At 41.0% G+C, this 144,179-nt stretch overlaps 1 protein-coding gene across 1 annotated transcript; it reads left to right on the top strand.

Moving 5' to 3' along the window:
- The first annotated feature begins 30,929 nt into the window (after nt 1–30,929).
- Nucleotides 30,930–130,714, top strand: grin3a (glutamate receptor, ionotropic, N-methyl-D-aspartate 3A). The gene is made up of 12 exons (XM_065017120.1): nt 30,930–32,291; nt 96,861–97,501; nt 106,129–106,999; nt 114,718–114,863; nt 120,287–120,402; nt 122,309–122,376; nt 122,689–122,787; nt 123,872–124,033; nt 126,647–126,717; nt 127,419–127,496; nt 128,371–128,560; nt 130,095–130,714. Exons 1-12 carry the CDS (start codon nt 31,545–31,547, stop codon nt 130,317–130,319), a joined length of 3,414 nt encoding a protein of 1,137 aa, XP_064873192.1. The 5' UTR covers nt 30,930–31,544; the 3' UTR covers nt 130,320–130,714.
- Nucleotides 130,715–144,179: the final 13,465 nt, after the last annotated feature.

The following is a 144,179-nucleotide window of genomic DNA, read 5'->3' as shown; positions in this document are numbered from 1 at the left end:
CTAGTATAAATCCTCTTCTATACCTGGCGCTAGTCTAAATCCTCTTCTATACCTTGCGCTAGTCCTAAATCCTCTTCTCTACCTGGCGCTAGTCTAACTCCTCTTCTCTACCTGGCGCTAGTCTAAATCCTCTTCTATACCTGGCGCTAGTCTAAAGACTCTTCTATATCTGGTGCTAGTCTAAATCCTCTTCTCTTCGTGACGCTAGTCTAAATCCTCTTCTATATCTGGCGCTAGTATAAATTCTCTTCTATACCTGGCGCTAGTCTAAATCCTCTTCTCTACCTGGCGCAAGTCTAAATCCTCTTCTAAAGCTGGCGCTAGTCTAAATCCTCTTCTAAACTGGCGCTAGTCTAAATCCTCTTCTATACCTGGCGGTAGTCTAAATCCTCTTCTACACCTGGCGCTAGTCTAAAACCTCTTCTATACCTGGCGCTAGTCTAACTCCTCTTCTCTACCTGGCGCTAGTCTAAATCCTCTTCTATACCTGGCGCTAGTCTAAATCCTCTTCTATACCTGGCGCTAGTCTAAAGACTCTTCTATATCTGGCGCTAGTCTAAATCCTCTTCTATACCTGGCGCTAGTCTAAATCCTCTTCTATACCTGTCGCTAGTCTAAATCCTCTTCTATACCTGGCGCTAGTCTAACTCCTCTTCTATACCTGGCGCTAGTCTAAATCCTCTTCTATACCTGTCGCTAGTCTAAATCCTCTTCTATACCTGGCGCTAGTCTAACTCCTCTTCTATACCTGTTGCTAGTCTAAATCCTCTTCTATACCTGGCGCTAGTCTAACTCCTCTTCTATACCTGGCGCTAGTCTAAATCCTCTTCTATACCTGTCGCTAGTCTAAATCCTCTTCTATACCTGGTGCTAGTCTCAATCCTCTTCTACACCTGGCGCTAGTCTAAATCCTCTTCTCTACCTGGCGCTAGTCTAAATCCTCTTCTATATCTGGCGCTAGTCTAAATCCGCTTCTATACCTTGAGCTAGTCCTAAATCCTCTTCTCTACCTGGCGCTAGTCTAAATCCTCTTCTATACCTGGCGCTAGGGTAACACCTCTTCTATACCTTGCGCTAGTCCTAAATCCTCTTCTCTACATGGCGCTAGTCTAACTCCTCTTCCATACCTGGCGCTAGGTTAATGCCTCTTCTATATCTGGCAGAACAGTACTGTAGATAGTAGAACACAGCCTCAACCCCTACAGTACTGTAGATAGTAGAACACAGCCTCAACCCCTACAGTACTGTAGATAGTAGAACACAGCCTCAACCCCTACAGTACTGTAGATAGTAGAACACAGCCTCAACCCCTACAGTACTGTAGCTAGCAGAACACAGCCTCAAATCCTACAGTACTGTAGCTAGCAGAACACAGCCTCAACCCCTACAGTACTGTAGCAGAACACAGCCTCAACCCCTACAGTACTGTAGCTAGCAGAACACAGCCTCAACCTCTACAGTACTGTAGCTAGCAGAACACAGCCTCAACCTCTACAGTACTGTAGCTAGCAGAACACAGCCTCAACCCCTACAGTACTGTAGCTAGCAGAACACAGCCTCAACCCCTACAGTACTGTAGCAGAACACAGCCTCAACCCCTACAGTACTGTAGCTAGCAGAACACAGACTCAACCCCTACAGTACTGTAGCTAGCAGAACACAGCCTCAACCCCTACAGTACTGTAGCAGAACACAGTCTCAACCTCTACAGTACTGTAGCTAACAGAACACAGCCTCAACCCCTACAGTACTGTAGCAGAACACAGTCTCAACCTCTACAGTACTGTAGCTAGCAGAACACAGCCTCAACCCCTACAGTACTGTAGATAGCAGAACACAGCCTCAACCCCTACAGTACTGTAGCTAACAGAACACAGCCTCAACCCTACAGTACTGTAGCTAACAGAACACAGCCTCAACCCCTACAGTACTGTAGCTAGCAGAACACAGCCTCAACCCCTACAGTACTGTAGCTAGCAGAACACAGCCTCAACCCCTACAGTACTGTAGCTAACAGAACACAGCCTCAACCCTACAGTACTGTAGCAGAACACAGCCTCAACCCCTACAGTACTGTAGATAGCAGAACACAGCCTCAACCCCTACAGTACTGTAGCTAACAGAACACAGCCTCAACCCTACAGTACTGTAGCTAACAGAACACAGCCTCAACCCCTACAGTACTGTAGCAGAACACAGCCTCAACCCCTACAGTACTGTAGCTAGCAGAACACAGCCTCAACCCCTACAGTACTGTAGCAGAACACAGCCTCAACCCCTACAGTACTGTAGCTAACAGAACACAGCCTCAACCCCTACAGTACTGTAGCTAGCAGAACACAGCCTCAACCCCTACAGTACTGTAGCTAGCAGAACACAGCCTCAACCACTACAGTATTGTAGCTAGCAGAACACAGCCTCAACCCTACAGTACTGTAGCAGAACACAGCCTCAACCCCTACAGTACTGTAGCTAGCAGAACACAGCCTCAACCCCAGAACACAGCCTCAACCCCTACAGTACTGTAGCTAGCAGAACACAGCCTCAACCCCTACAGTACTGTAGCAGAACACAGCCTCAACCCCTACAGTACTGTAGCTAGCAGAACACAGCCTCAACCCCTACAGTACTGTAGCTAGCAGAACACAGCCTCAACCACTACAGTACTGTAGCTAGCAGAACACAGCCTCAACCCCTACAGTACTGTAGCAGAACACAGCCTCAACCCCTACAGTACTGTAGCTAGCAGAACACAGCCTCAACCTCTACAGTACTGTAGCTAACAGAACACAGCCGCAACCTCTACAGTACTGTAGCTAGCAGAACACAGCCTCAACGCCTACAGTACTGTAGCTAGCAGAACACAGCCTCAACCCTACAGTAATGTAGATAGCAGAACACAGCCTCAACCCTACAGTACTGTAGCAGAACACGGCCTCAACCCCTACAGTACTGTAGCTAGCAGAACACAGCCTCAACCCCTACAGTACTGTAGCTAGCAGAACACAGCCTCAACCCTACAGTACTGTAGCAGAACACAGCCTCAACCTCTACAGTACTGTAGCTAGCAGAACACAGCCTCAACCCCTACAGTACTGTAGCAGAACACAGCCTCAACCCCTACAGTACTGTAGCTTGCAGAACACAGCCTCAACCCCTACAGTACTGTAGCTAGCAGAACACAGCCTCAACCCCTACAGTACTGTAGCTAACAGAACACAGCCTCAACCCTACAGTACTGTAGCAGAACACAGCCTCAACCCTACAGTACTGTAGCTAGCAGAACACAGCCTCAACCCCTACAGTACTGTAGCTAGCAGAACACAGCCTCAACCCTACAGTACTGTAGCTAGCAGAACACAGGCTCAACCCCTACAGTATTGTAGCTAGCAGAACACAGCCTCAACCCCTACAGTACTGTAGCTAACAGAACACAGCCTCAACCCCTACAGTACTGTAGCTAGCAGAACACAGCCTCAACCCCTACAGTACTGTAGCAGAACACAGCCTCAACCCCTACAGTACTGTAGCTAGCAGAACACAGCCTCAACCCTACAGTACTGTAGCTAGCAGAACACAGCCTCAACACCTACAGTACTGTAGCTAACAGAACACAGCCTCAACCCCTACAGTACTGTAGCTAGCAGAACACAGCCTCAACCTCTACAGTACTGTAGCTAACAGAACACAGCCTCAACCCCTACAGTACAGTAGCAGAACACAGCCTCAACCCCTACAGTACTGTAGCTAGCAGAACACAGCCTCAACCCCTACAGTACTGTAGCTAGCAGAACACAGCCTCAACCCTACAGTACTGTAGCAGAACACAGCCTCAACCCCTGCAGTACTGTAGCTTGCAGAACACAGCCTCAACCCCTACAGTACTGTAGCTAGCAGAACACAGCCTCAACCCCTACAGTACTGTAGCTAGCAGAACACAGCCTCAATCCCTACAGTACTGTAGCTAGCAGAACACAGCCTCAACCCCTACAGTACTGTAGCTAGCAGAACACAGCCTCAACCCCTACAGTACTGTAGCAGAACACAGCCTCAACCCCTACAGTACTGTAGCTAGCAGAACACAGCAGCAGTGAAGGCTGGCAGACTTTACTCAGTGAACAGCCTCAACCCCTGAACTGTCAGACACAACTTTTGACAGCTCCAGTATTTAGGTGTTGTCTTGTCCAGGGTGGTAGGTATTGTAACCCTACAGGATACTGTAGCTGGGAACAGCAGCTCACTGCCCCTAACCCTTGCAGTGGCAACGAGGAGCAACAGTAATGGCTGACAGGCTGTGCCTATTGAAAGATCCTTTCTATCAGGGAATGTCTGTCAGACTACAGTTCCACACCTGCTGTTTGTATACAGTACAGGCCTGGATCCCAAATGGCACCCTAATCCCTATAGTGCGCACAACTTTTGACAGGCCTTGTTTAAAGTAGTACATTACAGTGCCTTCAGAAAGTTTTCACACCCTTTGATTTCTTCCACATGCTGTTGTGGTACAGCCTGAATTTAAAATGGATTACATTGAGTTATTGTGTCACTGATCTACACACACATGAAATATCTTCAGTCAATATATTCAACCCCTTTGTTATGGCAATCCTAAATAAGTTCCTGATGAGTAAAATGTGCTTAGCAAGTCACATAATAAGTTGCATGGACTAATTCCATGTTCAATAATAGTGGTTTAAAGATTTCTGTAACCCACACATACAATTATCAGTAAGGTCCCCCTATCAGACTGTAGTAAAGAAAACATTTTCAACCACAAAGACCAGGGAGGGTTTTAATGCTTGGCAAAGAAGGGCGCCTATTGTTACATGTGTAAAAATTATAGAACATCCCCTTTGGCAAGTTATTAACTTTGGATGGTGTATCAGTACACAGTCACTACAAAGACACAGGCATCCTTCCTAACTCAATTGCAGGAGAGGAAGCCTCAAACTGCTCAGAATTTCACTATTCGCCCATTGGTGATTTTAAAACTGTTACAGAGTTTAAGGGTTGTGATTTGAGAAAACTGAGGATGGATCAACAACATTGTAGCTACTTCCTACAGTAACTGTTGCGGTGAAAAGAAGGAAGCATGTACAGATTTTTTTTTAAATCAAAAACATGCATCCTGTTCTAGCAGAACAAGGCACTCAATTAATGCTATAAAAATGTGTCAAAGACATGAACTTTCTGTCCTGAATACAAGAGTTATGTTTGTGGCAAATCCAACACAATACATCACTGAGTACCACTTCATATGTTCAAGCATGGTGGTGGCTGCATCATGTTATGGGTATGCTTGTCATCGACATGGACTAAGGAGTTTTTGTTTAAATAAACAAAATCTGAAAACAGCTAAGTACAGGCAAAATCCTTGAGGAAAATTTGGTTCAGTCTGCACTACAGTTTCCACACCTGCTGTTTGTAACAGACACTCGGATACAAATTCCCCTTTCAGCAGGACAATAACCTAAAACACAAGGCCAGCTCTACACTTGAGTTGTTTACCAAGACAACATTGAATGTTCCTGAGTGACTGAGTAACACCTTTGACTTAAATTGGCTTAAAAATCTATGGCAAGACTTGAAAATGGCTGTCTAGTAATGACCAACAACCATCTTGACAGAGCTTGAATACTAAAAAAAAAAATTCTGATAATGGGTAAATATTGTACATATAAATATTGTACATATTGTACAATCCAGGTGTCCAGAAGCTCTAAAGACTCAGTAATCGCTGTAAAGGTGATTCTAGAACATGTATTGAACGAGGGATGTGAATACTTAGAAAACAGATATTTCTGAATTTCATTTGCAATCAATGTGCAAACATTTCTAAAATCATGTTTTTACTTTGTTATTATGAGGTATTGAGTGTAGATGGGTGCGGAAAAAAACCCATATTTAATACATTTTCAATTCAGGCTGTAACACAATGAAATGTGAAATATGTGGTGGCAGGGTAGCCTAGTGGTTTGAGCGTTGGACCAGTAACCGAAGGGTTGGTGGAACAAATGCCTCAACCCTACAGTACTATCTAAAGGGGAACACTATCTAAAGGAGTAAATACTATCTAAAGGGGCCTGAATACATCTAAAGGGGAGTGAATACTATCTAGAACACAGCCTGAATACTATCTAAAGGGGAGTGAATACTATCTAAAGGGGTGTGAATACTATCTAAAGGGGAGTGAATACTATCTAAAGGGGAGTGAATACTATCTAAAGGGGAGTGAATACTATCTAAAGGGGTGTGAATACTATCTAAAGGGGAGTGAATACTATCTAAAGGGGTGTGAATACTATCTAAAGGGGAGTGAATACTATCTAAAGGAGTGTGAATACTATCTAAAGGGGTGTGAATACTATCGAAAGGGGTGTGAATACTCTCTAATGGGGTGTGAATACTCTCTAAAGGGGTGTGAATACTCTCTAAAGGGGAGTGAATACTATCTAAAGGGGAGTGCATACTATCTAAAGGGGAGTGAATACTATCTAAAGGGAAGTGAATACTATCTAAAGGGGAGTGAATACTATCTAAAGGGAGTGAATAGCTGGATCAAATGAGTGACATACATGTCCCTAAAGGGAGTAATACTATCACAAGGGGTGTGAATACTCTCTAATGGGGTGTGAATACTATCTAAAGGGGAGTGAATAATAAAAGGGAGTGAATACTATCTAAAGGGAAGTGAATACTATCTAAAGGGAGTGAATACTATAAAAGGGAGTGAATACTATAAAAAGGGGAGTGAATACTATCTAAAGGAAGTGAATACTATCTAAAGGGAGTGAATACTATAAAAGGGAGTGAATACTATCTAAAGGGGAGTGAATACTATCTAAAGGGAAGTGAATACTATCTAAAGGGGAGTGAATACTATCTAAAGGGGAGTGAATACTATCTAAAGGGAAGTGAATACTATCTAAAGGGGAGTGAATACTATAAAAAGGGGAGTGAATACTATCTAAAGGGGAGTGAATACTCTCTAAAGGGGAGTGAATACTCTCTAAAGGGGAGTGAATACTATCGAAAGGGGTGTGAATACTCTCTAATGGGGTGTGAATACTATCTAAAGGGGAGTGAATACTATAAAAAGGGGAGTGAATACTATCTAAAGGGGAGTGAATACTATAAAAAGGGGAGTGAATACTATAAAAAGGGGAGTGAATACTATCTAAAGGGAAGTGAATACTATCTAAAGGGGAGTGAATACTATAAAAAGGGGAGTGAATACTATCTAAAGGGGAGTGAATACTATCTAAAGGGAAGTGAATACTATCTAAAGGGGAGTGAATACTATCTAAAGGGGAGTGAATACTATCTAAAGGGAAGTGAATACTATCTAAAGGGGAGTGAATACTATAAAAAGGGGAGTGAATACTATCTAAAGGGGAGTGAATACTATCTAAAGGGGAGTGAATACTATCTAAAGGGGAGTGAATACTATCTAAAGGGGAGTGAATACTATTTAAAAGGGTGTGAATACTATCTAAGGGGGTGGATATAGTGTGGTGGATAAATCAGAATTAGATCATTAAGATGTCTTATCTGCAGAATATGCTCATGTGATTCAACTGTTGAACTCTCGTTATTAGAATGTACGGCTGTACTTCCACCCTCATATGGGCCTGTCACCTTCGGCCCAGAGAGTGGAGCTGTCAGGCTTCTCTATCGCATGTCCCTGTTGCTATGCCGAATATCAGAAATAGAATAGGGCAAAGGAGGTCAGAATGTTTCCTTCTGTGAATACGTGTCTATACCTATTGCAAACCATGTGAAGGGATGGCGTGAGTAATGGGAACCGGGCGCTTGTCTCCACAATGTCTGTACGTCGGTCACACCCTTCTTGGGCCTTGGGGGAGATTGTCCTCTATCCTGGTTCATTTTTAACAAGGTGGAAACTAAGTAACAACAAATTCACTTTTAAGATCTTAGTACTGAAAAAAATATATATATATCTTTCTTCCTGGAGCCTAAGGTCTGGCACAGGATGCGTGGGTTTAGTGTCTGGAGCCATTATACGTCATCTCTGAGGTTGCACCTATTCTATCCACTCAGTGGGCTCTGACTCTATCCACTCTGTGTGCATGTTGTGACGTGTGAATACTCTCTAATGGGGTGTGAATACTCTCTAATGGGGTGTGAATACTCTCTAATGGGGTGTGAATACTCTCTAAAGGGGTGTGAATACTCTCTAATGGGGTGTGAATACTCTCTAATGGGGTGTGAATACTCTCTAATGGGGTGTGAATACTCTCTAATGGGGTGTGAATACTATCGAAAGGGGTGTGAATACTCTCTAATGGGGTGTGAATACTATCTAAAGGGGAGTGAATACTATCTAAAGGGGAGTGAATACTATCTAAAGGGGTGTGGATACTATCTAAAGGGGTGAGAATACTCTCTAAAGGAGTGTGAATACTATCTAAAAGGGAGTGAATACTATCTAAAGGGGTGAGAATACTCTCTAAAGGAGTGTGAATACTATCTAAAAGGGTGTGGATACTATCTAAAGGGGTGTGGATACTCTCTAAAGGAGTGTGAATACTATCGAAAGGGGTGTGAATACTTTCAAAAGTGGTGTGAATTCTTTCAAAAGTGGTGTGAATACTTTCTAAAGGGTTCTAAAGTGGTGTGAATACAATCTAAATGAGTTTGAATAGATCTAAAGTGGTGTGAATACTTTCTAAAGGTGGGGGGGTACTAAGCTAACATATTGACACACACACACACAAGCAGACAGCCAGACAGAGAGGCAGGGGTATGGTGGGGTGCAGGACGGACTCAAGCCCACGAGTAGCCCTGTCAATAGAGGGATTGTGTCGCTGCAGCCAAGAGAATCCCAATACCACATGAAACTGCGGAGACTCAACTAGCAGGAATTGGATCATCTCGCTGTGGTTCCCTGACACTTGTAGGTTGATGGGGTGGTATGGTGGGTGACCCGGCCTATAGAGCGCCTCGCCCAATGCTTTAACATCCATGGGAATGGAGAGGGGATGAGTGGGGATGCCCAGCTCAACGCCAGGGTAACGTCCATAAGACTCACATCGGCCCCCGATTCGATGAGCAGCTGGAGAGACTTGGACTGGTCACCCCACAGCAGGGTAGCATGGAGAGGGGGGCGAGTAAGGGGAGAAGAACAATTATCTTTATCTTTTGTCTTCTCTTATCTTTCTCTTGGATTATCTTCTCTCTCCTCTTCTTTCTTCTCATCTCCTCTCTTGGCTTCTTTTCTCTTCTCTATCTGGACTTGGCTTGTCATCTCTTCGCTCCTCTCGACTTTTCTCTGCTCTTCACTTGGCTTCTCTCCTCTCCTCTTCTCTCCTCTCCTTTCCTCTAGGCTTGTCTTCTCTCCTTTCCTCTAGGCTTGTCTTCTCCCTTTTCCTCTAGGCTTGTCTTCTCTCTTTTCCTCTAGGCTTGTCTTCTCTCTTTTCCTCTAGGCTTGTCTTCTCTCCTTTCCTCTAGGCTTGTCTTCTCTCTTTTCCTCTAGGCTTGTCTTCTCTCCTTTCCTCTGGACTTGGCTCGTCTCCTCTCCTCTCCTCTTGTCTCCAGTGTTATCATAATGTAGCAAAATTTGAAATTGTGTTTTTTACATTGGGTAAAAGTAGAGACTCAGCTAGAAAATTATATATCATACACCACAGTTGAGGAACAATGGGAACGTAATTCTGCTTTGAAAGTTGCTAAACTTGTACCCTCACTTTTGAGAAAATGGCCCTTGAATATTTTGGTTCAGCAGCTCACTGTGACCATTTTACTCACCCTAGCAGAGCTGGTTAGGCTGTTTTAATGTTACCCAGAAGGCATTTCTGCACTTCTGTGAAGTAGTGACGAGCGATATAATGCCTAGTTTCCCGAAACGAGTCACATACAGTTACAATGTGCCATATGATCCATATAATATACATATAATCTGATGTAAGACATTTTCTGAAGAGCCCTTAGAAGTTGTATTGGGATATGCATCTTAGGTCACCTGGGTTTGTCTTTGTAATGGTGTAACTCGAGCCCCTCCCAGTAGGCTATGGGTTGTGTTAGCAGAGGATCAATCCCGGAGGTACTGTCTGAGGTACTGACTGTCAGACAGAGAGAAAGACAGCGCTAGTGGTGGTGGTGGTCTACCTTTTGGGAGAAATCTAAGAGGAAGGAAACATAAACCAAGCTGACAGTACATTCCTGTTCCTACTGCTTCCCTTTATAGAGTACTGCTCCCCTTTATAGAGTACTGCTCCCTTTATAGAGTACTGCTTCCTGTATAAGTACTGCTTCCTTTATAGTTTACTGCTTCCCTTTATAGAGTACTGCTTCCCTTTATAGAGTACTGCTCCCCTTTATAGAGTACTGCTTCCCTTTATAGAGTACTGCTCCCCTTTATAGAGTACTGCTTCCCTTTATAGAGTACTGCTCCCCTTTATAGAGTACTGCTTCCCTCTATAGAGTACTGCTTCCCTTTATAGAGTACTGCTTCCCTTTATAGAGTACTGCTCCCCTTTATAGAGTACTGCTTCCCTTTATAGAGTACTGCTCCCCTTTATAGTTTACTGCTTCCCTTAATAGAGTACTGCTTCCCTTTATAGAGTACTGCTTCCCTTAATAGAGTACTGCTTCCCTAATAGAGTACTGCTTCCTTAATAGAGTACTGCTTCCCTTTATAGAGTACTGCTTCCCTTTATAGAGTACTGCTCCCCTTTATAGAGTACTGCTCCCCTTTATAGAGTACTGCTCAACTTTATAGAGTACTGCTTCCCTTTATAGAGTACTGCTCCCCTTTATAGAGTACTGCTTCCCTCTATAGTTTACTGCTTCCCTTTATAGTTTACTGCTCCCCTGTATAGAGTACTGCTTCCCTCTATAGTTTACTGCTTCCCTTTCTAGAGTACTGCTTCCCTTTATAGAGTACTGCTTCCCTCTATAGTTTACTGCTTCCCTTAATAGAGTACTGCTTCCCTTTATAGAGTACTGCTTCCCTTTATAGAGTACTGCTCCCCTTTATAGAGTACTGCTTCCCTTTATAGAGTACTGGTCCCTTTATAGAGTACTGCTTCCCTGTATAGAGTACTGCTCAACTTTATAGAGTACTGCTTCCCTCTATAGTTTACTGCTTCCCTTTATAGAGTACTGCTTCCCTGTATAGAGTACTGCTCCCCTGTATAGATTACTGCTCCCCTTTATAGAGTACTGCTCCCCTTTATAGAGTACTGCTTCCCTTTATAGAGTACTGGTCCCCTTTATAGAGTACTGCTTCCCTCTATAGAGTACTGCTTCCCTTTATAGAGTACTGCTTCCTTTATAAGTACTGCTTCCTTTATAGAGTACTGCTTCCCTTTATAGAGTACTGGTCCCCTTTATAGAGTACTGCTTCCCTCTATAGAGTACTGCTTCCCTTTATAGAGTACTGCTCCCCTTTATAGAGTACTGCTTCCCTTTATAGAGTACTGCTCCCCTTTATAGAGTACTGCTTCCCTTTATAGAGTACTGCTCCCCGTTATAGAGTACTGCTTCCCTTTATAGAGTACTGCTTCCCTCTATAGAGTACTGCTTCCCTTTATAGAGTACTGCTTCCTTTATAGAGTACTGCTTCCTTTATAGAGTACTGCTCCCCTTTATAGAGTACTGCTTCCTTTATAGAGTACTGCTCCCCCTTTATAGTTTACTGCTTCCTTAATAGAGTACTGCTTCCCTTTATAGAGTACTGCTTCCCTTAATAGAGTACTGCTTCCCTTAATAGAGTACTGCTTCCCTTAATAGAGTACTGCTTCCCTTTATAGAGTACTGCTTCCCTTTATAGAGTACTGCTCCCCTTTATAGAGTACTGCTCCCCTTTATAGAGTACTGCTCAACTTTATAGAGTACTGCTCCCCTTTATAGAGTACTGCTTCCCTTTATAGAGTACTGCTTCCCTTTATAGAGTACTGCTTCCCTTTATAGAGTACTGCTCCCCTTTATAGAGTACTGCTTCCCTTTATAGAGTACTGCTCCCCTTTATAGTTTACTGCTTCCCTTAATAGAGTACTGCTTCCCTTTATAGAGTACTGCTTCCCTTAATAGAGTACTGCTTCCCTTAATAGAGTACTGCTTCCTTAATAGAGTACTGCTTCCCTTTATAGAGTACTGCTTCCCTTTATAGAGTACTGCTCCTTTATAGAGTACTGCTCCCCTTTATAGAATACTGCTCAACTTTATAGAGTACTGCTCCCTTTATAGAGTACTGCTTCCCTTTATAGAGTACTGCTTCCCTTTATAGAGTACTGCTTCCCTTTATAGAGTACTGCTCCCTTTATAGAGTACTGCTTCCTTTATAGAGTACTGCTCCCCTTTATAGTTTACTGCTTCCCTTAATAGAGTACTGCTTCCTTTATAGAGTACTGCTTCCCTTAATAGAGTACTGCTTCCCCATTAGTAGAGTACTGCTTCCCTTAATAGAGTACTGCTTCCCTTTATAGAGTACTGCTTCCCTTTATAGAGTACTGCTTCCCTTTATAGAGTACTGCTTCCCTTTATAGAGTACTGCTTCCCTTTATAGAGTACTGCTTCCCTTTATAGAGTACTGCTCCCTTTATAGAGTACTGCTCCCTTTATAGGTACTGCTCAACTTTATAGAGTACTGCTTCCCTTTATAGAGTACTGCTCCCTTTATAGAGTACTGCTTCCCTCTATAGTTTACTGCTTCCCTTTATAGTTTACTGCTCCCCTGTATAGAGTACTGCTTCCCTCTATAGTTTACTGCTTCCCTTTCTAGAGTACTGCTTCCCTTTATAGAGTACTGCTTCCCTCTATAGTTTACTGCTTCCCTTATAGAGTACTGCTTCCCTTTATAGAGTACTGCTTCCCTTTATAGAGTACTTTCCCTTTATAGAGTACTGCTCCCCTTTATAGAGTACTGCTTCCTTTATAGAGTACTGGTCCCCTTTAAGAGTACTGCTTCCTGTATAGAGTACTGCTTCAACTTTACTTAGAGTACTGCTTCCCTCTATAGTTTACTGCTTCCCTTTATAGAGTACTGCTTCCCTGTATAGAGTACTTGTCTGTATAGATTACTGCTCCCTTTATAGAGTACTGCTTCCTTTATAGAGTACTGCTTCCCTTTATGAGAAAATACTGGCTCCCCTTTATAGAGTACTGCTTCCCTCTATAGAGTACTGCTTCCTTTATAGAGTACTGCTTCCCTTTATAGAGTACTGCTTCCCTTTATAGAGTACTGCTTCCCTTTATAGAGTACTGGTCCCCTTTATAGAGTACTGCTTCCCTCTATAGAGTACTGCTTCCCTTTATAGAGTACTGCTCCCCTTTATAGAGTACTGCTTCCCTTTATAGAGTACTGCTTCCCTTTATAGAGTACTGCTTCCCTTTATAGAGTACTGCTTCCCTTATAGAGTCACTGCTTCCCCTTTATAGAGTACTGCTTCCCTTTATAGAGTACTGCTTCCCTTTATAGAGTACTGCTTCCTTTATAGAGTACTGCTTCCCTTTATAGAGTACTGCTCCCTTTATAGAGTACTGCTTCCCTTTATAGAGTACTGCTCCCTTTATAGTTGCTCCTGCTTCCCTTATAGAGTACTGCTTCCCTTTATAGAGTACTGCTTCCCTTAATAGAGTACTGCTAAGAGAGTTTTCTGAAGAGTACTGCTTCCCTTTATAGAGTATTGGGATCCCTTTATAGAGTACTGCTTCCTTTATAGAGTACTGCTTCCCTAACTTTATAGAGTACTGCTCCCATAGAGTACTGCTCAACTTTATAGAGTACTGCTCCCTTTATAGAGTACTGCTTCCCTTTATAGAGTACTGCTTCCTTTATAGAGTACTGCTTCCCTTTATAGAGTACTGCTCCCTTTATAGAGTACTGCTTCCTTTATAGAGTACTGCTCCCTTTATAGTTTACTGCTTCCCTTAATAGAGTACTGCTTCCTTTATAGAGTACTGCTTCCCTTAATAGAGTACTGCTTCCCTTAATAGAGTACTGCTTCCCTTTATAGAGTACTGCTTCCCTTTATAGAGTACTGCTTCCCTTTATAGAGTACTGCTTCCTTTATAGAGTACTGCTCCCTTTATAGAGTACTGCTCCCTTTATAGAGTACTGCTCCCTTTATAGAGTACTGCTTCCTTATAGAGTACTGCTTCCCTTTATAGAGTACTGCTTCCTTTATAGAGTACTGCTTCCTTTATAGAGTACTGCTTCCCTTTATAGAGTACTGCTCCCTTTATAGAGTACTGCTTCCCTTCCCTTAATAGAGTACTGCTTCCCTTTATAGAGTACTGCTTCCCTTATAGAGTACTGCTTCCCTTTATAGAGTACTGCTTCCCTTAATAGAGTACTGCTTCCCTTTATAGAGTACTGCTTCCTTTATAGAGTACTGCTTCCCTTTATAGAGTACTGCTTCCTTTATAGAGTACTGCTTCCTTTATAGAGTACTGCTCCCTTTATAGAGTACTGCTCCCCTGCTTTATAGAGTACTGCTCAACTTTATAGAGTACTGCTTCCTTTATAGAGTACTGCTCCCCTTTATAGAGTACTGCTTCCCTCTATAGTTTACTGCTTCCCTTTATAGTTTACTGCTCCCTGTATAGAGTACTGCTTCCCTCTATAGTTTACTGCTTCCCTTTCTAGAGTACTGCTTCCTTTATAGAGTACTGCTTCCCTCTATAGTTTACTGCTTCCCTTAATAGAGTACTGCTTCCCTTTATAGAGTACTGCTTCCCTTTATAGAGTACTGCTCCCCTTTATAGAGTACTGCTTCCCTTTATAGAGTACTGGTCCCCTTTATAGAGTACTGCTTCCTTTATAGAGTACTGCTTCCCTTTATAGAGTACTGCTTCCCTTTATAGAGTACTGCTTCCCTTAATAGAGTACTGCTTCCTTTATAGAGTACTGCTTCCCTGCTCCCCTTTATAGTACTGCTTCCCTTTATAGAGTACTGCTTCCCTTTATAGAGTACTGCTCCCCTTATAGAGTACTGCTTCCCTTTATAGAGTACTGCTCCCTTTATAGAGTACTGCTTCCCTTTATAGAGTACTGGTCCCCTTTATAGAGTACTGCTTCCTGTATAGAGTACTGCTTCCTTTATAGAGTACTGCTTCCCTTTATAGAGTACTGCTTCCCTTTATAGAGTACTGCTTCCCTTTATAGAGTACTGCTCCCCTTCCCCTTTATAGAGTACTGCTTCCCTCTATAGAGTACTGCTTCCCTTTATAGAGTACTGCTTCCCTTTATAGAGTACTGCTTCCCTTTATAGAGTACTGCTTCCCTTTATAGAGTACTGCTTCCCTTTATAGAGTACTGCTTCCCTTTATAGAGTACTGCTTCCCTTTAGAGTACTGCTCCCTTTATAGAGTACTGCTTCCCTTTATAGAGTACTGCTTCCTTTATAGAGTACTGTACTGCTTCCCTTTATAGAGTACTGCTGCTTCCTTTATAGAGTACTGCTTCCCTTTATAGAGTACTGCTTCCCTTAATAGAGTACTGCTTCCCTTTATAGAGTACTGCTTCCCTTTATAGAGTACTGCTTCCCTTTATAGAGTACTGCTTCCCTTTATAGAGTACTGCTTCCTTTATAGAGTACTGCTTCCTTTATAGAGTACTGCTTCCCTTTATAGAGTACTGCTCCCTTTTATAGAGTACTGCTTCCTAGAGTACTTTCAACTTTATAGAGTACTGCTCCTTTCAACTTTCCTTTATAGAGTACTGCTCCCCTTTATAGAGTACTGCTTCCCTTTATAGAGTACTGCTTCCCTTTATAGAGTACTGCTTCCCTTTATAGAGTACTGCTCCCCTTTATAGAGTACTGCTTCCCTTTATAGAGTACTGCTCCCCTTTATAGTTTACTGCTTCCCTTAATAGAGTACTGCTTCCCTTTATAGAGTACTGCTTCCCTTAATAGAGTACTGCTTCCCTTAATAGAGTACTGCTTCCCTTAATAGAGTACTGCTTCCCTTTATAGAGTACTGCTTCCCTTTATAGAGTACTGCTCCCTTTATAGAGTACTGCTCCCCTTTATAGAATACTGCTCAACTTTATAGAGTACTGCTCCCTTTTATAGAGTACTGCTTCCTTTATAGAGTACTGCTTCCCTTTATAGAGTACTGCTTCCTTTATAGAGTACTGCTCCCCTTTATAGAGTACTGCTTCCCTTTATAGAGTACTGCTCCCTTTATAGTTTACTGCTTCCCTTAATAGAGTACTGCTTCCTTTATAGAGTACTGCTTCCCTTAATAGAGTACTGCTTCCCTTAATAGAGTACTGCTTCCCTTTATAGAGTACTGCTTCCTTTATAGAGTACTGCTTCCCTTTATAGAGTACTGCTTCCCTTTATAGAGTACTGCTTCCTTTATAGAGTACTGCTTCCCTTTATAGAGTACTGCTCCCCTTTATAGAGTACTGCTCCCTTTATAGAGTACTGCTGCTCAACTTTATAGAGTACTGCTTCCCTTTATAGAGTACTGCTCCCTTTATAGAGTACTGCTTCCCTCTATAGTTTACTGCTTCCCTTTATAGTTTACTGCTCCCCTGTATAGAGTACTGCTTCCCTCTATAGTTTACTGCTTCCCTTTCTAGAGTACTGCTTCCCTTTATAGAGTACTGCTTCCCTCTATAGTTTACTGCTTCCCTTAATAGAGTACTGCTTCCCTTTATAGAGTACTGCTTCCCTTTATAGAGTACTGCTCCCCTTTATAGAGTACTGCTTCCCTTTATAGAGTACTGGTCCCCTTTATAGAGTACTGCTTCCCTGTATAGAGTACTGCTTCCCTTTATAGAGTACTGCTTCCCTTAATAGAGTACTGCTTCCCTTAATAGAGTACTGCTTCCCTTTATAGAGTACTGCTTCCTTTATAGAGTACTGCTTCCCTTTATAGAGTACTGCTCCCTTTATAGAGTACTGCTCAACTTTATAGAGTACTGCTTCCTTTATAGAGTACTGCTCCCCTTTATAGAGTACTGCTTCCCTTAATTTATAGTTTACTGCTCCCCTGTATAGAGTACTGCTTCCCTCTATAGTTTACTGCTTCCCTTTCTAGAGTACTGCTTCCCTTTATAGAGTACTGCTTCCCTCTATAGTTTTCTTAATAGCTTCCCTTAATAGAGTACTGCTTCCCTTTATAGAGTACTGCTTCCTTTATAGAGTACTGCTTCCTTTATAGAGTACTGCTTCCCTTTATAGAGTACTGCTCCCCTTTATAGAGTACTGCTTCCCTTTATAGAGTACTGCTCCCCTTTATAGTTTACTGCTTCCCTTAATAGAGTACTGCTTCCCTTTATAGAGTACTGCTTCCCTTAATAGAGTACTGCTTCCCTTAATAGAGTACTGCTTCCCTTTATAGAGTACTGCTTCCCTTTATAGAGTACTGCTCCCCTTTATAGAGTACTGCTCCCCTTTATAGAGTACTGCTCAACTTTATAGAGTACTGCTCCCCTTTATAGAGTACTGCTTCCCTTTATAGAGTACAGCTTCCCTTTATAGAGTACTGCTTCCCTTTATAGAGTACTGCTCCCCTTTATAGAGTACTGCTTCCCTTTATAGAGTACTGCTCCCCTTTATAGTTTACTGCTTCCCTTAATAGAGTACTGCTTCCCTTTATAGAGTACTGCTTCCCTTAATAGAGTACTGCTTCCCTTAATAGAGTACTGCTTCCCTTAATAGAGTACTGCTTCCCTTTATAGAGTACTGCTTCCCTTTATAGAGTACTGCTTCCCTTTATAGAGTACTGCTCCCCTTTATAGAGTACTGCTCCCCTTTATAGAGTACTGCTCAACTTTATAGAGTACTGCTCCCCTTTATAGAGTACTGCTTCCCTTTATAGAGTACTGCTTCCCTTTATAGAGTACTGCTTCCCTTTATAGAGTACTGCTCCCCTTTATAGAGTACTGCTTCCCTTTATAGAGTACTGCTCCCCTTAATAGAGTACTGCTTCCCTTAATAGAGTACTGCTTCCCTTAATAGAGTACTGCTTCCCTTAATAGAGTACTGCTTCCCTTTATAGAGTACTGCTTCCCTTTATAGAGTACTGCTTCCCTTTATAGAGTACTGCTTCCCTTTATAGAGTACTGCTTCCCTTTATAGAGTACTGCTCCCCTTTATAGAGTACTGCTTCCCTTTATAGAGTACTGCTCCCCTTTATAGTTTACTGCTTCCCTTAATAGAGTACTGCTTCCCTTTATAGAGTACTGCTTCCCTTAATAGAGTACTGCTTCCCTTAATAGAGTACTGCTTCCCTTAATAGAGTACTGCTTCCCTTTATAGAGTACTGCTTCCCTTTATAGAGTACTGCTCCCCTTTATAGAGTACTGCTCAACTTTATAGAGTACTGCTTCCCTTTATAGAGTACTGCTCCCCTTTATAGAGTACTGCTTCCCTCTATAGTTTACTGCTTCCCTTTATAGTTTACTGCTCCCCTGTATAGAGTACTGCTTCCCTCTATAGTTTACTGCTTCCCTTTCTAGAGTACTGCTTCCCTTTATAGAGTACTGCTTCCCTCTATAGTTTACTGCTTCCCTTAATAGAGTACTGCTTCCCTTTATAGAGTACTGCTTCCCTTTATAGAGTACTGCTCCCCTTTATAGAGTACTGCTTCCCTTTATAGAGTACTGGTCCCCTTTATAGAGTACTGCTTCCCTGTATAGAGTACTGCTCAACTTTATAGAGTACTGCTTCCCTCTATAGTTTACTGCTTCCCTTTATAGAGTACTGGTCCCCTTTATAGAGTACTGCTTCCCTCTATAGAGTACTGCTTCCCTTTATAGAGTACTGCTTCCCTTTATAGAGTACTGCTTCCCTTTATAGAGTCCTGCTTCCCTTTATAGAGTACTGCTTCCCTTTATATAGTACTGCTTCCCTCTATAGAGTACTGCTTCCCTTTATATAGTACTGCTTCCCTTTATAGAGTACTGCTTCCCTTTATAGTTTACTGCTCCACTTTATAGAGTACTGCTACCCTTTCTAGTACTAGTGTGTACCATTAAGGACACAACATGGGTTCTTATAGTGAATGTCTCTGACCTGTTTTCCGATGCAGAGTAAGAGAGACAGGGTTTGGTCATCTTTACCTTAGAGAGACAGCCAGAGAGACAGAGATCCAAACAGACAGTCAGACAGACGTCACTGTGTTCGTGGTCCCCCGACATGATTATCAGTCCTCTGCCTGTAGCTGTCTGCCCCTGCCTGTTACACCCTGTCTGGCCCTGTCTGTCCCAGAGGGCATCGGGCCAGCCTCACCATGGCACAAAGACACCAGAGAAACATGAATGGTTGAGTTGATAACAAAGGAGACAGAATTACTCAGGCAATCAGATGTCACTTCTTCAAAGGAATCATTAAAATAAACTTAAGAGTGGTATCTGGACAAAAAAAAGAACCTTCCAAGACTCTGAGAATTATGGTAATATGATGGCTATGAATATGTCCTGGATGATCCACACACACACACACACACACACACACACACACACACACACACACACACACACACACACACACACACACACACACACACACACTATAACATGTTAATCACTGAAGAGGAATTATCAACAGAGAAGTAGTCTGAAGTTGAGCTGTGCTGTTATAATTCAGTCATTTTATATCAGTAAATATTTGACCCGCTTCTATTTTTCTCTTCACATCAACATCAAGAATCCTAATTGGGTCCAAGCTTTGAACAGTGAACTATAAAGCCCTAATTGACCTGCTACGGAGCTGTATCTACAAAATAAAGAAAGGAAACCGCTGCACACTGCTACTCATGTTCCCAGGGGATTCTATTATAACAACGTTTCCACCCTTAGGTCTTCATCCATAACCCACCCGTAGGTCTTCATCCATAACCCACCCGTAGGTCTTCATCCATAACCCACCCGTAGGTCTTCATCCATAACCCACCCGTAGGTCTTCATCCATAACCCACCCGTAGGTCTTCATCCATAATCCACCCTTAGGTCTTCATCCATAACCCACCCGTAGGTCTTCATCCATAACCCACCCGTAGGTCTTCATCCATAACCCACCCGTAGGTCTTCATCAGGCATCTACATCCCACCCTTAGGTCTTCATCCATAACCCACCCGTAGGTCTTCATCCATAACCCACCCGTAGGTCTTCATCCATAACCCACCCGTAGGTCTTCATCCATAACCCACCCGTAGGTCTTCATCCATAACCCACCCGTAGGTCTTCATCCATAACCCACTTCATCCATAACCCACCCGTAGGTCTTCATCCATATCCCACCCTTAGGTCTTCATCCATAACCCACCCGTAGGTCTTCATCCATAACCCACCCATAGGTCTTCATCAGGCATCTACATCCCACCCTTAGGTCTTCATCCATAACCCACCCGTAGGTCTTCATTCATAACCCACCCTTAGGTCTTTATCCATATCCCACCCTTAGGTCTTCATCCATATCCCACCCGTAGGTCTTCATCCATATCCCACCCTTAGGTCTTCATCCATAACCCACCCGTAGGTTTTCATCCATAACCCACCCGTATGTCTTCATCCATAACCCACCCGTAGGTCTTCATCCATAACCCACCCGTAGGTCTTCATCCATAACCCACCCGTAGGTCTTCATCCATAACCCACCCGTAGGTCTTCATCAGGCATCTACATCCCACCCTTAGGTCTTCATCCATAACCCACCCGTAGGTCTTCATCCATAACCCACACTTAGGTCTTCATCCATAACCCACCCTTAGGTCTTCATCCATAACCCACCCGTAGGTCTTCATCCATAACCCACTCTTAGGTCTTCATCCATAACCCACCCTTAGGTCTTCATCCATAACCCACCCGTAGGTCTTCATCCATAACCCACCCTTAGGTCTTCATCCATAACCCACCCTTAAGTCTTCATCCATAACCCACCCGTAGGTCTTCATCCATAACCCACCCGTAGGTCTTCATCCATAACCCACCCGTAGGTCTTCATCAGGCATCTACATCCCACCCTTAGGTCTTCATCCATAACCCACCCTTAGTGCTTCATCCATAACCCACCCGTAGGTCTTCATCCATAACCCACCCGTAGGACTTTATCAGGCATCTACATCCCACCCGTAGGTCTTCATCCATATCCTACTCTTAGGTCTTCATCCATAACCCACCCTTAGGTATTCATCCATAACCCACCCTTAGGTCTTAATCCACAACCCACCCTTAGGTCTTCATCCACAACCCACCCTTAGGTCTTCATCCACATCCCACCCGTAGGTCTTCATCCATAACCCACACTTAGGTCTTAATCCACAACCCACCCTTAGGTCTTCATCCACATCCCACCCGTAGGTCTTCATCCATAACCCACCCTTAGGTCTTAATCCACAACCCACCCTTAGGTCTTCATCCACAACCCACCCTTAGGTCTTCATCCACATCCCACCCGTAGGTCTTCATCCACATCCCACCCGTAGGTCTTCATCCATAACCCACCCTTAGGTCTTAATCCACAACCCACCCTTAGGTCTTCATCCATAACCCACCCTTAAGTCTTCATCCATAACCCACCCGTAGGTCTTCATCCATAACCCACCGTTAGGTCTTCATCCATAACCCACCCGTAGGTCTTCATCAGGCATCTACATCCCACCCTTAGGTCTTCATCCATAATCCACCCGTAGGTCTTCATTCATAACCCACCCTTAGGTCTTCATCCATATCCCACCCTTAGGTATTCATCCATATCCCACCCGTAGGTCTTCATCCATATCCCACCCTTAGGTCTTCATCCATAACCCACCCTTAGGTCTTCATCCATAACCCACCCATAGGTTTTCATCCTTAACCCACCCGTAGGTCTTCATCCATAACCCACCCGTAGGTCTTCATCCATAACCCACCCGTAGGTCTTCATCCATAACCCACCCGTAGGTCTTCATCAGGCATCTACATCCCACCCTTAGGTCTTCATCCATAACCCACCCGTAGGTCTTCATCCATAACCCACCCTTAGGTCTTCATCCATAACCCACCCTTAGGTTTTCATCCATAACCCACCCGTAGGTCTTCATCCATAACCCACCCTTAGGTCTACATCCATAACCCACCCTTAGGTCTTCATCCATAACCCACCCGTAGGTCTTCATCCATAACCTACCCTTAGGTCTTCATCCATAACCCACCCTTAGGTCTTAATCCACAACCCACCCTTAGGTCTTCATCCACATCCCACCCGTAGGTCTTCATCCATAACCCACCCTTAGGTCTTAATCCACAACCCACCCTTAGGTCTTCATCCATAACCGACCCTTAGGTCTTCATCCACAACCCACCCTTAGGTCTTCATCCATAATCCACCCTTCGGCCTTGGATAGGGAGCGTTGCTGCACAGCTATTTTCAGGTCTCTGCAGAGTTGTTCGATCGGGTTCAAGTCCGGGCTGGGCCACTCAAGGACATTCAGAGACTTGTCCCAAAGCCACTCCTGCGTTTTCTTAGCTGTGAGCTTATGGTCGTTATAGCGTTGGAGTGTGAAGCTTCTCTCTAGAGCAGGTTATCATCAAGGATCTATCTGTACTTTGCTCCGTTCATCTTTGCCTCGATCCTGACTAGTCTCCCAGTCCCTGCCGCTGATAAACATCCCCACAGCATGATGTTGCTACCACCATGCTTCACCATAGGGGTGGTGCCAGGTTTCCACCAGACATGACGCTTGACATTCAGGCCAACGAGTTCAATCTTGGTTTCATCAGACCAGAGAATCTTGTTTCTCATGGTTTGAGAGTCTTTAGGTGGCTTCTGTCTGGCCACTCTACCATAAAGGCCTAATTGGTGGAGTGCTGCAGAGATGGTTGTCCTTTTGGAAGGTTCTCCCATCTCCACAGAGGAACTCTAGAGCTCCGTCAGAGTGTCCATCGGGTTCTTGGTCACCTCCCTGACCAAGGCACTTCTCCCCCAATTGTTCAGTTTGGCCGGGCGACCTTGGCGGTTCCAAATTTCTTCCATTTAACCTCTTACCTCTACCTGGGACGCTTGCGTCCCAACTAGAGCTCTGGAAATGCAAATGCGCTACGCTAAATGCTAATAGTATTAGTTAAAACTCAAAAGTTCATTAAAATACACATGCAGGGTATCAAATTAAAGCTACACTCGTTGTGAATCCAGGCAACAAGTCAGATTTTTAAAATGCTTTTCGGCGACAGCATGAGAAGCTATTATCTGATAGCATGCACCAATACACTACAACAGAAAAGCACAGCAGGGGACGTAAACAAAATAATTAGCATTTCGGCGTTACACAAACCGCACAATAAAATAGAAAACAGTCATTACCTTTCACCATCTTCTTTGTTGGCACTCCTAGATGTCCCATAAACACTATTGGGTCTTTATTTCGATTAAATCGGGCCATATAAAGCCAAGATATCGTTATATGTAGAATGTGTGATAAACAAAAAAAACAGCGATTTCACAACGTAACGTCATTTTTTAAAATTCAAAAAGTAGACGATAAACTTTCACAAAACACTTCGAAATACGTTTTGTAATGCTACTTTAGGTATTAGTAAACGTTAATAAGCGATAAAAATCATCCGTAGGCGATGTACATATCATTAGCTGTCGTCTTGGAAAAAATTTCAGGAGAGAGCTCTTCCGGAATGATCTGGGCGGAGACCGGAGGTACGTCGTGCCCCTCTTTCGGTTCAACCAAGAATCAAAGAGGATTAAATTCACAAGATACTCGACTGCATGGGGATGCTGTGGGAGTTGAATGCTCGGTTTTATCTAATTCGGCTCACTGTTAACAATTGCTGGAAGTGGCGCAAAGATATTTATTTCCATTTTCTGTGATCAGGTTTTCCTGCGCTTTCCGATGTAACGCACGTTATGTAATACCCACAGTCGTGATTTAACCAGTTTTAAAAACGTCCGAGGGTTTCCTATACACACATTCTAACCATATGAACGTACTATATTCCTGGCATGAGTAGCAGGGCGCTGAAATGTTGCGCGATTTTTAACAAAATGTTCAAAAAAGTAGAGGGTAGGAGCAACTAGTTAAGAATGATGGAGGCCACTTTGTTCTTGGGGATCTTCAATGCTGCAGAAATGTTTTGGTGCCCTTCCCCAGATCTGTGCCTCAACACAATCCTCTCTCGTAGCTCTAGGGACAATTCCTTCAACCTCATTGCTTGGTTTATGCTCTGACGTGCACTGTCAACTGTGGGACCTTATATAGACAGGTGTATGAATTTCCAATTCATGTCCAATCAATTGAATCTACCACAGGTAGAAACATCTCAAAGATGATCAATGGATACAGGATACACCTGAGCTCAATTTCGAATCTCATAAGCAAAGGGTCTGAATACTTATATATTTTTATTTTTAATACATTTGCAAAATGTCGCTTTGTGACTATGGGGTATTGTGTGTAGATTGCTGAGGAAATGTGTTAATTTAATATTTTTTAGAATAAGTCTTTAACGTAACAAAATGTGAAAAAAAGTCAACATGTCTGAGTACTTCCCGAAGGCACTGTATATAGGGGCTCAGTGACATCACTTCCTGAAACGGGAGATAAAAATATATACAATAGGTTCATTCATTTATCTGTCACAATTACGCATGGAAGGAGAGTTTAATAACAATGATGAAAGGCAAATGAACAAACAGGAGATGTGTACTGAACATGAAGACAAACCAATACTGTGTGATGACTGAGGCTTCTGAGGGCCAAATAAAGGGAAGATGATCAAGGTGATGATGAAGGTGTGCGTAATAATGGAGAGTAGGACCAGTACTTTGTGGTCGGTGTCATCGAGTGCTGGAGAGGGGGAGCGGGTGTAGGCGTGACAATATCAACATTCAATATATCACAATATATGATCATACACAAGGAATGTGAACAATATTTAAAGTAATATACAATATTCAATTTGGGTTAAAAAATCAATTTAAAAAATAGCACAATCATTTTGAGATTTTGGAACCATAAAAACGGTTTGAGGTCAAACTGAAATAAATAAATACATTTTTTAAATCCTCGTTAAGGCCAAGAGGAGAAAGCGTGTTCAGCCTGTGGATCCAGAAAGATTCCCTTTTGAAGAAGTTTCCTCTCAATACCCCCTCCCCTGCATGACAATCCCCCTGCATGACAATCCCCCCTGCATGACAATCCCCCCCTGCATGACAATCCCCCCTGCATGACAATCCCCCTGCATGACAACCTCCCCCCCTGCATGACAATCCCCCCTGCATGACAACCTCCCCCCTGCATGACAACCCCCCCCCCTGCATGACAACCCCCCTGCATGACAACCTCCCCCCTGCATGACAATCCCCCCCTGCATGACAATCCCCCTGCATGACAACCCCCCCCCGCATGACATCTTGACCATTTCTATTCCAGTGTATCTCAGAGAGCTAATAGAATGTCCAGCTGGTACAAAATGAACCAGATATTTTGTCTGTATATTGCTGCGATGCTCACTGATCTGTGTCTTATGGCTTCTACTTCTATTTCAACTTACGTTTGTACCCTGGTGTACATTTATTTTGCAACGCTCGCAAATGCAATGCAAGCGGTGTGGTCAGCATGTTAGACTTGTTTTCAATGAGAATGATCTACAACTCAGATGTGTGGATTTTTTCAGGTCGCCCAAAAAAAGTTACATATTGCAGTTTTAAATAACTAAAACATAGTCTTTGCATCTTCATGCCCCTTTGTTTAGACATTCCTAAAATCAGTTCAGGAGAAAAATGTGTTTTAACAAATCACATAAAAGTAGGGGTTGACATGATTTTTAAATGACTAACCCTTCGTCTGTCCTCCATACACACAACATCTGTAAGTTCCCTCAGTCAACTGTTGAATTTCAAGCACAGATTCAAGTACAAAATACTTTTTTGAAAGCCTCAAGAAGATGGGCAGTGATTGGTAGATGGGTAACAATAACAAATCAGACATTGGATATCTCTTTAAGGACGGTCTAGTTAATATACAAAGGTACTGTCATCCTTCTGAACTGAGCTACAGGACAGGAATGAAACTGCTCAGGGAAGTTATCATCAGGTTTTAAAATGACTACAGAGTTCAATGGCCGTGATGGGACTGAAGATGGATCAACAACATTGTAGTTACTGTGAAAAGAACACAAATATACAAAATATTCTAAAAATACGTACCTGGTATGCAACAAGGCACTAAAGTAAAACTTCCAAAAAGATACATGATAAAGGAATAGACTTTTGGCCTAAATGCAAAGTCTTATGTTTGGCGCAATCCAGCACATCACATCACTGAGTAACTGCCTCCTTACTTTCAAGCATGGTGGTGGCTGCATCATGGTATGGGTATTCTTGACATCAGCAAATACACAGGGAGTTTTTCAGGATAAAAAGAAACAGGATATGACTAAGCACTGGCAAAACCTACAGCAAAACCTGCTACACCAAACACGGGAGGAGGATAGCATTTGGGGAATAGGTAGGCCTAAATGGAGGATATCCTCTTGGGGGGAATGCTTGTCTAAGTGTCTGCTTTTGGCCTGCAGTGTATTCTCACATATTCAATGGTTAGCTGACGAGTACAACAACACCATAGAATCACAATCTGCAGACAATACAACACCATAGAATCACCCTTTGCCATGTTCACAGCTTTGCACACTCTTGGTATTCTCTCAACCTGCTTCACCTGGAATGCTTCTCCAACATACTTGAAGGAGTTCCCACATATGCTGAGCACTTGTTGGCTGCTTTTCCTTCAATCTGCATTCCAACTCATCAAATGGTTTGAGGTTGGGTGATTGTGGAGGCCATGTCATCTGATGAAGCGCTCCATCACCCTCCTTCCTGGTCAAATAGCCCTTACACAGCCTGGAGGTGTGTTTGGTTATTGTCCTGTTGAAAAACAAATTATAGTCCCACTAAGCCCAAACCAGAATGCTGTTGTAACGTTCTGACCTTAGTTACTTTGTTTTTGTCTGTGTTTTAGTATGGTCAGGGCGTGAGTTGGGGTGGGCAGTCTATGTTTCTATGTTGGTTTTTGAGTTCTGCCTAGTATGGTTCTCAATCAGAGGCAGCTGTCAATTGTTGTCCCTGATTGAGAATCATACTTGGGTATCCTGGGTTTCACTTTTGGTTTGTGGGTGTTTGTTTCAGTGTGAGTGTTTGGGCCACACGGTACTGTTTCTCTTTTGGTTTGTGGGTGTTTGTTTCCGTGTGAGTGTTTGGGCCACACGGTACTGTTTCGTTTTGTTCACATCGTTTATTGTTTTGTTCCAGTGTTCAGTTTGTTTATTAAAAAGACATGAACACTTACCACGCTGCACCTTGGCCCTCCTCGCTATCTCCAGACGACATCCGTTACAGCTGTGGTAGCCATACTGGTTAAGTGTGCCTTGAATCTGTTAATTACTCCATCAATCTGCATCATATGTCAGGTTTATCTAAATCAGGGTAATCTCACTCAGATTTATCTACAAAATAATTTAAATGTTCAAATCGGTTTACCAGTGCAGTTAGATTAACAAGAATTTAAGCTTTCTGCCAATATCAGATATGTCTATGTCCTGGGAAATGTTCTTGTTACTTACAACCTCATGCTAATCGCATTAGCTTACATTATCTTAACCATCCCGTGGAAGAGTGTGCAAAGCTGTCATCAAGGCAAATGTTGGCTAAAATATATTTAGATTTGTTTTATACTTTTTTGCTTACTACATGATTCCATATGTGTTATTTAATAGTTTTGATGGCTTCTCTATTATTCTACAATGTAGAAAATAGTACAAATAAAGTAAAACCTTGGAATGAGTAGGTGTGTCCAAACCTTTGACTGGTACAGTACATCTATTTTTTTATAGTACAACTGATCAGTAGCACTTGAAGTCCCCACAAGAATACTAAACAAACTTGGGACATTTTTTTTGTCCTGACAAGGTCAAATGCTATTTCTAGGAGCTTTAGGGTTAAAGTTAGAATTAGTGTCAAGGTTAGAATTAGGTTTAGGGTCAGGGTTAGGAGTAATGGTTAGGGTTAGGGGTTAGGGAAAATAATATTTTGAATAGGACTGAATTGTGTTAGTTGGTTAGTTGTACAAGGCTGTGTGTGTGTTTGTGTGCAAGGAAATCGAAAAATGTTGACTCACCCTACTTGCAGACACCAATACTATCCTCCTCTCTTTCATGTTGGCAAAACGGTCTATGTCTCTGACATGCAGTACACTTTTAGTTTTTGTTGCCATAGGCTACCTAGCTAAAATTCTTGCTAGCCTAACTTCCTCAAGTGGGCAACAATGAACCAGCTAAGTTAGTTAGCTAGCTAGTTAATGTGAGCCTACTGGGCTACATCTTGGCTACATATTGAACTTCAATCGTCTCAGGCCAGTGGCACAATATATTAATTAATGGCTAGATCAGAATCGCCATCATAATCATTGGCCTGGACAGATAATGAAGTCAAAACCACAAGTCCAAATCCCCATATCCATCCATGGTTTAGGAAAGGGCCGATTTAGCAAACTAGCTACTGCAGGACATCAACACAAGCTAGCTACTGCAGGACATCAACACAAGCTAGCTACTGCAGGACATCAACACAAGCTAGCTACTGCAGGACATCAACACAAGCTAGCTACTGCAGGACATCAACACAAGCTAGCTACTGCAGGACAATAACACAAGCAGACCAGAAACAAACATGTTTTTCTGACAATAATGTTTTGCTTAGGATGTGATTTGATTGGTCTGGTCTCCCTTGGGGGGTGTTTTGCTGCGCTAGGACAACCCATAGCTGAGCTCAACTGATTGGCTAATTATTTTATTTATTTTTTATCAAGGGAGACCAAATGCTTACTGGCATCAATCAATCAAATGCTTCAGCGGTAATATGTCATACTCTTTTGGTCCAGACAACATCATATACATGGGCTACACATACTGAGACAGAGGGGCGTTGTTTCCCTCGCTAAGATGATTTCTCTGGTGATGTTCCTGCCAGTTGCGAATTAATTAAAACTATGAAAACACAAAGATAGAGATGATCATCGAGCTAAAGGCTGCTGATTTTAAGGAGCGGTTATAAGAAATCCCACTATGGCTAAATGCCTTTTATGCTTGCCTCGAGGCAAGCAACACCAAAGCATGCACGAGAGCACCAGCTGTTCTTGATGACTGTGTGATAATGCTCTCGGTAGCCGATGTGAACAAAACCTTTAAACAGGTCAAGATTCACAAAGCCTCTGGGCCAGACGGATTACAAGGACGTGTACTCAAAGCATGCAAGGCCAACTGGCAAGTGTCTTCATTAACATTTTCAACCTCTGCCTGACCGAGTTTGTAATACCTACATGTTTCAAGCAGACCAGCATAGTCCCTATGCCCAAGGAAGCGAAGGAAGCCTGCCTAAATGATTACCACCCCGTGGGACTTACATTGGTAGCCATGAAGTGTATTGAAAGGTGGTCATGGCTCACATCAGCAGCATCCTCCTGGACACCCTAGACCCAGTCCAATTCGCATACCGCCCCAACAGATCCACAGATCTCAATCACACTCCACACTGCCCTTTCTCACCTGGACAAAAGGAACACCTCTGTGAGAATGCTATTCATTGACTACAGCTCAGCTTTCAACACCATAGTGCCCACGAAGCACTATGGTAGGGAACAACACATCTGCCACGCTGATCCTTAACACTGGGGCCCCTCAGGGGTGTGTACTTAGTCCCCTCCTGTATACCCTGTACACACACGACTGCGTGGCCAAACATGACTCCAACACCATCATTAAGTTTACTGACGACACAACAGTGGTAGGCCTGATCACTGACAACGATGAGATGGCCTATAGGGAGGAGGTCAGAATACTGGCAGTGTGGTGCCAGGACAACAACCTCTCTCTCAATGTGAGCAAGACTAATGAACTGAGCGTGGACTACAGGAAAAGGCAGGTTGAACAGGCCCCCATTAACATTGACGGAGCTGTAGTGGATCAGGTCGAGAGTTTCAAGTTCCTTGGTGTCCACATCACCAACAAACTAGAATGGTCCAAACACACCAAGACAGTCGTGAAGAGGGCACGACAAAACCTCTTCCCCCTCAGGAGACCACTATGGCATGGGTCCCCAGATCCTCGAAAGGTTCTACAGCTGCACCATCAAGAGCACCCTGACCGGTTGCATCACCACCTGGTATGACAACTGCTCGGCATCTGATCGTAAGGCGCTACAGAGGGTAGTGCGAACGGCCCAGTACATCACTGGGGCCAATATTTTCTGAAATATTCCAAGCTGTTTAAAGCCACAGTCAGCTTAGTGTAGGTAAACTTCTGACTCACTGGAATTGTGATAGAGTGAATTATAAATGAATTATAAATGACATGAAATAATCTGTCTGAAAACAATTGTTGGAAAAAATGATTTGTGTCATGCACAAAGTAGATGTCCTAACTGACTTGACAAAACTATAGTTTGTTAACAAGACATTTGTGGAGTGGTTGAAAAATGAGTTTTAATGACTCCAACCTAAGTGTATGTAAACGTCCGACTTCAACTATAAACCTCATAAAGTATGTAACCTCATTATTGTTTTTCTTATTGTGTTACTTTTTTATTATTACTTTCTTTTTACTAAATATTTTCTAAACTCTTCTTGAACTGCATTGTTGGTTAATTAAGGGCTTGTAAGTCAGCATTTCACTGGTAAAGTCTACACTTGTTCTATTCGGCACATGAGACAAATAAAGTTTGATTTGAAAGATACATTATTTAATCATTTTAATTAATATATTGGTTAAATAGTTGGGGAAGTCTGATTCCATTTGGCATCCGTGAATACACACCACTGCTAATGATATTGATACCTTATTTTTTTCGAATACCCCTTAAAAGCTCTCGGGGGAAAATAAACACACACATACACACAATTCACTATTGTAATTCACTATGTGGTTGGTTCCTTGAAGCTCACTGCTTTCTGACGAGGGAGAGTCACTGGTCAACGAGACCAAATTGGAGTTTTGTCTTTTTTCAGCTGCAATTTTACAAAAACGTGAACTGTCCGGTGACAAATGTTTGTTTTTTTCAGTACAAGTGGCAAGAAGGGTAAACCCGCAAGCGCCTGCGTTAGCAGACATTTGGAGAGTGTCTAGTGGATGAAAGAAGAAAGAGAATCGCGGATGTTTTTTCCAGATCAAATGGATGTTAATGGAATTTATTTTTGGAAGTTAACATATTTTACTAACAGAAAATGAGATGAAACCTAACAATAACTTATGAATAATACGCAAACTGTAACAACGTTGATCATTCCCAAATCGACATTGTTTTTCTTAATATGTTATTTTTCATTGACCTGCAAACCAAACGGAAACTCAATCATTTTCTTATAGAAATGCATTTATTTATAATATTTTTAGTTGAAAAGCTGCAGGTTTGGCCAATATTTTTCTGTGCGTGAGTTATGGCCGTGCTCCCTCCTGTTGGTGTCTGACCGAGATCATTAGATGGGAGACGGAGAGATCTAACCGGTGCTGCGCTGGGACATAAAGAGGGGCAGGGGAACGAGTGGAGATCCGTTTTTCGGTGTGGTCGGAGGTCCCTGTTGCGTGATGACGGGGCTCGGGATTTGGTTTGCGTTTGTCCGGTTTGTGCTGCTCCCGTTGCTCGCACCATTCACCTTGCTGTTGTGCGTTCTGATTCCAGTGTGTCTCTCCCACCCGCAGCCTTGTCAAATCCTCAATCGGATTGGGCACACGGTGCGCGTGGGGGCCCTGCAACTGCAGCCGCGGCTCTTCAGCCACGTTTCCACCTTCAGAGGCGGTAAAGAAGCCCCTGTCCCGGTTGATGAATGGGATATACACGGCGGCACGAGGGAAGCAGTGGAAAGACAGTTGGAAAATATTAACAAAAGTGTCAATGAACACGATTTACGCAGCCTAGGGACTAGGGCGTCGATAAACAGCCAACACAAGGACAGGGGGGGTAAAAGTAAGAACACGTACAAACAGAACGAGAGTGAGAGAAGTGTGTTCATGCCGAGGGACTCGATCCTATTAGCCACGGAGACGTTGAATCGCATGGCCGGTCTGTTACCCTATAACCTCTCACTGGAGGTAGTGATGGCTGTGGACGCGGGGCTCGGGGAATTACCCACGTTCTCCTCCTCTACCCCGGTCTGTGAAGACCCCATGTCGTTTCTGCAGAGTGTTTGTCATACTGTTATAGTCCAAGGAGTGTCTGCTATGATGGCTTTCCCTCAGACCAGGGACGACCTGGTGAAGTTGGAATTCATCGCGTCAACGCTTCAGATTCCTGTCATCAGTGTTGTCCGGAACATATTCAAACGGCAGAGTAAGGTAAGGCAGATAATGTCTGTTGGCTTAAACACTGATGTAATATTAGCATAATATTGTCTTTGTCGTGTGAGGTGTATGAACAGAGCCCTCAAGTTTAGAAAGTACAACCATGGACAGTTGAAGAAGTAACGGTGTGCTTTTGTTAATTCAGCATCACGGACAGCACTCCTCGTGCTGCTTTTGGGATTTCAACTCGACAAGTAAATGTTTGTATTTTTTTAATCAACTTGTCCTGTGTAACGTGGGCAGCTAAATTCACACTATATAAACAATCTATCCCACTACACACACACACACACGTAACAGAATAACTTTACGTCCGTCCCCTCGCCCATACCCGGGCGCGAACCAGGGACCCTCTGCACACATCGACAACAGTCACCCTCGAAGCATCGTTACCCATCGCGCAACAAAAGCCGCGGCTCTTGCAGAGCAAGGGGAACTACTACTTCAAGGTCTCAGAGCAAGTGACGTAACCGATTGAAACGCGATTTAGCGCGCACCGCTAACTAAGCTAGCCGTTTCACATCCGTTACACTCACACAACTTTTATTTTTTGCACTAGCACTACACAGCTGTATAAAATAATCAAAGCTTGAAGATGGATTAGTTATTTGAATTAGCTGTGTAGTGCCTGGGGCAAAAACCCTGGGATCTCTCTATTAGTCTCTACCCCCAGCATCATGGCAGCATAGTGGTTAGATCTACACCCCCTGGGATCTCTCTGTTAGTCTCTACCCCCAGCATCATGGCAGCATAGTGGTTAGATCTACACCCCCTGGGATCTCTCTATTAGTCTCTACCCCAGCATCATGGCAGCATAGTGGTTAGATCTACACCCCTGTGGGTTCTCTCTGTTAGTCTCTACCCCCAGCATCATGGCAGCATAGTGGTTAGATCTACACCCTGTGGGTTCTCTCTGTTAGTCTCTACCCCCAGCATCATGGCAGCATAGTGGTTAGATCTACACCCCCTGGGATCTCTCTGTTAGTCTCTACCCCAGCATCATGGCAGCATAGTGGTTAGATCTACACCCCCTGGGATCTCTCTGTTAGTCTCTATCCCAGCATCATGGCTGCATAGTGGTTAGATCTACACCCCCTGTGTTCTCTCTCCCAGTACTTGCTCATGATGCTCTACCCAAACAGAGAGATCCCAGCATCATGGCAGCATAGTGGTTAGAGACAAACCCCCTGGGATCTAGCTACATAGTGAACGACTGACCCCCAGCATCATGACCAGGGCCCATAGCTACATAGTGACACCCCTGACCAGGATCCATATCTCTGGTGAACTACTGACCAGCATTCATGGCTAGCATAGTGAACTACTGACCAGGGCTCATACACCCCTGAACTACTGACCAGGGCTCATGTTAGTGAACTCTACCCCCAGCATCACTGACCAGGGCCCATATGTACATAGTGAACTACTGACCAGGATTCATAGCTACACTACTGACCAGGGCTCATCTGTTAGTGAACTACTGACCAGGGCCCAGCATCATGACCAGGGCCCATAGCTACATAGTGAACTACTGACCAGGATTCATACTACATAGTGAGCGACTGACCAGGGCCCATAGCTACATAGTGAACGACTGACCAGGGCCCATAGCTACATAGTGAACGACTGACCAGGGCCCATAGCTACATAGTGAACGACTGACCAGGGCCCATAGCATAGTGAACTACTGACCAGGGCCCATAGCTACATGAACTACTGACCAGGGCTCATAGCTACATAGTGAACTACTGACCAGGGCCCATAGCTACATAGTGAACTACTGACCAGGGCCCATAGCTACATAGTGAACTACTGACCAGGGCTCATAGCTACATAGTGAACTACTGACCAGGGCCCATAGCTACATAGTGAACTACTGACCAGGGCCCATAGCTACATAGTGAACTACTGACCAGGGCCCATAGCTACATAGTGAACTACTGACCAGGGCTCATAGCTACATAGTGAACTACTGACCAGGGCCCATAGCTACATAGTGAACTACTGACCAGGGCCCATAGCTACATAGTGAACTACTGACCAGGGCCCATAGCTACATAGTGAACTACTGACCAGGGCCATAGCTACATAGTGAACTACTGACCAGGGCCCATAGCTACATAGTGAACTACTGACCAGGGCCCATAGCTACATAGTGAACTACTGACCAGGGCTCCATAGCTACATAGTGAACTACTGACCAGGGCCCATAGCTACATAGCTACATAGTGAACTACTGACCAGGGCTCATAGCTACATAGTGAACTACTGACCAGGGCTCATAGCTACATAGTGAACTACTGACCAGGGCCCATAGCTACATAGTGAACTACTGACCAGGGCCCATAGCTACATAGTGAACTACTGACCAGGGCCCATAGCTACATAGTGAACTACTGACCAGGGCCCATAGCTACATAGTGAACTACTGACCAGGGCTCATAGCTACATAGTGAACTACTGACCAGGGCCCATAGCTACATAGTGAACTACTGACCAGGGCCCATAGCTACATAGTGAACTACTGACCAGGGCCCATAGCTACATAGTGAACTACTGACCAGGGCTCCATAGCTACATAGTGAACTACTGACCAGGGCCCATAGCTGTGAACTACTGACCAGGGCCCATAGCTACATAGTGAACTACTGACCAGGGCCCATAGCTACATAGTGAACTACTGACCAGGGCCCATAGCTACATAGTGAACTACTGACCAGGGCTCATAGCTACATAGTGAACTACTGACCAGGGCCCATAGCTACATAGTGAACTACTGACCAGGGCTCATAGCTACATAGTGAACTACTGACCAGGGCCCATAGCTACATAGTGAACTACTGACCAGGGCCCATAGCTACATAGTGAACTACTGACCAGGGCTCATAGCTACATAGTGAACTACTGACCAGGGCTCATAGCTACATAGTGAACTACTGACCAGGGCCCATAGCTACATAGTGAACTACTGACCAGGGCCCATAGCTACATAGTGAACTACTGACCAGGGCCCATAGCTACATAGTGAACTACTGACCAGGGCTCATAGCTACATAGTGAACTACTGACCAGGGCCCATAGCTACATAGTGAACTACTGACCAGGGCTCATAGCTACATAGTGAACTACTGACCAGGGCCCATAGCTACATAGTGAACTACTGACCAGGGCCCATAGCTACATAGTGAACTACTGACCAGGGCTCATAGCTACATAGTGAACTACTGACCAGGGCCCATAGCTACATAGTGAACTACTGACCAGGGCCCATAGCTACATAGTGAACTACTGACCAGGGCTCATAGCTACATAGTGAACTACTGACCAGGGCCCATAGCTACATAGTGAACTACTGACCAGGGCCCATAGCTACATAGTGAACTACTGACCAGGGCCCATAGCTACATAGTGAACTACTGACCAGGGCTCATAGCTACATAGTGAACTACTGACCAGGGCTCATAGCTACATAGTGAACTACTGACCAGGGCTCATAGCTACATAGTGAACTACTGACCAGGGCTCATAGCTACATAGTGAACTACTGACCAGGGCCCATAGCTACATAGTGAACTACTGACCAGGGCCCATAGCTACATAGTGAACTACTCTTTCATTGGTTTTTCTTTATTTGTACTATTTTCTACATTGTAGAATAATATTGAAAACATCCAAACTATAAGATAACACATCTGGAATCAGGTAGTAGCCCCAAAAGTGTTCAAAATATATGTTATATTTGAGACTCTTCAAAGTAGCCACCCTTTGCCTTATTGACAGCTTTGCACACCCTTGGCATTCTCTCAACCAGCTTCATGAGGAATGTTCTTCCAACAGTCTTGAAAGAGTTCCCACATATGCTGAGCACTCGTTGGCTGCTTTTCCTTCACTCTGCGGTCCAACTCATCCCAAACCATCTGAAATGGTTTGAGGTCGGGTGATTGTGGAGGCCAGGTCATCTGATGCAGAGCTCCATCACTCTCCTTGGTCAAATATACCTTACACAGCCTGGAGGTGTGTTTTGGGTCATTGTCCTGTTGAAAATCAAATTATAGTCCCACTAAGCGCAAACCAGATGGGATGGTATATCGCTGCAGAGTACTGTGGTAGGCATGCTAGTTAAGTGTCCCTTGAATCCTAAATAAATCAACGACAGTATCACCAGCAAAGCACCCACACAACATCACAACACCTCCTCCATGCTTCACGGTGGGAACCACACGTGGGAGATCATCCGTTCACCTACTCAGCGTCTCACAAAGACACAGCGGTTGGAACCAAAAATCTAAATTTTGACTCATCAGACTAAAGGACAGATTTCCACCGGTCTGATTGTTCCATTGCTTGTGTTTCTTGGCCTAATCAAGTTTCTTCTTATTATTGGAGTTCTTTAGTAGTGTTTTTTTTTGCAGCAATTCAACCATGAAGGCCTGATTCACACGGTCTCCTTTGAACAGTTGATGTTGAGATGTGTCTGTTACTTGAACTCTGTGAAGCATTTATTTGGGCTGTAATTTCTGAGGCTTGTAACTCTAATGAACTCTGGGTCTTCCTTTCCTGTGGGGGTCCTCATTAGAGCCAGTTTCATCATAGCGCTTCATGGTTTTTGCGACTGCACTTTTCTCTTTGCCTATATGAGCTGTTCTTGCCATAATATGGACTTGGTCTTTTACCAAATATGCCTATCTTCTGTATACCACCCCTACCTTATCACAACACAACTCAAATCCATTCAGACGGATAGAAATTCCACAAATTAACTTTTAACAAGGCACACGTGTTAATTAAAATGCATTCCAGGTGACTACCTCATGAAGCTGGTTGAGAGAATGCCAAGAGTCTGCAAAGCTGTTATCAAGGCAAAGAGTGGCTACTTTGAAGAGTAGCCAAGTGGTTAGAGCTGACAAGGTACAAATCTGTCGTTCTGCCCCTGAACAGGCAGTTAACCCACTGTTCCTAGGCTGTCATTGAAAATAAGAATTTGTTCTTAACTGACTTGCCTAGTTAAATAAAGGTAAAAAAAAAAAAAAAAAAAAAAATAGATTTGATGACAAAATTTCGGGTTTGCACGGTGATGCGGTATGGAGCTTGTTTTAACCTCCGCAAGCCTCCCCGTGCTACACAGTTGTATCACACGCTCTGTACAGAGCCTCTGACCGTATTTCTGGATCAAGCATAAATCGTCTTTTATCTGTGTCATATTCATCAGGGCACACCTTAGCAAAACACTTTGCAACGGAAAACCAAAATGAGCCCTTCTTTGACAATTTGCAGACACTCCCTCCCTGTTTCAGGCCGTTTTCTTCTATTTAACAACTACTGTAATGAACAGCAGGACCTATCAGGTCATTTAGAACTCTACTGTAATGAACAGCAGGACCTATCAGGTCATTTAGAACTCTACTGTAATGAACGGCAGGACCTATCAGGTCATTTAGAACTCTACTGTAATGAACAGCAGGACCTATCAGGTCATTTAGAACTCTACTGTAATGAACAGCAGGACCTATCAGGTCATTTAGAACTCTACTGTAATGAACGGCAGGACCTATCAGGTCATTTAGAACTCTACTGTAATGAACAGCAGGACCTATCAGGTCATTTAGAACTCTACTGTAATGAACAGCAGGACCTATCAGGTCATTTAGAACTCTACTGTAATGAACAGCAGGACCTATCAGGTCATTTAGAACTCTACTGTAATGAACAGCAGGACCTATCAGGTCATTTAGAACTCTACTGTAATGAACAGCAGGACCTATCAGGTCATTTAGAACTCTACTGTAATGAACAGCAGGACCTATCAGGTCATTTAGAACTCTACTGTAATGAACGGCAGGACCTATCAGGTCATTTAGAACTCTACTGTAATGAACGGCAGGACCTATCAGGTCATTTAGAACTCTACTGTAATGAACGGCAGGACCTATCAGGTCATTTAGAACTCTACTGTAATGAACAGCAGGACCTATCAGGTCATTTAGAACTCTACTGTAATGAACGGCAGGACCTATCAGGTCATTTAGAACTCTACTGTAATGAACGGCAGGACCTATCAGGTCATTTATAACTCTACTGTAATGAACGGCAGGACCTATCAGGTCATTTAGAACTCTACTGTAATGAACGGCAGGACCTATCAGGTCATTTAGAACTCTACTGTAATGAACGGCAGGACCTATCAGGTCATTTAGAACTCTACTGTAATGAACGGCAGGACCTATCAGGTCATTTAGAACTCTACTGTAATGAACGGCAGGACCTATCAGGTCATTTAGAACTCTACTGTAATGAACGGCAGGACCTATCAGGTCATTTAGAACTCTACTGTAATGAACGGCAGGACCTATCAGGTCATTTAGAACTCTACTGTAATGAACGGCAGGACCTATCAGGTCATTTAGAACTCTACTGTAATGAACGGCAGGACCTATCAGGTCATTTAGAACTCTACTGTAATGAACGGCAGGACCTATCAGGTCATTTAGAACTCTACTGTAATGAACGGCAGGACCTATCAGGTCATTTAGAACTCTACTGTAATGAACGGCAGGACCTATCAGGTCATTTAGAACTCTACTGTAATGAACGGCAGGACCTATCAGGTCATTTAGAACTCTACTGTAATGAACGGCAGGACCTATCAGGTCATTTAGAACTCTACTGTAATGAACGACAGGACCTATCAGGTCATTTAGAACTCTACTGTAATGAACGGCAGGACCTATCAGGTCATTTAGAACTCTACTGTAATGAACGGCAGGACCTATCAGGTTATTTAGAACTCTACTGTAATGAACAGCAGGACCTATCAAGTCATTTAGAACTCTACTGTAATGAACAGCAGGACCTATCAGGTCATTTAGAACTCTACTGTAATGAACGGCAGGACCTATCAGGTCATTTAGAACTCTACTGTAATGAACAGCAGGACCTATCAGGTCATTTAGAACTCTACTGTAATGAACGGCAGGACCTATCAGGTTATTTAGAACTCTACTGTAATGAACGGCAGGACCTATCAGGTCATTTAGAACTCTACTGTAATGAACGGCAGGACCTATCAGGTCATTTAGAACTCTACTGTAATGAACTATCAGGTCATTTAGAACTCTACTGTAATGAACGGCAGGACCTATCAGGTCATTTAGAACTCTACTGTAATGAACGGCAGGACCTATCAGGTTATTTAGAACTCTACTGTAATGAACAGCAGGACCTATCAAGTCATTTAGAACTCTACTGTAATGAACAGCAGGACCTATCAGGTCATTTAGAACTCTACTGTAATGAACGGCAGGACCTATCAGGTCATTTAGAACTCTACTGTAATGAACAGCAGGACCTATCAGGTCATTTAGAACTCTACTGTAATGAACGGCAGGACCTATCAGGTTATTTAGAACTCTATTGTAATGAACAGCAGGACCTATCAGGTCATTTAGAACTCTACTGTAATGAACAGCAGGACCTATCAGGTCATTTAGAACTCTACTGTAATGACAGACCTAAGGTCATTTAGAACTCTACTGTAATGAACAGCAGGACCTATCAGGTCATTTAGAACTCTACTGTAATGAACAGCAGGACCTATCAGGTCATTTAGAACTCTACTGTAATGAACGGCAGGACCTATGAGGTCATTTAGAACTCTACTGTAATGAACAGCAGGACCTATCAGGTCATTTAGAACTCTACTGTAATGAACAGCAGGACCTATCAGGTCATTAGGAACTCTACTGTCATGAACAGCAGGACCTATCAGGTCATTTAGAACTCTACTGTAATGAACGGCAGGACCTATCAGGTCATTTAGAACTCTAAACTGGCAAGACGTCCTGTCTTTGTTTTGCCGTTTTGGAGATGAATCCATGAAGAGATGAAGAGCTTCTTCTTTAGTGTGAGTAGATTAGCCTGTTTTCTGTCTGTCATTTACAGGAAGTAGACTTCACTATATACCCGGCACCATGGGGAGATTATTCAGCCTCACTAAGCATCTCATCCTGCCCCTCTGGAGAGATCTGGGGCCTAGTTTATAAATGTTGCTTAGGCACATTTATAAGTAAACTTTGGGATTTATAAAAAAAAACTAACTTTACGGGAGAATGGGCGGTCCTCCACGGACACTTTGACCCATGCTGTACGTACCGTACAGAAACGGGAGAACCTGCAACTCCGATGGCAGAAGGATGAACCTCGACAAACGCTTTGAAATTGATACCATTGTGTAAAATAAATCAAAATATTACCTCTTACGTATTGTACAGTGGGGCAAAAAGGTATTTAGTTAGCCACCAATTGTGCAAGTTCTCCCACTTAAAAAGATGAGAGGCCTGTAATTTTCATCATAGGTACACTTCAACTATGACAGACAAAATTAGAAAAGAAATCCAGAAAATCACATTGTAGGATTTTTAATTTATTTATTTGCAAATTATGGTGGAAAATAAGTATAAGTATTGGCTGAACACTGACAGGAATGTCAGTGTTCAGCCATGGCCAGCGAAGAGCCCGGATCTCAATCCCATTAAGCACGTCTGGGACCTGTTGGATCAGAGGGTGAGGGCCAGGGCCATTCCCCCCAGAAATGTCCTGGAACTTGCAGCTGCCTTGGTGGAAGAGTGAGGTAACATCTCACGGCAAGAACTGGCAAATCTGGTGCAGTCCATGAAGAAGGAGATGCACTGCAGTACTTAATGCCGCTGGTGGCCACACCAGATACTGACTGTTACTGTTACTTTTGACTTTGACCCCCCCCTTTGGTCAGGGACAAATTATTCAATTTCTGTTAGTCACATGTCTGTGGAACTTGTTCAGCTTATGTCTCATTTGTTGAATCTTGTTATGTTCATACAAATATTTACACATGTTAAGTTTACTGAAAATAAACACAGTTGACAGTGAGAGGACATCATTTTTTGGCTGAGTTTACAAAATAAATAATTATACCTTAAACTCCTAAAACTCAAATCAAATAGCTAAATGATCCTTGGTATGACCATTGTAAAACAATTCCATATGTTAGCTTAGCATAACCCTCCCCCAAAGTCCTCTACATTGTTAAATGCAAGAATATCTAGCCTGAGTGCCAGTCTGGTCGTGCTATCATGCTAACTCCTTGTCACTAATTGCCATGCCAATAACGTCAACAGATTTGGCAAGAGCACTAACAGACATGGACCCACGTTAAGGAATCTCCCCTTTCTGGAGACACTGGTGGAAGTGTTACTTGGACATATGGGTTTTGGGGAAAGTTAGTTTTATAGTGGGGTTTAGCACCAGGGCTGGTGATGGAGGCTAAGGATATAACGTTTAGTTGGAGACGGAATCTACAGCTGCCAGTATACAGAGGCAATCCATCCATTTGCTTTTAGAATGTTAATTGCTGACAGGTTCTGGAACCATCTCCGTTGTCAGATCATTTAATGAGTTTGTTAATTGCTGACAGGTTCTGGAACCATCTCCGTTGTCAGATCATTTATTGACATTTAACATTTAAGTCATTTAGCAGACGCTCTTATCCAGAGCGACTTACAAATTGGTGCTTTCACCTTAAGACATCCAGTGGAACAGCCACTTTACAATAGTGCATCTAAGTCTTTTAAGGGGGGTGAGAAGGATTACTTTATCCTATCCTAGGTATTCCTTAAAGAGGTGGGGTTTTAGGTGTCTCCGGAAGGTGGTGATTGACTCCGCTGTCCTGGCGTCGTGAGGGAGTTTGTTCCACCATTGGGGGGCCAGAGCAGCGAACAGTTTTGACTGGGCTGAGTGGGAACTGTACTTCCTCAGTGGTAGGGAGGCGAGCAGGCCAGAGGTGGATGAACGCAGTGCCCTTGTTTGGGTGTAGGGCCTGATCAGAGCCTGGAGGTACTGAGGTGCCGTTCCCCTCACAGCTCCGTAGGCAAGCACCATGGTCTTGTAGCGGATGCGAGCTTCAACTGGAAGCCAGTGGAGAGAGCGGAGGAGCGGGGTGACGTGAGAGAACTTGGGAAGGTTGAACACCAGACGGGCTGCGGCGTTCTGGATGAGTTGTAGGGGTTTAATGGCACAGGCAGGGAGCCCAGCCAACAGCGAGTTGCAGTAATCCAGACGGGAGATGACAAGTGCCTGGATTAGGACCTGCGCCGCTTCCTGTGTGAGGCAGGGTCGTACTCTGCGGATGTTGTAGAGCATGAACCTACAGGAACGGGCCACCGCCTTGATGTTAGTTGAGAACGACAGGGTGTTGTCCAGGATCACGCCAAGGTTCTTAGCGCTCTGGGAGGAGGACACGATGGAGTTGTCAACCGTGATGGCGAGATCATGGAACGGGCAGTCCTTCCCCGGGAGGAAGAGCAGCTCCGTCTTGCCGAGGTTCAGCTTGAGGTGGTGATCCGTCATCCACACTGATATGTCTGCCAGACATGCAGAGATGCGATTCGCCACCTGGTCATCAGAGGGGGGAAAGGAGAAGATTGAATTTGTTTATTGCTGACAGGTCCTGGAACCATTTCCTTTGTCAGATCATTTAATGCTTCTGCTAGTATTTCTGTCACACTCTACAGGACCCATTTAGGCTCGGTAGTAAATTATGCAGATGAATAAGGATTGTTGAATTTCCATGTTTAATGGAGAAGGATTAAACCAATTGAGGCAATTAGACAAATCTTGATCATTTAGTGATTTTGCATTAGCCAGAATTTAGGATCAATTAGACTAATATAAAACTTGCTGACCTCTGGAAGGAAACTAACCACAGCATTGATCTTTCGGCTCCTTTACAAACTACTGCCAAAGTCAGTGCTAGAAGTACAGACATCAGAGGACAACAAGTACAGACTTCAGAGGACTACAAGTACAGACTTCAGAGGACTACAAGTACAGACTTCAGAGGACTACAAGTACAGACTTCAGAGGACTACAAGTACAGACACCAGAGGACTACAAGTACATACATCAGAGGACTACAAGCACAGACATCAGAGGACTACAAGTACAGACACCAGAGGACTACAAGCACAGACATCAGAGGACTACAAGCACAGACACCAGAGGACTACAAGTGCATACATCAGAGGACTACAAGCACAGACACCAGAGGACTACAAGTGCATACATCAGAGGACTACAAGCACAGACACCAGAGGACTACAAGTGCATACATCAGAGGACTACAAGCACAGACACCAGAGGACTACAAGTGCATACATCAGAGGACTACAAGCACAGACACCAGAGGACTACAAGTACAGACATATGAGAACTACAAGTACAGACATATGAGAACTACAAGTACAGACATCAGAGGACTACAAGTACATACATCAGAGGACTACAAGCACAGACACCAGAGGACTACAAGTGCATACATCAGAGGACTACAAGCACAGACATCAGAGGACTACAAGCACAGATATCAGAACTACAAACATCAGTCTCTGTATTATTATTTATTTATTTGGACAATGTACAACAGGAACATACAGTACCAGTCAACAGTTTGGACACCTACTGGACACACCTACTCATTCAAGTGTGATTCCTTATTTGTTCTATTTTCTACATTGTAGAATAATAGTAAAGACATCACAACTATGAATTAACACATGGAATCATGTAGTAACCCAGAAAGTGTTAAACAAATCAAAATACATTTGATATTTGATATTATTTAAAGTAGCCACCTTTTGCTTTGATGACAGCTTTGCACACTCGTGGCATTCTCTCAACCAGCTTCATGAGGTAGTCACCTGGAATGCATTTCAATTAACAGGTGTGCCTTGTTAACATTTATTTTGTAAAATTCTGTCGTCCTTAATGCGTTTGAGCCAATCAGTTGTGTTGTGATAAGGTAGGGGTGGTATACAGAAGATAGCCATATTTGGTAAAAGACCAAGTCCATATTATGGCAAGAACAGCTTATATAAGCAAAGAGAAACGACAGTCCATCATTACTTTAAGACATGAAGGTCAGTAAATCCAGAACATTTCAAGAACTTTGAAAGTTTCCTCAAAAACAGTTGCAAAAACCATCAAGCGCTATGATGAAACTGGCTCTAATGAGGACCGCCACAGGAAAGGAAGACCCAGAGTTACTTCTGCTGCAGAGGATAAGTTCATTAGATTTACCAGCCTCAGAAATGCAGCCCAAATAAATGTTCAAGTGTTCAAGTAACAGAGTTCAACATCAACTGTTCAGAGGAGATTGCATGAATCAGGCCTTCATGGTCGAATTGCTGAAAATAAACCACTACTAAAAGGACACCAATAAGAAGAAGAGACTTGCTTGGGCCAAGAAACACAAGCAATGGGCATTAGACCGGTGGAAATCTGTCCTTTAGTCTGATGAGTCCAAATGTGCGATTTTTGGTTCCAACCGCCCTGTCTTTGTGAGATGCAGAGTAGGTGAACAGATGATCTCCGCATGTGTGGTTCCCACCATGAAGCATGGAGGAGGTGTGATAATTTCGGGGCGCTTTGCTGGTGACACTGTCAGTGATTTATTTAGGATTCAAGGCACACTTAACCAACATGGCTACCACAGCATTCTGCAACGATGCGCCATCACATCTGGTTTGCGCTTAGTGGGGCTATCATTTGTTTTTCAACAGGACAATGAACCAAAACACACCTCCAGGCTGGGTAAGGGCTGTTTGACCAAGAAGGAGAGTGATGGAGCTCCGCATCAGATGACCTGGCCTCCACAATCACCCGACCGCAACCCAATTGTGGTGGTTTGGGATGAGTTGGACCACAGAGTGGAGGAAACGCAGCCAACAAGTGCTCAGCATATGTGGGAACTCCTTAAATACTGTTGGAAAAGCATTCCAGGTGAAGCTGGTTGAGAGAATGCGAAGAGTGTTCAAAACTGTCAAGGCAAAGGGTGGCTACTTTGAAGAATCTAAAATATATTTTGAATTGTTTAACTCTTTTTTGGTTACTACATAACTCCATGTGTTATTTCATAGTTTTGATGTTTTCACTATTATTCTGCAATGTAGAAAATGGTACAAATAAAGAAAAGCCTTAAATGAGTAGGCGTGTCCAAACTTTTGACTGGTACTGTAAGTCTCAGTAAACAGAGAAATGATGCATTGCACCAGATTTAGCAAAGTGAAAGAGTGAGAGAGAGACAGGAAGAGGGAGAGGATGAATAAGGGGGTGGAGGAAGAGAGGATAGTAGCAGTAGCAGTATGATGACTCACACATCTACTGTGATAATGTTTTAAATCAATACAAAAGTTTTCAGTCCAAGTCCAGCTACTTCTCTGGAGCCATAAAATATATGGTATATGGTAGCGCTAACTAGGAATGGACAATAAGTGTTTTTGTGTAGAACGAATGACTGACTGAAGACAGGGTGGTCCGACATTTGTGTAGTTGAGTTTGTTTCTGCAGCTACATGTACTCTTAACAACGTGATGCGTGATGAAACTTTGTTGCTCCTTGCTGAAAAAAATGGTGTTGTAGCAAACGAGTCTTCGGTTGCCTAGCGAATGCCCCCCTCCCTGTAGCAGCAGTACACAGAAAATAGAATGAATTGAACAGGAACCTCTAACCCTGGTAACATGACTGGTAAATAGAATGAATAGAACCTCTAACCCTGGTAACATGACTGGTAAATATAATGAATAGAACCTGTAACCCTGGTAACATGACTGGTAAATATAATTAATAGAACCTCTAACCCTGGTAATATGACTGGTAAATAGAATGAATAGAACCTCTAACCCTGGTAAATAGAATGAATAGAACCTGTAACCCTGGTAACATGACTGGTAAATAGAATGAATAGAACCTGTAACCCTGGTAAATAGAATGAATATAACCTCTAACCCTGGTAATATGACTGGTAAATAGAATGAATAGAACCTCTAACCCTGGTAATATGACTGGTAAATAGAATGAATAGAACCTCTAACCCTGGTAACATGACTGGTAAATAGAATGAATAGAACCTCTAACCCTGGTAATATGACTGGTAAATAGAATGAATAGAACATGTAACCCTGGTAATATGACTGGTAAATAGAATGAATAGAACATATAACCCTGGTAATATGACTGGTAAATAGAATGAATAGAACATGTAACCCTGGTAATATGACTGGTAAATAGAATGAATAGAACATGTAACCCTGGTAAATAGAATGAATAGAACCTCTAACCCTGGTAAATAGAATGAATAGAACCTCTAACCCTGGTAATATGACTGGTAAATATAATGAATAGAACCTCTAACCCTGGTAATATGACTGGTGAATAGAACCTCTAACCCTGGTAAATAGAATGAATAGAACCTGTAACCCTGGTAACATGACTGGTAAATAGAATGAATAGAATCTGTAACCCTGGTAAATAGAATGAATAGAACCTCTAACCCTGGTAATATGACTGGTAAATAGAATGAATAGAACCTCTAACCATGGTAATATGACTGGTAAATAGAATGAATAGAACCTCTAACCCTGGTAACATGACTGGTAAATAGAATGAATAGAACATGTAACCCTGGTAATATGACTGGTAAATAGAATGAATAGAACATGTAACCCTGGTAATATGACTGGTAAATAGAATGAATAGAACATGTAACCCTGGTAATATGACTGGTGAATAGAACCTCTAACCCTGGTAAATAGAATGAATTGAACCTGTAACCCTGGTAACATGACTGGTAAATAGAATGAATAGAATCTGTAACCCTGGTAAATAGAATGAATAGAACCTCTAACCCTGGTAATATGACTGGTAAATAGAATGAATAGAACCTCTAACCCTGGTAATATGACTGGTAAATAGAATGAATAGAACCTCTAACCCTGGTAACATGACTGGTAAATAGAATGAATAGAACATGTAACCCCGGTAATATGACTGGTAAATAGAATGAATAGAACATGTAACCCTGGTAATATGACTGGTAAATAGAATGAATAGAACATGTAACCCTGGTAATATGACTGGTAAATAGAATGAATAGAACATGTAACCCTGGTAATATGACTGGTAAATAGAATGAATAGAACATGTAACCCTGGGAATATGACTGGTAAATAGAATGAATAGAACATGTAACCCTGGTAAATAGAATGAATAGAACCTCTAACCCTGGTAATATGACTGGTAAATAGAATGAATAGACCCTGTAACCCTAGGAAATAGAATGAATAGAACCTCTAACCCTGGTAAATAGAATGAATAGAACCTCTAACCCTGTTAATATGACTGGTAAATAGACCCTGTAACCCTGGTAAATAGAATGAATAGAACCTCTAACCCTGGTAAATAGAATGAATAGAACCTCTAACCCTGTTAATATGACTGGTAAATAGAATGAATAGAACCTGTAACCCTGGTAAATATAATGAATAGAACCTCTAACCCTGGTAATATGACTGGTAAATAGAATGAATAGAACCTCTAACCCTGGTAATATGACTGGTAAATAGAATGAATAGAACCTGTAACCCTGGTAACATGACTGGTAAATAGAATGAATAGAACCTCTAACCCTGGTAATATGACTGGTAAATAGAATGAATAGAACCTCTAACCCTGGTAATATGACTGGTAAATAGAATGAAAAGAACATGTAACCCTGGTAATATGACTGGTAAATAGAATGAATAGAACATGTAACCCTGGTAATATGACTGGTAAATAGAATGAATAGAACATGTAACCCTGGTAAATAGAATGAATAGAACCTCTAACCCTGGTAAATAGAATGAATAGAACCTCTAACCCTGTTAATATGACTGGTAAATAGAATGAATAGAACCTGTAACCCTGGTAAATATAATGAATAGAACCTCTAACCCTGGTAATATGACTGGTAAATAGAATGAATAGAACCTCTAACCCTGGTAATATGACTGGTAAATAGAATGAATAGAACCTGTAACCCTGGTAACATGACTGGTAAATAGAATGAATAGAACCTCTAACCCTGGTAACATGACTGGTAAATAGAATGAATAGAACCTGTAACCCTGGTAACATGACTGGTAAATATAATGAATAGAACCTCTAACCCTGGTAATATGACTGGTAAATAGAATGAATAGAACCTCTAACCCTGGTAAATAGAATGAATAGAACCTGTAACCCTGGTAACATGACTGGTAAATAGAATGAATAGAACCTGTAACCCTGGTAAATAGAATGAATATAACCTCTAACCCTGGTAATATGACTGGTAAATAGAATGAATAGAACCTCTAACCCTGGTAATATGACTGGTAAATAGAATGAATAGAACATGTAACCCTGGTAATATGACTGGTAAATAGAATGAATAGAACATATAACCCTGGTAATATGACTGGTAAATAGAATGAATAGAACATGTAACCCTGGTAATATGACTGGTAAATAGAATGAATAGAACATGTAACCCTGGTAAATAGAATGAATAGAACCTCTAACCCTGGTAAATAGAATGAATAGAACCTCTAACCCTGGTAATATGACTGGTAAATATAATGAATAGAACCTCTAACCCTGGTAATATGACTGGTGAATAGAACCTCTAACCCTGGTAAATAGAATGAATAGAACCTGTAACCCTGGTAACATGACTGGTAAATAGAATGAATAGAATCTGTAACCCTGGTAAATAGAATGAATAGAACCTCTAACCCTGGTAATATGACTGGTAAATAGAATGAATAGAACCTCTAACCCTGGTAATATGACTGGTAAATAGAATGAATAGAACCTCTAACCCTGGTAACATGACTGGTAAATAGAATGAATAGAACATGTAACCCTGGTAATATGACTGGTAAATAGAATGAATAGAACATGTAACCCCGGTAATATGACTGTTAAATAGAATGAATAGAACATGTAACCCTGGTAATATGACTGGTAAATAGAATGAATAGAACATGTAACCCTGGTAATATGACTGGTAAATAGAATGAATAGAACATGTAACCCTGGTAATATGACTGGTAAATAGAATGAATAGAACATGTAACCCTGGTAATATGACTGGTAAATAGAATGAATAGAACATGTAACCCTGGTAAATAGAATGAATAGAACCTCTAACCCTGGTAATATGACTGGTAAATAGAATGAATAGACCCTGTAACCCTAGTAAATAGAATGAATAGAACCTCTAACCCTGGTAAATAGAATGAATAGAACCTCTAACCCTGTTAATATGACTGGTAAATAGAATAAATAGACCCTGTAACCCTGGTAAATAGAATGAATAGAACCTCTAACACTGGTAAATAGAATGAATAGAATCTCTAACCCTGTTAATATGACTGGTAAATAGAATGAATAGAACCTCTAACCCTGGTAATATGACTGGTAAATAGAATGAATAGAACCTGTAACCCTGGTAACATGACTGGTAAATAGAATGAATAGAACCTCTAACCCTGGTAATATGACTGGTAAATAGAATGAATAGAACCTCTAACCCTGGTAATATGACTGGTAAATAGAATGAAAAGAACATGTAACCCTGGTAATATGACTGGTAAATAGAATGAATAGAACATGTAACCCTGGTAATATGACTGGTAAATAGAATGAATAGAACATGTAACCCTGGTAAATAGAATGAATAGAACCTCTAACCCTGGTAAATAGAATGAATAGAACCTCTAACCCTGTTAATATGACTGGTAAATATAATGAATAGACCCTGTAACCCTAGTAAATAGAATGAATAGAACCTCTAACCCTGGTAAATAGAATGAATAGAACCTCTAACCCTGTTAATATGACTGGTAAATAGAATGAATAGACCCTGTAACCCTGGTAAATAGAATGAATAGAACCTCTAACCCTGGTAAATAGAATGAATAGAACCTCTAACCCTGTTAATATGACTGGTAAATAGAATGAATAGACCCTGTAACCCTGGTAAATAGAATGAATAGAACCTGTAACCCTGGTAAATAGAATGAATAGAACCTCTAACCCTGTTAATATGACTGGTAAATAGAATGAATAGAACCTGTAACCCTGGTAAATAGAATGAATAGAACCTCTAACCCTGTTAATATGACTGGTAAATAGAATGAATAGAACCTCTAACCCTGGTAATATGACTGGTAAATAGAATGAATAGAACCTCTAACCCTGGTAATATGACTGGTAAATAGAATGAATAGAACCTCTAACCCTGTTAATATGACTGGTAAATATAATGAATAGAACCTGTAACCCTGGTAAATAGAATGAATAGACCCTGTAACCCTGGTAATATGACTGGTAAATATAATGAATAGAACCTGTTACCCTGGTAATATGACTGGTAAATATAATGAATAGAACCTGTAACCCTGGTAATATGACTGGTAAATAGAATGAATAGAACCTGTAACCCTGGTAATATGACTGGTAAATATAATGAATAGAACCTCTAACCCTGGTAATATGACTGGTAAATATAATGAATAGAACCTGTAACCCTGGTAATATGACTGGTAAATAGAATGAATAGAACCTCTAACCCTGGTAAATATAATGAATAGAACCTGTAACCCTGGTAATATGACTGGTAAATAGAATGAATAGAACCTGTAACCCTGGTAATATGACTGGTAAATAGAATGAATAGAATCTGTAACCCTGGTAATATGACTGGTAAATAGAATGAATAGACCCTGTAACCCTGGTAAATAGAATGAATAGAACCTGTAACCCTGGTAAATAGAATGAATAGAACCTCTAACCCTGTTAATATGACTGGTAAATAGAATGAATAGAACCTGTAACCCTGGTAAATAGAATGAATAGAACCTCTAACCCTGGTAATATGACTTCTAAATATAATGAATAGAACCTCTAACCCTGGTAATATGACTGGTAAATAGAATGAATAGAACCTCTAACCCTGGTAATATGACTGGTAAATATAATGAATAGAACCTGTAACCCTGGTAAATAGAATGAATAGACCCTGTAACCCTGGTAATATGACTGGTAAATATAATGAATAGAACCTGTTACCCTGGTAATATGACTGGTAAATATAATGAATAGAACCTGTAACCCTGGTAATATGACTGGTAAATAGAATGAATAGAACCTGTAACCCTGGTAATATGACTGGTAAATATAATGAATAGAACCTCTAACCCTGGTAATATGACTGGTAAATAGAATGAATAGAACCTGTAACCCTGGTAATATGACTGGTAAATAGAATGAATAGAACCTCTAACCCTGGTAAATATAATGAATAGAACCTGTAACCCTGGTAATATGACTGGTAAATAGAATGAATAGAACCTGTAACCCTGGTAATATGACTGGTAAATAGAATGAATAGAACCTCTAACCCTGGTAACATGACTTCTAAATAGAATGAATAGAACCTCTAACCCTGGTAATATGACTGGTAAATAGAATGAATAGAACCTGTAACCCTGGTAATATGACTGGTAAATAGAATGAACAGAACCTCTAACCCTGGTAAATAGAATGAATAGAACCTGTAACCCTGGTAATATGACTGGTAAATAGAATGAATAGAACCTCTAACCCTGGTAATATGACTGGTAAATAGAATGAATAGAACCTGTAACCCTGGTAACCCTGGTAAATAGAATGAATAGAACCTGTAACCCTGGTAATATGACTGGTAAATAGAATGAATAGAACCTGTAACCCTGGTAATATGACTGGTAAATAGAATGAATAGAACCTGTAACCCTGGTAATATGACTGGTAAATAGAATGAATAGAACCTGTAACCCTGGTAATATGACTGGTAAATAGAATGAATAGAACCTCTAACCCTGGTAATGTGACTGGTAAATAGAATGAATAGAACCTGTAACCCTGGTAATATGACTGGTAAATAGAATGAATAGAACCTCTAACCCTGGTAATATGACTGGTAAATAGAATGAATAGAACCTCTAACCCTGGTAATATGACTGGTAAATAGAATGAATAGAACCTGTAACCCTGGTAATATGACTGGTAAATAGAATGCATAGATCCTCTAACCCTGGTAAATAGAATGAATAGAACCTCTAACCCTGGTAATATGACTGGTAAATATAATGAATAGAACCTGTAACCCTGGTAATATGACTGGTAAATAGAATGAATAGAACCTCTAACCCTGGTAATATGACTGGTAAATAAATGAATAGAACCTGTAACCCTGTTAATATGACTGGTAAATATAATGAATAGAACCTGTAACCCTGGTAAATAGAATGAATAGAACCTCTAACCCTGGTAATATGACTGGTAAATATAATGAATAGAACCTGTAACCCTGGTAAATATAATTAATAGACCCTGTAACCCTGGTAATATGACTGGTAAATATAATGAATAGAACCTGTTACCCTGGTAATATGACTGGTAAATATAATGAATAGAACCTGTAACCCTGGTAATATGACTGGTAAATAGAATGAATAGAACCTGTAACCCTGGTAATATGACTGGTAAATATAATGAATAGAACCTCTAACCCTGGTAATATGACTGGTAAATAGAATGAATAGAACATGTAACCCTGGTAATATGACTGGTCAATAGAATGAATAGAACATGTAACCCTGGTAATATGACTGGTAAATAGAATGAATAGAACCTCTAACCCTGGTAATATGACTGGTAAATAGAATGAATAGAACATGTAACCCTGGTAAATAGAATGAATAGAACCTCTAACCCTGGTAATATGACTGGTAAATAGAATGAATAGAACCTCTAACCCTGGTAATATGACTGGTAAATAGAATGAATAGAACCTGTAACCCTGGTAACATGACTGGTAAATAGAATGAATAGAACCTCTAACCCTGGTAATATGACTGGTAAATAGAATGAATAGAACATGTAACCCTGGTAATATGACTGGTAAATAGAATGAATAGAACATGTAACCCTGGTAAATAGAATGAATAGAACCTCTAACCCTGGTAAATAGAATGAATAGAACCTCTAACCCTGTTAATATGACTGGTAAATATAATGAATAGACCCTGTAACCCTAGTAAATAGAATGAATAGAACCTCTAACCCTGGTAAATAGAATGAATAGAACCTCTAACCCTGTTAATATGACTGGTAAATAGAATGAATAGACCCTGTAACCCTGGTAAATAGAATGAATAGAACCTCTAACCCTGGTAAATAGAATGAATAGAACCTCTAACCCTGTTAATATGACTGGTAAATAGAATGAATAGACCCTGTAACCCTGGTAAATAGAATGAATAGAACCTGTAACCCTGGTAAATAGAATGAATAGAACCTCTAACCCTGTTAATATGACTGGTAAATAGAATGAATAGAACCTGTAACCCTGGTAAATAGATTGAATAGAACCTCTAACCCTGTTAATATGACTGGTAAATAGAATGAATAGAACCTGTAACCCTGGTAATATGACTGGTAAATAGAATGCATAGAACCTCTAACCCTGGTAATATGACTGGTAAATAGAATGAATAGAACCTGTAACCCTGGTAATATGACTGGTAAATAGAATGCATAGAACCTCTAACCCTGGTAATATGACTGGTAAATAGAATGAATAGAACCTCTAACCCTGGTAATATGACTTCTAAATATAATGAATAGAACCTCTAACCCTGGTAATATGACTGATAAATAGAATGAATAGAACCTCTAACCCTGGTAATATGACTGGTAAATATAATGAATAGAACCTGTAACCCTGGTAAATAGAATGAATAGTGAGGTCTGCACAACGCATCACCGGGGGCAAACTACCTGCCCTCCAGGACACCTACACCACCCGATGTTATGAGGAAGGCCATAAAGATCATCAAGGACATCAACCACCCAACCACTGGTAATCATCCAGAAGGCGAGGTGGTAAAAGCTGGGACCGAATGAAAAGAAAGGCCATCAGACTGTTAAACAGCAATCACTAACATTGAGTGGCTGCTGCCAACCCTGGTAATGACTGGTAGCCAATAATGAATGATGGGAAATGATGTAAATATATCACTAGCCACTAACCCTGGTTAATATGATCTGGTAAATACTGAATGAATAGAACTAGCCACTAACCCTGTTTACTTTGTAATATATCTCAATGAATAGAATACCATCTAACCTGCTCTGTACCATCACTCATTCATATATCCTATGTAATATTCCTTATCCCTGGTAAATACACTGTGTAAATAGTAGTTTTGGAATGAATAGAACCACTGCATTGTCGGAACCCTGGTAACATCTGCTAACCATGACTGGTAAAATATTTGAATGAATAGAACCTAACCCTGGTAATATGACTGGTAAATATAATGAATAGAACCTGTTACCCTGGTAATATGACTGGTAAATATAATGAATAGAACCTGTAACCCTGGTAATATGACTGGTAAATAGAATGAATAGAACCTGTAACCCTGGTAATATGACTGGTAAATATAATGAATAGAACCTCTAACCCTGGTAATATGACTGGTAAATAGAATGAATAGAACATGTAACCCTGGTAATATGACTGGTAAATAGAATGAATAGAACATGTAACCCTGGTAATATGACTGGTAAATAGAATGAATAGAACATGTAACCCTGGTAATATGACTGGTAAATAGAATGAATAGAACATGTAACCCTGGTAAATAGAATGAATAGAACCTGGTAAATAGAATGAATAGAACCTCTAACCCTGTTAATATGACTGGTAAATATAATGAATAGAACCTGTAACCCTGGTAATATGACTGGTAAATATAATGAATAGAACCTCTAACCCTGGTAATATGACTGGTAAATAGAATGAATAGAACCTCTAACCCTGGTAATATGACTGGTAAATAGAATGAATAGACCCTGTAACCCTAACCCTGGTAAATAGAATGAATAGAACCTCTAACCCTGTTAATATGACTGGTAAATAGAATGAATAGACCCTGTAACCCTGGTAAATAGAATGAATAGAACCTCTAACCCTGGTAAATAGAATGAATAGAACCTCTAACCCTGTTAATATGACTGGTAAATAGAATGAATAGAACCTGTAACCCTGGTAAATAGAATGAATAGAACCTCTAACCCTGGTAATATGACTGGTAAATAGAATGAATAGAACCTCTAACCCTGGTAATATGACTGGTAAATAGAATGAATAGAACCTGTAACCCTGGTAACATGACTGGTAAATAGAATGAATAGAACCTCTAACCCTGGTAATATGACTGGTAAATAGAATGAATAGAACCTCTAACCCTGGTAATATGACTGGTAAATAGAATGAAAAGAACATGTAACCCTGGTAATATGACTGGTAAATAGAATGAATAGAACATGTAACCCTGGTAATATGACTGGTAAATAGAATGAATAGAACATGTAACCCTGGTAAATAGAATGAATAGAACCTCTAACCCTGGTAAATAGAATGAATAGAACCTCTAACCCTGTTAATATGACTGGTAAATAGAATGAATAGACCATGTAACCCTAGTAAATAGAATGAATAGAACCTCTAACCCTGGTAAATAGAATGAATAGAACCTCTAACCCTGTTAATATGACTGGTAAATAGAATGAATAGACCCTGTAACCCTGGTAAATAGAATGAATAGAACCTCTAACCCTGGTAAATAGAATGAATAGAACCTCTAACCCTGTTAATATGACTGGTAAATAGAATGAATAGACCCTGTAACCCTGGTAAATAGAATGAATAGAACCTGTAACCCTGGTAAATAGAATGAATAGAACCTCTAACCCTGTTAATATGACTGGTAAATAGAATGAATAGAACCTGTAACCCTGGTAAATAGATTGAATAGAACCTCTAACCCTGGTAATATGACTGGTAAATAGAATGCATAGAACCTCTAACCCTGGTAATATGACTGGTAAATAGAATGAATAGAACCTGTAACCCTGGTAATATGACTGGTAAATAGAATGAATAGAACCTCTAACCCTGGTAATATGACTGGTAAATAGAATGAATAGAACCTGTAACCCTGGTAATATGACTGGTAAATAGAATGCATAGAACCTCTAACCCTGGTAATATGACTGGTAAATAGAATGAATAGAACCTGTAACCCTGGTAATATGACTGGTAAATAGAATGCATAGAACCTCTAACCCTGGTAATATGACTGGTAAATAGAATGAATAGAACCTGTAACCCTGGTAACATGACTTCTAAATAGAATGAATAGAACCTCTAACCCTGGTAATATGACTGGTAAATAGAATGAATAGAACCTGTAACCCTGGTAATATGACTGGTAAATAGAATGAACAGAACCTCTAACCCTGGTAAATAGAATGAATAGAACCTGTAACCCTGGTAATATGACTGGTAAATAGAATGAATAGAACCTCTAACCCTGGTAATATGACTGGTAAATAGAATGAATAGAACCACTAACCCTGGTAATATGACTGGTAAATAGAATGAATAGAACCTGTAACCCTGGTAATATGACTGGTAAATAGAATGAATAGAACCTGTAACCCTGGTAATATGACTGGTAAATAGAATGAATAGAACCTGTAACCCTGGTAATATGACTGGTAAATAGAATGAATAGAACCTGTAACCCTGGTAATATGACTGGTAAATAGAATGAATAGAACCTCTAACCCTGGTAATGTGACTGGTAAATAGAATGAATAGAACCTGTAACCCTGGTAATATGACTGGTAAATAGAATGAATAGAACCTCTAACCCTGGTATGACTGGTAAATATGACCTCTAACCCTGGTAAATAGAATGAATAGAACCTCTAACCCTGGTAATATGACTGGTAAATAGAATGAATAGAACCTCTAACCCTGGTAATATGACTGGTAAATAGAATGAATAGAACCTCTAACCCTGGTAACATGACTTCTAAATAGAATGAATAGAACCTCTAACCCTGGTAATATGACTGGTAAATAGAATGAATAGAACCTGTAACCCTGGTAATATGACTGGTAAATAGAATGAACAGAACGTCTAACCCTGGTAAATAGAATGAATAGAACCTGTAACCCTGGTAATATGACTGGTAAATAGAATGAATAGAACCTGACTGGTAAATAGAATGAATAGAACCTCTAACCCTGGTAATATGACTGGTAAATAGAATGAATAGAACCTGTAACCCTGGTAATATGACTGGTAAATAGAATGAATAGAACCTGTAACCCTGGTAATATGACTGGTAAATAGAATGAATAGAACCTGTAACCCTGGTAATATGACTGGTAAATAGAATGAATAGAACCTGTAACCCTGGTAATATGACTGGTAAATAGAATGAATAGAACCTCTAACCCTGGTAATGTGACTGGTAAATAGAATGAATAGAACCTGTAACCCTGGTAATATGACTGGTAAATAGAATGAATAGAACCTCTAACCCTCGTAATATGACTGGTAAATAGAATGCATAGATCCTCTAACCCTGGTAAATAGAATGAATAGAACCTCTAACCCTGGTAATATGACTGGTAAATATAATGAATAGAACCTGTAACCCTGCTAATATGACTGGTAAATAGAATGAATAGAACCTCTAACCCTGGTAATATGACTGGTAAATAGAATGAATAGAACCTGTAACCCTGGTAATATGACTTCTAAATATAATGAATAGAACCTCTAACCCTGGTAATATGACTGGTAAATAGAATGAATAGAACCTCTAACCCTGGTAATATGACTGGTAAATAGAATGAATAGAACCTCTAACCCTGGTAATATGACTGGTAAATAGAATGAATAGAACCTGTAACCCTGGTAATATGACTGGTAAATAGAATGAATAGAACCTCTAACCCTGGTAATATGACTGGTAAATAAATGAATAGAACCTGTAACCCTGTTAATATGACTGGTAAATATAATGAATAGAACCTGTAACCTTGGTAAATAGAATGAATAGAACCTCTAACCCTGGTAATATGACTGGTAAATATAATGAATAGAACCTGTAACCCTGGTAAATAGAATGAATAGACCCTGTAACCCTGGTAATATGACTGGTAAATATAATGAATAGAACCTGTAACCCTGGTAATATGACTGGTAAATAGAATGAATAGAACCTGTAACCCTGGTAATATGACTGGTAAATATAATGAATAGAACCTGTAACCCTGGTAATATGACTGGTAAATATAATGAATAGAACCTCTAACCCTGGTAATATGACTGGTAAATAGAATGAATAGAACCTCTAACCCTGGTAATATGAATGGTAAATAGAATGAATAGAACCTCTAACCCTGGTAATATGACTGGTAAATATAATGAATAGAACCTGTAACCCTGGTAATATGACTGGTAAATAGAATGAATAGAACCTCTAACCCTGGTAAATATAATGAATAGAACCTGTAACCCTGGTAATATGACTGGTAAATAGAATGAATAGAACCTGTAACCCTGGTAATATGACTGGTAAATAGAATGAATAGAACCTCTAACCCTGGTAATATGAATGGTAAATAGAATGAATAGAACCTCTAACCCTGGTAATATGACTGGTAAATAGAATGAATAGAACCTGTAACCCTGGTAATATGACTGTAAATAGAATGAATAGAACCTCTAACCCTGATAATATGACTGGTAAATAGAATGAATAGAACCTGTAACCCTGGTAACATGACTTCTAAATAGAATGAATAGAACCTCTAACCCTGGTAATATGACTGGTAAATAGAATGAATAGAACCTGTAACCCTGGTAATATGACTGGTAAATAGAATGAACAGAACCTCTAACCCTGGTAAATAGAATGAATAGAACCTGTAACCCTGGTAATATGACTGGTAAATAGAATGAATAGAACCTCTAACCCTGGTAATATGACTGGTAAATAGAATGAATAGAACCACTAACCCTGGTAATATGACTGGTAAATAGAATGAATAGAACCTCTAACCCTGGTAATGTGACTGGTAAATAGAATGAATAGAACATGTAACCCTGGTAAATAGAATGAATAGAACCTCTAACCCTGGTAAATAGAATGAATAGAACCTCTAACCCTGTTAATATGACTGGTAAATATAATGAATAGAACCTGTAACCCTGGTAATATGACTGGTAAATATAATGAATAGAACCTCTAACCCTGGTAATATGACTGGTAAATAGAATGAATAGAACCTCTAACCCTGGTAATATGACTGGTAAATAGAATGAATAGACCCTGTAACCCTAGTAAATAGAATGAATAGAACCTCTAACCCTGGTAAATAGAATGAATAGAACCTCTAACCCTGTTAATATGACTGGTAAATAGAATGAATAGACCCTGTAACCCTGGTAAATAGAATGAATAGAACCTCTAACCCTGGTAAATAGAATGAATAGAACCTCTAACCCTGTTAATATGACTGGTAAATAGAATGAATAGAACCTCTAACCCTGGTAAATAGAATGAATTGAACCTGTAACCCTGGTAATATGACTGGTAAATAGAATGAATAGAACCTCTAACCCTGGTAATATGACTGGTAAATAGAATGAATAGAACCTGTAACCCTGGTAACATGACTGGTAAATATAATGAATAGAACCTTTAACCCTGGTAATATGACTGGTAAATAGAATGAATAGAACCTCTAACCCTGGTAATATGACTGGTAAATAGAATGAAAAGAACATGTAACCCTGGTAATATGACTGGTACATAGAATGAATAGAACCCCTGGTAATATGACTGGTAAATAGAATGAATAGAACATGTAACCCTGGTAAATAGAATGAATAGAACCTCTAACCCTGGTAAATAGAATGAATAGAACCTCTAACCCTGTTAATATGACTGGTAAATAGAATGAATAGACCCTGTAACCCTAGTAAATAGAATGAATAGAACCTCTAACCCTGGTAAATAGAATGAATAGAACCTCTAACCCTGTTAATATGACTGGTAAATAGAATGAATAGACCCTGTAACCCTGGTAAATAGAATGAATAGAACCTCTAACCCTGGTAAATAGAATGAATAGAACCTCTAACCCTGTTAATATGACTGGTAAATAGAATGAATAGACCCTGTAACCCTGGTAAATAGAATGAATAGAACCTGTAACCCTGGTAAATAGAATGAATAGAACCTCTAACCCTGTTAATATGACTGGTAAATAGAATGAATAGAACCTGTAACCCTGGTAAATAGATTGAATAGAACCTCTAACCCTGGTAATATGACTGGTAAATAGAATGAATAGAACCTCTAACCCTGGTAATATGACTTCTAAATAGAATGAATAGAACCTCTAACCCTGGTAATATGACTGGTAAATAGAATGAATAGAACCTGTAACCCTGGTAATATGACTGGTAAATAGAATGAATAGAACCTCTAACCCTGGTAAATATGAATAGAACCTGGGTAAATGAGAATGAATAGAACCTCTAACCCTGGTAATATGACTGGTAAATAGAATGAATAGAACCTCTAACCCTGGTAATATGACTGGTAAATAGAATGAATAGAACCTCTAACCCTGGTAATATGACTGGTAAATAGAATGAATAGAACATGTAACCCTGGTAATAGAATAGAACCTCTAACCCTAAATAGAATGACCTCTAACCCTGTTAATATGACTGGTAAATAGAATGAATAGAACCTGTAACCCTGGTAATATGACTGGTAAATATAATGAATAGAACCTCTAACCCTGGTAATATGACTGGTAAATAGAATGAATAGAACCTGTAACCCTGGTAATATGACTGGTAAATAGAATGAATAGAACCTGTAACCCTGGTAAATGAATGAATAGAACCTCTAACCCTGAAATAGAATGAATAGAACCTCTAACCCTGGTAATATGACTGGTAAATAGAATGAATAGAACCTGTAACCCTGGTAAATAGAATGAATAGAACCTGAACCCTGGTAAATAGAATGAATAGAACCTCTAACCCTGTTAATATGACTGGTAAATAGAATGAATAGAACCTGTAACCCTGGTAAATAGAATGAATAGAACCTGTAACCCTGGTAATATGACTGGTAAATAGAATGAATAGAACCTCTAACCCTGGTAATATGACTGGTAAATAGAATGAATAGAACCTGTAACCCTGGTAACATGACTGGTAAATATAATGAATAGAACCTTTAACCCTGGTAATATGACTGGTAAATAGAATGAATAGAACCTCTAACCCTGGTAATATGACTGGTAAATAGAATGAAAAGAACATGTAACCCTGGTAATATGACTGGTACATAGAATGAATAGAACATGTAACCCTGGTAATATGACTGGTAAATAGAATGAATAGAACATGTAACCCTGGTAAATAGAATGAATAGAACTGCCCTGGTAAATAGAATGAATAGAACCTCTAACCCTGTTAATATGACTGGTAAATAGAATGAATAGAAACCCTAGTAAATAGAATAACCCTAACCCTGGTAAATAGAATGAATAGAACCTCTAACCCTGGTAATATGAATGGTAAATAGAATGAATAGAACCTCTAACCCTGGTAATATGACTGGTAAATAGAATGAATAGAACCTGTAACCCTGGTAATATGACTGGTAAATAGAATGAATAGAACCTCTAACCCTGATAATATGACTGGTAAATAGAATGAATAGAACCTGTAACCCTGGTAACATGACTGGTAAATAGAATGAATAGAACCTCTAACCCTGGTAATATGACTGGTAAATAGAATGAATAGAACCTGTAACCCTGGTAAATAATGAACTGGTAAATAGAATGAATAGAACCTGTAACCCTGGTAATATGACTGGAAATAGAATGAATAGAACCTCTAACCCTGGTAATATGACTGGTAAATAGAATGAATAGAACCACTAACCCTGGTAATATGACTGGTAAATAGAATGAATAGAACCTCTAACCCTGGTAATGTGACTGGTAAATAGAATGAATAGAACCTGTAACCCTGGTAATATGACTGGTAAATAGAATGAATAGAACCTCTAACCCTGACTGGTAAATAGAATGCATAGATCCTCTAACCCTGGTAAATAGAATGAATAGAACCTCTAACCCTGGTAATATGACTGGTAAATATAATGAATAGAACCTGTAACCCTGCTAATATGACTGGTAAATAGAATGAATAGAACCTCTAACCCTGGTAATATGACTGGTAAATAGAATGAATAGAACCTGTAACCCTGGTAATATGACTGGTAAATATAATGAATAGAACCTCTAACCCTGGTAATATGACTGGTAAATAGAATGAATAGAACCTCTAACCCTGGTAATATGACTGGTAAATAGAATGAATAGAACCTCTAACCCTGGTAATATGACTGGTAAATAGAATGAATAGAACCTGTAACCCTGGTAATATGACTGGTAAATAGAATGAATAGAACCTCTAACCCTGGTAATATGACTGGTAAATAAATGAATAGAACCTGTAACCCTGTTAATATGACTGGTAAATAAATGAATAGAACCTGTAACCTGGTAAATGAATGCATAGAACCTCTAACCCTGGTAATATGACTGGTAAATAGAATGAATAGAACCTGTAACCCTGGTAAATATGAATGAATAGAACCTGTAACCCTGGTAATATGAATGGTAAATATAATGAATAGAACCTGTAACCCTGGTAATATGACTGGTAAATAGAATGAATAGAACCTGTAACCCTGGTAATATGACTGGTAAATATAATGAATAGAACCTCTAACCCTGGTAATATGACTGGTAAATATAATGAATAGAACCTCTAACCCTGGTAATATGAATGGTAAATAGAATGAATAGAACCTCTAACCCTGGTAATATGACTGGTAAATATAATGAATAGAACCTGTAACCCTGGTAATATGACTGGTAAATAGAATGAATAGAACCCTAACCCTGGTAATATGACTGGTAAATAGAATGAATAGAACCTGTAACCCTGGTAATATGACTGGTAAATATAATGAATAGAACCTCTAACCCTGGTAATATGACTGGTAAATAGAATGAATAGAACCTGTAACCCTGGTAATATGACTGGTAAATATAATGAATAGAACCTCTAACCCTGGTAATATGACTGGTAAATAGAATGAATAGAACCTGGGTAATATGACTGGTAAATAGAATGAATAGAACCTCTAACCCTGGTAATATGACTGGTAAATAGAATAAACCCTAATAACTGAATAGAACCTGTAACCCTGGTAATATGACTGGTAAATAGAATGAATAGAACCTGTAACCCTGGTAATATGACTGGTAAATAGAATGAATAGAACCTCTAACCCTGGTAATATGACTGGTAAATAGAATGAATAGAACCTGTAACCCTGGTAATATGACTGGTAAATATAATGAATAGAACCTGTAACCCTGGTAATATGACTGGTAAATAGAATGAATAGAACCTCTAACCCTGGTAATATGACTGGTAAATAGAATGAATAGAACCTGTAACCCTGGTAATATGACTGGTAAATAGAATGAATAGAACCTCTAACCCTGGTAATATGACTGGTAAATAGAATGAATAGAACCTCTAACCCTGGTAATATGACTGGTAAATAGAATGCATAGATCCTCTAACCCTGGTAAATAGAATGAATAGAACCTCTAACCCTGGTAATATGACTGGTAAATAGAATGAATAGAACCTGTAACCCTGGTAATATGACTGGTAAATAGAATGAACCTAGAACCTCTAACCCTGGTAATATGACTGGTAAATAGAATGAATAGAACCTGTAACCCTGGTAATATGACTGGTAAATAGAATGAATAGAACCTCTAACCCTGGTAAATAGAATGAATAGAACCTGTAACCCTGGTAATATGACTGGTAAATAGAATGAATAGAACCTCTAACCCTGGTAATATGACTGGTAAATAGAATGAATAGAACCACTAACCCTGGTAATATGACTGGTAAATAGAATGAATAGAACCTGTAACCCTGGTAATATGACTGGTAAATAGAATGAATAGAACCTGTAACCCTGGTAATATGACTGGTAAATAGAATGAATAGAACCTGTAACCCTGGTAATATGACTGGTAAATAGAATGAATAGAACCTCTAACCCTGGTAATGTGACTGGTAAATAGAATGAATAGAACCTGTAACCCTGGTAATATGACTGGTAAATAGAATGAATAGAACCTCTAACCCTCGTAATATGACTGGTAAATAGAATGCATAGATCCTCTAACCCTGGTAAATAGAATGAATAGAACCTCTAACCCTGGTAATATGACTGGTAAATATAATGAATAGAACCTGTAACCCTGCTAATATGACTGGTAAATAGAATGAATAGAACCTCTAACCCTGGTAATATGACTGGTAAATAGAATGAATAGAACCTGTAACCCTGGTAATATGACTTCTAAATATAATGAATAGAACCTCTAACCCTGGTAATATGACTGGTAAATAGAATGAATAGAACCTCTAACCCTGGTAATATGACTGGTAAATAGAATGAATAGAACCTCTAACCCTGGTAATATGACTGGTAAATAGAATGAATAGAACCTGTAACCCTGGTAATATGACTGGTAAATAGAATGAATATAACCTCTAACCCTGGTAATATGACTGGTAAATAAATGAATAGAACCTGTAACCCTGTTAATATGACTGGTAAATATAATTAATAGAACCTGTAACCTTGGTAAATAGAATGAATAGAACCTCTAACCCTGGTAATATGACTGGTAAATATAATGAATAGAACCTGTAACCCTGGTAAATAGAATGAATAGACCCTGTAACCCTGGTAATATGACTGGTAAATATAATGAATAGAACCTGTTACCCTGGTAATATGACTGGTAAATAGAATGAATAGAACCTGTAACCCTGGTAATATGACTCGTAAATAGAATGAATAGAACCTGTAACCCTGGTAATATGACTGGTAAATATAATGAATATAACCTCTAACCCTGGTAATATGACTGGTAAATAGAATGAATAGAACCTCTAACCCTGGTAATATGAATGGTAAATAGAATGAATAGAACCTCTAACCCTGGTAATATGACTGGTAAATATAATGAATAGAACCTGTAACCCTGGTAATATGACTGGTAAATAGAATGAATAGAACCTCTAACCCTGGTAAATATAATGAATAGAACCTGTAACCCTGGTAATATGACTGGTAAATAGAATGAATAGAACCTGTAACCCTGGTAATATGACTGGTAAATAGAATGAATAGAACCTCTAACCCTGGTAATATGAATGGTAAATAGAATGAATAGAACCTCTAACCCTGGTAATATGACTGGTAAATAGAATGAATAGAACCTGTAACCCTGGTAATATGACTGGTAAATAGAATGAATAGAACCTGTAACCCTGGTAATATGACTGGTAAATAGAATGAATAGAACCTCTAACCCTGGTAACATGACTTCTAAATAGAATGAATAGAACCTCTAACCCTGGTAATATGACTGGTAAATAGAATGAATAGAACCTGTAACCCTGGTAATATGACTGGTAAATAGAATGAATAGAACCCCTGGTAACCCTGGTAAATAGAATGAATAGAACCTGTAACCCTGGTAATATGACTGGAAATAGAATGAATAGAACCTGTAACCCTGGTAATATGACTGGTAAATAGAATGAATAGAACCTGTAACCCTGGTAATATGACTGGTAAATAGAATGAATAGAACCTCTAACCCTGGTAATGAAAATAGAATGAATAGAACATGTAACCCTGGTAAATAGAATGAATAGAACCTCTAACCCTGGTAAATAGAATGAATAGAACCTCTAACCCTGTTAATATGACTGGTAAATATAATGAATAGAACCTCTAACCCTGGTAATATGACTGGTAAATAGAATGAATAGAACCTCTAACCCTGGTAATATGACTGGTAAATAGAATGAATAGAACCTCTAACCCTGGTAATATGACTGGTAAATAGAATGAATAGACCCTGTAACCCTAGTAAATAGAATGAATAGAACCTCTAACCCTGGTAAATAGAATGAATAGAACCTCTAACCCTGTTAATATGACTGGTAAATAGAATGAATAGACCCTGTAACCCTGGTAAATAGAATGAATAGAACCTGTAACCCTGGTAAATAGAATGAATAGAACCTCTAACCCTGTTAATATGACTGGTAAATAGAATGAATAGAACCTCTAACCCTGGTAAATAGAATGAATTGAACCTGTAACCCTGGTAATATGACTGGTAAATAGAATGAATAGAACCTCTAACCCTGGTAATATGACTGGTAAATAGAATGAATAGAACCTGTAACCCTGGTAACATGACTGGTAAATAGAATGAATAGAACCTTTAACCCTGGTAATATGACTGGTAAATAGAATGAATAGAACCTCTAACCCTGGTAATATGACTGGTAAATAGAATGAAAAGAACATGTAACCCTGGTAATATGACTGGTACATAGAATGAATAGAACATGTAACCCTGGTAATATGACTGGTAAATAGAATGAATAGAACATGTAACCCTGGTAAATAGAATGAATAGAACCTCTAGCCCTGGTAAATAGAATGAATAGAACCTCTAACCCTGTTAATATGACTGGTAAATAGAATGAATAGACCCTGTAACCCTAGTAAATAGAATGAATAGAACCTCTAACCCTGGTAAATAGAATGAATAGAACCTCTAACCCTGTTAATATGACTGGTAAATAGAATGAATAGACCCTGTAACCCTGGTAAATAGAATGAATAGAACCTCTAACCCTGGTAAATAGAATGAATAGAACCTCTAACCCTGTTAATATGACTGGTAAATAGAATGAATAGACCCTGTAACCCTGGTAAATAGAATGAATAGAACCTGTAACCCTGGTAAATAGAATGAATAGAACCTCTAACCCTGTTAATATGACTGGTAAATAGAATGAATAGAACCTGTAACCCTGGTAAATATTGAATAGAACCTCTAACCCTGGTAATATGACTGAATGAATGCATAGAACCTCTAACCCTGGTAATATGACTGGTAAATAGAATGAATAGAACCTGTAACCCTGGTAATATGACTGGTAAATAGAATGAATAGAACCTCTAACCCTGGTAATATGACTGGTAAATAGAATGAATAGAACCTGTAACCCTGGTAATATGACTGGTAAATAGAATGCATAGAACCTCTAACCCTGGTAATATGACTGGTAAATAGAATGAATAGAACCTGTAACCCTGGTAATATGACTGGTAAATAGAATGCATAGAACCTCTAACCCTGGTAATATGACTGGTAAATAGAATGAATAGAACCTGTAACCCTGGTAATATGACTTCTAAATATAATGAATAGAACCTCTAACCCTGGTAATATGACTGGTAAATAGAATGAATAGAACCTCTAACCCTGGTAATATGACTGGTAAATAGAATGAATAGAACCTCTAACCCTGGTAATATGACTGGTAAATAGAATGAATAGAACCTGTAACCCTGGTAATATGACTGGTAAATAGAATGAATAGAACCTCTAACCCTGGTAATATGACTGGTAAATAAATGAATAGAACCTGTAACCCTGTTAATATGACTGGTAAATATAATGAATAGAACCTGTAACCCTGGTAAATAGAATGCATAGAACCTGGTAATATGACTGGTAAATATAATGAATAGAACCTGTAACCCTGGTAAATAGAATGAATAGAACCTGTAACCCTGGTAATATGACTGGTAAATATAATGAATAGAACCTGTAACCCTGGTAATATGACTGGTAAATAGAATGAATAGAACCTGTAACCCTGGTAATATGACTGGTAAATATAATGAATAGAACCTCTAACCCTGGTAATATGACTGGTAAATATAATGAATAGAACCTCTAACCCTGGTAATATGACTGGTAAATAGAATGAATAGAACCTCTAACCCTGGTAATGTGACTGGTAAATATAATGAATAGAACCTGTAACCCTGGTAATATGACTGGTAAATAGAATGAATAGAACATGTAACCCTGGTAATATGACTGGTAAATAGAATGAATAGAACCTGTAACCCTGGTAATATGATTGGTAAATATAATGAATATAACCTCTAACCCTGGTAATATGACTGGTAAATAGAATGAATAGAACCTGTAACCCTGGTAATATGACTGGTAAATAGAATGAATAGAACCTCTAACCCTCGTAATATGACTGGTAAATAGAATGAATAGAACCTGTAACCCTGGTAATATGACTGGTAAATAGAATGAATAGAACCTCTAACCCTGGTAATATGAATGAAATAGAATCACTAACCCTATTAATATGACTGGTAAATAGAATGAATAGAACCTGTAACCCTGGTAATATGACTGGTAAATAGAATGAATAGAACCTGTAACCCTGGTAATATGACTGGTAAATAGAATGAATAGAACCTCTAACCCTGGTAAATGACTGGTAAATGAATGAATAGAACCTGTAACCCTGGTAATATGACTGGTAAATAGAATGAATAGAACCTGTAACCCTGGTAATATGACTGGTAAATAGAATGAATAGAACCTCTAACCCTGGTAATATGACTGGTAAATAGAATGAATAGAACCTGTAACCCTGGTAATATGACTGGTAAATATAATGAATAGAACCTCTAACCCTGGTAATATGACTGGTAAATAGAATGAATAGAACCTCTAACCCTGGTAATATGAAATAGAATCTGACTGGTAAATAGAATGAATAGAACCTGTAACCCTGGTAATATGACTGGTAAATAGAATGAATAGAACCTGTAACCCTGGTAATATGACTGGTAAATAGAATGAATAGAACCTCTAACCCTGGTAATATGACTGGTAAATAGAATGAATAGAACCTGTAACCCTGGTAATATGACTGGTAAATATAATGAATAGAACCTGTAACCCTGGTAATATGACTGGTAAATAGAATGAATAGAACCTCTAACCCTGGTAATATGACTGGTAAATAGAATGAATAGAACCTGTAACCCTGGTAATATGACTGGTAAATAAATGAATAGAACCTCTAACCCTGGTAAATATAATGAATAGAACCTGTAACCCTGGTAATATGACTGGTAAATAGAATGAATAGAACCTGTAACCCTGGTAATATGACTGGTAAATAGAATGAATAGAACCTCTAACCCTGGTAATATGACTGGTAAATAGAATGAATAGAACCTCTAACCCTGGTAATATGACTGGTAAATAGAATGAATAGAACCTGTAACCCTGGTAATATGACTGGTAAATAGAATGAATAGAACCTCTAACCCTGGTAATATGACTGGTAAATAGAATGAATAGAACCTGTAACCCTGGTAACATGACTTCTAAATAGAATGAATAGAACCTCTAACCCTGGTAATATGACTGGTAAATAGAATGAATAGAACCTGTAACCCTGGTAATATGACTGGTAAATAGAATGAACAGAACCTCTAACCCTGGTAAATATAATGAATAGAACCTGTAACCCTGGTAATATGACTGGTAAATAGAATGAATAGAACCTCTAACCCTGGTAATATGACTGGTAAATAGAATGAATAGAACCTGTAACCCTGGTAATATGACTGGTAAATAGAATGAATAGAACCTCTAACCCTGGTAATATGACTGGTAAATAGAATGAATAGAACCTGTAACCCTGGTAATATGACTGGTAAATATAATGAATAGAACCTGTAACCCTGGTAATATGACTGGTAAATAGAATGAATAGAACCTCTAACCCTGGTAATGTGACTGGTAAATATAATGAATAGAACCTGTAACCCTGGTAATATGACTGGTAAATAGAATGAATAGAACCTCTAACCCTGGTAAATATAATGAATAGAACCTGTAACCCTGATAATATGACTGGTAAATAGAATGAATAGAACCTGTAACCCTGGTAATATGACTGGTAAATAGAATGAATAGAACCTCTAACCCTGGTAATATGAATGGTAAATAGAATGAATAGAACCTCTAACCCTGGTAATATGACTGGTAAATAGAATGAATAGAACCTGTAACCCTGGTAATATGACTGGTAAATAGAATGAATAGAACCTCTAACCCTGGTGGTAAATAGAATGAATAGAACCTGTAACCCTGGTAATATGACTGGTAAATAGAATGAATAGAACCTCTAACCCTGGTAATATGACTGGTAAATAGAATGAATAGAACCTGTAACCCTGGTAATATGACTGGTAAATAGAATGAACAGAACCTCTAACCCTGGTAAATATAATGAATAGAACCTGTAACCCTGGTAATATGACTGGTAAATAGAATGAATAGAACCTGTAACCCTGGTAATATGACTTCTAAATATAATGAATAGAACCTCTAACCCTGGTAATATGACTGGTAAATAGAATGAATAGAACCTCTAACCCTGGTAATATGACTGGTAAATAGAATGAATAGAACCTCTAACCCTGGTAATATGACTGGTAAATAGAATGAATAGAACCTGTAACCCTGGTAATATGACTGGTAAATAGAATGAATATAACCTCTAACCCTGTTAATATGACTGGTAAATATAATTAATAGAACCTGTAACCTTGGTAAATAGAATGAATAGAACCTCTAACCCTGGTAATATGACTGGTAAATATAATGAATAGAACCTAACCCTGGTAAATAGAATGAATAGAACCCTGTAACCCTGGTAATATGACTGGTAAATATAATGAATAGAACCTGTAACCCTGGTAATATGACTGGTAAATAGAATGAATAGAACCTGTAACCCTGGTAATATGACTGGTAAATAGAATGAATAGAACCTGTAACCCTGGTAATATGACTGGTAAATATAATGAATAGAACCTCTAACCCTGGTAATATGACTGGTAAATAGAATGAATAGAACCTCTAACCCTGGTAATATGACTGGTAAATAGAATGAATAGAACCTCTAACCCTGGTAATATGACTGGTAAATATAATGAATAGAACCTGTAACCCTGGTAATATGACTGGTAAATAGAATGAATAGAACCTCTAACCCTGGTAAATATGAACCTGTAACCCTGATAATATGACTGGTAAATAGAATGAATAGAACCTGTAACCCTGGTAATATGACTGGTAAATAGAATGAATAGAACCTCTAACCCTGGTAATATGAATGGTAAATCGAATGAATAGAACCTCTAACCCTGGTAATATGACTGGTAAATAGAATGAATAGAACCTGTAACCCTGGTAATATGACTGGTAAATAGAATGAATAGAACCTCTAACCCTGTAATATGACTGGTAAATAGAATGAATAGAACCTGTAACCCTGGTAACATGACTTCTAAATAGAATGAATAGAACCTCTAACCCTGGTAATATGACTGGTAAATAGAATGAATAGAACCTGTAACCCTGGTAATATGACTGAACAGAACCTAACCCTGGTAAATAGAATGAATAGAACCTGTAACCCTGGTAATATGACTGGTAACCCTGGTAATATGACTGGTAAATGAATGAATAGAACCTCTAACCCTGGTAATATGACTGGTAAATAGAATGAATAGAACCTCTAACCCTGGTAATATGACTGGTAAATATAATGAATAGAACCTGTAACCCTGGTAATATGACTGGTAAATAGAATGAATAGAACCTGTAACCCTGGTAATATGACTGGTAAATAGAATGCATAGATCCTCTAACCCTGGTAAATAGAATGAATAGAACCTCTAACCCTGGTAATATGACTGGTAAATATAATGAATAGAACCTGTAACCCTGCTAATATGACTGGTAAATAGAATGAATAGAACCTCTAACCCTGGTAATATGACTGGTAAATAGAATGAATAGAACCTGTAACCCTGGTAATATGACTGGTAAATATAATGAATAGAACCTAACCCTGGTAATATGACTGGTAAATAGAATGAATAGAACCTCTAACCCTGGTAATATGACTGGTAAATAGAATGAATAGAACCTCTAACCCTGGTAATATGACTGGTAAATAGAATGAATAGAACCTGTAACCCTGGTAATATGACTGGTAAATAGAATGAATAGAACCTCTAACCCTGGTAATATGACTGGTAAATAAATGAATAGAACCTGTAACCCTGTTAATATGACTGGTAAATATAATGAATAGAACCTGTAACCCTGGTAAATAGAATGAATAGAACCTCTAACCCTGGTAATATGACTGGTAAATATAATGAATAGAACCTGTAACCCTGGTAAATAGAATGAATAGACCCTGTAACCCTGGTAATATGACTGGTAAATATAATGAATAGAACCTGTTACCCTGGTAATATGACTGGTAAATAGAATGAATAGAACCTGTAACCCTGGTAATATGACTGGTAAATATAATGAATAGAACCTCTAACCCTGGTAATATGACTGGTAAATATAATGAATAGAACCTCTAACCCTGGTAATATGAATGGTAAATAGAATGAATAGAACCTCTAACCCTGGTAATGTGACTGGTAAATATAATGAATAGAACCTGTAACCCTGGTAATATGACTGGTAAATAGAATGAATAGAACATGTAACCCTGGTAATATGACTGGTAAATAGAATGAATAGAACCTGTAACCCTGGTAATATGACTGGTAAATATAATGAATAGAACCTCTAACCCTGGTAATATGACTGGTAAATAGAATGAATAGAACCTGTAACCCTGGTAATATGACTGGTAAATAGAATGAATAGAACCTCTAACCCTGGTAATATGACTGGTAAATAGAATGAATAGAACCTGTAACCCTGGTAATATGACTGGTAAATAGAATGAATAGAACCTCTAACCCTGGTAATATGACTGGTAAATAGAATCACTAACCCTTTTAATATGACTGGTAAATAGAATGAATAGAACCTGTAACCCTGGTAATATGACTGGTAAATAGAATGAATAGAACCTGTAACCCTGGTAATATGACTGGTAAATAGAATGAATAGAACCTCTAACCCTGGTAATATGACTGGTAAATAGAATGAATAGAACCTGTAACCCTGGTAATATGACTGGTAAATATAATGAATAGAACCTGTTACCCTGGTAATATGACTGGTAAATAGAATGAATAGAACCTCTAACCCTGGTAATTTGACTGGTAAATAGAATGAATAGAACCTGTAACCCTGGTAATATGACTGGTAAATATAATGAATAGAACCTCTAACCCTGGTAATATGACTGGTAAATAGAATGAATAGAACCTCTAACCCTGGTAATATGACTGGTAAATAGAATCACTAACCCTTTTAATATGACTGGTAAATAGAATGAATAGAACCTGTAACCCTGGTAATATGACTGGTAAATAGAATGAATAGAACCTGTAACCCTGGTAATATGACTGGTAAATAGAATGAATAGAACCTCTAACCCTGGTAATATGACTGGTAAATAGAATGAATAGAACCTGTAACCCTGGTAATATGACTGGTAAATATAATGAATAGAACCTGTTAACCCTGGTAATATGACTGGTAAATAGAATGAATAGAACCTCTAACCCTGGTAATATGACTGGTAAATATAATGAATAGAACCTGTAACCCTGGTAATATGACTGGTAAATGAATGAATAGAACCTCTAACCCTGGTAAATATAATGAATAGAACCTGTAACCCTGATAATATGACTGGTAAATAGAATGAATAGAACCTGTAACCCTATGACTGGTAAATAGAATGAATAGAACCTCTAACCCTGGTAATATGACTGGTAAATAGAATGAATAGAACCTGTAACCCTGGTAATATGACTGGTAAATAGAATGAATAGAACCTCTAACCCTGATAATATGACTGGTAAATAGAATGAATAGAACCTGTAACCCTGGTAACATGACTTCTAAATAGAATGAATAGAACCTCTAACCCTGGTAATATGACTGGTAAATAGAATGAATAGAACCTGTAACCCTGGTAATATGACTGGTAAATAGAATGAACAGAACCTCTAACCCTGGTAAATAGAATGAATAGAACCTGTAACCCTGGTAATATGACTGGTAAATAGAATGAATAGAACCTCTAACCCTGGTAATATGACTGGTAAATAGAATGAATAGAACCACTAACCCTGGTAATATGACTGGTAAATAGAATGAATAGAACCTGTAACCCTGGTAATATGACTGGTAAATAGAATGAATAGAACCTGTAACCCTGGTAATATGACTGGTAAATAGAATGAATAGAACCTGTAACCCTGGTAATATGACTGGTAAATAGAATGAATAGAACCTCTAACCCTGGTAATGTGACTGGTAAATAGAATGAATAGAACCTGTAACCCTGGTAATATGACTGGTAAATAGAATGAATAGAACCTCTAACCCTCGTAATATGACTGGTAAATAGAATGCATAGATCCTCTAACCCTGGTAAATAGAATGAATAGAACCTCTAACCCTGGTAATATGACTGGTAAATATAATGAATAGAACCTGTAACCCTGCTAATATGACTGGTAAATAGAATGAATAGAACCTCTAACCCTGGTAATATGACTGGTAAATAGAATGAATAGAACCTGTAACCCTGGTAATATGACTGGTAAATAGAATGAATAGAACCTCTAACCCTGGTAATATGACTGGTAAATAGAATGAATAGAACCTCTAACCCTGGTAATATGACTGGTAAATATAATGAATAGAACCTGTAACCCTGGTAATATGACTGGTAAATAGAATGAATAGAACCTCTAACCCTGGTAATATGACTGGTAAATAGAATGAATAGAACCTGTAACCCTGGTAATATGACTGGTAAATAGAATGAATAGAACCTCTAACCCTGGTAATATGACTGGTAAATAAATGAATAGAACCTGTAACCCTGTTAATATGACTGGTAAATATAATGAATAGAACCTGTAACCTTGTTAAATAGAATGAATAGACCCTGTAACCCTGGTAATATGACTGGTAAATATAATGAATAGAACCTGTTACCCTGGTAATATGACTGGTAAATAGAATGAATAGAACCTGTAACCCTGGTAATATGACTGGTAAATAGAATGAATAGAACCTGTAACCCTGGTAATATGACTGGTAAATATAATGAATAGAACCTCTAACCCTGGTAATATGACTGGTAAATAGAATGAATAGAACCTCTAACCCTGGTAATATGAATGGTAAATAGAATGAATAGAACCTCTAACCCTGGTAATGTGACTGGTAAATATAATGAATAGAACCTGTAACCCTGGTAATATGACTGGTAAATAGAATGAATAGAACATGTAACCCTGGTAATATGACTGGTAAATAGAATGAATAGAACCTCTAACCCTGGTAATATGACTGGTAAATAGAATCACTAACCCTGGTAATATGACTGGTAAATAGAATGAATAGAACCTGTAACCCTGGTAATATGACTGGTAAATATAATGAATAGAACCTCTAACCCTGGTAATATGACTGGTAAATAGAATGAATAGAACCTCTAACCCTGGTAATATGACTGGTAAATATAATGAATAGAACCTGTAACCCTGCTAATATGACTGGTAAATAGAATGAATAGAACCTCTAACCCTGGTAATATGACTGGTAAATAGAATGAATAGAACCTGTAACCCTGGTAATATGACTTCTAAATAGAATGAATAGAACCTCTAACCCTGGTAATATGACTGGTAAATAGAATGAATAGAACCTGTAACCCTGGTAATATGACTGGTAAATAGAATGAATAGAACCTCTAACCCTGGTAATATGACTGGTAAATATAATGAATAGAACCTGTAACCCTGGTAAATAGAATGAATAGAACCTGTAACCCTGGTAATATGACTGGTAAATATAATGAATAGAACCTGTTACCCTGGTAATATGACTGGTAAATAGAATGAATAGAACCTGTAACCCTGGTAATATGACTGGTAAATATAATGAATAGAACCTCTAACCCTGGTAATATGACTGGTAAATATAATGAATAGAACCTCTAACCCTGGTAATATGAATGGTAAATAGAATGAATAGAACCTCTAACCCTGGTAATGTGACTGGTAAATATAATGAATAGAACCTGTAACCCTGGTAATATGACTGGTAAATAGAATGAATAGAACATGTAACCCTGGTAATATGACTGGTAAATAGAATGAATAGAACCTGTAACCCTGGTAATATGATTGGTAAATATAATGAATAGAACCTCTAACCCTGGTAATATGACTGGTAAATAGAATGAATAGACCCTGTAACCCTGGTAATATGACTGGTAAATATAATGAATAGAACCTCTAACCCTGGTAATATGACTGGTAAATATAATGAATAGAACCTGTAACCCTGGTAATATGACTGGTAAATAGAATGAATAGAACCTCTAACCCTGGTAAATAGAATGAATAGACCATGTAACCCTGGTAATATGACTGTTAAATAGAATGAATAGAACCTCTAACCCTAGTAATATGACTGGTAAATAGAATCACTAACCCTGGTAATATGACTGGTAAATAGAATGAATAGATCCTGTAACCCTGGTAATATGACCATTAAATAGAATGAATAGAACCCTTAACCCTGGTAATATGACTGGTAAATAGAATGAATAGAACCTCTAACCCTGGTAATATGACTGGTAAATAGAATGAATAGAACCTCTAACCCTGGTAATATGACTGGTAAATAGAATGAATAGAACCTGTAACCCTGGTAATATGACTGGTAAATAGAATGAATAGAACCTCTAACCCTGGTAATATGACTGGTAAATAGAATCACTAACCCTTTTAATATGACTGGTAAATAGAATGAATAGAACCTGTAACCCTGGTAATATGACTGGTAAATAGAATGAATAGAACCTCTAACCCTGGTAATATGACTGGTAAATGGAATGAATGGAACCTGTAACCCTGGTAATATGACTGGTAAATATAATGAATAGAACCTGTTACCCTGGTAATATGACTGGTAAATAGAATGAATAGAACCTCTAACCCTGGTAATTTGACTGGTAAATAGAATGAATAGAACCTGTAACCCTGGTAATATGACTGGTAAATATAATGAATAGAACCTCTAACCCTGGTAATATGACTGGTAAATAGAATGAATAGAACCTCTAACCCTGGTAATATGACTGGTAAATAGAATCACTAACCCTTTTATTATGACTGGTAAATAGAATGAATAGAACCTGTAACCCTGGTAATATGACTGGTAAATAGAATGAATAGAACCTGTAACCCTGGTAATATGACTGGTAAATAGAATGAATAGAACCTCTAACCCTGGTAATATGACTGGTAAATAGAATGAATAGAACCTGTAACCCTGGTAATATGACTGGTAAATATAATGAATAGAACCTGTTACCCTGGTAATATGACTGGTAAATAGAATGAATAGAACCTCTAACCCTGGTAATGTGACTGGTAAATATAATGAATAGAACCTGTAACCCTGGTAATATGACTGGTAAATAGAATGAATAGAACCTCTAACCCTGGTAAATATAATGAATAGAACCTGTAACCCTGATAATATGACTGGTAAATAGAATGAATAGAACCTGTAACCCTGGTAATATGACTGGTAAATAGAATGAATAGAACCTCTAACCCTGGTAATATGACTGGTAAATAGAATGAATAGAACCTCTAACCCTGGTAATATGACTGGTAAATAGAATGAATAGAACCTGTAACCCTGGTAATATGACTGGTAAATAGAATGAATAGAACCTCTAACCCTGGTAATATGACTGGTAAATAGAATGAATAGAACCTGTAACCCTGGTAATATGACTGGTAAATAGAATGAATAGAACCTCTAACCCTGATAATATGACTGGTAAATAGAATGAATAGAACCTGTAACCCTGGTAACATGACTTCTAAATAGAATGAATAGAACCTCTAACCCTGGTAATATGACTGGTAAATAGAATGAATAGAACCTGTAACCCTGGTAATATGACTGGTAAATAGAATGAATAGAACCTCTAACCCTGGTAATATGACTGGTAATAGAATGAATAGAACCTGTAACCCTGGTAATATGACTGGTAAATAGAATGAATAGAACCTCTAACCCTGGTAATATGACTGGTAAATAGAATGAATAGAACCTCTAACCCTGGTAATATGACTGGTAAATATAATGAATAGAACCTCTAACCCTGGTAATATGAATGGTAAATAGAATGAATAGACCCTGTAACCCTGGTAATATGACTGGTAAATATAATGAATAGAACCTGTTACCCTGGTAATATGACTGGTAAATAGAATGAATAGAACCTGTAACCCTGGTAATATGACTGGTAAATATAATGAATAGAACCTCTAACCCTGGTAATATGACTGGTAAATATAATGAATAGAACCTCTAACCCTGGTAATATGAATGGTAAATAGAATGAATAGAACCTCTAACCCTGGTAATGTGACTGGTAAATATAATGAATAGAACCTGTAACCCTGGTAATATGACTGGTAAATAGAATGAATAGAACATGTAACCCTGGTAATATGACTGGTAAATAGAATGAATAGAACCTGTAACCCTGGTAATATGATTGGTAAATATAATGAATAGAACCTCTAACCCTGGTAATATGACTGGTAAATAGAATGAATAGACCCTGTAACCCTGGTAATATGACTGGTAAATATAATGAATAGAACCTCTAACCCTGGTAATATGACTGGTAAATAGAATGAATAGAACCTGTAACCCTGGTAATATGACTGGTAAATAGAATGAATAGAACCTCTAACCCTGTAATAGAATGAATAGACCATGTAACCCTGGTAATATGACTGTTAAATAGAATGAATAGAACCTCTAACCCTAGTAATATGACTGGTAAATAGAATCACTAACCCTGGTAATATGACTGGTAAATAGAATGAACAGAACCTCTAACCCTGGTAAATATAATGAATAGAACCTGTAACCCTGGTAATATGACTGGTAAATAGAATGAATAGAACCTCTAACCCTGGTAAATAGAATGAATAGACCATGTAACCCTGGTAATATGACTGTTAAATAGAATGAATAGAACCTCTAACCCTAGTAATATGACTGGTAAATAGAACCTCTAACCCTGGTAATATGACTGGTAAATAGAATGAATAGAACCTGTAACCCTGGTAATATGACTGGTAAATAGAATGAACAGAACCTCTAACCCTGATAATATGACTGGTAAATAGAATGAATAGAACCTGTAACCCTGGTAACATGACTGGTAAATAGAATGAATAGAACCTCTAACCCTGGTAATATGACTGGTAAATAGAATGAATAGAACCTGTAACCCTGGTAATATGACTGGTAAATAGAATGAACAGAACCTCTAACCCTGGTAAATATAATGAATAGAACCTGTAACCCTGGTAATATGACTGGTAAATAGAATGAATAGAACCTCTAACCCTGGTAATATGACTGGTAAATAGAATGAATAGAACCTCTAACCCTGGTAATATGACTGGTAAATATAATGAATAGAACCTCTAACCCTGGTAATATGAATGGTAAATAGAATGAATAGACCCTGTAACCCTGGTAATATGACTGGTAAATATAATGAATAGAACCTGTTACCCTGGTAATATGACTGGTAAATAGAATGAATAGAACCTGTAACCCTGGTAATATGACTGGTAAATATAATGAATAGAACCTCTAACCCTGGTAATATGACTGGTAAATATAATGAATAGAACCTCTAACCCTGGTAATATGAATGGTAAATAGAATGAATAGAACCTCTAACCCTGGTAATGTGACTGGTAAATATAATGAATAGAACCTGTAACCCTGGTAATATGACTGGTAAATAGAATGAATAGAACCTGTAACCCTGGTAATATGACTGGTAAATATAATGAATAGAACCTGTAACCCTGGTAATATGATTGGTAAATATAATGAATAGAACCTCTAACCCTGGTAATATGACTGGTAAATAGAATGAATAGAACCTGTAACCCTGGTAATATGACTGGTAAATATAATGAATAGAACCTCTAACCCTGGTAATATGACTGGTAAATATAATGAATAGAACCTGTAACCCTGGTAATATGACTGGTAAATAGAATGAATAGAACCTCTAACCCTGGTAAATAGAATGAATAGACCATGTAACCCTGGTAATATGACTGTTAAATAGAATGAATAGAACCTCTAACCCTGGTAATATGACTGGTAAATAGAATCACTAACCCTGGTAATATGACTGGTAAATAGAATGAATAGATCCTGTAACCCTGGTAATATGACCATTAAATAGAATGAATAGAACCTCTAACCCTGGTAATATGACTGGTAAATAGAATGAATAGAACCTCTAACCCTGGTAATATGACTGGTAAATAGAATGAATAGAACCTCTAACCCTGGTAATATGACTGGTAAATAGAATGAATAGAACCTGTAACCCTGGTAATATGACTGGTAAATAGAATGAATAGAACCTCTAACCCTGGTAATAGAATGACTGGACTGGTAAATAGAATGAATAGAACCTGTAACCCTGGTAATATGACTGGTAAATAGAATGAATAGAACCTCTAACCCTGGTAATATGACTGGTAAATAGAATGAATAGAACCTGTAACCCTGGTAATATGACTGGTAAATATAATGAATAGAACCTGTTACCCTGGTAATATGACTGGTAAATAGAATGAATAGAACCTCTAACCCTGGTAATTTGACTGGTAAATAGAATGAATAGAACCTGTAACCCTGGTAATATGACTGGTAAATATAATGAATAGAACCTCTAACCCTGGTAATATGACTGGTAAATAGAATGAATAGAACCTCTAACCCTGGTAATATGAATGGTAAATAGAATGAATAGAACTAACCCTTTTAATATGACTGGTAAATAGAATGAATAGAACCTGTAACCCTGGTAATATGACTGGTAAATAGAATGAATAGAACCTGTAACCCTGGTAATATGACTGGTAAATAGAATGAATAGAACCTCTAACCCTGGTAATATGACTGGTAAATAGAATGAATAGAACCTGTAACCCTGGTAATATGACTGGTAAATATAATGAATAGAACCTCTAACCCTGGTAATATGAATGGTAAATAGAATGAATAGAACCTCTAACCCTGGTAATGTGACTGGTAAATATAATGAATAGAACCTGTAACCCTGGTAATATGACTGGTAAATAGAATGAATAGAACCTCTAACCCTGGTAAATATAATGAATAGAACCTGTAACCCTGATAATATGACTGGTAAATAGAATGAATAGAACCTGTAACCCTGGTAATATGACTGGTAAATAGAATGAATAGAACCTCTAACCCTGGTAATATGACTGGTAAATAGAATGAATAGAACCTCTAACCCTGGTAATATGACTGGTAAATAGAATGAATAGAACCTGTAACCCTGGTAATATGACTGGTAAATAGAATGAATAGAACCTCTAACCCTGATAATATGACTGGTAAATAGAATGAATAGAACCTGTAACCCTGGTAACATGACTTCTAAATAGAATGAATAGAACCTCTAACCCTGGTAATATGACTGGTAAATAGAATGAATAGAACCTGTAACCCTGGTAATATGACTGGTAAATAGAATGAACAGAACCTCTAACCCTGGTAAATATAATGAATAGAACCTGTAACCCTGGTAATATGACTGGTAAATAGAATGAATAGAACCTCTAACCCTGGTAATATGACTGGTAAATAGAATGAATAGAACCACTAACCCTGGTAATATGACTGGTAAATAGAATGAATAGAACCTGTAACCCTGGTAATATGACTGGTAAATAGAATGAATAGAACCTGTAACCCTGGTAATATGACTGGTAAATATAATGAATAGAACCTGTAACCCTGGTAATATGACTGGTAAATAGAATGAATAGAACCTGTAACCCTGGTAATATGACTGGTAAATAGAATGAATAGAACCTCTAACCCTGGTAATGTGACTGGTAAATAGAATGAATAGAACCTGTAACCCTGGTAATATGACTGGTAAATAGAATGAATAGAACCTCTAACCCTCGTAATATGACTGGTAAATAGAATGCATAGATCCTCTAACCCTGGTAAATAGAATGAATAGAACCTCTAACCCTGGTAATATGACTGGTAAATATAATGAATAGAACCTGTAACCCTGGTAATATGACTGGTAAATAGAATGAATAGAACCTCTAACCCTGGTAATATGACTGGTAAATAGAATTAATATAACCTGTAACCCTGGTAATATGACTGGTAAATAGAATGAATAGAACCTCTAACCCTGGTAATATGAATGGTAAAAAGAATGAATATAACCTCTAACCCTGGTAATGTGACTGGTAAATATAATGAATAGAACCTGTAACCCTGGTAATATGACTGGTAAATAGAATGAATAGAACCTCTAACCCTGGTAATATGACTGGTAAATAGAATGAATAGAACCTGTAACCCTGGTAATATGACTGGTAAATAGAATGAATAGAACCTCTAACCCTGGTAATATGACTGGTAAATAAATGAATAGAACCTGTAACCCTGTTAATATGACTGGTAAATATAATGAATAGAACCTGTAACCTTGTTAAATAGAATGAATAGACCCTGTAACCCTGGTAATATGACTGGTAAATATAATGAATAGAACCTGTTACCCTGGTAATATGACTGGTAAATAGAATGAATAGAACCTGTAACCCTGGTAATATGACTGGTAAATAGAATGAATAGAACCTGTAACCCTGGTAATATGACTGGTAAATAGAATGAATAGAACCTCTAACCCTGGTAATATGACTGGTAAATAGAATGAATAGAACCTCTAACCCTGGTAATATGAATGGTAAATAGAATGAATAGAACCTCTAACCCTGGTAATGTGACTGGTAAATATAATGAATAGAACCTGTAACCCTGGTAATATGACTGGTAAATAGAATGAATAGAACATGTAACCCTGGTAATATGACTGGTAAATAGAATGAATAGAACCTCTAACCCTGGTAATATGACTGGTAAATAGAATGAATAGACCCTGTAACCCTGGTAATATGACTGGTAAATAGAATGAATAGACCCTGTTACCCTGGTAATATGACTGGTAAATAGAATGAATAGAACCTGTAACCCTGGTAATATGACTGGTAAATATAATGAATAGAACCTCTAACCCTGGTAATATGACTGGTAAATAGAATGAATAGAACCTCTAACCCTGGTAATATGAATGGTAAATAGAATGAATAGAACCTCTAACCCTGGTAATGTGACTGGTAAATATAATGAATAGAACCTGTAACCCTGGTAATATGACTGGTAAATAGAATGAATAGAACATGTAACCCTGGTAATATGACTGGTAAATAGAATGAATAGAACCTGTAACCCTGGTAATATGATTGGTAAATATAATGAATAGAACCTCTAACCCTGGTAATATGACTGGTAAATAGAATGAATAGACCCTGTAACCCTGGTAATATGACTGGTAAATATAATGAATAGAACCTCTAACCCTGGTAATATGACTGGTAAATATAATGAATAGAACCTGTAACCCTGGTAATATGACTGGTAAATAGAATGAATAGAACCTCTAACCCTGGTAAATAGAATGAATAGACCATGTAACCCTGGTAATATGACTGTTAAATAGAATGAATAGAACCTCTAACCCTAGTAATATGACTGGTAAATAGAATCACTAACCCTGGTAATATGACTGGTAAATAGAATGAATAGATCCTGTAACCCTGGTAATATGACCATTAAATAGAATGAATAGAACCCTTAACCCTGGTAATATGACTGGTAAATAGAATGAATAGAACCTCTAACCCTGGTAATATGACTGGTAAATAGAATGAATAGAACCTCTAACCCTGGTAATATGACTGGTAAATAGAATGAATAGAACCTGTAACCCTGGTAATATGACTGGTAAATAGAATGAATAGAACCTCTAACCCTGGTAATATGACTGGTAAATAGAATCACTAACCCTTTTAATATGACTGGTAAATAGAATGAATAGAACCTCTAACCCTGGTAATATGACTGGTAAATAGAATGAATGGAACCTGTAACCCTGGTAATATGACTGGTAAATATAATGAATAGAACCTGTTACCCTGGTAATATGACTGGTAAATAGAATGAATAGAACCTCTAACCCTGGTAATATGACTGGTAAATAGAATCACTAACCCTTTTAATATGACTGGTAAATAGAATGAATAGAACCTGTAACCCTGGTAATATGACTGGTAAATAGAATGAATAGAACCTCTAACCCTGGTAATATGACTGGTAAATAGAATGAATAGAACCTCTAACCCTGGTAATATGACTGGTAAATATAATGAATAGAACCTCTAACCCTGGTAATATGACTGGTAAATATAATGAATAGAACCTGTAACCCTGGTAATATGACTGGTAAATAGAATGAATAGAACATGTAACCCTGGTAATATGACTGGTAAATAGAATGAATAGAACCTGTAACCCTGGTAATATGATTGGTAAATATAATGAATAGAACCTCTAACCCTGGTAATATGACTGGTAAATAGAATGAATAGACCCTGTAACCCTGGTAATATGACTGGTAAATATAATGAATAGAACCTCTAACCCTGGTAATATGACTGGTAAATATAATGAATAGAACCTGTAACCCTGGTAATATGACTGTTAAATAGAATGAATAGAACCTCTAACCCTAGTAATATGACTGGTAAATAGAATCACTAACCCTGGTAATATGACTGGTAAATAGAATGAATAGATCCTGTAACCCTGGTAATATGACCATAAATAGAATGAATAGAACCTGTAACCCTGGTAATATGACTGGTAAATAGAATGAATAGAACCTCTAACCCTGGTAATATGACTGGTAAATAGAATGAATAGAACCTCTAACCCTGGTAATATGACTGGTAAATATAATGAATAGAACCTGTAACCCTGGTAATATGACTGGTAAATAGAATGAATAGAACCTCTAACCCTGGTAAATAGAATGAATAGAACCATGTAACCCTGGTAATATGACTGTTAAATAGAATGAATAGAACCTCTAACCCTGGTAATATGACTGGTAAATAGAATCACTAACCCTGGTAATATGACTGGTAAATAGAATGAATAGATCCTGTAACCCTGGTAATATGACCATTAAATAGAATGAATAGAACCCTTAACCCTGGTAATATGACTGGTAAATAGAATGAATAGAACCTCTAACCCTGGTAATATGACTGGTAAATAGAATGAATAGAACCTCTAACCCTGGTAATATGACTGGTAAATAGAATGAATAGAACCTGTAACCCTGGTAATATGACTGGTAAATAGAATGAATAGAACCTCTAACCCTGGTAATATGACTGGTAAATAGAATCAATAACCCTTTTACCCTGGTAATATGACTGGTAAATAGAATGAATAGAACCTCTAACCCTGGTAATATGACTGGTAAATAGAATGAATGGAACCTGTAACCCTGGTAATATGACTGGTAAATATAATGAATAGAACCTGTTACCCTGGTAATATGACTGGTAAATAGAATGAATAGAACCTGTAACCCTGGTAATATGACTGGTAAATAGAATGAATAGAACCTGTAACCCTGGTAATATGACTGGTAAATAGAATGAATAGAACCTCTAACCCTGGTAATATGACTGGTAAATAGAATGAATAGAACCTGTAACCCTGGTAATATGACTGGTAAATATAATGAATAGAACCTGTTACCCTGGTAATATGACTGGTAAATAGAATGAATAGAACCTCTAACCCTGGTAATGTGACTGGTAAATATAATGAATAGAACCTGTAACCCTGGTAATATGACTGGTAAATAGAATGAATAGAACCTCTAACCCTGGTAAATATAATGAATAGAACCTGTAACCCTGATAATATGACTGGTAAATAGAATGAATAGAACCTGTAACCCTGGTAATATGACTGGTAAATAGAATGAATAGAACCTCTAACCCTGGTAATATGAATGGTAAATAGAATGAATAGAACCTCTAACCCTGGTAATATGACTGGTAAATAGAATGAATAGAACCTGTAACCCTGGTAATATGACTGGTAAATAGAATGAATAGAACCTCTAACCCTGATAATATGACTGGTAAATAGAATGAATAGAACCTGTAACCCTGGTAACATGACTTCTAAATAGAATGAATAGAACCTCTAACCCTGGTAATATGACTGGTAAATAGAATGAATAGAACCTGTAACCCTGGTAATATGACTGGTAAATAGAATGAACAGAACCTCTAACCCTGGTAAATATAATGAATAGAACCTGTAACCCTGGTAATATGACTGGTAAATAGAATGAATAGAACCTCTAACCCTGGTAATATGACTGGTAAATAGAATGAATAGAACCACTAACCCTGGTAATATGACTGGTAAATAGAATGAATAGAACCTGTAACCCTGGTAATATGACTGGTAAATAGAATGAATAGAACCTGTAACCCTGGTAATATGACTGGTAAATATAATGAATAGAACCTGTAACCCTGGTAATATGACTGGTAAATAGAATGAATAGAACCTGTAACCCTGGTAATATGACTGGTAAATAGAATGAATAGAACCTCTAACCCTGGTAATATGACTGGTAAATAGAATGAATAGAACCTGTAACCCTGGTAATATGACTGGTAAATAGAATGAATAGAACCTCTAACCCTCGTAATATGACTGGTAAATAGAATGATAGATCCTCTAACCCTGGTAAATAGAATGAATATAACCTCTAACCCTGGTAATATGACTGGTAAATATAATGAATAGAACCTGTAACCCTGCTAATATGACTGGTAAATAGAATGAATAGAACCTCTAACCCTGGTAATATGACTGGTAAATAGAATGAATAGAACCTGTAACCCTGGTAATATGACTGGTAAATAGAATGAATAGAACCTCTAACCCTGGTAATATGAATGGTAAAAGAATGAATAGAACCTCTAACCCTGGTAATATGACTGGTAAATATAATGAATAGAACCTGTAACCCTGGTAATATGACTGGTAAATAGAATGAATAGAACCTCTAACCCTGGTAATATGACTGGTAAATAGAATGAATAGAACCTGTAACCCTGGTAATATGACTGGTAAATAGAATGAATAGAACCTCTAACCCTGGTAATATGACTGGTAAATAAATGAATAGAACCTGTAACCCTGTTAATATGACTGGTAAATATAATGAATAGAACCTGTAACCTTGTTAAATAGAATGAATAGAATAGAACCTAACCCTGGTAATATGACTGGTAAATATAATGAATAGAACCTGTTACCCTGGTAATATGACTGGTAAATAGAATGAATAGAACCTGTAACCCTGGTAATATGACTGGTAAATAGAATGAATAGAACCTGTAACCCTGGTAATATGACTGGTAAATATAATGAATAGAACCTCTAACCCTGGTAATATGACTGGTAAATAGAATGAATAGAACCTCTAACCCTGGTAATATGAATGGTAAATAGAATGAATAGAACCTCTAACCCTGGTAATGTGACTGGTAAATATAATGAATAGAACCTGTAACCCTGGTAATATGACTGGTAAATATAATGAATAGAACATGTAACCCTGGTAATATGACTGGTAAATAGAATGAATAGAACCTCTAACCCTGGTAATATGACTGGTAAATAGAATGAATAGACCCTGTAACCCTGGTAATATGACTGGTAAATATAATGAATAGAACCTCTAACCCTGGTAATATGACTGGTAAATAGAATGAATAGAACCTGTAACCCTGGTAATATGACTGGTAAATAGAATGAATAGAACCTCTAACCCTGGTAAATAGAATGAATAGACCATGTAACCCTGGTAATATGACTGTTAAATAGAATGAATAGAACCTCTAACCCTGGTAATATGACTGGTAAATAGAATCACTAACCCTGGTAATATGACTGGTAAATAGAATGAATAGAACCTGTAACCCTGGTAATATGACCATTAAATAGAATGAATAGAACCCTTAACCCTGGTAATATGACTGGTAAATAGAATGAATAGAACCTCTAACCCTGGTAATATGACTGGTAAATAGAATGTATAGAACCTCTAACCCTGGTAATATGACTGGTAAATAGAATGAATAGAACCTGTAACCCTGGTAATATGACTGGTAAATAGAATGAATAGAACCTCTAACCCTGGTAATATGACTGGTAAATAGAATCACTAACCCTGGTAATATGACTGGTAAATAGAATGAATAGAACCTGTAACCCTGGTAATATGACTGGTAAATAGAATGAATAGAACCTGTAACCCTGGTAATATGACTGGTAAATAGAATGAATAGAACCTCTAACCCTGGTAATATGACTGGTAAATAGAATGAATAGAACCTGTAACCCTGGTAATATGACTGGTAAATAGAATGAATAGAACCTGTAACCCTGGTAATATGACTGGTAAATAGAATCACTAACCCTTTTAATATGACTGGTAAATAGAATGAATAGAACCTGTAACCCTGGTAATATGACTGGTAAATAGAATGAATAGAACCTGTAACCCTGGTAATATGACTGGTAAATAGAATCACTAACCCTTTTAATATGACTGGTAAATAGAATGAATAGAACCTGTAACCCTGGTAATATGACTGGTAAATAGAATGAATAGAACCTGTTACCCTGGTAATATGACTGGTAAATAGAATGAATAGAACCTCTAACCCTGGTAATGTGACTGGTAAATATAATGAATAGAACCTGTAACCCTGGTAATATGACTGGTAAATAGAATGAATAGAACCTCTAACCCTGGTAAATATAATGAATAGAACCTGTAACCCTGATAATATGACTGGTAAATAGAATGAATAGAACCTGTAACCCTGGTAATATGACTGGTAAATAGAATGAATAGAACCTCTAACCCTGGTAATATGAATGGTAAATAGAATGAATAGAACCTCTAACCCTGGTAATATGACTGGTAAATAGAATGAATAGAACCTGTAACCCTGGTAATATGACTGGTAAATAGAATGAATAGAACCTCTAACCCTGATAATATGACTGGTAAATAGAATGAATAGAACCTGTAACCCTGGTAACATGACTTCTAAATAGAATGAATAGAACCTCTAACCCTGGTAATATGACTGGTAAATAGAATGAATAGAACCTGTAACCCTGGTAATATGACTGGTAAATAGAATGAACAGAACCTCTAACCCTGGTAAATAGAATGAATAGAACCTGTAACCCTGGTAATATGACTGGTAAATAGAATGAATAGAACCTCTAACCCTGGTAATATGACTGGTAAATAGAATGAATAGAACCACTAACCCTGGTAATATGACTGGTAAATAGAATGAATAGAACCTGTAACCCTGGTAATATGACTGGTAAATAGAATGAATAGAACCTGTAACCCTGGTAATATGACTGGTAAATATAATGAATAGAACCTGTAACCCTGGTAATATGACTGGTAAATAGAATGAATAGAACCTGTAACCCTGGTAATATGACTGGTAAATAGAATGAATAGAACCTCTAACCCTGGTAATATGACTGGTAAATAGAATGAATAGAACCTGTAACCCTGGTAATATGACTGGTAAATAGAATGAATAGAACCTGTAACCCTGGTAATATGACTGGTAAATAGAATGAATAGAACCTCTAACCCTGGTAATGTGACTGGTAAATAGAATGAATAGAACCTCTAACCCTCGTAATATGACTGGTAAATAGAATGCATAGATCCTCTAACCCTGGTAAATAGAATGAATAGAACCTCTAACCCTGGTAATATGACTGGTAAATATAATGAATAGAACCTGTAACCCTGCTAATATGACTGGTAAATAGAATGAATAGAACCTCTAACCCTGGTAATATGACTGGTAAATAGAATGAATAGAACCTGTAACCCTGGTAATATGACTGGTAAATAGAATGAATAGAACCTCTAACCCTGGTAATATGAATGGTAAAAAGAATGAATAGAACCTCTAACCCTGATAATGTGACTGGTAAATATAATGAATAGAACCTGTAACCCTGGTAATATGACTGGTAAATAGAATGAATAGAACCTCTAACCCTGGTAATATGACTGGTAAATAGAATGAATAGAACCTGTAACCCTGGTAATATGACTGGTAAATAGAATGAATAGAACCTCTAACCCTGGTAATATGACTGGTAAATAAATGAATAGAACCTGTAACCCTGTTAATATGACTGGTAAATATAATGAATAGAACCTGTAACCTTGTTAAATAGAATGAATAGACCCTGTAACCCTGGTAATATGACTGGTAAATATAATGAATAGAACCTGTTACCCTGGTAATATGACTGGTAAATAGAATGAATAGAACCTGTAACCCTGGTAATATGACTGGTAAATAGAATGAATAGAACCTGTAACCCTGGTAATATGACTGGTAAATATAATGAATAGAACCTCTAACCCTGGTAATATGACTGGTAAATAGAATGAATAGAACCTCTAACCCTGGTAATATGAATGGTAAATAGAATGAATAGAACCTCTAACCCTGGTAATGTGACTGGTAAATATAATGAATAGAACCTGTAACCCTGGTAATATGACTGGTAAATAGAATGAATAGAACATGTAACCCTGGTAATATGACTGGTAAATAGAATGAATAGAACCTCTAACCCTGGTAATATGACTGGTAAATAGAATGAATAGACCCTGTAACCCTGGTAATATGACTGGTAAATATAATGAATAGAACCTCTAACCCTGGTAATATGACTGGTAAATAGAATGAATAGAACCTGTAACCCTGGTAATATGACTGATAAATAGAATGAATAGAACCTCTAACCCTGGTAAATAGAATGAATAGACCATGTAACCCTGGTAATATGACTGTTAAATAGAATGAATAGAACCTCTAACCCTGGTAATATGACTGGTAAATAGAATCACTAACCCTGGTAATATGACTGGTAAATAGAATGAATAGAACCTGTAACCCTGGTAATATGACCATTAAATAGAATGAATAGAACCCTTAACCCTGGTAATATGACTGGTAAATAGAATGAATAGAACCTCTAACCCTGGTAATATGACTGGTAAATAGAATGTATAGAACCTCTAACCCTGGTAATATGACTGGTAAATAGAATGAATAGAACCTGTAACCCTGGTAATATGACTGGTAAATAGAATGAATAGAACCTCTAACCCTGGTAATATGACTGGTAAATAGAATCACTAACCCTTTTAATATGACTGGTAAATAGAATGAATAGAACCTGTAACCCTGGTAATATGACTGGTAAATAGAATGAATAGAACCTGTAACCCTGGTAATATGACTGGTAAATAGAATGAATAGAACCTGTAACCCTGGTAATATGACTGGTAAATAGAATGAATAGAACCTGTAACCCTGGTAATATGACTGGTAAATAGAATGAATAGAACCTCTAACCCTGGTAATTTGACTGGTAAATAGAATGAATAGAACCTGTAACCCTGGTTATATGAATGGTAAATAGAATGAATATAACCTGTAACCCTGGTAATATGACTGGTAAATAGAATGAATAGAACCTCTAACCCTGGTAATGTGACTGGTAAATAGAATGAATAGAACCTGTAACCCTGGTAATATGACTGGTAAATAGAATGAATAGAACCTCTAACCCTCGTAATATGACTGGTAAATAGAATGCATAGAACCTCTAACCCTGGTAAATAGAATGAATAGAACCTCTAACCCTGGTAATATGACTGGTAAATATAATGAATAGAACCTGTAACCCTGCTAATATGACTGGTAAATAGAATGAATAGAACCTCTAACCCTGGTAATATGACTGGTAAATAGATTGAATAGAACCTGTAACCCTGGTAATATGACTGGTAAATATAATGAATAGAACCTGTAACCCTGGTAATTTGACTGGTAAATAGAATGAATAGAACCTGTAACCCTGGTAATATGAATGGTAAATAGAATGAATATAACCTGTAACCCTGGTAATATGACTGGTAAATATAATGAATAGAACCTCTAACCCTGGTAATATGACTGGTAAATAGAATGAATAGAACCTGTAACCCTGGTAATATGACTGGTAAATAGAATGAATAGAACCTCTAACCCTCGTAATATGACTGGTAAATAGAATGCATAGAACCTCTAACCCTGGTAAATAGAATGAATAGAACCTCTAACCCTGGTAATATGACTGGTAAATATAATGAATAGAACCTGTAACCCTGCTAATATGACTGGTAAATAGAATGAATAGAACCTCTAACCCTGGTAATATGACTGGTAAATAGAATGAATAGAACCTGTAACCCTGGTAATATGACTTCTAAATATAATGAATAGAACCTCTAACCCTGGTAATATGACTGGTAAATAGAATGAATAGAACCTGTAACCCTGGTAATATGAGTGGTAAATAGAATGAATAGAACTTCTAACCCTGGTAAATATAATGAATAGAACCTGTAACCCTGGTAATATGACTGGTAAATAGAATGAATAGAACCTCTAACCCTGGTAATATGACTGGTAAATAGAATGAATAGAACCTCTAACCCTGGTAATATGACTGGTAAATAGATTGAATAGAACCTGTAACCCTGGTAATATGACTGGTAAATAGAATGAATAGACCTCTAACCCTGGTAATATGACTGGTAAATAGAATCACTAACCCTGGTAATATGACTGGTAAATAGAATTAATAGAACCTCTAACCCTGGTAATATGACTGGTAAATAGAATGAATAGAACCTGTAACCCTGGTAAATAGAATGAATAGAACCTCTAACCCTGGTAATATGACTGGTAAATAGATTGAATAGAACCTGTAACCCTGGTAATATGACTGGTAAATATAATGAATAGAACCTGTAACCCTGGTAATATGACTGGTAAATAGAATGAATAGAATGAATAGAACCTCTAACCCTGGTCATATGATTGGTAAATAGAATGAATAGAACCTGTAACCCTGGCAAATAGAATGAATGGAACCTCTAACCCTGGTAATATGACTGGTAAATAGAATGAATAGAACCTCTAACCCTGGTAATATGAATGGTAAATATAATGAATAGAACCTGTAACCCTGGTAATATGACTGGTAAGTAGAATGAATAGAACCTCTAACCCTGGTAAATAGAATGAATAGACCCTGTAACCCTGGTAATATGACCGTTAAATAGAATGAATAGAACCTGTAACCCTGGTAATATGACTGGTAAATATAATGAATAGAACCTCTAACCCTGGTAATATGACTGGTAAATAGAATGAATAGAACCTGTAACCCTGGTAATATGACTGGTAAATAGAATGAATAGAACCTGTAACCCTGGTAATATGACTGGTAAATAGAATGAACAGAACCTCTAACCCTGGTAAATAGAATGAATAGAACCTGTAACCCTGGTAATATGACTGGTAAATAGAATGAATAGACCTCTAACCCTGGTAATATGACTGGTAAATAGAATCACTAACCCTGGTAATATGACTGGTAAATAGAATGAATAGAACCTCTAACCCTGGTAATATGACTGGTAAATATAATGAATAGAACCTCTAACCCTGGTAATATGACTGGTAAATAGAATTAATAGAACCTGTAACCCTGGTAAATAGAATGAATAGAACCTCTAACCCTGGTAATATGACTGGTAAATAGAATGAATAGAACCTGTAACCCTGGTAAATAGAATGAATAGAACCTCTAACCCTGGTAATATGACTGGTAAATACAATGAATAGAACCTCTAACCCTGGTAATATGACTGGTAAATAGAATGAATAGAACCCTTAACCCTGGTAATATGACTGGTAAATAGAATGAATAGAACCTCTAACCCTGGTAATATGAATGGTAAATAGAATTAATAGAACCTGTAACCCTGGTAAATAGAATGAATAGAACCTCTAACCCTGGTAATATGACTGGTAAATAGAATGAATAGAACCTGTAACCCTGGTAAATAGAATGAATAGAACCTCTAACCCTGGTAATATGACTGGTAAATACAATGAATAGAACCTCTAACCCTGGTAATATGACTGGTAAATAGAATGAATAGAACCCTTAACCCTGGTAATATGACTGGTAAATAGAATGAATAGAACCTCTAACCCTGGTAATATGAATGGTAAATAGAATGAATAGAACCTGTAACCCTGGTAATATGACTGGTAAATAGAATGAATAGAATGAATAGAACCTCTAACCCTGGTCATATGATTGGTAAATAGAATGAATAGAACCTGTAACCCTGGCAAATAGAATGAATGGAACCTCTAACCCTGGTAATATGACTGGTAAATAGAATGAATAGAACCTCTAACCCTGGTAATATGAATGGTAAATATAATGAATAGAACCTGTAACCCTGGTAATATGACTGGTAAGTAGAATGAATAGAACCTCTAACCCTGGTAAATAGAATGAATAGACCCTGTAACCCTGGTAATATGACCGTTAAATAGAATGAATAGAACCTGTAACCCTGGTAATATGACTGGTAAATATAATGAATAGAACCTCTAACCCTGGTAATATGACTGGTAAATAGAATGAATAGAACCTGTAACCCTGGTAATATGACTGGTAAATAGAATGAATAGAACCTGTAACCCTGGTAATATGACTGGTAAATAGAATGAACAGAACCTCTAACCCTGGTAAATAGAATGAATAGAACCTGTAACCCTGGTAATATGACTGGTAAATAGAATGAATAGACCTCTAACCCTGGTAATATGACTGGTAAATAGAATCACTAACCCTGGTAATATGACTGGTAAATAGAATGAATAGAACCTCTAACCCTGGTAATATGACTGGTAAATATAATGAATAGAACCTCTAACCCTGGTAATATGACTGGTAAATAGAATTAATAGAACCTGTAACCCTGGTAAATAGAATGAATAGAACCTCTAACCCTGGTAATATGACTGGTAAATAGAATGAATAGAACCTGTAACCCTGGTAAATAGAATGAATAGAACCTCTAACCCTGGTAATATGACTGGTAAATACAATGAATAGAACCTCTAACCCTGGTAATATGACTGGTAAATAGAATGAATAGAACCCTTAACCCTGGTAATATGACTGGTAAATAGAATGAATAGAACCTCTAACCCTGGTAATATGAATGGTAAATAGAATTAATAGAACCTGTAACCCTGGTAAATAGAATGAATAGAACCTCTAACCCTGGTAATATGACTGGTAAATAGAATGAATAGAACCTGTAACCCTGGTAAATAGAATGAATAGAACCTCTAACCCTGGTAATATGACTGGTAAATACAATGAATAGAACCTCTAACCCTGGTAATATGACTGGTAAATAGAATGAATAGAACCCTTAACCCTGGTAATATGACTGGTAAATAGAATGAATAGAACCTCTAACCCTGGTAATATGAATGGTAAATAGAATGAATAGAACCTCTAACCCTGGTAATATGACTGGTAAATATAATGAATAGAACCTCTAACCCTGGTAATATGACTGGTAAATAGAATGAATAGAACCTGTAACCCTGGTAATATGACTGGTAAATAGAATGAATAGAACCTCTAACCCTGGTAAATATAATGAATAGAACCTGTAACCCTGGTAATATGACTGGTAAATATAATGAATAGAACCTCTAACCCTGGTAATATGACTGGTAAATAGAATGAATAGAACCTCTAACCCTGGTAATATGACTGGTAAATAGAATGAATAGAACCTGTAACCCTGGTAAATAGAATGAATAGAACCTGTAACCCTGGTAATATGACTGGTAAATAGAATGAATAGAATCTCTAACCCTGGTAATATGACTGGTAAATAGAATGAATAGTATTGGTACTGGTATTGTGATGTCATAATTTCCATGGTAATTTTATAATGTTCAATCAAATGATGTTAACTGATGTTGCTCATGTAATGGCCACCAGTCCACTTCCTGCTTTTACTTCCTACTTTGCTCTTTGTAGTGGCCACCAGTCCACTTCCTGCTTTTACTTCCTACTTTGCTCTTTGTAGTGGCCACCAGTCCACTTCCTGCTTTTACTTCCTACTTTGCTCTTTGTAGTGGCCACCAGTCCACTTCCTGCTTTTACTTCCTACTTTGCTCTTTGTAGTGGCCACCAGTCCACTTCCTGCTTTTACTTCCTACTTTGCTCTTTGTAGTGGCCACCAGTCCACCCATTATGCCATCATTGACTTGAATGGGGACGCCCGTTCTATTGATTCCGTTTCTATGGCAGCACACGTAGTGAGGAGTGAAGGAGAGTTGAGAGAAGGCCAAGATTGTGCAAAGCTGTCATCAAGGCAAAGGGTGGCTACTTTGAAGAATCTCCCATTCTAAAATAATTGTTTTATTTAAAAAAATACTTTTTTGGTTACTACATGATTCCATATGTGTTATTTCATTGTTTTGATGTCTTCACTGTTATTCTACAATGTAGAAAATAGTAAAAAACTTGACTGGTACTGTATCTCTCGCTCTGCCTCCTTTCCTCCCTCTCTCCGTCCTTTTCAGAACCCTCTCCATTTCCAGATGCCAATGCAGAACCCGGCCCTGCCCCAGGTGGAGCTGCTCTACTCCCTGCTGGTGATCAACAGCTGGTATGACGTCAGCCTCCTGCTCTGTCAGGAGTGGAACATTTCTAGCTTCCTTGTTCGTCTCCGTAACAACACCAAGTTCCACCTGGGTTCTGTGGTCAACATCACCACCTACACCACCTCCTCTGGATCTCACCCCAACAGCTCTGTCTCCAAGGCTGACTTCCAGACCTCTCTACGGGGATACCTGGAGTCCATCAAGGAGTCAACGTCTACAGTCGTAACGTTCGGCTGCGACATCCGGGACATCAAGAGGATCTTTAACGTGGTGACCAAGCTGGGCCTGATGCTGCCAGAGTACCACTGGGTGTTGGGGGACACGCAGGACGTGGAGGAGCTGAGGACCGAGGGGCTGCCGGCGGGACTGCTGGCCCATGGCAGGATGGGGACTCCCTCCCTGGATCACTACATACAGGATGGGCTGGAGCTGGTGGCCCGGGTGGTGGGGTCAGCTGCGTACCGCTCCCCTGAGCTCGCCCTCATCCCCTCCATCACCAACTGCATGGATACACAGAGCAGCCAGACCAGGAACATGACCTCAGGGAAATATTTGTCCAGGTGCAGTACTGATGCTGATTCACTTCTCATATAAGCATTAATAAAGACGATTGTGGTGATTTAATCCTAGTGGTTTAGGAACAAAGCTCTGTATTGGTCAATACCTGTAAATACATAACCTAGAGGACATACTGTATGTCTCTTGTAAAAATTCCACAACAACAAACTTGCCAAAGCAGAGAGCTGAGATCCCCCTTACTGTCAGGTGTGGAGCATGTCCTTAACTGACTTGCCTAGTTAAATAAAGGTAAAAAAACAAAACAAATGATAGTCTGACCACCTGATAGAGTCTGACCCCCTGATAGTAATATTTATTTATTTTACCTTAATTTAACTAGGTAAGTCAGGTAAGAACAAATGCTTATTTTCAATGACAGCCTAGGAACAGTAGGCTGACTGCCTGTTCAGGGGCAGAACGACAGATTTGTACCTTGTCAGCTCGGGGATTTGAACTTGCAACCTTTCGGTTACCAGTCCAACACTCTAACCACTAGGCTACCCTGCCGCCCCATCTATCAGACATACACAGTCTGACCCCCTGATGGTGATATCTATAGTCTGACCCCCTGATAGTGATATCTATAGTCTGAGCCCTGATATTGATATCTATAGTCTGACCCCCTGATAGTGATATCTATAGTCTGACCCCCTGATAGTGATATCTATAGTCTGACCCCCTGATAGTGATATCTATAGTCTGACCCCCTGATATTGATATCTATAGTCTGACCCCCTGATAGTGATATCTATAGTCTGACCCCCTGATATTGATATCTATAGTCTGACCCCCTGATAGAGATATATATAGTCTGACCCCCTGATAGAGATATCTATAGTCTGATCCCCTGATAGAGATATACACAGTCTGACCCCCTGATGGTGATATCTATAGTCTGACCCCCTGATAGAGATATCTATAGTCTGACCCCCTGATAGAGATATCTATAGTCTGACCCCCTGATAGAGATATCTATAGTCTGACCCCCTGATAGGGATATCTATAGTCTGACCCCCTGATAGAGATATCTATAGTCTGACCCCTGATAGTGATATATATAGTCTGACCCCCAAGATAGAGATATCTATAGTTCTGACCCCTGATAGTGATATCTATAGTCTGACCCCATGATAGAGATATCTATAGTCTGACCCCATGATAGAGATATCTATAGTCTGACCCCCTGATAGTGATATCTATAGTCTGACCCCCTGATAGTGATATCTATAGTCTGATCCCCTGATAGAGATATATATAGTCTGACCCCCTGATAGTGATATCTATAGTCTGATCCCCTGACAGAGATATCTTTAGTCTGACCCCAACACGATAGTGATATATATAGTCTGACCCCCTGATAGTGATATATATAGTCTGACCCCCTGATAGAGATATCTATAGTCTGACCCCATGATAGTGATATATATAGTCTGACCCCCTGATAGAGATATCTATAGTCTGACCCCTGATAGTGATATATTAGTCTGACCCCTGATCAGAGATATATATAGTCTGACCCCTGATAGGGATATCTATAGTCTGACTTAGAGATATATATAGTCTGACCCAATAGTGATATCTATAGTCTGAACCCTGATAGAGATATCTATAGTCTGACCCCTGATAGTGATATATATAGTCTGACCCCCTGATAGAGATATATATAGTCTGACCCCCTGATAGGGATATCTATAGTCTGAACCCCTGATAGAGATATATATAGTCTGACCCCCTGATAGTGATATCTATAGTCTGACCCCCTGATAGAGATATCTATAGTCTGACCCCGATAGAGATATCTATAGTCTGGATCCTGACCCCTCAGAGATATCTATAGTCTGACCCCATGATAGTCATATCTATAGTCTGACCCCATGATACTGATATCTATCGCCTACTTAGTGATATCTATAGTCTGACCCCATTTTAGTGATATATATAGTCTGACCCCTGATAGTGATATATGTAGTCTGACCACCTGATAGTGATCCATATATAGTCTGACCCCTGATAGTGATATATATAGTCTGACCCCTGATATATATAGTCTGACCCTGATAGTGATATCTATAGTCTGACCCCTGATAGTGATATCTATAGTCTGACCCCCTGATAGAGATATCTATAGTCTGACCCCTGATAGTTCCAGATATCTATAGTCTGGATATAGATATCTATAGTTTGACCCCTGATAGAGATATCTATAGTCTGACCCCTGATAGTGATATCTATAGTCTGACTTCCTGATAGAGATATCTATAGTCTGACTATTCGTCTGACCCTGATAGAGATATCTATAGTCTGACCCCTGATAGTGATATCCTCATCTCCATAGTGATCATTCTAGTCTGACCCCTGATAGAGATATCTATAGTCTGACCCCTGAATATGCTGAGATATCATATAGTCTGACCCCTGATAGTATATATAGTCTGAAGAGATTAACCCTGATAGAGATATATAGTCTGATGATAGAGATATCTATAGTTTGACCCCTGATAGAGATATCTATAGTCTGACCCCTGATAGAGATATCTATAGTCTGACCCCTGATAGAGATATTATAGTCTGACCCCTGATAGAGATATCTACCCTCCTTTTGACCTCTGACCCCTGATAGAGATATATATAGTCTGACCCCTGATAGTGATATCTATAGTCTGACCCCCTGATAGAGATATCTATAGTCTGACCCCTGATAGTGATATACATAGTCTGACCCCCTGATAGAGATATATATAGTCTGACCCCCTGATAGGGATATCTATAGTCTGAACCCCTGATAGAGATATATATAGTCTGACCCCCTGATAGTGATATCTATAGTCTGACCCCCTGATAGAGATATCTATAGTCTGACCCCCTGATAGAGATATCTATAGTCTGACCCCCTGATAGAGATATCTATAGTCTGACCCCCTGATAGAGATATCTATAGTCTGACCCCATGATAGTGATATCTATCGTCTGACCCCATGATAGTGATATCTATAGTCTGACCCCGTGATAGTGATATATATAGTCTGACCCCCTGATAGTGATATATGTAGTCTGACCCCCTGATAGTGATATATATAGTCTGACCCCCTGATAGTGATATATATAGTCTGACCCCCTGATATATATAGTCTGACCCCCTGATAGTGATATCTATAGTCTGACCCCCTGATAGTGATATCTATAGTCTGACCCCTGATAGAATATCTATAGTCTCCCCTGATATAGATATCTATAGTCTGACCATCCTGATAGAGATATCTAAGTCTGACCCCTGATAGAGATATCTATAGTCTGACCCCTGATAGTGATATCTATAGTCTGACCCCTGATAGAGATATCTATAGTCTGACCCCCTGATAGTGATATCTATAGTCTGACCCCTGATAGAGATATCTATAGTCTCCAGACCCCTGATAGTGATATCTATAGTCTGACCCCTGATAGTGATATATATAGTCTGACCCCTGATAGTGATATATAGTCCTCCCCTGATATATATAGTCTGACCCCTGATAGTGATATCTATAGTCTGACCCCCTGATAGTGATATCTATAGTCTGACCCCTGATAGAGATATCTATAGTCTGACTCTCTGATATAGATATCTATAGTCTGACCCCTGATAGTGATATATATAGTCTGACCCCCCTGATAGGATATATATAGTCTGACCCCTGATAGTGATATCTATAGTCTGACCCCTGATAGTGATATCTATAGTCTGACCCCATGATAGTGATATATAGTCCCCACTCTGATAGAGATATCTATAGTCTGACCCCTGATATTGATATCTATAGTCTGACCCCTGATAGGGATATCTATAGTCTGACCCCCTGATATATATAGTCTGACCCCTGATAGTGATATCTATAGTCTGGCCCCTGATAGAGATATCTATAGTCTGACCCCAATAGTGATATATATAGTCTGACCCCTGATAGTGATATCTATAGTCTCCCTGATAGAGATATCTATAGTCTGACCCCATGATAGAGATATATATAGTCTGACCCCTGATAGTGATATCTCCCTGACCCCTGATAGAGATATCTATAGTCTGACCCCTGATAGTGTTATCTATAGTCTGACCCCCTGATAGAGATATCTATAGTCTGACCCCCTGATAGAGATATCTATAGTCTGACCCCCTGATATTGATATCTATAGTCTGACCCCTGATAGAGATATCTATAGTCTGACCCCATGATAGTGATTTATAGTCTGACCCCTGATAGTGATATATATAGTCTGACCCCCTGATAGTGATATCTATCGTTGGAAGCTGACCTCATGATAGTGATATCCGCTAGTCTGACCATAGTGATATATATAGTCTGACCCCTGATAGAGATATCTATAGTCTGACCCCTGATAGAGATATCTATAGTCTGACCCCCTGATAGAGATATCTATAGTCTGACCCCCTGATAGAGATATCTATAGTCTGACCCCCTGATAGAGATATCTATAGTCTGACCCCATGATGGTTCTGTTTGACCAGCAGGTCACAGATACAACCTTTCCTGGCATCAGGGCTCAGGCCCTGCCAAAAGGGCACATAATGAACCAGGCTTGTGCAGCTTAGAGCTCATCTCAGTAGCTAGGTTTAATAAGACGATGCTATCTGCTGCAGTCGTTTAGTCACAGTGTCCTCCAGCTGCAAGCGCAGGTGTAAAGAATTATATGATTTCATTGAGATTCATGAACAGAAGACAGTCCCACATCAGAATCACCTGAGTGGCTTTCTGTTCTGGCCTTTAACCCCTGAATTCTAAGCCTCAAATGTACCCTTCTCCTATAACCTCATCTGTTTTTCTGCCCTCCCTGCAATAGATATGTTACAACACGGTCTCCCTTGAAGGTCTGAGTGGTTTTACATCTCGTCCCAGGAGGAGATCTTCCCTGGTCTCCTCTGAGAGCCATCACTCTTCCCTGGTCCCCTTACTAACAGATATGACCCCATAGGAAGCCCATGTGATAGACTGGGCCCTGGTCTCATGAATAGGGTGTTACTATCTTCCCCACTGGTCTCCCAACAAACAGGTTCCCCTTCTCCCTTAGAGGGAGGATATGAGAGATGAGGGGAGGGGAGGGGCTCCCCTTAAACAGATATGTTACAACTTCCCCCGGTCTCCCCTTACTAATAGATATGTTACAACTCCCCCTGGTCTCCCCTTACTAATAGATATGATACAACTTCCCCCTGGTCTCCCCTTACTAATAGATATGTTACAACTTCCCCCCTGGTCTCCCTTACTAATAGATATGTTACATCTTCCCCTGGTCTCCCCTTACTAATATATATGATACATCTTCCCCCTGGTCTCCCCTTACTAATAGATATGTTACATCTTCCCCCTGGTCTCCCCTTACTAATAGATATGATACATCTTCCCCTGGTCTCCCCTTACTAATAGATATGATACATCTTCCCCTGGTCTCCCTTACTAATAGATATGTTACATCTTCCCCTGGTCTCCCCTTACTAATATATATGATACATCTTCCCCCTGGTCTCCCCTTACTAATAGATATGATACAACTTCCCCTGGTCTCCCATTACTAATAGATATGATACATCTTCCCTGGTCTCCCTCACTAATAGATATGATACATCTTCCCTGGTCTCCCCCTCACTAATAGATATGATACAACTTCCCTGGTCTCCCCTTACTAATAGATATGTCCAACTTCCCTGGTCTCCCCCTTACTAATAGATATGATACAACTTCCCCTGGTCTCCCCTACTAATAGATATGATACAACTTCCCCTGGTCTCCCCTTACTAATAGATATGATACAACTTCCCCTGGTCTCCCCTTACTAATATATATGATACATCTTCCCCCTGGTCTCCCCTTACTAATAGATATGATACAACTTCCCCCTGGTCTCCCATTACTAATAGATATGATACATCTTCCCCTGGTCTCCCCTCACTAATAGATATGATACAACTTCCCCTGGTCTCCCCTTACTAATAGATATGTTACAACTTCCCCTGGTCTCCCCCCCTTACTAATAGATATGTCCTATCTTCCCCTGGTCTCCCCTTACTAATAGATATGTTACAACTTCCCCTGGTCTCCCCTTACTAATAGATATGATACAACTTCCCCCTGGTCTCCCCTTACTAATAGATATGATACAACTTCCCCCTGGTCTCCCCTTACTAATATATATGATACAACTTCCCCTGGTCTCCCCTTACTAATAGATATGATACAACTTCCCCCTGGTCTCCCCTTACTAATAGATATGATACAACTTCCCCTGGTCTCCCCTTACTAATAGATATGTCCTATCTTCCCCCTGGTCTCCCCTTACTAATAGATAGCTTCAATGCCATACAACCCTCCTTCCGTGGCCTCCAATTGCTCTTAAATACAAGTAAAACTAAATGCATGCTCTTCAACCGATCGCTACCTGCACCTACCCGCCTGTCCAACATCACTACTCTGGACGGCTCTGACTTAGAATACATGGACAACTACAAATACCTAGGTGTCTGGTTAGACTGTAAACTCTCCTTCCAGACCCATATCAAACATCTCCAATCCAAAGTTAAATCTAGAATTGGCTTCCTATTTCGCAACAAAGCATCCTTCACTCATGCTGCCAAACATACCCTTGTAAAACTGACCATCCTACCAATCCTCGACTTTGGCGATGTCATTTACAAAATAGCCTCCAATACCCTACTCAACAAATTGGATGCAGTCTATCACAGTGCAATCCGTTTTGTCACCAAAGCCCCATATACTACCCACCATTGCGTCCTGTACGCTCTCGTTGGCTGGCCCTCGCTTCATACTGCCGCCAAACCCACTGGGTCCATGTCATCTACAAGACCCTGCTAGGTAAAGTCCCCCTTATCTCAGCTCGCTGGTCACCATAGCATCTCCCACCTGTAGCACACGCTCCAGCAGGTATATCTCTAATCACCCCCAAAACCAATTCTTTCTTTGGCCGCCTCTCCTTCCAGTTCTCTGCTGCCAATGACTGGAACGAACTACAAACATCTCTGAAACTGGAAACACTTATCTCCCTCACTAGCTTTAAGCACCAACTGTCAGAGCAGCTCACAGATTACTGCATCTGTACATAGCCCACCTATAATTTAGCCCAAACAACTACCTCTTTCCCAACTGTATTTAATTAATTAATTAATTTTGCTCCTTTGCACCCCATTATTTTTATTTCTACTTTGCACATTCTTCCATTGCAAAACTACCATTCCAGTGTTTTACTTGCTATATTGTATTTACTTTGCCACCATGGCCTTTTTTGCCTTTACCTCCCTTCTCACCTCATTTGCTCACATCGTATATAGACTTGTTTCTACTGTATTATTGACTGTATGTTTGTTTTACTCCATGTGTAACTCTGTGTCGTTGTATCTGTCGAACTGCTTTGCTTTATCTTGGCCAGGTCGCAATTGTAAATGAGAACTTATTCTCAACTTGCCTACCTGGTTAAATAAAAAAATAAAAAAATAAAGATATAGACTTCCCTACCAGCGAATCAAGGACATTCCCTCCCTCTTCCCTACCAGCAAATCAAGGACATTCTCCTTCTTCCCTACCAGCGAATCAAGGACATTCCCTCCCTCTTCCCTACCAGCAAATCAAGGACATTCTCCTTCTTCCCTACCAGCGAATCTTTCCCTACCAGCGAATCAAGGACATTCTCCTTCTTCCCTACTTCCCTACCAGCGAATCAAGGACATTCCCTCCTCTTCCCTTCCATTCTACCAGCGAATCAAGGACATTCCTCCCTCTTCCCTACCAGCGAATCAAAGACATTCTCCCTGTTCCCTACCAGCTCATCAAGGACATTCCCTCCCTCTTCCCTACCAGCGAATCTAGGACTTTCTCCTTCTTCCCTACCAGCTCATCAAGGACATTCCCTCCCTCTTCCCTACCAGCGAATCAAGGACATTCTCCTTCTTCCCTACCAGCGAATCAAGGACATTCTCCTTCTTCCCTACCAGCGAATCAAGGACATTCTCCTTCTTCCCTACCTGCGAATCAAGGACATTCCCTCCCTCTTCCCTCCCATCAAATCAAGGACATTCTCCCTCTTCCCTACCAGCGAATCAGGGATATTCTGATAAGCGTGACAAAGTTTGATGATGTAATGTTACAAGTAAAGTAGGAAGACCAGGTTTTAAAAGGCAACAGGATATTAATGTGACATGAAGGAGTTGTTTCCATGTGGTCTGGAGAAGCGGTTTAATGCTCTGACTGAATGGAAGCTGATAATTATTCGTTTTTTACTCTGCTGGTCTCAGCAGGTCCCAGGAAGACATGACGAGTCCTCGCTTTCCGAGACCGAGTACCAATGTATCCTACACCGAGGCAAGACCGAGAAACTCAATATGTTGACTCCAGTACTTCAACACTAGCTCATGGACTATGCTGCCTGGACTAGAACATTATAGCCTGGGTACCAGACCTGTTTGTGCTATTATTCCTCTCCTTGCCACCTCTTGTCAGATGCCAAACATGTAAATGCTGCTGCTGCTACGGTTAACCTCTCTTTTCCACCTTCCTCATGTTTTCTCTCTCTCTCTCTTTCCTTCCTTCTTCCTCTCTCCTTCTACCCCTCCCTTCCTCCCTCCCTGATGGACTAACAAACAGGCATCCTATCAGGGCGGGGACTGGAGGTACCTGTCGCGGCTCCATCTGCGGGTGGTCACCCTGGTGGAGCACCCCTTCGTCTTCACCCGGGAGGTGGATGAGGACGGTCTCTGTCCCGCTGGTCAGCTCTGCCTGAACCCCCTCACCAACAACACAGCCCTGCTCCAGTCTCTCTTCCTCCAGATGCGGGGGCCTAACGACAGCATTCCCATGAAGTATAAGAAGTGTTGCTACGGCTACTGCGTCGATCTACTGGAGAAACTGGCGGAGGACATGGGGTTTGATTTCGACCTGTATATTGTAGGCGACGGCAAGTACGGTGGGTTTAAGAACGGACGCTGGACAGGGCTGGTGGGGGATCTTCTCAGCGGAGCGGCCCACCTGGCCGTCACATCTTTCAGTATCAACTCGGCCCGGAGCAGGGTTATAGACTTCACCTCCCCGTTCTTCTCCACCTCTCTGGGCATCCTGGTACGGACCCGGGATACGGCCGCGCCCATCGGGGCATTCATGTGGCCCCTGCACTGGTCCATGTGGCTGGGGATATTCGTCTCGCTACACGTTACTGCCGTGTTCCTGACCATCTACGAGTGGAACAGCCCGTTTGGGATGACGCCGCGAGGCAGGAACAGAGATAAGGTGTTCTCCTTCTCCTCGGCTCTGAACGTCTGCTATGCCATCCTGTTTGGCCGTACAGCTGCCATTAAACCTCCTAAGTGCTGGACGGGGCGGTTCCTCATGAATCTCTGGGCTATCTTCTGCCTGTTCTGTCTGTCCACCTACACAGCCAATCTGGCCGCCGTCATGGTGGGGGAGAAAACATTCCAGCAACTCTCAGGAATACACGATCCAAAGGTAGGAAAACTCAGCTGTATTAACTCCTGTCCAGTACTACAACACGTGCATGAATAGTGCACCGTAGGGTGTTGTGGGGCTGAGGCCTGAAACTAGGTAGAAGGGCCAGGGGGGCTGGGAAGAGTGGCCTGGAGAGAGGGGCTATGGAGAGGGTCTGCGGTAAGGGGGCTAGGGGGGAGAGGCAGCCTGCTAGGGAGAGTTGCAGAGGGGCTGGGGTAAGGGGGCTATGGAGAGGGAGAGGGGCTAGGGAGTGTGGCTGGGACATGGGGAGAGGGGAGAGGGGCCTGTTTTAGAAGGGTTAAGGAGAGGGAGATGGGCTGAGGAGAGGGGCTGGGAAGAGGGAGAGGGGCTGGGGATAGGGGCTGGGGTATGGAGAGAGGGACAGGGGCCTGGGAGAGAGTCCTGGGGAGAGTGGTTAGGGAGAGGGCCCTGGGAGAGGGGCCTGGGGAGAGGGCCCTGTGATAGGGGCAGGGGTATGGGGAGAGGGGGCTGGGGTGAGGGAAAGGGACTGGGAGAGAGTCCTGGGGAGAGGGGTTAGGGAGAGGGCCCTGGGAGAGAGCCTGGGGAGAGGGGGTTAGGGAGAGGGCCCTGGGAGAGGGGTTAGGGAGAGGGGAGAGGGCCCTGGGAGAGTGGCTGGGGTATGAGGAGAGGGAAAGGGACTGGGAGAGAGTCCTGGGGAGAGGGGTTAGGGAGAGGGCCCTGGGAGAGGGGTTGGTTAGGGAGAGGGGAGAGGGCCCTGGGAGAGGGGTTAGGGAGAGGGCCTGGGGAGAGGGGAGAGGGCCCTGGGAGAGTGGCTGGGGTATGGGGATGGATGAGGCATAAGGTTCAGGAGGTTATGGATTTTACAATGGAGAGGAGTTGAAGTGAAAAGGTATTTTTGAAAAGAGTCCAGTAGATCTATGAGGGTTGCAGTGTTGTGGAGAGTTCCAGTTTAAAGTGCAGTATCATCACAATTAATCAGTGGTCTGTCTGGGACAGTCCGACTGGTCTAAGCAACTGCCTCCAGAATAGGTCATATAATGTATCAGTGTGAATGTGGGATCAAATCCACCCCACTGCTATTCTAGATTACCCTCTCATCCTATCTTTCCTGTCAGTCTTTCACTGTCCTGTCTAAACAATACATGCCAAATGGTTGGACAGCCTAACTCCTTTAAAAAACAAATAACAATCACAGTTTAAAGGTAACAGGAGCTAAGAGAGCTCTGTAACAGGTAAGCTGTGATGAGGAAGTAATAGACCACAGTTACAGGAGGTTACAGACCACAGTTACAGGAGGTTACAGACCACAGTTACGGGAGGTTACAGACCACCGTTACGGGAGGTTACAGACCACCGTTACGGGAGGTTACAGACCACCGTTACGGGAGGTTACAGACCACCGTTACGGGAGGTTACAGACCACCGTTACGGGAGGTTACAGACCACCGTTACAGGAGGTTACAGACCACCGTTACAGGAGGTTACAGACCACCGTTACAGGAGGTTACAGACCACCGTTACAGGAGGTTACAGACCACCGTTACAGGAGGTTACAGGCCACCGTTACAGGAGGTTACAGGCCACCGTTACAGGAGGTTACAGGCCACCGTTACAGGAGGTTACAGACCACCGTTACAGGAGGTTACAGGCCACCGTTACAGGAGGTTACAGGCCACCGTTACAGGAGGTTACAGGCCACCGTTACAGGGGGTTACAGACCACATTTACAGGGGGTTACAGACCACAGTTACAGGAGGTTACAGACCACAGTTACAGGAGGTTACAGACCACAGTTACAGGAGGTTACAGACCACAGTTAGAGGGGGTTACAGACCACAGTTAGAGGGGGTTACAGACCACAGTTAGAGGGGGTTACAGACCACAGTTAGAGGGGGTTACAGACCACAGTTAGAGGGGGTTACAGACCACAGTTAGAGGAGGTGACAGACCACATTTACAGGGGGTTACAGACCACAGTTACAGGAGGTTACAGACCACAGTTACAGGAGGTGATAGACCACACTAACAGTTACAGGGGGTGATAGACCACTAACAGTTACAGGGGGTGATAGACCACTAACAGTTACAGGGGGTGATAGACCACTAACAGTTACAGGAGGTACTAGACCACTAACAGTTACAGGGGGTGATAGACCACTAACAGTTACAGGGGGTGATAGACCACTAACAGTTACAGGAGGTACTAGACCACTAACAGTTACAGGAGGTGATAGACCACTAACAGTTACAGGAGGTGATAGACCACTAACAGTTACAGGGGGTGATAGACCACTAACAGTTACAGGGGGTGATAGACCACTAACAGTTACAGGAGGTGATAGACCACTAACAGTTACAGGGGTGATAGACCACTAACAGTTACAGGGGTGATAGACCACACTAACAGTTACAGGTTACAGGAGGTGATAGACCACTAACAGTTACAGGGGGTGATAGACCACACTAACAGTTACAGGGGGTGATAGACCACACTAACAGTTACAGGAGGTGATAGACCACTAACAGTTACAGGAGGTGATAGACCACTAACAGTTACAGGAGGTGACTAGACCACTAACAGTTACAGGGGGTACTAGACCACTAACAGTTACAGGAGGTACTAGACCACTAACAGTTACAGGAGGTGATAGACCACTAACAGTTACAGGAGGTACTAGACCACTAACAGTTACAGGAGGTACTAGACCACTAACAGTTACAGGGGGTGATAGACCACTAACAGTTACAGGAGGTACTAGACCACTAACAGTTACAGGGGTGATAGACCACTAACAGTTACAGGGGGTGATAGACCACACTAACAGTTACAGGAGGTCCTAGACCACACTAACAGTTACAGGGGGTGATAGACCACTAACAGTTACAGGGGGTGATAGACCACTAACAGTTACAGGAGGTGAAAGACCACTAACAGTTACAGGGGGCACTAGACCACACTAACAGTTACAGGAGGTACTAGACCACTAACAGTTACAGGAGGTGATAGACCACTAACAGTTACAGGGGGTGATAGACCACACTAACAGTTACAGGGGGTGATAGACCACTAACAGTTACAGGAGGTACTAGACCACTAACAGTTACAGGGGGTGATAGACCACACTAACAGTTACAGGGGGTGATAGACCACACTAACAGTTACAGGGGGTGATAGACCACACTAACAGTTACAGGAGGTACTAGAACACACTAACAGTTACAGGGGGTGATAGACCACTAACAGTTACAGGGGGTGATAGACCACTAACAGTTACAGGGGGTGATAGACCACTAACAGTTACAGGGGGTGATAGACCACTAACAGTTACAGGGGGTGATAGACCACACTAACAGTTACAGGGGGTACTAGACCACTAACAGTTACAGGAGGTACTAGACCACTAACAGTTACAGGAGGTGATAGACCACTAACAGTTACAGGAGGTGATAGACCACTAACAGTTACAGGAGGTGATAGACCACTAACAGTTACAGGGGGTGATAGACCACTAACAGTTACAGGGGGTGATAGACCACTAACAGTTACAGGAGGTACTAGACCACTAACAGTTACAGGAGGTACTAGACCACTAACAGTTACAGGGGGTGATAGACCACTAACAGTTACAGGGGGTGATAGACCACACTAACAGTTACAGGGGGTGATAGACCACACTAACAGGTACAGGAGGTACTAGACCACTAACAGTTACAGGAGGTGATAGACCACACTAACAGTTACAGGGGGTGATAGACCACACTAACAGTTACAGGGGGTGATAGACCACACTAACAGTTACAGGAGGTGATAGACCACTAACAGTTACAGGAGGTGATAGACCACTAACAGTTACAGGAGGTACTAGACCACTAACAGTTACAGGAGGTACTAGACCACTAACAGTTACAGGAGGTACTAGACCACTAACAGTTACAGGAGGTACTAGACCACTAACAGTTACAGGAGGTACTAGACCACTAACAGTTACAGGAGGTACTAGACCACTAACAGTTAAAGGAGGTACTAGACCACTAACAGTTACAGGAGGTACTAGACCACTAACAGTTACAGGAGGTACTAGACCACTAACAGTTACAGGGGGTGATAGACCACTAACAGTTACAGGAGGTACTAGACCACTAACAGTTACAGGGGGTGATAGACCACTAACAGTTACAGGGGGTGATAGACCACACTAACAGTTACAGGAGGTCCTAGACCACACTAACAGTTACAGGGGGTGATAGACCACTAACAGTTACAGGGGGTGATAGACCACTAACAGTTACAGGAGGTGAAAGACCACTAACAGTTACAGGGGGCACTAGACCACACTAACAGTTACAGGAGGTACTAGACCACTAACAGTTACAGGAGGTGATAGACCACTAACAGTTACAGGGGGTGATAGACCACACTAACAGTTACAGGGGGTGATAGACCACTAACAGTTACAGGAGGTACTAGACCACTAACAGTTACAGGGGGTGATAGACCACACTAACAGTTACAGGGGGTGATAGACCACACTAACAGTTACAGGGGGTGATAGACCACACTAACAGTTACAGGAGGTACTAGACCACACTAACAGTTACAGGGGGTGATAGACCACTAACAGTTACAGGGGGTGATAGACCACTAACAGTTACAGGGGGTGATAGACCACTAACAGTTACAGGGGGTGATAGACCACTAACAGTTACAGGGGGTGATAGACCACTAACAGTTACAGGAGGCACTAGACCACTAACAGTTACAGGAGGTGATAGACCACTAACAGTTACAGGGGGCACTAGACCATTAACAGTTACAGGGGGCACTAGACCACTAACAGTTACAGGGGGCACTAGACCACTAACAGTTACAGGAGGTACTAAATCACTAACAGCTACAGGGGGCACTAGACCACTAACAGTTACAGGGGGTGATAGACCACTCTAACAGTTACAGGAGGTACTAGACCACTAACAGTTACAGGAGGTGATAGACCACTCTAACAGTTACATGAGGTACTAGACCACTAACAGTTACAGGGGGCACTAGACCACTAACAGTTACAGGGGGCACTAGACCACTAACAGTTACAGGAGGTACTAGATCACTAACAGTTACAGGGGGCACTAGACCACACTAACAGTTACAGGAGGTACTAGACCACTAACAGTTACAGGGGGTGATAGACCACTCTAACAGTTACAGGAGGTGATAGACCACTCTAACAGTTACAGGAGGTACTAGACCACTAACAGTTACATGAGGTACTAGACCACTAACAGTTACAGGGGGCACTAGACCACTAACAGTTACAGGAGGTACTAGACCACTAACAGTTACAGGGGGCACTAGACCACTAACAGTTACAGGAGGTACTAGATCACTAACAGTTACAGGGGGCACTAGACCACTAACAGTTACAGGGGGTGATAGACCACACTAACAGTTACAGGAGGTACTAGACCACTAACAGTTACAGGGGGTGATAGACCACTCTAACAGTTACAGGAGGTGATAGACCACTCTAACAGTTACAGGAGGTACTAGACCACTAACAGTTACATGAGGTACTAGACCACTAACAGTTACAGGGGGCACTAGACCACTAACAGTTACAGGAGGTACTAGACCACTAACAGTTACAGGAGGTACTAGACCACTAACAGTTACAGGGGGTGATAGACCACTAACAGTTACAGGGGGTGATAGACCACTAACAGTTACAGGGGGTGATAGACCACTAACAGTTACAGGGGGTGATAGACCACTAACAGTTACAGGGGGTGATAGACGACTAACAGTTACAGGAGGTACTAGACGACTAACAGTTACAGGAGGTACTAGACCACTAACAGTTACAGGGGGTGATAGACCACTAACAGTTACAGGGGGTGATAGACCACTAACAGTTACAGGGGGTGATAGACCACTAACAGTTACAGGAGGTACTAGACCACTAACAGTTACAGGAGGTACTAGACCACTAACAGTTACAGGGGGTGATAGACCACTAACAGTTACAGGGGTTGATAGACCACTAACAGTTACAGGGGGTGATAGACCACTAACAGTTACAGGGGGTGATAGACCACTAACAGTTACAGGAGGCACTAGACCACTAACAGTTACAGGAGGTGATAGACCACTAACAGTTACAGGAGGCACTAGACCACTAACAGTTACAGGGGGCACTAGACCACTAACAGTTACAGGGGGCACTAGACCACTAACAGTTACAGGAGGTACTAGATCACTAACAGTTACAGGGGGCACTAGACCACTAACAGTTACAGGAGGTGATAGACCACTAACAGTTACAGGGGGTGATAGACCACACTAACAGTTACAGGAGGTGATAGACCACGAACAGTTACAGGGGGTGATAGACCACTCTAACAGTTACAGGAGGTACTAGACCACTAACAGTTACAGGAGGTGATAGACCACTCTAACAGTTACAGGAGGTACTAGACCACTAACAGTTACATGAGGTACTAGACCACTAACAGTTACAGGGGGCACTAGACCACTAACAGTTAAAGGAGGTACTAGACCACTAACAGTTACAGGAGGTACTAGACCACTAACAGTTACAAGAGGTACTAGACCACTAACAGTTACAGGGGGTGATAGACCACTAACAGTTACAGGGGGTGATAGACCACTAACAGTTACAGGGGGTGATAGACCACTAACAGTTACAGGGGGTGATAGACGACTAACAGTTACAGGAGGTACTAGACGACTAACAGTTACAGGAGGTACTAGACCACTAACAGTTACAGGAGGTGATAGACCACTAACAGTTACAGGGGGTGATAGACCACTAACAGTTACAGGGGGTGATAGACCACTAACAGTTACAGGGGGTGATAGACCACTAACAGTTACAGGAGGTACTAGACCACTAACAGTTACAGGAGGTGATAGACCACTAACAGTTACAGGAGGCACTAGACCACTAACAATTACAGGGGGCACTAGACCACTAACAGTTACAGGGGGCACTAGACCACTAACAGTTACAGGAGGTACTAAATCACTAACAGTTACAGGGGGCACTAGACCACTAACAGTTACAGGGGGTGATAGACCACTCTAACAGTTACAGGAGGTACTAGATCACTAACAGTTACAGGAGGTGATAGACCACTAACAGTTACAGGGGGTGATAGACCACACTAACAGTTACAGGGGGTGATAGACCACACTAACAGTTACAGGAGGTACTAGACCACTAACAGTTACAGGGGGTGATAGACCACACTAACAGTTACAGGAGGTGATAGACCACACTAACAGTTACAGGAGGTACTAGACCACTAACAGTTACAGGAGGTACTAGACCACTAACAGTTACAGGAGGTGATAGACCACTAACAGTTACAGGGGGTGATAGACCACACTAACAGTTACAGGGGGCACTAGACCACTAACAGTTACAGGAGGTACTAGACCACTAACAGTTACAGGAGGTGATAGACCACTAACAGTTACAGGAGGTGATAGACCACTAACAGTTACAGGAGGTACTAGACCACTAACAGTTACAGGAGGTGATAGACCACTAACAGTTACAGGGGGTGATAGACCACTCTAACAGTTACAGGAGGTACTAGACCACTAACAGTTACAGGGGGTGATAGACCACTCTAACAGTTACAGGGGGTCATAGACCACACTAACAGTTACAGGAGGTACTAGACCACTAACAGTTCCTTGTTTTCTGCTCTTCCAGCTTCATCACCCATCACAGGGGTTCCGCTTCGCCACGGTCCGGGAGAGCAGTGCCGAGGATTACCTGAAGAAAAGCTTTCCAGAGATGCACGAATACATGAGACGGTACAATGTACCAGCAACCCCAGATGGAATAGAACATCTGAAGTGAGTCATGACTGTACAGTACTGACTCATCACAGATTTAACATGGGTACCAACATGATACAATACTGACTCATCACAACATGGGTACCAACATGATACAATACTGACTCATCACAGATTTAACATGGGTACCAACATGATACAGTACTGACTCATCACAGATTTAACATGGGTACCAACATGATACAATACTGACTCATCACAACATGGGTACCAACATGATACAATACTGACTCATCACAACATGGGTACCAACATGATACAATACTGACTCATCACAACATGAGTACCAACATGATACAGTACTGACTCATCACAGATTTAACATGGGTACCAACATGATACAATACTGACTCATCACAACATGGGTACCAACATGATACAGTACTGACTCATCACAGATTTAACATGGGTACCAACATGATACAGTACTGACTCATCACAGATTTAACATGGGTACCAACATGATACAGTACTGACTCATCACAGATTTAACATGGGTACCAACATGATACAATACTGACTCATCACAGATTTAACATGGGTACCAACATGATACAATACTGACTCATCACAGATTTAACATGGGTACCAACATGATACAGTACTGACTCATCACAGATTTAACATGGGTACCAACATGATACAATACTGACTCATCACAGATTTAACATGGGTACCAACATGATACAGTACTGACTCATCACAGATTTAACATGGGTACCAACATGATACAGTACTGACTCATCACAGATTTAACATGGGTACCAACATGATACAATACTGACTAATAACAACATGGGTACCAACATGATACAATACTGACTCATCACAGATTTAACATGGGTACCAACATGATACAATACTGACTCATCACAGATTTAACATGGGTACCAACATGATACAATACTGACTCATCACAGATTTAACATGGGTACCAACATGATACAGTACTGACTCATCACAGATTTAACATGGGTACCAACATGATACAGTACTGACTCATCACAGATTTAACATGGGTACCAACATGATACAATACTGACTAATAACAACATGGGTACCAACATGATACAGTACTGACTCATCACAGATTTAACATGGGTACCAACATGATACAATACTGACTCATCACAACATGGGTACCAACATGATACAATACTGACTCATCACAACATGGGTACCAACATGATACAATACTGACTCATCACAACATGGGTACCAACATGATACAATACTGACTCATCACAACATGAGTACCAACATGATACAATACTGACTCATCACAGATTTAACATGGGTACCAACATGATACAATACTGACTCATCACAGATTTAACATGGGTACCAACATGATACAATACTGACTCATCACAGATTTAACATGGGTACCAACATGATACAATACTGACTCATCACAGATTTAACATGGGTACCAACATGATACAATACTGACTCATCACAACATGAGTACCAACATGATACAATACTGACTCATCACAGATTTAACATGGGTACCAACATGATACAATACTGACTCATCACAACATGAGTACCAATACAGGCTTTATACAGGGAGACTTCATAACAGTTCTGAATATGTCCCACTCATAATACTCTGCCACATTTAGTTCCTCAGTAAAACACCATAATACTCTAGATTTAACATGTTTAGTTCCTCAGTAAAACACCATAATACTCTAGATTTAACATGTTTAGTTCCTCAGTAAAACACCATAATACTCTAGATTTAACACGTTTAGTACTACAGTAAAACACCATAATACTCTAGATTTAACACGTTTAGTTCTACAGTAAAACACCATAATACTCTAGGGGCTGAGGGCAGACGGCTTGGGGCTGAGGGCAGACGGCTCGGGGCTGAGGGCAGACGGCTCGGGGCTGAGGGCCGTCGGCTCGGGGCTGAGGGCCGTCGGCTCGGGGCTGAGGGCCGTCGGCTCGGGGCTGAGGGCCGTCGGCTCGGGGCTGAGGGCAGGTTGGATGTGGTGACATATCATTCAGTACCAGTCGAAAGTTTGGACACCTACTCATTCAAGGGTTTTTCTTTATTTTTACTATTTTCTACGTTGTAGAATAATGGTGAAGACAAAAAAAAAACGATAACGTAATACATATGGAATCATGTAGTGCCCAAAATCAAAATACACATGAAGCTGGTTGAGAGAATACCAAGATTGTGCAAAGCTGTCATCAAGGCAAACACTTGGCTACTTTGAAGAATCTAAAATCTATTTTGTTTTGTTTAACACTATTTTTTGGGGTTAGTACATGATTCCATGTGTTATTTCATAGTTTCGATGTCGTCACTATTATTCTACAATGTAGAAAATAGTAAAAATAAAGAAAAACCCTTGAATGAGTAGGTGTGTCCAAACGTTTGACTGGTAATGCACATCCTTTCTCTCTGTGTGAGGGAGGTGAGGAGATGACTGAAGACTTGTACCTGCTCGCCACTGATCAGATCCTTCTGGAACGTATTCTGATAAGGAGGTGCATCCCTTATCGGCTTGCCTGAGTTTCTTTCAGAGCCAGAGATAGCCCTCCCACATCTTTACTATAGCCAGCAATATATATATATTACTATGCACTGCATGAAAAAGGGCTTAACATGTGGATGCCTGGAAGTTATAAAAAAAAATAGAATTGAAAAATAGCTAACGGCAGGCAGCCTAACGATTAAGAGTGTTGGGCCAGTTACCAAAAGGTAGCTGATTCGAATCCCTGAGCTGCCTAGGTGAAAAGTCTGTCTGTGCCCTTGAGCAAGGCACTTCACCCTAATTGCTCCAATAAGTCTGGATACGTGTCTGCTAAATGGCAACAATGTCAAATGTTGCATGTCTAACATCAGTAAGACTCAATCATGGACACTCCTGCGCCTGCTTTGTGTGATGTATTGTTGTCTCTACCTTCTTGCCCGTTGTGCTGTTTGTGCCTATAATCTTTGTACCCTGTTTTGTGCTGCTATCATGCTGTGTTGTCATGTGTTGCTGCCATGCTGTGTTGTCATGTGTTGCTGCCATGCTGTGTTGTCATGTGTTGCTGCCATGCTGTGTTGTCATGTGTTGCTGCCATGCTGTGTTGTCATGTTTTGTTGCTGCCTTGCTGTGTTGCCATGCTGTGTTGTCATGTGTTGCTGCCATGCTGTGTTGTCATGTGTTGTTGCCATGCTGTGTTGTCATGTGTTGTTGCCATGCTGTGTTGTCATGTGTTGTTGCTGCCATGCTGTGTTGCCATGCTGTGTTGTCATGTGTTGTTGCCATGCTGTGTTGTCATGATTTGTTGCCATGCTGTGTTGTCATGTTTTGTTGCTGCCATGCTGTGTTGCCATGCTGTGTTGTCATTTGTTGCTGCCATGCTGTGTTGCCATGCTGTGTTGTCATGCTGTGTTGTCATTTGTTGCTGCCATGCTGTGTTGCCATGCTGTGTTGTCATTTGTTGCTGCCATGCTGTGCTGCCATGCTGTGTTGTCATTTGTTGCTGCCATGCTGTGTTGTCATGTGTTGTTGCCATGCTGTGTTGCCATGCTGTGTTGTCATTTGTTGCTGCCATGCTGTGTTGTCATTTGTTGCTGCCATGCTGTGTTGTCATGTGTTGTTGCTGCCATGCTGTGTTGTCATGTGTTGTTGCTGCCATGCTGTGTTGTCATGTGTTGTTGCCATGCTGTGTTGCCATGCTGTGTTGCCATGCTGTGTTGTCATGTGTTGTTGCTGCCTTGCTGTGTTGTCATGTGTTGTTGCTGCCTTGCTGTGTTGTCATGTGTTGTTGCTGCCATGCTGTGTTGCCATGCTGTGTTGCCATGCTGTGTTGCCATGCTGTGTTGCCATGTGCTGTTGCTGCCTTACTGTGTTGTCATGTGTTGTTGCTGCCATGCTGTGTTGTCATGTGTTGTTGTTGCCATGCCGTGTTGTCATGTGTTGTTGCTGCCATGCTGTGTTGTCATGTGTTGTTGTTGCCATGCTGTGTTGTCATGTGTTGTTGTTGCCATGCTGTGTTGTCATGTGTTGTTGCTGCCATGCTGTGTTGTCATGTGTTGTTGCCATGCTGTGTTGTTGTGTTGTTGCCATGCTGTGTTGTTATGTTTTGTTGTTGCCATGCTGTGTTGTCATGTGTTGTTGCTGCCATGCTGTGTTGTCATGTGTTGTTGCCATGCTGTGTTGTTGTGTTTTGTTGTTGCCATGCTGTGTTGTTATGTTTTGTTGTTGCCATGCTGTGTTGTTGTGTTTTGTTGTTGCCATGCTGTGTTGTTGTGTTTTGTTGTTGCCATGCTGTGTTGTTATGTTTTGTTGTTGCCATGCTGTGTTGTTGTGTTTTGTTGTTGCCATGCTGTGTTGTTGTGTTTGTTGTTGCCATGCTGTGTTGTTGTGTTTTGTTGTTGCCATGCTGTGTTGTTGTGTTTTGTTGTTGCCATGCTGTGTTGTTGTGTTTTGTTGTTGCCATGCTGTGTTGTTATGTTTTGTTGTTGCCATGCTGTGTTGTTGTGTTGTTGCCATGCTGTGTTGTTGTGTTTTGTTGTTGCCATGCTGTGTTGTTGTGTTGTTGCCATGCTGTGTTGTTTTGTTGTTGCCATGCTGTGTTGTTGTGTTTTGTTGTTGCCATGCTGTGTTGTTGTGTTGTTGCCATGCTGTGTTGTTATGTTTTGTTGTTGCCATGCTGTGTTGTCATGTGTTGTTGCCATGCTGTGTTGTTGTGTTTTTGCCATGCTGTGTTGTTATGTTTTGTTGTTGCATGCTGTGTTGTCATGTTTTGTTGTTGCCATGCTGTGTTGTTGTGTTTTGTTGTTGCCATGCTGTGTTGTTATGTTTTGTTGTTGCCATGCTGTGTTGTTGTGTTTTGTTGTTGCCATGCTGTGTTGTTGTGTTTGTTGTTGCCATGCTGTGTTGTTGTGTTTTTGTTGTTGCCATGCTGTGTTGTCATGTGTTTTGTTGTTGCCATGCTGTGTTGTCATGTGTTTTGTTGCTGCCATGCTGTGTTGTCATGTTTGTTGTTGCCATGCTGTGTTGTTATGTTTTGTTGTTGCCATGCTGTGTTGTCATGTGTTTTGTTGTTGCCATGCTGTGTTGTCATGTTTTGTTGTTGCCATGCTGTGTTGTCATGTGTTGTTGCCATGCTGTGTTGTCATGTGTTTTGCTGCCATGCTGTGTTGTTGTGTTGTTGCCATGCTGTGTTGTCATTTGTTGCTGCCATGCTGTGTTGTCATGTTTTGTTGCCATGCTGTGTTGTCATGTGTTGTTGCCATGCTGTGTTGTCATGTTTTGTTGCCATGCTGTGTTGTTGTGTTTTGTTGCTGCCATGCTGTGTTGTCATGTGTTGTTGCCATGCTGTGTTGTTGTTTTGTTGCTGCCATTCTGTTTTGACTCTTGTCCTGATGTGTGTATTCAGTAGCAAATTGTGTGTCTTTTCAGGCATGATCCACAGCAACTGGATGCTTTCATCATGGACAAGGCCTTACTAGACCACGAGGTGTCTATAGATGCAGAATGCAAGACACTCACTGTGGGGAAACCATTTGCAATTGAAGGCAAGTAGATTGACATGACATAAGGTGTTAATTCTGTATCCATAATGAAGAGGAACAAGACAGGTATGCCCTTTGTCCCCTCTCCCTTTTGTGCTAGCTACAGAACCACTGGTAGAAAGGATAAGACAAGACATTATAATATAGAACCACTGGTAGAAAGGACAAGACAAGATATTATAATATAGAACCACTGGTATAAAGGATAAGACATTATAATATAGAACCACTGGTAGAAAGGACAAGACAAGATATTATAATATAGAACCACTGGTATAAAGGATAAGACATTATAATATAGAACCACTGGTAGAAAGGATAAGACAAGATATTATAATATAGAACCACTGGTATAAAGGACAAGACAAGATATTATAATATAGAACCACTGGTATAAAGGATAAGACAAGACATTATAATATAGAACCACTGGTATAAAGGATAAGACATTATAATATAGCAGTCATTCTGTCTGTTCCCAGGTTACGGCATCGGCCTGCTGTGTTTTCTATCTGTTCCCAGGTTACGGCATCGGCCTGCTGTGTTTTCTATCTGTTCCCAGGTTACGGCATCGGCCTGCTGTGTTTTCTGTCTGTTCCCAGGTTACGGCATCGGCCTGCTGTGTTTTCTATCTGTTCCCAGGTTACGGCATCGGCCTGCTGTGTTTTCTATCTGTTCCCAGGTTACGGCATCGGCCTGCTGTGTTCCCAGGTTTCGGCCTCTATCTGTTCTATCTGTTCCCAGGTTACCTCGGCCTGCTGTGTTTTCTATCTGTTCCCAGGTTACGCCTGCTGTGTTTTCTATCTGTTCCCAGGTTACGGCCTGGGTTACATCGGCCTGCTGTGTTTTCTATCTGTTCCCAGGTTACGGCATCGGCCTGCTGTGTTTTCTATCTGTTCCCAGGTTACGGCATCGGCCTGCTGTGTTTTCTATCTGTTCCCAGGCCTGCTGTGTTTTCTGTCTGTTCCCAGCATCGGCCTGCTGTGTTTTCTGTTCCCAGGTTACGGCATCGGCCTGCTGTGTTTTCTGTCTGTTCCCAGGTTACGGCATCGGCCTGCTGTGTTTTCTATCTGTTCCCAGGTTACGGCATCAGCCTGCTGTGTTTTCTATCTGTTCCCAGGTTACGGCATCGGCCTGCTGTGTTTCCTGTCTGTTCCCAGGTTACGGCATCGGCCTGCTGTGTTTCCTGTCTGTTCCCAGGTTACGGCATCGGCCTGCTGGCCTGGCCTGCTGTGTTTTCTGATCTGTTCCCAGGTGTGTTTTTTTCTGACTGTTCCCAGGTTACGGCATCGGCCTGCTGTGTTTTCTGTCTGTTCCCAGGTTACGGCATCGGCCTGCTGTGTTTTCTATCGGCCTGCTGTGTTTTCTGTCTGTTCCCAGGTTACGGCATCGGTGTTTCCTGCTCTGTTTTCTGCATCGGCCTGCTGTGTTTCCTGTCTGTTCCCAGGTTACGGCATCGGCCTGCTGTGTTTTCTGACTGTTCCCAGGTTACGGCATCGGCCTGCTGTGTTTTCTGACTGTTCCCAGGTTACGGCATCGGCCTGCTGTGTTTTCTGTCTGTTCCCATCGGCCTGCTGTGTTTTCCTCGGCCTGCTGTGTTTTCTATCTGTTCCCAGGTTACGGCATCGGCCTGCTGTGTTTTTTCTGTCTGTTCCCAGGTTACGGCATCGGCCTGCTGTGTTTTTTCTATCTGTTCCCAGGTTACTGTCTGTTGCTGTGTTTTCCTGTTCCCAGGTTACGGCATCGGCCTGCTGTGCTGACTGTTCCCAGGTTACGGCATCGGCCTGCTGTGTTTTCTGTGTTCCCAGGTTACGGCATCGGCCTGCTGTGTTTTCTGACTGTTCCCAGGTTACGGCATCCCAGTTCCCAGTTACGGCATCGGCCTGCTGTGTTTCCTGTCTGTTCCCAGGTTACGGCATCGGCCTGCTGTGTTTCCTGTCTGTTCCCAGTTTTGCTGTGTTTTCTGACTGTTCCCAGGTTACGGCATCGGCCTGCTGTGTTTTCTGTCTGTTCCCAGGTTACGGCATCGGCCTGCTGTGTTTTCTGACTGTTCCCAGGTTACGGCATCGGCCTGCTGTGTTTTCTAAGTCATTCTGTCTGTTCCCAGGTTACGGCATCGGCCTGCTGTGTTTTCTAAGTCATTCTGTCTGTTCCCAGGCTCGGCCTGCTGTGTTTTCTACTGTTCCCAGGTTACGGCATCGGCCTGCTGTGTTTTCCTGTTCCCAGAATCGGCCTGCTGTGTTTTCTACCTGACCTCTAATATCTCAGTGTTTTTCTATCTGTTCCCAGCTGGTGAGCCAGTACAAGTCTGACGGCTTCATAGACATGCTACATGATAAGTGGTACAAGGTGGTGCCCTGTGGGAAACGGAGCTTCGCAGTCACAGAGGTAATGTACATCATACTACTTCAACCAGTCACAGAGGTAATGTATATCATACTACTTCAACCAGTCACAGAGGTAATGTACATCATACTACTTCAACCAGTCACAGAGGTAATGTACATCACTCTACTTCAACCAGTCACAGAGGTAATGTACATCATACTACTTCAACCAGTCACAGAGGTAATGTACATCATACTACTTCAACCAGTCACAGAGGTAATGTACATCATACTACTTCAACCAGTCACAGAGGTAATGTACATCATACTACTTCAATCAGTCACAGAGGTAATGTACATCATACTACTTCAACCAGTCACAGAGGTAATGTACTGTACCTTATACTACTTCAACCAGTCACAGAGGTAATGTACATCATACTACTTCAATCAGTCACAGAGGTAATGTACTGTACATTATACTACTTCAACCAGTCACAGAGGTAATGTACATCATACTACTTCAACCAGTCACAGAGGTAATGTATATCATACTACTTCAACCAGTCACAGAGGTAATGTACTGTACATCATACCTCTTCAACCAGTCACAGAGGTAATGTACTGTACATCATACCTCTTCAACCAGTCACAGAGGTAATGTACATCGTACTACTTCAACCAGTCACAGAGGTAATGTACTGTACATTATACTACTTCAATCAGTCACAGAGGTAATGTACTGTACATCATACTACTTCAATCAGTCACAGAGGTAATGTACTGTACCTTATACTACTTCAATCAGTCACAGAGGTAAACGTATATCATACTACTTCAATAAAAAATACTGATGTACTACATCACAATGCTAAATTATCTCTATTCTGTGATTTCAAAAAGTCTTAATGATTTTCATTATAATTTCCAGAAGCTTGTCGCTGCAACAGAATATAAAACTGCCCATTTGTTTTCTTCAATAATCTTCCTTAAATAAGACGCTATTTGAAAAATGTGTGAAATATTTCAGTTTGATTCTTATGCAAGGGAAATGTACAAATGATGAATGTATTGATATGCTGAAGTCACAGCATACAGTACAAACTGTGTTTTACATCCTGTGTGTTTGTCTCTGCTCTCTCCAGACCCTACAGATGGGCATTAAGCATTTCTCAGGCCTGTTTTTGATGCTGTGTGTCGGGCTGGGTCTGTCTCTCCTCACCACCCTGGCTGAACACATAATCTACCGCTTTGTCATACCCAGGGTCAAGGAGCCCAAGTTCAAGTACTGGCTGCATACTAGTCAGGTAACTCATTTAACTATCGCTATGTTAACCGGCTGCATACTAGTCAGGTAACTAACTTAACTATCATTATGTTAACCGGCTGCATACTAGTCAGGTAACTAACTAAACGTAGTGATAGTTAACTGGCTGCATACTAGTCAGGTAACTAACTTAACTATCACTATGTTAACCGGCTGCATACTAGTCAGGCAACTAATTTAACTGCATACTAGTCAGGTAACTAACTTAACTATCACTATGTTAACTGGCTGCATACTAGTCAGGTAACTAACTAAACGTAGTGATAGTTAACTGGCTGCATACTAGACAGGTAACTAATTTAACTAACTTCATGAGTCAGGTATGTTTACTAGCTTCATTCACAGGTAACTAACGCAGCTATCAACTGTCTTTATTAGCTCCCGAGTGCCACAGCGGTCTAAGGCACCGTAACAATGTTGTGTAACTTCCAGTGTGCTTTTATTGTATACCTTGAGGTTACAGTTTTAACAGTGTCCAAGTAGGCTACTGTGGCTATTTGATCATAATGTAGACCTACCAGAGAGGCCTACCATCAAAAACAATGGAGAAAATGCATCCCATAACATGTTACCATGGAAATATCTGTTCTATCATTCAGCCTACAGTAGCAGCCAATGTGTGGTGTTCAAAACATTTTTAATTTTACCTTTATGTTAAGGCAAGTCAGTTAAGAACAAATTCTTATTTTCAATGACGGCCTAGGAACAGTGGGTTAACTGCCTGTTCAGGGGCAGAACGACAGATTTGTACCTTGTCAGCTCGGGGGTTTGAACTTGCAACCTTTCGGTTACTAGTCCAACACTCTAACCACTAGGCTACCCTGCCGCCCCTGCAGGGCATGCAGGGCTTCACAAGTTTATCCACTTGTCCTTCAGAAAAGGAGGTGACTGAAAATGTTGTTGTTTGATGCAAGAAACCACTTTACAAAATAAAATTGATAATTTTTCCTATACCATTATTACAGAGAATGAGACAAATTATGCTAATCAAATCAAATGTATTTATATAGCCCTTCTTACATCAGCTGAAATCTCAAAGTGCTGTACAGAAACCCAGCCTAAAACCCCAAACAGCAAGCAATGCAGGTGTAGAAGCACGGTGGCTAGGAAAAACTCCCTAGAAAGGCCAGAACCTAGGAAGAAACCTAGAGAGGAACCAGGCTATGAGGGGTGGCCAGTCCTCTAACAGAACATGGCCAAGATGTTCAAATGTTCATAAATTACCAGCATGGTCAAATAATAATAACCTTCTGCTACTTAGTTTATTCAAGACTGTCTCAAAATACAACACTGCTCCTTTAAGAGAAAAAAACAAGCTATTTACCTGACTGGCTTTTCAAAGATGTCTAGAAATGTACATGTTTTGTGCTCTTGTAGGAATCAATCACTCCCTTATCGTTGACAAGAAATGATCTATAACTGGACTAATAACTCACTAACTAGCAAATAATATGAACAAAATGTGCCCACGTGGCTACAGGCAGCTCTCACTTCGATCTCAAAACAAGTGCGTCTACTCACGACCGCTCATGCTGTAAACACAGTCCAGTTCAAAGTGAATGGAACAGATCCATATATGGCAGTGGACTACATGCATATAGGCTTCCTGCAGCTCTGATTGGATAAGGTGCACCGGTCTGAGTAGAGTACGTGCTAAGTCCTGCATGTCAATGCAATAGAATCCTACTCAGATGCGTTCTGTCTACAAAAAAATATCTTGCATAGTTAGTTGTGCAAACTAAGTTTTGTATAGTTTGTTTTGTTTCGGTATGTTGCGATCACAATTAGCACAGTAAAAGGAAATATTGATATTGTTAACTAACAGGGAAACCTCTAGGAAGTTGAAATATAATCTTGTGCTTCTCTCCGTGGGCTGATAGTGCTTCTCTCCGTGTGCTGATAGTACTTCTCTCCGTGGGCTGATAGTGCTTCTCTCCATGGGCTGAGAGTGCTTCTCTCCGTGGGCTGATAGTGCTTCTCTCCGTGGGCTGATAGTGCTTCTCTCCGTGGGATGATAGTGCTTCTCTCTGTGGGCTGATAGTACTTCTCTCCGTGGGATGATGGTACTTCTCTCCGTGGGCTGATAGTACTTCTCTCTGTGGGCTGATAGTGCTTCTCTCCGTGTGCTGATAGTGCTTCTCTCCGTGGGCTGATAGTGCTTCTCTCTGTGGGCTGATAGTGCTTCTCTCCGTGGGCTGATAGTGCTTCTCTCCGTGGGATGATGGTACTTCTCTCCGTGGGATGATAGTACTTCTCTCTGTGGGCTGATAGTGCTTCTCTCCGTGGGATGATGGTACTTCTCTCCGTGTGCTGATAGTGCTTCTCTCTGTGGGCTGAGAGTACTTCTCTCCATGGGCTGAGAGTACTTCTCTCCGTGTGCTGATAGTGCTTCTCTCCATGGGCTGATAGTGCTTCTCTCCGTGGGCTGAGAGTACTTCTCTCCGTGTGGGCTGATAGTGCTTCTCTCCGTGGGCTGATATTTCTTCTGCCTGGCAGTCCCATTCAGAAATGACTGAAATTCTTCTGAGAATATCATACTGTATAGTATCTGTATAGTTTCTGTTTGACATATTATGTCTGCTCTGTCCCACAGAGGTTACATCGAGCAATGAACTCATCTTTCAATGACGATAAACTGCAGACTGTAGCCAAGCCAGGAGAAAGGTAATGAAGCAATGAACTCATCTTTCAATGACGATAAACTGCAGAACTCATCTTTCAATGTAAACTGCAGACTGTAAGCCAGGAGAAAGGTAATGAAGCAATGAACTCATCTTTCAATTTAAACTGCAGACTGTAGCCAAGCCAGGAGAAAGGTAAACTGAACAGATGACGATAAACTGCAACTGTAGCCCAGGAGAAAGGTAATGAAGCAATGAACTCATCTTTCAATGACGATAAACTGCAGACTGTAGCCAAGCCAGGAGAAAGGTAATGAACTCATCTTTCAATGCAAAACTGCAGACTGTAGCCAAGCCAGGAGAAAGGTCTTCATCTTTCAATGACGATAAACTGCAGACTGTAGCCAAGCCAGGAGAAAGGTAATGAAGCAATGAACTCATCTTTCAATGACGATAAACTGCAGACTGTAGCCAAGCCAGGAGAAAGGTAATGAAGCAATGAACTCATCTTTCAATGACGATAAACTGCAGACTGTAGCCAAGCCAGGAGAAAGGTAATGAAGCAATGAACTCATCTTTCAATGACGATAAACTGCAGACTGTAGCCAAGCCAGGAGAAAGGTAATGAAGCAATGAACTCATCTTTCAATGACGATAAACTGCAGACTGTAGCCAAGCCAGGAGAAAGGTAATGAAGCAATGAACTCATCTTTCAATGACGATAAACTGCAGACTGTAGCCAAGCCAGGAGAAAGGTAATGAAGCAATGAACTCATCTTTCAATGACGATAAACTGCAGACTGTAGCCAAGCCAGGAGAAAGGTAATGAAGCAATGAACTCATCTTTCAATGACGATAAATTGCAGACTGTAGCCAAGCCAGGAGAAAGATAAACTGCAGACTGTAGCCAAGCCAGAAGAAAGGTTAACAACCATCACATAAAAGCCGCACAGAAAAAGACCGTTGGTTGACTGGTGATTTAAAGGTGGCAGTTTGACAGCGTGTGTCACTGGTTTTAATCACAGGGAAATATAATTGTCAGTGATGATAGCAAAGACACTATTCCCTACATAGTGCACTACTTTTGATCAGAACCCTATGGAATGAGGGGTCCATTCTTGGACACTTCGAAAACCTATTAGATGAATCACCTTACTAACTGACCGTGGAAAAGGTCCCATCCATGTCATGTACCATGTCCAGTAATAAATAGAGAATCTCTTTTTTTTTTTTTACTTTTAATGTGAATAGATTACACACTATGAATTGAGTCAGTCTTTGTAATTGATCATATCACTGTAAAATATAGACCTGACAGACGCCTCACTTTATGTTGCGCTATTAGGTTAATGTATAGTCTTAGAAACGTGGCTCTCTGTCACAGGAGGCTGGTGGCATCTTATTTTGGGGAGGACGGGCTCATGATAACGTCTGGAGAATAATTAGTGGAATGGTGTCAAATACCTCCAACACATGGTTTCCATTTACTCCATTTCAGCTAATAGTATGAGCCCTCCTCCCCTCCACTGGTCTCTGTACGTTGTAGATTAGGTTCCCTGTTGGGGTTTTTATCAGCCACTGCCAAATTGACTGTGGAAAAGAACTACAGGGTGACCAGTAGCATATAAAGAATACTGGAAAAAACAAGATCACAACGCCACAAATAAAATCTGTGTTTTTTTTGTTCGACCCCAAGGTGCATCATGGGTAACAACCAACAACAACTGCAGCCATGTGTACCATGGAACAGCTCCAACTGCAACAGGAGGAAGATCCCACCTCCTCAGGAGTCCCTGCTAAATGTTCTGGAGTCTCCCCCATGTGATTTCTCTCCTCCTCCTCCTCCCTCAGCCCTTCCACCTCCTTCCTCTCCTCCTTCTCCTCAGGTAGCATTGCCACCTCAAGCACTGAACACATTTTTAAAACACCTGTAAGAGCTATTTCCTGTATTCTAGAGCCTTAACAAATAAAGCTAGCCAATACCAGTAGTTACGATTTATTCATAATGGATTGATCAAATAAGGTCATATTAAAAATAAATAAAATAATTTCTCTAATTTGCCTTCAGAAAGCGTTCAACCCCCTTGATTTTTTTGAAATTTTGTTGTTTTACAGCCAGAATTTAGATTTTGTGTCACTAGTCTACAAACAATATCCCAAAATGTCAAAGTTAAATTTCGTTTTTAGTAATGTTTACAAATTTATAAAATGAAGTGTCTCAATAAGTATTCAACCCCTTTGTTATGGCCTAAATAAGTTCAGGAGTAAAACATCTGCTTAACAAGTCATATAAATTGCATTGACTCACTCTGTGTGAAATAATAGTGTTTAACATGGTTTTTTAACGACTACCTCACCTCTGTACCCCACACATACAATCATATGTAAGGTCTCTCAGTCAATCAGTGCATTTCAAGCACAGATTCAACCAAAGTCCAGGGAGGTTTTCTGATGCCTGGCAAAGAAGGGCACCTATTGGTAGATGGGTAAAAAAAACCTGACAAAGGCATATCCCTTTTTATTTAACTTTTATTTACCTTAATTTAACCCTTTGAGCATGGTGAAGTTATTAATTACCCTTTGGATGGTGTAGAGGAAGGAGTTTAATGGCTGGGACAGGAGAAAACTGAAGATGGATCAACAACATTGTAGTTACTCCACAATACTAACCTAAATGACAGAGTCAAAAGAAGGAAGCCCGTACAGAATACAATTATTCCAAAACATGCATCCGATTTCCAACAAGGCACTAAATTAATACTGCAAAGAATGACATTTTTGTCCTGAATACAAAGCGCTATGTTTTGTGCAAATCCAACAACACACCCTTCATATTTTCAAGCATCGTGGTGGCTGCATCATGTTATGGGTATGCTTGTCATTTTTCTGCACAGGCAAAATCCTAGAGTAAAACTTAATTCCCCTTTTGAGCAGGACAATAACCTAAAACACAAGGCCAAATCTACACTGCTTACCAAGACAATATTGAATGTTCCTGAGTGGCCTAATTACAATTTACTTAAACTGGCTTGAATCTATGGCAATACTTGTCTAGCAAAGATTATCAACCAACTTGACAGAGCTTGAAGAATTTTTTAAAGATTGATGGGCAAATATTGTACAATCCAGGTGTGCAAAGCTCTTAGAGACTCATAGCTATAATTGCTGACAGGTGTTTCTAACCTAATCAAGAGATCTTATTGTTTTATTTTTTATATTTTAGACATTTTTACAATTTCTCTTCAACTTTCACATTATTTTTCTATTTTTGTGTAGATTTAAATTAAATCCCACTTTGTAAAGTAACAAAATGTGGAAAAAGTCCAGGGGGTTGAATACTCTCTGAAGCACTGTAATTTATATTTTGATTGGGAGGATTGGGTGTCCAAATGTATCTTATTTTGTCCTCTTCCTCCACAGGTGAAGAGCCTGGTCCCCCGGCCGTCAACATCTAACGGGAGGACAGACCAGGTGGGTCTGCAGGCCAGGACCAACCCCATGCTGCAGGAGCTGTCAGAGCTGGAGACACACATCACCATCATCAAACAACAGCTGCACATCGCCATGATGAAGAAGAGGGAGCTGGAGCAACCAGGAGAAACACATGACAGAGTAGAGACTGGTACCAGCAGAAACACAACATGACAGAGTAGAGACTGGTACCACGAGAAACACAACATGACAGAGTAGAGACTGATACCAGGAGAAACACATGACAGAGTAGAGACTGGTACCAGCAGAAACACATGACAGAGTAGAGACTGGTACCAGGAGAAACACAACATGACAGAGTAGAGACTGGTACCAGCAGAAACACAACATGACAGAGTAGAGACTGGCACCAGCAGAAACACAACATGACAGAGTAGAGACTGATACCAGCAGAAACACAACATGACAGAGTAGAGACTGGTACCAGCAGAAACACAACATGACAGAGTAGAGACTGGTACCAGCAGAAACACAACATGACAGAGTAGAGACTGATACCACGAGAAACACAACATGACAGAGTAGAGACTGATACCAGGAGAAACACAACATGACAGAGTAGAGACTGGCACCAGCAGAAACACAACATGACAGAGTAGAGACTGATACCAGCAGAAACACAACATGACAGAGTAGAGACTGGTACCAGCAGAAACACAACATGACAGAGTAGAGACTGGTACCAGCAGAAACACAACATGACAGAGTAGAGACTGGTACCAGCAGAAACACAACATGACAGAGTAGAGACTGGTACCAGCAGAAACACAACATGACAGAGTAGAGACTGGTACCAGCAGAAACACAACATGACAGAGTAGAGACTGGTACCAACAGAAACACAACATGACAGAGTAGAGACTGGTACCAGCAGAAACACAAGATGACAGAGTAGAGACTGGTACCAGCAGAAACACAACATGACAGAGTAGAGACTGGTACCAGCAGAAACACAACATGACAGAGTAGAGACTGGTACCAGCAGAAACACAAGATGACAGAGTAGAGACTGGTACCAGCAGAAACACAACATGACAGAGTAGAGACTGGTACCAACAGAAACACAACATGACAGAGTAGAGACTGGTACCAGCAGAAACACAAGATGACAGAGTAGAGACTGGTACCAGCAGAAAGACAACATGACAGAGTAGAGACTGGTACCAGCAGAAACACAACATGACAGAGTAGAGACTGGTACCAGCAGAAACACAACATGCCAGAGTAGAGACTGATACCAGCAGAAACACAACATGACAGAGTAGAGACTGGTACCAGCAGACACACAGGAACACTGAGTCCGAGAGCAGCACAGAGGACCAGCAGGAGGACAACCAGCCTGAGACCCAGAGACCAGCCAGACTCACCCAAAACCCAGGCCCAGAGCCCTCTACCCAAACCCAGAGCCCTCTACCCAGACCCAGAAACGCAAACCGAGAGCCCTATATCCAGATACCTCTACTCAGACCCAGAGCCCTATACCCAGACACCCAGACCCAGAGGCCTATACCCAGACACCTCTACTCAGACCCAGACACCCAAACACAGAGCCCTCTACCCAGACCCAGAAACCCAAACCGAGAGCCCTATATCCAGATACCTCTACTCAGACCCAGAGCCCTCTACCCAGACACCCAGACCCAGAGCCCTTTACCCAGAGCCCTATACCCAGACACCCAGACCTAGAGCCCTATACCCAGACACCCAGACCCAGAGCCCTATACCCAGACCCAGAGCCCTATACCCAGACACCTCTACTCAGACCCAGAGCCCTCTACCCAGACCCAGAGCCCTCTACCCAGAGCCCTATATTCAGACCCAGAGCCCTCTACCCAGACCCAGTGCCCTATACCCAGACACCCAGATCCAGAGCCCTATACCCAGACCCAGAGACCTAGAGCCCTTTACCCAGACACCCAAACCCAGAGCCCTCTACCCAGACCCAGAAACCCAAACCGAGAGCCCTATATCCAGATACCTCTACTCAGACCCAGAGCCCTCTACCCAGACACCCAGACCTAGAGCCCTATACCCAGAGCCCTATACCCAGACCCAGAGCCCTATACCCAGACACCCAGACCCAGAGCCCTATACTCAGACCCAGAGCCCTCTACCCAGAGCCCTATATTCAGACCCAGAGCCCTCTACCCAAACCCAGTGCCCTATACCCAGACACCCAGACCCAGAGCCCTCTACCCAGACCCAGAGCCCCAGACCCAGAGCCCCAGACCCAGAGCCCTATACCCAGACACCCAGAGCCCTGTACCCAGACAATCAGACCCAGAGCCCTGTACCCAGACAATCAGACCCAGAGCCCTGTACCCAGACACCCAGACCCAGAGCCCTGTACCCAGACACCTAGACCCAGAGCCCTATACCCAGACACCCAGACCCAGAGCCCTCTACCCAGGCACCCATACCCCTGTACCTAGACAATCAGACTCATAGCCCTGTACCTAGACAATCAGACCTAGAGCCCTATACCCAGAGCCCTGTACCTAGACAATCAGACCCATATCCCTGTACCCAGACAATCAGACCCAGAGGCCTGTACCTAGACAATCAGACCTAGAGCCCTGTCCCTAGACAATCAGACCCAGAGGCCTGTACCTAGACAATCAGACCCAGAGGCCTGTACCTAGACAATCAGACCCAGAGGCCTGTACCTAGACAATCAGACCCAGAGCCCCGTACCCAGACAATCAGACCCAGAGCCCCGTACCTAGACAATCAGACCCAGAGCCCTGTACCTAGACAATCAGACCCAGAGCTCTGTACCAGAGGAACATGGTGTGTCCTGATCCCTGGAACCGTCTGCTCTCCATCTCCAACCAACCTCCAAGCTCTCTCTGACAGGAGATAACCAGAGGACACTGTCTGTACCCAAAGCCTTGCTCCCGGTCCTACGGTGGATTGTTTCAATAGATCTTCTAGTGGTCCCTGGAGAGCAGGGTAGAGGTGTCAGGGTAGGGTGAACATAGCTGTAGAGGTGTCAGGGTAGGGTGAACATAGCTGTAGAGGTGTCAGGGTAGGGTGAACATAGCTGTAGGGGTGTCAGGATGATGTATGGTAGCTGTAGAGGTGTCAGGGTGATGTATGATAGCTGTAGAGGTGTCAGGGTGATGTATGGTAGCTGTAGAGGTGTCAGGATGATGTATGATAGCTGTAGAGGTGTCAGGATGATGTATGATAGCTGTAGAGGTGTCAGGATGATAGCTGAAATGTCTGATGTATGATAGCTGTAGAGTGTCAGGATGATGTATAGCTGTAGAGGTGTCAGGGTGATGTATGGTAGCTGTAGACAGGATGATGTATGATAGCTGTAGAGCCTGATGTATGATAGCTGTAAGTGTCAGACAGGATGTCAGGATGATAGCTGTAGAAATGTCAGGATGATGTATGATAGCTGTAGAGGTGTCAGGGTGATGTATGGTAGCTGTAGAGGTGTCAGGGTGATGTATGGTAGCTGTAGAGGTGTCAGGATGATGTATGATAGCTGTAGAGGTGTCAGGATGATAGCTGTAGAAATGTCAGGATGATGTATGATAGCTGTAGAGGTGTCAGGATGATGTATGATAGCTGTAGACAATGAATGACCTGTAGAGGCAGGGTGATCTGTAGCTGTAGAGGTGTCAATGATGACCCAGCTGTAGGGGTGTCAGGGTGATGTATGATAGCTGTAGAGGTGTCAGGGTGATGTATGGTAGCTGTAGAGGTGTCAGGATGATGTATGATAGCTGTAGAGGTGTCAGGATGATGTATGATAGCTGTAGGGGTGTCAGGGTGATGTATGATAGCTGTAGAGGTGTCAGGGTGATCTATGATAGCTGTAGAGGTGTCCGGGTGATAGCTGTAGAAATGTCAGGATGATGTATGATAGCTGTAGAGGTGTTAGGATGATAGCTGTAGAGGTGTCAGGATGATGTATGATAGCTGTAGAGGTGTCGGGGTGATGAATGGTAGCTGTAGGGGTGTCAGGGTGATGTATGATAGCTGTAGAGGTGTCAGGGTGATCTATGATAGCTGTAGAGGTGTCCGGGTGATAGCTGTAGAAATGTCAGGGTGATGTATGATAGCTGTAGAGGTGTCGGGGTGATGAATGGTAGCTGTAGGGGTGTCAGGGTGATGTATGGTAGCTGTAGAGGTGTCAGGATGATAGCTGTAGAGGTGTCAGGGTGATAGCTGTAGAGGTGTCAGGGTGATGTATGATAGCTGTAGAGGTGTCAGGGTGATGTATGATAGCTGTAGAGGTGTCAGGATGATGTATGATAACTGTAGAGGTGTCAGGATGGTAGCTGTAGGGGTGTCAGGGTGATGTATGATAACTGTAGAGGTGTCAGGATGATGTATGACTTCTGTATGTGTAATGTTTACTGTTAATTTTTGTTGTTTTTCACTTTATATATTCAATTTGTATGATCTTCTTTGGCAATGTGGTTTCCCATGGAATAAAGCCCTTGAATTGGATAGCTGTAGGTGTCAGGATGATAGCTGTAGTGTCAGGATGATGTATGATAGCTGTAGAGGTGTCAGGGTGTCAGGGTGATGTATGATAGCTGTAGAGGTGTCAGGGTGATGTATGATAGCTGTAAGAGGTGTCAGGGTGATGTATGGTAGCTGTACAGCTGTAGGGGTGTCAGGATGATGTATGGTAGCTGATGTAGATAGCTGTGTCAGGGTGATGTAGGGTGATGTAGCTGTAGAGGTGTCAGGGTGATGTATGATAGCTGTAGAAGGGTGATGTATGATAGCTGTAGAGGTGTCAGGGTGATCTATGATAGCTGTAGAAATGGGATGTCAGGGTGATGTATGATAGCTGTAGAGGTGTCAGGATGATAGCTGTAGAGGTGTCAGGGTGATGTATGATAGCTGTAGAGGTGTCATGGGTGATGTCAGGGTGATGTATGATAGCTGTAGGGGTGTCAGGGTGATGTATGATAGCTGTAGAGGTGTCTGTAGAAATGTCAGGGATAGCTGATGTCAGGGTGATCTATGATAGCTGTAGAGGTGTCAGGGTGATCTATGATAGCTGTAGAAATGTCAGGATGATTGTAGAGGTGTCAGGGTGATGTATGATAGCTGTAGAGGTGTCAGGGTGATGAATGGTAGCTGTAGGGGTGTCAGGGTGATGTATGTATGTATGTCAGGGTGATCTATCATGCTCAGGATGATGTATGATAGCTGTAGAGGTGTCAGGATGATAGCTGTAGAGGTGTCAGGATGATGTATGATAGCTGTAGAGGTGTCAGGATGATGTATGATAGCTGTAGAGGTGTCAGGGTGATGTATGGATAGCTGTAGAGGTGTCAGGATGATAGCTGTAGAAATGTCAGGGTGATGTATGATAGCTGTAGAGGTGTCAGGATGATAGCTGTAGGGGTGTCAGGGTGATGTATGGTAGCTGTAGAGGTGTCAGGATGATGTATGGTAGCTGTAGAGGTGTCAGGATGATGTATGGTAACTGTAGAGGTGTCAGGATGATAGCTGTAGAGGTGTCAGGATGATGTATGACTTCTGTATGTGTAATGTTTACTGTTAATTTTTGTTGTTTTTCACTTTATATATTCACTTTGTATGTTGTCTACCTCACTTGCTTTGGCAATGTTAAAACATGTTTCCCATGCCAATAAAGCCCTTGAATTGAATTGATGGCTGTAGGGGTGTCAGGATGATAGCTGTAGAAGTGTCAGGATGATCTATGATAGCTGTAGAGGTGTCAGGATGATGTATGGATAGCTGTAGAGGTGTCAGGATGATGTATGTTAGCTGTAGAGGTGTCAGGATGATGTATGATAGCTGTAGAGGTGTCAGGATGATGTATGATAGCTGTAGAGGTGTCAGGATGATGTATGATAGCTGTAGAGGTGTCAGGGTGATGTATGGTAGCTGTAGAGGTGTCAGGATGATGTATGATAGCTGTAGAGGTGTCAGGGTGATCTATCATAGCTGTAGAGGTGTCAGGGTGATCTATGATAGCTGTAGAAATGTCAGGATGATAGCTGTAGAGGTGTCAGGGTGATGTATGATAGCTGTAGAGGTGTCGGGGTGATGAATGGTAGCTGTAGGGGTGTCAGGGTGATGTATGTATGTATGTCAGGGTGATCTATCATAGCTGTAGAGGTGTCAGGATGATGTATGATAGCTGTAGAGGTGTCAGGGTGATCTATGATAGCTGTAGAGGTGTCAGGATGATGTATGATAGCTGTAGAGGTGTCAGGATGATAGCTGTAGAGGTGTCAGGGTGATGTATGATAGCTGTAGAGGTGTCGGGGTGATGAATGGTAGCTGTAGGGGTGTCAGGGTGATGTATGATAGCTGTAGGGGTGTCAGGGTGATGTATGGTAGCTGTAGAGGTGTCAGGATGATGTATGATAACTGTAGAGGTGTCAGGATGATAACTGTAGAGGTGTCAGGATGATGTATGACTTCTGTATGTGTAATGTTTATTGTTAATTTTTGTTGTTTTTCACTTTATATATTCACTTTGTATGTTGTCTACCTCACTTGCTTTGGCAATGTTAAAACATGTTTCCCATGCCAATAAAGCCCTTGAATTGAATTGATGGCTGTAGGGGTGTCAGGATGATAGCTGTAGAAGTGTCAGGATGATGTATGTTAGCTGTAGAGGTGTCAGGATGATGTATGATAGCTGTAGAGGTGTCAGGATGATGTATGATAGCTGTAGAGGTGTCAGGATGATGTATGATAGCTGTAGAGGTGTCAGGATGATGTATGATAGCTGTAGAGGTGTCAGGATGATGTATGATAGCTGTAGAGGGGCGCGGATGATGTATGGTAGCTGTAGAGGTGTCAGGTCATCTATGGTAGCTGTAGAGGTGTCAGTGTGATGTATGACAGCTCTAATCACTGCATCTGACAACATTCAACTAGAGGAGGATACTCTGCCACCAGTCGACCCAGCACACCAGTCCATTCAGCAGTCCACCCAGGTCAGCAATGCCCATTTGTCCCTCCCGGATAAATATGACGGGGTAGAGGATTGGTACCAGCACGCAACCCCATCTAAGTGGCTTCCTACTCAAGTGCTCCCTCTATTTTGCACAACAGATGGGAGGCCTCACCACCAAGAGGTCCCAGGTTGCCATGGTTATTTCTCTGCTGACTAGGCGGGGGTTGGAGAGGGCTTCAGCCCTCTGGGAGAGAGGAGAGGAGGAGCTGGCTTCGTATGAGGGGTTCATGGCTCTGTTCAGATGTATCTTCGATCATCCGCCGAAGGGCAGAGAGGGGAGTGAGCTTCTATTCCAACTACGGCAAGGTGAACAAACCGCTGCCGAGTAGGCGCTCACCTTCCAGACAGTAGCAGTATCCAGTGGATGGAATGAGCCGGCACCCCGTACGTTATTCAGAAGAGGACTGCGCAGGGAGGTCCAGACGACAACCTCTCCTTGGAGCCTGAACGACGCAGATGGAAACAGCTGGGGCTCTGTCCCTATTGTGGTCAAGGGGGGCACCAGCTTCAGCAGTGTCCGGTACATCCCAACTCGGTATCCCTGGTCACATCTGTCCATTGATTTTGTCACTGATCTCTGATGCTTTCACCACCATTTTGGATTCTCTAAATCCTGCTGTTTTATCCCCCTCTGGTCTCCAGGTCGCTAAGGCTCTTGTTTTCAGCAGGTCTTCTGGCATTATGGCCTTCCGGAGGACATAGTCTCCGACCGTTGCCCCCAATTCGCATCACAGACATGAACGTTACGTCACTCCTCCACCAGGCTGACTCCATTCCAGTGTGTTCTGGGTTGTCAGCCGGTCCTGGCTCTGTTGACCCCGGGCCAGACCGAAGCTCCTGCGGTGGTTTAGGCACACAGAAAAAGTGTGGAGCGATACTCACGTCAGACTAAAGCGCACCGTCCAATGCCAGGAGTAGAAGGATTGTCACTGCAGTTAAACTCCCGTGTTCCATCATGTTCTACCAGGAACCTCCCACTCCCTGCAAGAAGCTGAACCCCGGTTTGTGTGGCCGTTCAAGGTTCTCCGAAGGGTCAACGAGGTGACGTATATATTACAGTGACTACCGTATCTTACCTTCCTTTCATGTCTCCTTCTCAGGCCGGTGGTTCCTGGTCCCCTCGTGGGGGGGGGGCGGGGGATTCTGTCACGTCTACTCCCACACTCCTTCGGCGCTCGACGTTGCCGATTTACAAATCCTCTGACAATCATCATTACGTACACCTGGCACCATCGTTACCCAACATCGTTACCCGCACCTCATTATGAGACTCACCTGGACTCCATTCCTTCCCCGATTGGCGCTCCCTTTGGTTCATTCCCCAGGCAGTATTGGTTATGTGTTTATGTCCAGACGCTACTCTTGTTTTGTATCGTTCCATGTTCATCGTGTTATTAAACTCACCACCTGCACCTGCTTCTCGACTCCCAGCGTCTGCGGTTAGTCTTGTCCAGAGTAAAGCTGTTCTCTTCCCTGGGGGCTGTCAGGATATATTAGGAGTTATTTTCATGGGATTGAATTTGTTCTTATTTATTAACAAAGATAATCAAGTTTCATCTCCTGTGTGTGTGTGTGTGTGTGTGTGTGTGTGTGTGTGTGGCTAATCTCCTTACATATTACTGACAAACACATCTAGTTGATTTTGTTGTGATTATAATTACATGGTCACCAAAACACAAAAAATGGAGCGCTGATTATTTCTACCAAGGGAGGACCTTATCTACCACAGGGCACCCTATTCCCTTTATACACTACTTTTGACCAGGGCCCATTGGGACTATAAGGAATAGGGTGTCATTTGGGACACGTGCAGGAGATGACTGGAATGACCATTAAGATCCAGTCTAGGAGCCACTGAACAAGATGAGTTACAAATGAACAGGATTCATAACTAAACACTTGTGAAAGACTAGTCAGTCCGATTATATTGTCACTTGCAGAATAATCTTTGGGAATGCAGTCAATTTAATTAAATGCTAAATTTATGCTAAATACTACCACTAAGTGTTAATGCCTTCGAAGCTGGTGTTTGGAGGATATATTGGCACAGGTGTTTGTTAGGCCCGACACGAAGTTGAACACCGGCTTTTAGGCCATTAACACTTTTATACAAACGGGTTTCCAAAATAATGATTCATATAATATACAAATAATAAAATGGACATATTTTAATTAAAAACATTTTCATACATTTATACCATTTCATCCTTTCCACAACATCCCGACACCAATCTATGGTTTGCTACCCAAGCCGGCTAGTTGTTCAAATCAAAACAAACTTTGTCACAATTTACATTTACATTTAAGTCATTTAGCAGACGCTCTTATCCAGAGCGACTTACAAATTGGTGCTTTCACCTTATGACATCCAGTGGAACAGCCACTTTACAATAGTGCATCTAGGTCTTTTAAGGGTGGGGGGGGGGTGAGAAGGATTACTTTATCCTATCCTAGGTATTCCTCACATGAACCGAATACGACAGGTTACTGTGAAATGCTTACAAGCCCTTAACCAACAGTGCAGTTCAAGAAAGAGTTAAGAAAATATTTACCAAATAAACTAAAGTAAACAATTATAAAAAGTAACAATAAAATAAGAATAACGAGGCTATTTCGGATGCGGTACCGGTACCGAGTCAATGTGCGGGGGTACAAGTTGAGGTAAGTCAATGTAAATAGTCCAGGTGGCCATTTGATAATTGTTCCTATGGCTTGAGGGTAGAAGCTGTTAAGGAGCATTTTGGACCTAGACTTGGCGCTCTGGTACCGCTTGTCGTGCAGTAGCAGAGAGAACAGTATATGACTGGGGTGACTGACACATTTTTGGGCCTTGGATGGCAGGAAGCTTGGATGGCAGGAAGCTTGCCCCCAGTGATGTACTGGGCCGTACGCACTACCCTTCGTATCGCCTTACAGTAAGATGATGTGCAGTTGCCGTACCAGGTTGTAATGCAACTAGTCAGGATGCTCTCGATGGTGCAGCTGTATAACTTTTTGAGGATCTGGGGACCCATGCCAAAGGAAAAGGCATTGTTGTGCCCTCTTCACAACTGTCTTGGTGTGTTTGGACCATGATTTTTTGTTGGTGATGTGGACACCAAGGAACTTGAAACTCTCAACCCGCTCCACTACAGCCCTGTTGATGTGAATGGAGGCCTGTTCGGCCTGCCTGTTCCTGTAGTCCATGATCAGCTCATTTGTATTGCTCACGTTGAGGGAGACGTTGTTGTCCTGTCCTCCTCCCTAAAGGCTGTCTCATTGTTGTCGGTGATCAGGCCTATCACCGTTGTGTCGTCAGCAAACTTAATGATGGTGTTGGAGTCGTGTTTGGCCATGCAGTCGTGGGTGAACAGGGAGTACAGGAGGGGACTGAGCACGCACCCCTGAGGGGCCCCTGTGTTGAGGATCAGCGTGGCAGACGTGTTGTTGACTACCCTCACCACCTGGGGGGGGGCAGCCCGTCAGGAAGTCCAGGATCCATTTGCAGAAGGTGTTTAGTCACAGGGTCCTTAGCTTAGTGATCAGTTTTGAGGACACTATGGTGTTGAATGCTGAGCTGTAGTCAATGAATAGCATTCTCACATAGGTGTTCCTATTGTCCAGGTGGGAACGGGCAGTGTGGAGTGCAATAGAGATAGCATCATCTGTGGATCTGTTTGGGCGGTATGCCAATTGGTGCGGGTCTAGGGTTTCTGGGATAATGGTGTTGATGTGAACCATTACCAGCCTTACAAAGCACTTCATGGCTACAGACGTGAGTGCTATGGGTCAGTAGTCATTTAGTCAGGTTAACTTAGTGTCCTTGGGCACAGGGACTATGCTGTTCTGCTTGAAACATGTTGGTATTACAGACTCAATCAGGAACATGTTGAAAATGTCAGTGAAGACACCTGCCAGTTGGTTAGCACATGCCCCGGAGCACACGTCCTGGTAATCCATCTGGCCCCGCAGCCTTGTGAATGTTGACCTGTTTAAAGGTCTTACTCACGTCGGCTATGGAGACAGTGGTCGAACAGTCATCCGGAACGGCTGATGCTCTCATGCATGCCTCAGTGTTGCTTGCCTCGAAGCGAGCATAGCAGCTCACGGCTGTGCTTCCCTTTGTAGTCTGTAATAGTTTGCAAGCCCTGCCACATCCGACGTATGATTCAATCTTAGCCATGTATTGACACGTTGCCTGTTTCAAATCAAATCAAATCAAATTTTATTTGTCACATACACATGGTTAGCAGATGTTAATGCGAGTGTAGCGAAATGCTTGTGCTTCTAGTTCCGACAATGCAGTGATAACCAACAAGTAATCTAACTAACAATTCTAAAACTACTGTCTTATACACAGTGTAAGGGGATAAAGAATATGTACATAAGGATATATGAGTGAGTGATGGTACAGAGCAGCATACAGTAGATGGTATCGAGTACAGTATATACATATGAGATGAGTATGTAGACAAAGTAAACAAAGTGGCATAGTTAAAGTGGCTAGTGATACATGTATTACATAAGGATGCAGTCGATGATGTAGAGTACAGTATATACGTATGCATATGAGATGAATAATGTAGGGTAAGTAACATTATATAAGGTAGCATTGTTTAAAGTGGCTAGTGATATATTTACATCATTTCCCATCAATTCCCATTATTAAAGTGGCTGGAGTTGGGTCAGTGTCAATGACAGTGTGTTGGCAGCAGCCACTCAATGGTGGCTGTTTAACAGTCTGATGGCCTTGAGATAGAAGCTGTTTTTCAGTCTCTCAGTCCCAGCTTTGATGCACCTGTACTGACCTCGCCTTCTGGATGATAGCGGGGTGAACAGGCAGTGGTTCGGGTGGTTGATGTCCTTGATGATCTTTATGGCCTTCCTGTAACATCGGGTGGTGTAGGTGTCCTGGAGGGCAGGTAGTTTGCCCCCGGTGATGCGTTGTGCAGACCTCACTACCCTCTGGAGAGCCTTACGGTTGAGGGCGGAGCAGTTGCCGTACCAGGCGGTGATACAGCCCGCCAGGATGCTCTCGATTGTGCATCTGTAGAAGTTCGTGAGTGCTTTTGGTGACAAGCCGAATTTCTTCAGCCTCCTGAGGTTTGAGTGGACCAATTCAGTTTGTCTGTGATGTGTATGCCGAGGAACTTAAAACTTGCTACCCTCTCCACTACTGTTCCATCGATGTGGATAGGGGGGTGTTCCCTCTGCTGTTTCCTGAAGTCCACAATCATCTCCTTAGTTTTGTTGACGTTGAGTGTGAGGTTATTTTCCTGACACCACACTCCGAGGGCCCTCACCTCCTCCCTGTAGGCCGTCTCGTCGTTGTTGGTAATCAAGCCTACCACTGTTGTGTCGTCCGCAAACTTGATGATTGAGTTGGAGGCGTGCGTGGCCACGCAGTCGTGGGTGAACAGGGAGTACAGGAGAGGGCTCAGAACGCACCCTTGTGGGGCCCCGTGTTGAGGATCAGCGGGGAGGAGATGTTGTTGCCTACCCTCACCACCTGGGGGCGGCCCGTCAGGAAGTCCAGTACCCAGTTGCACAGGGCGGGGTCGAGACCCAGGGTCTCGAGCTTGATGACGAGCTTGGAGGGCACTATGGTGTTAAATGCCGAGCTGTATTCTCACATAGGTATTCCTCTTGTTCAGATGGGTTAGGGCAGTGTGCAGTGTGGTTGAGATTGCATCGTCTGTGGACCTATTTGGGCGGTAAGCAAATTGGAGTGGGTCTAGGGTGTCAGGTAGGGTGGAGGTGATATGGTCCTTGACTAGTCTCTCAAAGCACTTCATGATGACGGAAGTGAGTGCTACGGGGCGGTAGTCGTTTAGCTCAGTTACCTTAGCTTTCTTGGGAACAGGAACAATGGTGGCCCTCTTGAAGCATGTGGGAACAGCAGACTGGTATAGGGATTGATTGAATATGTCCGTAAACACACCAGCCAGCTGGTCTGCGCATGCTCTGAGGGCGCGGCTGGGGATGCCGTCTGGGCCTGCAGCCTTGCGAGGGTTAACACGTTTGATGGTTCGTTGCAGGGCATAGCGGGATTTCTTGTAAGTATCCGGGTTAGAGTCCCGCACCTTGAAAGCGGCAGCTCTACCCTTTAGCTCAGTGCGAATGTTACCTGTAATCCATGGCTTCTGGTTGGGGTATGTACGGGACAACGTCCTCACTGCACTTATTGATAAAGCCAGTGACTGATGTGGTGTACTCCTCAATGCCATCGGAAGAATCCCAGAACATGTTCCAGTCTGTGATAGCAAAATAGTCCTGTAGTTTAGCATCTGCTTCTTCTGACCATTTTTTTATAGACCGAGTCACTGGTGCTTCCTGCTGTAATTTTTGCTTGTAAGCAGGAATCAGGAGGATAGAGTTGTGGTCAGATTTACCAAATGGAGGGCGAGGGAGAGCTTTGTACGCGTCTCTATGTGTGGAGTACAGCTGATCTAGAATGTTTTATTCCCTCTGATTGCACATTTAACGTGGTGATGGAAATTTGGTAGAACTGATTTAAGTTTCCCTACATTAAATTCTCCGGCCACTAGGAGCGCCACCTTTGGGGAGTGATTTCCTGTTTCCTTATTTCCTTGTACAGCTGGCTGATTGCGGTCTTAGTGCCGGCATCTGTCTGTGGTGGTAAATAAACAGCCACGAAAAGTATAAATGAGAACTCTCTAGGCAAGTTTATCATAATATACTCTTCCTCAGGCGAGCAAAATCTAGAGACTTCCTTAGATTTCGTGCACCAGCTGTTTATAAATTTGCACAGACTGCCCCCCCCCCTGGTCTCCTGGAGTGTGCTGTTCTATCCTGCCGGTGCAGCATGTTTCCCACTAGCTGAATATCCATGTCGTCATTCAGCCACGATTCCGTGAAACATAGGATATTACAGTGTTTGATGTCCCGTTGGTAGAATATTCGTGATCTTACCTTGTCTAGTTTATTGTCCAATGATTGCACGTTGGCAAGTAATATTGACGGTAACGGCAGCTTTCCTAGATGTCTTCTGCGGGTCCGGACGAGGCATCCGGCTCTTCTTCCTCTGCTTTTCTTCCTTTTGC

The sequence above is a fragment of the Oncorhynchus nerka genome, linkage group LG4 (genome assembly GCF_034236695.1).
Source record: "Oncorhynchus nerka isolate Pitt River linkage group LG4, Oner_Uvic_2.0, whole genome shotgun sequence".
Taxonomy (NCBI): domain Eukaryota; kingdom Metazoa; phylum Chordata; class Actinopteri; order Salmoniformes; family Salmonidae; genus Oncorhynchus; species Oncorhynchus nerka.
This window is presented reverse-complemented; position numbering and strand designations above follow the sequence as displayed.

Coding starts and splice junctions, on each gene's coding strand:
- grin3a (XM_065017120.1), top strand. CDS start 31,545: ATGACGGGGCTCGGGATTTGGTTTGCGTTTGTCCGGTTTGTGCTGCTC. Junction 114,864..120,286: donor GATGGAATAGAACATCTGAA/GTGAGTCATGAC, acceptor GTGTCTTTTCAG/GCATGATCCACAGCAACTGG. Junction 120,403..122,308: donor GAAACCATTTGCAATTGAAG/GCAAGTAGATTG, acceptor GTCTGTTCCCAG/GTTACGGCATCGGCCTGCTG.